The sequence below is a fragment of the Salmo salar genome, chromosome 04 (genome assembly GCF_965601325.2).
Source record: "Salmo salar chromosome 04, fSalSal1, whole genome shotgun sequence".
In the NCBI taxonomy this organism is placed as follows: domain Eukaryota; kingdom Metazoa; phylum Chordata; class Actinopteri; order Salmoniformes; family Salmonidae; genus Salmo; species Salmo salar.
In genome coordinates, this window is record NC_138294.1 from 56444011 (window position 1) to 56587779 (window position 143769).

The 143769-nt window shown below is 43.1% G+C and overlaps 7 protein-coding genes across 15 annotated transcripts in view; 3 read left to right on the plus strand and 4 right to left on the minus strand.

Annotated features, from left to right (window-relative positions):
* Positions 1-10699: 10699 nt before the first annotated feature.
* Positions 10700-33078, minus strand: arhgap35b (Rho GTPase activating protein 35b). 2 transcript variants are annotated; one of them, XM_014196944.3, is made up of 8 exons: positions 32620-33078; positions 32481-32533; positions 19047-22966; positions 18416-18557; positions 17890-17967; positions 17363-17494; positions 14052-14157; positions 10700-13860 (listed from the first exon to the last, which is right to left on the minus strand). In XM_014196944.3, exons 3-8 carry the CDS (start codon positions 22773-22775, stop codon positions 13455-13457), a joined length of 4593 nt encoding a protein of 1530 aa, XP_014052419.2. In that variant the 5' UTR covers positions 22776-22966; positions 32481-32533; positions 32620-33078; the 3' UTR covers positions 10700-13454. The 2 variants fall into 2 exon arrangements, with proteins under 2 accessions (XP_014052419.2, XP_014052418.2); XM_014196943.3 differs by having other exon boundaries at positions 32481-33078.
* Positions 33079-40190: 7112 nt separating this feature from the next.
* On the plus strand, positions 40191-69444 carry LOC106603370 (unconventional myosin-Ic). 6 transcript variants are annotated; one of them, XM_045717054.2, is made up of 32 exons: positions 40191-40322; positions 44768-44808; positions 56353-56511; positions 57463-57578; positions 57798-57996; positions 58391-58471; positions 58732-58911; positions 59078-59176; positions 59469-59582; positions 59687-59758; positions 60047-60166; positions 60308-60393; positions 60741-60846; positions 60960-61040; positions 61182-61273; positions 61411-61505; positions 61856-61902; positions 62083-62163; positions 62447-62552; positions 62637-62754; positions 63990-64103; positions 64237-64313; positions 64532-64600; positions 64792-65036; positions 65268-65351; positions 67250-67343; positions 67608-67663; positions 67960-68095; positions 68251-68321; positions 68434-68531; positions 68772-68871; positions 69108-69444. In XM_045717054.2, the coding sequence occupies exons 2-32, from the start codon at positions 44785-44787 to the stop codon at positions 69132-69134; spliced, it is 3147 nt and encodes a 1048-aa protein (XP_045573010.1). In that variant the 5' UTR covers positions 40191-40322; positions 44768-44784; the 3' UTR covers positions 69135-69444. The 6 variants fall into 6 exon arrangements, with proteins under 6 accessions (XP_045573010.1, XP_045573013.1, XP_045573011.1 ...); XM_045717055.2 differs by having other exon boundaries at positions 40201-40322; positions 44681-44808; XM_045717057.2 differs by lacking the exon at positions 44768-44808.
* On the minus strand, positions 69443-71918 carry LOC106603239 (uncharacterized). The gene is made up of 4 exons (XM_014196617.3): positions 71492-71918; positions 71260-71361; positions 70936-71145; positions 69443-70765 (listed from the first exon to the last, which is right to left on the minus strand). The coding sequence occupies exons 1-4, from the start codon at positions 71699-71701 to the stop codon at positions 70547-70549; spliced, it is 741 nt and encodes a 246-aa protein (XP_014052092.2). The 5' UTR covers positions 71702-71918; the 3' UTR covers positions 69443-70546.
* A 6878-nt stretch (positions 71919-78796) lies between these two features.
* epd (ependymin) lies at positions 78797-81021 on the plus strand. Its single transcript, NM_001140909.1, has 6 exons — positions 78797-78956; positions 79160-79191; positions 79444-79584; positions 79763-79949; positions 80097-80181; positions 80509-81021. Exons 1-6 carry the CDS (start codon positions 78869-78871, stop codon positions 80639-80641), a joined length of 666 nt encoding a protein of 221 aa, NP_001134381.1. The 5' UTR covers positions 78797-78868; the 3' UTR covers positions 80642-81021.
* Positions 81022-83806: 2785 nt separating this feature from the next.
* On the plus strand, positions 83807-106317 carry panx1b (pannexin 1b). The gene is made up of 6 exons (XM_014196953.3): positions 83807-84311; positions 90232-90371; positions 91088-91290; positions 102606-103101; positions 103371-103545; positions 104024-106317. Exons 1-6 carry the CDS (start codon positions 84131-84133, stop codon positions 104116-104118), a joined length of 1290 nt encoding a protein of 429 aa, XP_014052428.1. The 5' UTR covers positions 83807-84130; the 3' UTR covers positions 104119-106317.
* A 27220-nt stretch (positions 106318-133537) lies between these two features.
* Positions 133538-137850, minus strand: LOC106603372 (spliceosome-associated protein CWC15 homolog). 2 transcript variants are annotated; one of them, XM_014196956.3, is made up of 7 exons: positions 137760-137850; positions 136982-137123; positions 136717-136829; positions 136406-136497; positions 136202-136315; positions 134128-134270; positions 133538-133997 (listed from the first exon to the last, which is right to left on the minus strand). In XM_014196956.3, exons 2-7 carry the CDS (start codon positions 137110-137112, stop codon positions 133868-133870), a joined length of 723 nt encoding a protein of 240 aa, XP_014052431.1. In that variant the 5' UTR covers positions 137113-137123; positions 137760-137850; the 3' UTR covers positions 133538-133867. The 2 variants fall into 2 exon arrangements, with proteins under 2 accessions (XP_014052431.1, XP_045573016.1); XM_045717060.1 differs by lacking the exon at positions 137760-137850 and adding an exon at positions 137615-137634.
* A 3211-nt stretch (positions 137851-141061) lies between these two features.
* Positions 141062-143769, minus strand: part of LOC106603373 (sestrin-3) — an 18487-nt gene continuing 15779 nt past the window's right edge. For both annotated transcript variants that reach the window (XM_082974579.1, XM_014196957.3), the window contains exons 9-10: positions 143693-143769; positions 141062-142984 (exon numbers count right to left, since the gene is read on the minus strand). The exon at positions 143693-143769 is cut by the window's right edge and continues 68 nt beyond it. In XM_082974579.1, coding sequence (XP_082830705.1) covers positions 142898-142984; positions 143693-143769 — 164 coding nt within the window. In that variant the 3' untranslated portion in view covers positions 141062-142897. The remainder of the gene's footprint in view (positions 142985-143692) is intronic.

Here is a 143769-nt window from a genome sequence, read left to right on the forward strand (position 1 = left end):
GAGTGGAAGGAGGCAGCTCAGCTGCTCCAGGTTTGAGAACACTGCGCAGATCAGAGCAAAGTAGGAGAGTGATGGACGGACAGACAGACTGATGGATAGGCAGACAGACAGACGAACAGGCAGACAGACAGAGGCATTAGGGAGAGAGCTGAGAGAGGAGAACACACTACGGGATCGCAAACCTCTGCACAGGTACTGTACACTTTCCTTCACTGCAAATATTCGAAACGTCTTACTGTATCTACAGAAAAACCTTCTCATTTCATTGATACATTCACACATCTTAAAGTCATGGTTTTTGTTTGGTTCTGTATTTACTGATAGAGATAATAATAAATGGAACAGAATAGATCAGAATTCCAGTCAATCGGATGGAAACAAAATACAGTGGGAACCTATTTAATTAAAGTCTATTAATGAATTCTAATAATACTTTTCAGAAATAGCCAGTTGTGTGAACAGTTCTACCACCTATATAATCCCAGATCATCAACCTGAAATGCCAGAAGTTCTGTTGGGTGTTTGATTGGACACAGCTGTCGCTCTACCTGGGATAATCAAAAGGAATTCATTATTTACCATGTTACAGAGAAAGGCATTTGAACATACTGTAATGGAATTGCGTACAATATTGAACGTTTTGATTCTATATTTAATGTTTTCATTTAATATTGCTGTATAGCTTTTTCTAGGGAATTATAAAATGCATTCAGTAGGCTTTGCTTAAACTGAAACCTAACAGTTACTATAGTCTCATCGTGGAAAATATGTACATTCTGTTCTTTGCTCTATTTTTGAACATGCATCATTTCAGTTCAGTTTATAATTTCAGAAAGCTTTAACAAATGTCAGGAATAATTGGTTTGCTCAAGGTGTGGAAAATGCGGAACCCAAAGATAAGGCGAACAACTTCTATATTTAAAGCTTTAATAGATAAACAATAGACAGATGCATATGGGGAGATAGACACGTTCCTCTGAGAGGTTTGTAGCAATCTGTCAACCTCCTCAAGGGCAGGCAGGCATAAATACCCTTGTTTATCTGTTCGTTCTACAAGTGTTCCGGGCCCCTTGTCAAAACATGAATCAAGGTTGTCGACACCACTTGGGTCAGAGTGAACCGTATATTAGATGTATCTATCATTTAAAACCTTTGCAGCCATTGGCCCTTGGTCTCAGGGCACCTAGAGGTCATTTAGGATACCAAGTTCTACTTTATGGTGACTTCTAACCTCTTGGAAGTCACTTGGGCTGAGTTCAGATTTAAGGGGGGCCAAGAATATAGATCTTAACACCCACCTAGTTTTCTATTAACGTACTGCAACAAAAACAAAGCTATATCAAATTGTAAATCAGTGATCTGCTTAAAAACATGATTTTGTTCAGAATAATACTGTGAAATTGTGAAAAAAAGAATGCCCTTTTAGTATAACTGCTGTTTGAAAAGTCCGCCTGACATTTCAGCCTGTTTTGGGAGGGATGGAGTTTTGACCTACCATGGTGACATCACCATGTGGTAAATTAGTTATAGACCAATAAGAAAGAGAGTTCCAAACCTCTCTGCCAATAACAGCTAATTTTCAGTTTTCCCTTACCCACTCAGACAGTCCTATCAAAATTCTTGCTTGAGAAATTGCCCTTTGCTAAGAAGCTATTATTGTTTATTTTTGACCATTTTAATTGAAAACAATCACAGTAAAGTACTTCATTGTTACCGAGAAATTATTTGATATCGAGATAAAAACGGCTGCATTGGACCTATAAAACAATCAAACACCTTGTGTATTTCCATTCTCTTTACAGTCCACCAATTCTGGTTAGAGATGGACCCAGTGTTTGAGAGATCTGTGGGTGGCTCCTCCAAAGCCAGCCTTGCCATACCTCCTCAGAACCACAGCGACCCAGTAGCACTGTTCTGAGGTCTGCAGTTACTGCTGAGCTACCGCCCTCTGTTCATCCCTCTCTACTGCCTCCTGGTGGCCGTGGCCTGCGTGGGCAGCACCCTCCTGCTGGCGTTCATCTTGGCAGACAGGAAGCTCCACAACGCCACCAACTTCTTCATAGCGAACCGTTACTACACAGGCCTATCATTAGTAATCAGTAGAGTTTTTACTACTTCTTTGTATAGTGAATAAGTAGTCAAACCACTACAGGTAGACTACACCGGCTTTTCAGTAGTGATCAGTAGAGTTTTGCAGCTTGTGGCTGCACTTCCTGTGCTCTTGACCGCAGAAGAAGGTATAAAAGGATGCTGGCACCATTGATAAGTTCACATCGGTCACACTCTCTTTATAACTCTCAAATGATGTACTGTACATCACTGATATTCTGCCTCACCTATCAATGTGTGTTGCCAATTATCTAGATTGTCACTGTGCATGTGTGTCATTATCTCCCACAGCATACATCATTTTTTATTATCTTTCCACAAGCTGTTACAAGTGATTATGTAAAGTAACATTTAATGTTTGAGGCAGCGTCTCCCGACTCCAGTCCTCCAGTACCTCCAACAGCACACATATGTGTTGTAGCCCTGGACAAACTCACCTGATTCAACTCATTGAGGGCTTGATGATTAGTTGAATCAGGTGTGCTTGTCCAGGGCTACAAGAAAATGTGTGCTGTTGTGTATTGGAGGACTGGAGTTGGGAAACACTGGTTTAAAGGCAGGGATGGACTCCAGTCCTTGGGGCCTGATTGGTGTCACACCTTTTCCCCAGCTAAAACACCTAACTCCAATAATCAATGAATCATGATAGTCAGTTTAGAATGCAATTAGTTTAATCCACTGTGTTTGCTAGGGATGGGGAGAAAGTGACTCCACTTCAGCCCCCGAGGACTGGAGTTGCCCATCCCTGGTTTAATTATACTGTAGTATGTATAATGGCATATAGTTTTAGCTCATACATCTGCAAGAATACTTGGAAAAGGGAGGTATAGTAGTTCCCCATCACTTGTTCAAGCTGACATATCTTTTCATTATGTTTGCACCATAGATGTACCAAACAGTGAACAAACAGGTTTCCTCCCTAATGATGTTTACTCTTCCTGTCTTGTAGCTGCTGTGGTTTGGATGAGAAGCAAATACATCTGTGGAGTCCACCCACACAGGTGTCTTTACTGGTGGAGCAGCTATAGCCAGTGTTCCTGTCTGGAGTCCAGCAACAGACCAGGGGGGATGTAGCCAGTGTTCCTGTCTGGAGTCCAGCAACAGACCAGGGGGGATGTAGCCAGTGTTCCTGTCTGGAGTCCAGCAACAGACCAGGGGGGATGTAGCCAGTGTTCCTGTATGGAGTCCAGCAACAGACCAGGGGGGATGTAGCCAGTGTTCCTGTATGGAGTCCAGCAACAGACCAGGGGGGATGTAGCCAGTGTTCCTGTCTGGAGTCCAGCAACAGACCAGGGGGGATGTAGCCAGTGTTCCTGTCTGGAGTCCAGCAACAGACCAGGGGGGATGTAGCCAGTGTTCCTGTCTGGAGTCCAGCAACAGACCAGGGGGATGTAGCCAGTGTTCCTGTCTGGAGTCCAGCAACAGACCAGGGGGGATGTAGCCAGTGGGATTCATAGAAAGCCACTGTGTGTGATGTTGAGTGCAAACAAGTCTGGTATTATGAGTGGGTTCTGAAACTCCCAGCTATGTCACTCATCCTCAAAGTGTCCTCTATTTTTACTATGCACCCACGCCTCACAACTAGACTACTGTACGTGTTCAGTCACTGCCGTGATACAAATACACACACATCTCATATTACCTGCAAATCTCTATCTGGTTTATATACCCATGTCACAGTCTGTACATGCAGTGTCTTTCTGGTTTTCTGTGCCTTGTGTTGTTTTAAGGAAGGTTATGTTTCAGTCTTTCTGGTTTGCTGTATCTAGTTCTCTTGTGGTACTGTAGAAGGTTCTGTTAGGGTTTGTGTTTGGTGCCAGCGTTAACATCCCGGGGTCACAGACCATGTTTTGTTTATCAATCATGACAGATGTTAAAGGCCGAGTGCTGTCAAAAATGTGTTATAGACCAATAAGAGAGTTTCAAACCTCTCTGCCAATAACAGCACATTTTCTGTTTCGCCCTCCCCACTCAGACCACTCACAGACAGTCCTAGCAAAATGCTTGCTTGAGAAATTGCTAAGAAACTATTTTTGTTCATTTTGACCATTTTAATTGAAAACAATCACAGTAAGGTACTTAATTGTTATCCAGAAATTATTTGATATAGAAAACGGCTGCATTGGAACTTTAAGTTCAACCATGTGAACTCTGTGACATTCTACATTCTCCCCTTGCTCCTCTCTGCATAAAGCCCGACATGGCTGCCTAATGCAGCAGTCCCACACAGGGGAGAGAAATGGCTCTCAAAAGAGCATTCTCAGGTCATGAACTGTGAAAAATTCTCAGATACGCCAAAGGTCATGCAGGCTGATGTAAGCTCCACTGAAGGTACAATGTAGATCTGCAGTGTTCTCTGTTCCCTCTGCTGACTATCAGTCCTTCTAGCAGGGATGTACAGTAAGTGTGAGCCTCCTAATGTGCCAATCACCAGAAGAACTTAAGCCTTGTTCACACTGCAGGCCTTAATGCTCAAATCAGTTTTATTTTCAAATCTGTTTTGGAATATTCACTGTCCAATCAGCAAGTTGCAAGTGAGCAAATCGGATTTGAGTGTGTGTTCAGACAGCAGTCATTTGCTGACATGGCTACGGTAGTTGTCATAGTAACAACGGTGTGTTGCACTGGTGTAGGCTGATTGGTGGTGGTGCTCCTGCTTCCTATCACTCAGAAGTTATGTAGCAAGCTAAAGTGACAACAATGTCTGCCATGGATGTTTCCCAGTTGCTTTGAATGTTCAACATCATAGTGTAAGAACCCTTTTAAAGCGTCAAAGGATAAAATGATCCAACTTTCATGGTTTTTGTTTGGTTCTGTATTTACTGATAGAGATAATAATAAATGGAACAGAATTTTTGGCCACCAGTCAACTAGCTGGATAGGTAACTGTTTAGCGTTCTAGCACATTCACTCATTTGTTTGTAAACTATTAACAAGCTAGTTGGCTACCACATGTTCTTGTCAAACTGTCAACAGAGTAGCTAGCAAGCAACAAGATATGTCAAATAACAGCCTAGAAACTACTAGAGGGAAAATAAATCAGATTTGACCGCTCAGACACAAGTCGCATGGCCAGGAATCAGATTTGTATCTGACTTCAAACCACCTACAAAGGAAATATCTCATTCCTTGTGCTTTTTGGCCGTTCAGACTGTAGGACAAAGAATAGATTCAAGTAGGCTATGCAAAAAAAATGCTAAATATGATAGATCCAATGTGTGATTTGGAAAAGATTTAGGTAGGGGTTCCCAATAACTTACAGTAGCAGTGGTTTGATTGTGTACATATTTCCATTGTAAGGGATGATCATGTGGTATAGTAATGGACAGTGATCATGAGTGAAACATCTGATCTGAAGTCAGCCCTGGCCTTCCCGCAAGCAAACTGAAAAGGTAACCTCATCTGCTGACAGCAGAAAACGCTGACAGAATAAAATCCAGGAGGCATATACTGTATTGTGTACACACAGCATAAGGAACAGTACAACAATTCAGTGCATACGCTTTCCTTACAATTTCATAATAAAGCAGATTCAATCTCATGCCAAGCGCCATTGCAGGCGTTTCTGTATTTAATCTGATAAACGAGGCATAGGTGCATGTCACGTCCTGACCAGTATAAGGGGTTATTTGTTATTGTAGTTTGGTCAGGACGTGGCAGGGGTGTGTTTGTTTGGAGTGTTTCGGGGTTTGTTGGGCTATGTCCTTATTTAAGAGGGGTGTTTGTTTAGAGTGTTTCGGGGTTTGTTGGGCTATGTTCTTTGTTAGTCTATTTCTATGTTAGTTCTAGTATGTCTTTTTCTATGTGGTGTTTATTGGGTTGACCTTCAATTGGAAGCAGCTGCTCCTCGTTGCTTCTAATTGAAGGTCCTATTTAAGAGGGGTGTGTTTTCTATGGGATTGTGGGAAGTTGTTCCTTGTTTAGTGTTTGTTGCACCTGACAGGACTGTTTCGTTTTGTTCTTTTTTGTATACGTATTTATTTGTTTCTCCTTCTTCAAAATAAAAAGAAGATGAGTATACATATTCCCGCTGCATTTTGGTCAAATCCTTACGACAACCGTGACAGAACTACCCACCACAAACGGACCAAGCAGCGGAGGAAGGAGCAGCAGCAGAGCTCTGTAGAGGACTGGACATGGGAGGACATCCTGGACAGCAAGGGATCCTACACGTGGGAAGAGATCCTGGCCGGAAGGGATCACCTCCCATGGGAACAGGTGGAGGCAGCCAGGAGCGAGGAGATATTGGCGGGTGAGTCACCATGGAGGAAGGCTGAAGAGGACCGGGGACGTTATGTTGGGACACAGCTAGCAAGGAAGCCTGAGAGGCACCCCCAAGACATTCTTTGGGGTGAGGCACACGGGTAGTTTGGCTGGGCCAAGGGTGAGCCCTAAGCCAACTCCTCATGCTTATTATGGGGAGCGTATGGAGTAGAGAGCGCCGGTGTATGCGGAAGTGCACACGATTTCGCCCATGCGCACGCACAGTCCGGTGCGAGCGATCCCAGCCCATCGCAAGTGCCGTGCTAGAGTGGGCATCCAGCCTGGAAGGAGGATGCCTGCGCAGCACAGCTGGCCACCAGTGCGCCTCCTAGGCCCAGGCTACCCTACGCCTGCTCTACGCATGGCAGCCATCAGGCCTCTGCACAGCCCAGTTCGCCCTGTGCCAGCACTCCGCTTGTGCAGGGCTACTATTACCATCCAGCCAGGACGGGTTGTGCAGGAGGTGCGCTCCAGACCTCCAGTGCCTACTCATGGCCCGGTGTATCCAGTTCCTGCTCCTCACACTAGCCTTGGGGTGCGTGTCTCCAGTCTGGTACCTCCAGTACCAGCCCCACGCACCAGGCCTCCAGTGCGTCAGCCCAGTCCAGCTCGTCCTGCTTCTGCTCCTCGCACTAGCCCTGTGGTGCGTGTCCCTAGTCTGGCGCTTCCTAAGCCAGCCCCACGCATCACGCCTTCAGTGCGCAGTCCCCGTCCAGAGCTTCCGGCTACAATGCCCCGTCCAGAGCTTCCGGCGACAGTGCCCCGTCCAGAGCGTCCGGCGACAGTGCCCCGTCCAGAGCTTCCGGCGACAGTGCCCCGTCTAGAGATGGCCCTCCAGTCCGGAGCCGGCAGAGTCGGCCCTCCAGTCCGGAGCCGGCAGAGTCGGCCCTCCAGTCCGGAGCCGGCAGAGTCGGCCCTCCAGTCCGGAGCCGGCAGAGTCGGCCCTCCAGTCCGGAGCCGGCAGAGTCGGCCCTCCAGTCCGGAGCCGGCAGAGTCGGCCCTCCAGTCCGAGGTCTCCAGCAACGCACATCAGCCCGAGGTCTTCAGTGATGCGCCATAGCCCAGAGACTTCGGGATGGGTAAAATTTGATAAGCATTTAGCGGGGATGGACAGATTAGGTTGGGGAGTAAGGCCGGAGCCTGAGCCACCTCCGTAGTAGCACAAGAACCGTCGGTGACGGTGGCCACCCTCCCTTCCCTCCCTTTAGTTAGGATTATTTTTTTGTTTTGGGGTTTATTTTTTTGTTGTTTATTTTTTTGTGTGAGGTGCATCCGGTGTCTGCACCTTTGGGGGGGGGGGGGGGGGGTACTGTCACATCCTGACCAGTATAAGGGGTTATTTGCTATTGTAGTTTGGTCAGGACGTGGCAGGGGTGTGTTTGTTTAGAGTGTTTCGGGGTTTGTTGGGCTATGTTCTTTGTTAGTCTATTTCTATGTTAGTTCTAGTATGTCTTTTTCTATGTGGTGTTTATTGGGTTGACCTTCAATTGGAAGCAGCTGCTCCTCGTTGCTTCTAATTGAAGGTCCTATTTAAGAGGGGTGTTTTTTCTATGGGATTGGTGGGTAGTTGTTCCTTGTTTAGTGTTTGTTGCACCTGACAGGACTGTTTTGTTCTTTTTTGTATACGTATTTAGTTGTTTCTCCTTCTTCAAAATAAAAAGAAGATGAGTATACATATTCCCACTGCATTTTGGTCCAATCCTTATGACAACCGTGACAGTGCATCTGTATTAGTAATTAGCAGGGAAGGAAACAGCGGGGAGAAGAGGTGCCAGCAGACAGAGCTCCTTCACATCACTTCAGCCTCAGCTTAACATAGAGGACCATACTTACCAGCCCTGAAGGGCCCTCAAGAGCCTGATCAATGGTAAATACACACACATGCACATTGCAAGGCATAATTACACAAATATAGCTGCTACAGACACACACAGTGTGTGCATGACATTCTAATCAGAGCCATTTTAGTTGATAATGTACGTGGTTAACATGCACAAGCTTTCCCTTCTGCCAACCATCATCACACAGGCATGCTAATTAAAGAGACTGGATCTATGCTACGATCGTATCAATATACTGGTCTGTCTAGAACTCAACTGTCTCCCCTTTAAACTCATGGTTGAACTTCATACACCTGACATCTTTTGTGGAAGACATTTCCAAGTAATTTAATCCATAGGAGCCTAAAGATGTCCCAGTCAAGCACTGTAAGCAATCATGAAGAATCAGTCAACAAAATAGGTTACCTCAAATCAAATTTTATTTGTCACAAACACGTGTTTAGCAGATGTTATTGTGGGTGTAGCGAAATGCTTGTGTTTCCAGCTCCAACTGTGCAGTAATATCTCACAAGTAATATCTAACAATACACACAATCTAAAGGAATGGAATTCAGAATATTTGGATGAGCAATGTCAGAGCAGCATAGACTAAGATACATTAGAATAGGATAGAATACAATATATGAGATGAGTCATGCAAAATATGTAAACATTATTAAAGTGACTAGTGTTCCATTATTAAAGTGGCCATTGATTTCAAGTCTATGTATATAGGGCAGCAGCCTCTAATGTGCTAGTGATGACTATCTAACAGTCTGATGGCCTTGAGATAGAAGCTGTTTTTCAGTCTTTCGATCCGAGCTTTGATGCACCTGTACTGACCTCACCTTCTGGATGATAGCAGGGTGGACAGGCAGTGGCTCAGGTGGTTGTTGCCCTTGATCTTTTTGGTCTTCCTGTGACATCAGGTGCTATAGGTGTCCTGGAGGGCAGGTAGCTTGTCCCCGGTGATGCGTTGGGCAGACCACACCACCCTCTGGAGAGCCCTGCGGTTTCGGGCAGTGCAGTTGCCATACCAGGCGGTGATACAGCCCGACAGGATTCTCTCAATTGTGCATCTGTAAAAGTTTGAGGGTTTTAGGTGACAAGCCAAGTTTCTTCAGCCTCTTGAGGTTGAAGAGGGGCTGTTGCACCTTCTTCATGACACTGTCTGTGTGGGTGGACCATTTCAGTTTGTCAGTGATATGTACGCAGAGAAACTTGAAGCTTTCCACCTTCTCCACTGCGGTCCCGTCGATGTGGATAGGGGGGTGCTCCCTCTGCTGTTTCCTGAGGTCCACGATCAGCTCCTTAGTTTTGTTGATGTTGGGTGAGAGGTTATTTTCCTGGCGCCACACTCCCAGGGCCCTCACCTCTCTGTAGGCTGTCTCGTCATTGCTGGTAATCAGGCCTACTACAGTTGTGCAAACTTGATGATTGAGTTGGAGGCGTGCGTGGCCATGCAGTCATGGGTGAACAGGGAGTACAGGAGTAGGCTGAGCACACATCCTTGTGGAGGTGTTGTTTCCTACCTTCAACACCTGGGGGAGGCCCGTTAGGAAGTCCAGGACCCAGTTGCACAGGGTGGGGTTAAGATGAGCAGCATAGTCAATGAGCAGCATTCTTACATAGGTATTCCTCTTGTCCAGATAGGATAGGGCAGTGTGATGGCGATTGCATCGTCTGTGGATCTTTTGGGGCGGTAAGCAAATTGAAGTGGGTCTAGGATGTCAGGTAAGGTAGAGGTGATATGATCCTTGACTAGTCTCTCAAAGCACTTCATGATGACAGAAGTGGGTGCTACGGGGCGATAGTCATTTAGTTCAGTTACCTTTGCTTTCTTGGGTACAGGGTCAGTGGTGGACGTCTTGAAACTGTAGGGACAACAGACTGGGATAGGGAGAGATTGAATATGTCCATAAGCACTCCACCTCAGTATGATTCAGTGACATCATAGCTAGGTTAAATATGTATCTTTTTTTGAAGTATGATGGTGGTGCGGCACTATAGTTATACAGCCACCAGGTGGCATCAGATGATTCAGATAGTAAACAGTGAAACCTGATGGTACAGAGTAGTAGTTACCCAGAGCAGTCACGCTTGACAAGCTGTAGATGTCGACAGTGAATTATTGATGTGTTTCAATGGCACCTTCAATGATCCCCAATTATTTAACCCACACATTAGGCACTCGAGCAGAGTTTCACCTCTTTACCTCAATGGGGTTCTCGCTCTCTCTGAAATAACCATACCTAAGGTTAGAAATATGTGTTTGAGATTGAGATGCAATACCTTATAGTGAAATAACATTCATGTGTGCAGTGTGTACACATATACTTTGTTTTAATATTACAAATAAATCTCCTGCCACAGAATGACAGCTAAATAGGCAATAAAATTATAATAGAACAAGCACACAGTGAGATCTTTCTGTACATTTTGCTCCATGATTAGGGAAGTGGTGTGTTCACTCACACATGCACACAGAGAATCACAGGAGGTCTGGAAATTTTACAATATTTAATTTATTAACTATGATACAGATCACATAAGGCCTTCATCTTCATTACACCATTCTCAGTCAGACAAATTCCATGGTTTGCTGTAGATGGACAGTACTTCATCTTTCACTTGTTTTAAGCTACTGTATTTCACTTTCATTGTTCTCACACTAATTTCATGTTTTAAAATAATGAAAATGGTTGAACCTTCTCCCTTGGTGTGTTATTAAATCATGCACTAAACTGAAGTGGCCTTAAACCATTCACAAAATTGTAAAAATTGACTTTCAATCATTGAAATACACACAAAAAATGTTTTCTACCATTGACTAAAGGGCAAAGTGTTAGACCCCCTAACATACAAATAAACAACCATTTTACTATAGTAGCTCTCTCTTCTTTTTCTCTCCCATTTACCAGCAGATCTGTTGTGTCAAAAATGAAGTGATGCAGCCACATAGGTCCTCTGAGCCAAAGTCACATTCTACTGGGATAGTTTGTTTTTCCTATCCATCTCCCATCTGATCTTTTGTGCGTGTGGTAATACTGTACTGCACTGGACTGGGTGAGGAGTCACTGCAGCATTAGTCCATCAATCAGAGATAACTGCCTCCCACAGCAGGAAAACCCCAAAGATAAGTACCAGTGAGTGATCCCAAGTATTAATTAGTTGACCCTCAATACAACCAATAGACTGATCTGTTCTGAACTGGCAGCATGAGCAACATCCAAGATGGCTGACATCGAGTACAGCCATGCCTCCTGGCCAATACTCCGTCATCCCCAGAAGATGCCCGTGGCACTCCTCTTATGGGGCAACGCATTCATCTGATAGAAGAATCCAGAATATAGTAGGAGTATTCATTCAACTACTTTACATTGACTGCATGTTTGTTTTTCTACAAGAGAGAGGACAGTTAAACACCAACATAAACCCCATAGTATACTGGAGCTACAGTAGTTACTCTTGCTTTGTTGACATTCCTGAGCATGAGTCCACAAACATGCTCCATCTCTATAGGATATACTATACTGTTATTACTGTACTGTAGTTAATTGCAGTGGCAGTGTTTTCTGTATGCACACCTTGCCTCAGTTTAAGGTCCTTAATATTAGATGAGTACAAAGAGCTCAATTGGCTAGATACCCACAACATATCCAGCAACCTATCATTTTGCAATAGGGCAGTGGTTTCCATGGCCACCAGATAGCACAGTGCAACAGACACAGTACATGTATAGGCCTGGTATTTTTTTATTTTACCTGTATTTAACTAGGCAAGTCAGTTAAGAACAAATTCTTATTTTCAATGGCGGCCTAGGAACAGTGGGTTAACTGCCTTGTTTAGGGACAGATTTTTACCTTGTCAGCTCGGGGATTCGATCTTGCAACCTTTCGGGTTACTAGTCCAACGCTCTAACCACTAGGCTACCTGCCGCCCCAAGTATGACTAACCTCACCCTTGTCATGTTACTGTCTGATGTTACTGTCAATCATTCCCATAATCAATCTTCAATGTGGCCAATTTAATCATCAACCCCTAACTTATGGAGTGGATCTAACATCTCAACCAAGAGCATTCCTCTCCTGGATCCTAAAGGGTCTGATTAACTGACCCTTACTCAAACTCACTTTCCTAAACACCACCACTCAAACCAGGTGACTTCCTTAGTCAAAACATCAGTAAAGCAACAGCAGTCCTAAAAAGAGGGAAAACTCCAGGCTATTCAAACCTGCATGCTCAGAACTATTTATAACATGGCTAAGAGGAATATGAAACCAATATTATGGTTGGGTTTTCCATGGGGTTATAAAGTGAGCCCTGAATCCTCTAAAAGAACACTTATATAATAACAGGATCGTGTTAATGAGTCTCTTCACTACTGCCACGCCCACCCGGCCATTAAAACAAACTAGTCAATTGATCAAGGTTGCATTTCATGGAACTTAACACTATAATTCAAAAGTGCTTCAGGTAAGTATGAGGATACAAAAACAAGGGTTTGGATGTAAACAACATTTTGATCTGCGAAGGACCCTTCAGAGAGGCAATGGGTATGGTTCCCTCAACACACTAAAACATTCTGACCTAACAACCCCCCTTTAAAAACAAAACCCCTACAACATTCTGACCATTAAAGTGCATCCCTGGATGTCCCCACCCCAACCCCCTAGCAGGGGCCCTGCAGGCAGACAGGGAGGCTCCCCTCACGGCTGTGTGTACGTTACCAACTACAGCCCTGAGAGAGGCACAGTCCATACATCCAGTGGCTACTTTCATTAACAAACAGAACATTTAAAAACTATTATACACAAAGAAAAACATGGTGATGGGCACAAATCATATCTTCCAGCTTGACATGGAGGCTTGGACTTTATTTTTTTTATCGTAGTGTATTGTTAGGGTAAGAACGGTTGGTTGGCAGAGAGATGCTTACTGTAACAATGACAGCCACCCTGTTCTGCCCCCAGGTTATCAGGGGCTATAGGGGGTGGAGTGGACGGGTCAGCATGGTGATCTGCATTGGCACACAGGTGACAGGGGCGGGGCAGCGGGACGCTGTTCACAAGTGGCAAGTTTTTTTGTCAAACACTCCTCGTCTCCTCTCTCTGTTTACATGTTATTATCGACGACCGAACAATGTACTGTCAGTATGTATGTGTTGGTGTGTGTGTAAGTGACTAAGGTCCAGCATCATCAGATCAGGTGTGCAGCAGCATCAGATCAGGGGTGCAGCATCTGTTCCCTTCTCAGTGTCTCTCACAGTGTCTCTTGCTCGGTGGGGGTATGGTGGGGGTGTTGGTGGAGGGGGGTCAGGAGGGACTGCAGGGGAGACTGGGGGGTGGTGGGGGGCGACTGCTGCAGGGGGCTGAAGTGCGTGGCGGTGGAGGGAGGGGAGGAGTGGTAGCAGGAATAGGCAGAGCCCCCGGTGAGAGTGGTGGTGGGGGAGGCAGGGAGGCCAGCCAGGCCAGTGGGGGAGTCCAGGAGGGGCTGGTTATAGAAGAAGAAAGCACACTGGTGGATGAAGGTCTCGATGATTGTCTGGTAGGTCCGCGTGGCTGTCAGGGCATCCATGGTGGTGAAGTCTGGCCGCATCAGAGTGGGCCAGAAACAGATGGACAGATTCTCACTGGTCATCAGGTTCTGTCTGCTCAGCTGGCTCACCCTGGGATAGACAACACAATACACCGCCATCAACAACAGCATGACAACAGCTACTAGTGTAATAACATTATTACACAGGTATAAGAGCTACTTGATGATACATGTTACAAAACATGCAAATGGTTTCAGTCACAATGCAGTCAGGGCCAAGGTCATAGAATGGAACAGTTGGCCAGTCTGATCTGCACTCACTTGTGTAAGTGGCTCATGACAAATCTGAAGACGTCATAGTTCTCCCTGGGGAACCTCCTCAGTACATCCTTCATGGTGTACAGCCTCTGTTCCCTGTCGTTGATCTCTGTGCGCCCACACACACACACACACACACACACACACACACACACACACACACACACACACACACACACAGGAGGGAGGGGGTCAACGCTATGACTCATATGTCATCAACACTGTTACTCCATCTGTTACTCTATATGCAGCACGAAATACATACACTATATATACACACAACAGTATGTGGACACCTCTTCAAATGATTGGATTCGGCTATTTCAGCCACACAGTCTCCATAGACAAACGTTTGGCAGTAGAATAGCCTTACTGAAGAGCTCAGTGACTTAGCACCATCACACGTAATTTCCAACAAGTCAGTTTGTCAAATTTCTGCCCTGCTAGAGCTGCCCCGGTCAACAGTAAGTGCTGTTATTGTGAAGTGGATATGTCTAGGAGCAGCAACTGTTAAGCTGCGAAATGGTAGGCCACACAAGCTCACAGAACAGAACCGCAGAGTGCTAAAGCGCCTACCATGTAAAAATCATCTGTCCTAGGTTGCAACACTTACTACCGAGTTCCAAACTGCCCCTGGAAGCAACGTCAGCACAAGAACGGTTCGTCGGGAGCTTCATGAAATGGGTTTCCATGGCCGAGCAACCGCACACAAGCCTAAGATCACGCAATGCCAAGTGACGGCTGGAGTGGTGTAAAGTTCGACGCCATTAGACTCCGGAGCAGTAGAAGCGCGTTCTCTGGAGTGATGAATCATGCTTCGCCATCTGACAGTCCGACGGACTAATCTGGGTTTGGCGGATGCCAGGAGAACGCTTCCTGCCCCAATATATAGTGCCAACTGTACACTTTGGTGGAGGAAGAATAATGGTCTGGGGCTGTTTATCATGGTTTGGGATAAGCCCCTTAGCTCTACTGAAGGGAAATACAATGACATTCTGGTTTGTCAAGATCGGTGTGGAACAACTTGACTGGTCTGCACAGAGCCCTGATATCAACCCCATCGAACATCTTTGGGATTAATTGGAACGCAGACTGTGAGCCAGGCCTAATCGCCCAACATCAGTGCCCGACCTCAGTAATGCTCTTGTGGCTGAATGGAAGCAAGTCCCCACAGCAATGTTCCAACATCTAGTGGAAGGCCTTCCCAGAAGTGTGGAGGCTGTTACAGCAGCAAAGGGGGGACCAACTCCATATTAATGCTTGTGATTTTTAATGAGATGTTCGACGAGCAGGTGTCCACATACTTTTGGTCATGTAGTGTACATACCTACATACATATCAGTATATTGTGTACATCTTTCTCGAGAACAAAAAACAGACAGTTGAAGTCGGAAGTTCACAGACTTAGGTTGGAGTCATTCAACTCGTTTTTCAACCACTCTACAATTTTCTTGTTAACAAACTATAGTTTTGGCACGTCGGTTAGGACATCTACTTTGTGCATGACACAAGTAATCTTTCCAATAATTGTTTACAGACAGATTATTTCACTTATTCACTGTATCACAATTTCAGTGGGTCAGAAGTTTACATACACTAAGTCGACTGTGCCATTAAACAGCTTGGAAACTTCCATAAAATGATGTCATGGCTTTAGAAGATCCTGATAGGTTAATTGACATAATTTGAGACAAGTGGCGATGTACCTGTGGATGTATTTCAAGGTCTACCTTCAAACTCAGTGCCTCTTTGCTTGACATCATGGGAAAATCTAAAGAAATCAGCCAAGACCTCAGAAAAAAATTGCAGACCTCCACAAGTCTGGTTCATCCTTGGGAGCAATTTCCAAATTCATGAAGGTACCACGTTCATCTGTACAAACAATAGTATGCAAGTATAAACACCATGGGACCACGCAGCCGTCATACCGCTCAGGAAGTAGACGCGGTCTGTCTCCTAGAGATGAATGTACTTTGGTGCGAAAAGTGCAAATCAATCCCAGAACAACAGCAAAGGACCTTGTGAAGATGCTGGAGGAAACAGGTACAAAAGTATCTATATCCACAGTAAAACGAGTCCTATAGCGACATAACCTGAAAGGCCGCTCAGCAAGGAAGAAGCCACTGCTCCAAAACCGCCATAACAAAGCCAGACTTCGGTATGCAACTGCACATGGGGACAAAGATCGTACTTTTTGGAGAAATGTCCTCTAGTCTGATGAAACAAAAATAGAACTGTTTGGCCATAATGACCATCGTTATGTTTGGAGGAAAAAGGGGGAGGCTGTCAAGCCGAAGAACACCATCCCAACCGTGAAGCACAGGTGTGGCAGCATCATGTTGTGGGGGTGCTTTGCTGCAGGAGGGGCTGGTGCACTTCACAAAATAGATGGCTTCATGAGGAGGAAAATTATGTGAATATATTGAAGAAACATCTCAACACATCAGTCAGGAAGTTAAGCTTGGTCGCAAATGGGTCTTCCAAATGGACAATGAACCCAAGCATACTTCCAAAGTTGTGGCAAAATGGCTTAAGGGCAACAAAGTCAAGGTACTGGAGTGGCCATCACAAAGCCCTGACCTCAATCCTATATAACATTTGTGGGCAGAACTGAAAAAGCGAGTGCGAGCAAGGAGACCTATAAACCTGACTCGGTTACACCAGCTCTGTCAGGAGGAATGGGCCAAAATTCACCCAACTTATTGTGGGAAGCTTGTGGAAGGCTACCCAAAACGTTTGGCCCAAGTTAAACAATTTAAAGGCAATGCTACCAAATACTAATTGAGTGTACGTAAACTTCTGACCCACGGGGAATGTGATGAAAGAAATAAAAGCATTCTCTACTATTATTCTGACATTTCACATTCTTAAAATAAAGTGGTGATCCTGACTGAACTAAGACAAATAATTTTTACTAGGATTAAATGTCAGGAATTGTGGAAAACTGAGTTTAAATGTATTTGGCTAAGGTGTATGTAAACTTCAACTCTATATCCTCATCCCACCCCTCTATGAGAGGTCATCCCCAAACCCTTAGCCTGTAATAACCTGATACTTTCACAATCACAAGAATATCTCACCCTGCTCCATGTCTTACTGAACCCTACAGAACCCCAGTACCCCCATCCCTAACCCCAGCCTGCTCCATGTCATACTGAACCCCAAAACCCCTCCTTAAACCCAGCCAGCTCCATGTCTTACTGAACCCCCCAGAACCCCAAAACCACTCCTTAACCCCAACCAGCCCAATGTCTTACTGAACCCTCCAGAACCCCAGTACCCTATCCCTAACCCCAGCTAGCTCTGTGTCTTACTGAAGGCCTCGAGCAGCTCCACTTGCAGGATGCAGGGCACCAGGGGCTCTGGCAGCTCAGAGAAAAAGGCCTTCAGAGCCCCAGCCACCGTGTTGATGGCAAAGTCCTTCTCCACCAGGTCCAGCCCATGGTCTAGAGGGGGAGAGAGGTAGAGAGGGAGATAAAGAGGGAAGAAGAGACGTAAAGGAAAGTGAGATGTAGAAGAAGAAAAAAAAGAGAGAGAGAGTGAGAAGAAGAGGGAGGTGAGGAATAGAAGGGAAGGGGGAGAAACAGAGGGAGGAGAAGGAGAGGGGGAAAGAGAAAAGGATAGTGTGTCAGAGGCAGTCCCTTTGTCACGGTTCTAAATATATTTAGTTTACGTCATCATTTCCTCTGCAGCTCATGTGTCTATATATTGATTAGCCACATAACTAACCAGGGTTAGTCCAGGTACTGGGGACAGACAGTGTGGCGAGTACAGTCGATCCCTCTATGGGTCTGATACATTGTTTTAGACCAGACAGACATGACTAGGTACAGCAACTCACCCTGGTCAAACTGCCTCTGCATACTCTCCATCTCACACTTGTTCCCGCTCACCCTGTAGAGCCCCTCTGTGTTGAGACCTGCAGAGAGACAGAGATGGAAACCACCATCTGCATTATGTCATCAGCCATTTCCAGTAAAGTCAATGAGGACACTGCTGCAGTACAGGACACTGCTGCAGTACAGCAGTTGATCATTGGCTACGTTTGCTGTAGTGTAGTTAGTTCTTCTTGGCTTATTAAATGTATATAGAAAAATAACGCCCTCACCCAGAACGACTTAAAGTAAATCATATTGAAATTACACAAGGTGAGGATTGTAAGGAAAAACAAATCACAGTGCAACAATAAGACATTACACAGTTTAATCCTTCAGTAACACAGATTTACCTCAGAATTAACTTATTATCCATGAATAATATTCTTTGTATGTTTTGCACAGCATCCAAGTCAAATAACATAATGAATCAGACAAATATACACATGAACAAACACTGGGGAGAAGAGGAGAAAGAAAATAGTGACCCACCTGTGGTCTCAATAAAGCGGACACACTTGTCAATGAAGAGTGGGATAGGTCTGTCTGGGGACACAACGTTGACCAGGGGCACCCCGAAGTAGCTGCTCTCCAGGGGCTTGGGAATAGAGGGCCGATGCTTTGGTCTGGTTTTCTGCAGAGAAACACAGGAATGTTGACATTGTTAATAACCACAGAAGTCTACATTAGATTTTTGTACATTATGTCAACACTATGTTTATTCAGCTTTGTCAGCTGCAAAATGTGCCTTTATGTATTCAGCATCAGAATCAATAGCTGTCGTTTCAAGTGTCTCAATAACTCTGAAATGCAGGCTTCTTTCTTCTTAAAATTCCAACACACTTTGGAATTTCACATGAATAACTTACTTTCTATGAATAGCATATTAGCATGGAGGAAAAGTTCAGTAAAACAATCAAGCAATTACCCATCAAAAACGTTTTCTAAAGTAAAGAGATTACATGTAAAATCATATTAACCATGTTGTCATTACTTAACCACGTTTATCGTATCAAAGCTGGCCAATGACCTACAATTGAAGAGAATAGTCTTTAAAGCCTGAAAAGAATAGTGTTTACGCATTAGCAGTTAAGGGGAGACTACTAACTGAAGCAACACATACCTTGGCAGTGCGCCGCAGGCTCTTCAGAATGTTCCTCTTCTTGGGGTCCTCTCCCTCCTCGTTGATGATGTCTCCTTTCAGGGTTCCGAACTCATCCTCCTTGGTCTTTGGCAGGGCCCCCATCTCGTCGTCGCTGCCAATGAAGCTGGTGCGGAAGCTGCTGAACTTGCCCAGGCGTTTAGAGCGATCGCGGTAGAGCCGTGGCTTTACCCCCGCCGGCGAGAACTTCCTGCGGCGTTCCAGGGAGCTGCTGTCCGCCTCACTGTCTGAGCCATTCCCGTTGGCGTGCATCCGATTGGCATTGCGGATGGTAATAATCTTGCCCTGCGTGCTATCGTGGGGCACAGAGTAGATTATCTCCTCGTTGCTGGGCCGGGGCTTGGACACAGCATCCATGGGCTCTGCATAGTCCGAGGGGTCGTAACCTCCGTCCCCACCTGGCACCCATGTCACAGCGGAGGGCAGGGAGCGACGGTGGCCCATGGTGTCTGTGTTGTAGGGGTTTCTGCCCACCTTCCGGAAGTCAAAGGTCACAGAGGGCTTGGGTCTCACCTGGGGCGGGGCTTTGCTATTGAGTTTGCTCTCAAAGGAGCTGATGTCAGAGATGACAGAGACATCGCTGGAGTCCAGGTCAGGCAGGTTGAAGCTCCCACCATGGGAGGTGAGTGTGCCGTCGTAGTAAGGTGGGGAGGGCTCCACATCATCCATGTCAGAGTCTAGGAACATGGTGCCGGGGCTGGGTGAGCTACAGCGAGGGGAGTAGGCAGTCTCGTTAATGCAGGCCTCAGCCACGTTATCATACATGTGAGTGGCCTCCACGATGTTGCGTTTCTCCACCACCTCCATCAGGAAGGGATGAAACATCTCCATCCTGTGCAGGCCGCCCACCACCCCTCCTGACCCACACACCACACTGTTGAACCTGCCCTCTATCTCTTGGGCCAGCTCCTCTCCCTGGACCAGCTGCTCTCTGGCAGACTCACTTTCTGTGAGCTCCACCTGGCTCTCCCCCACTGCCAGCAGCTGAACAGGAATGATGTCCTGTACCTCACATAGGAAGGCACACAGGGTCTCCAGGGAGGCCTTGCGGCGGGCTGAGTACACAGCGATGTAGCCGTGCACTAATCTGCTCTTCCTCAGGGAGAAGGAGGCGTGATAGGAAAGGAGGGAGAGCTCAATCACCTGTTTGTGAGGTCCCACTGTCTGCTCCAGTATCACCGAGGTTCCACTGTTGGATGTTGGCCTGCAGTGCTGAGGCAGTAGGAAGGGAGAGAGGAGCTGTTCCACGTCATAGTTGTCTCCACACATCAAGCACATGACGATGCGGATGTCTGCCTCTGGGCTGGGCTGGTGAGGAGAGTCTCTGGGACCTGGAGGTTGAGGGGGCAGAGGTGGGGAGCTGCTACTGAAAGATGAGCTCCTTCTAGAGTCCAGAAGACCTCTCAATACTTGGTTGATCTGACTCTCATTCACATTGTGCCCATAGCCCACACCAGGGGAGGCTGGGTCGAGGAAGCTACACTGCAATCTCCTTGCTACCTGCTGTCCCTGTGTTATCAGACCTAAAGCAGTTTCTCCCCCAATATCTGCATAGGTCCCTACACCCCTTTTAGTAACCAAGAGCAGAGATGTTAAAAGCTGAGCTATATGGCTGTCCCTTCTACCGATTGTTGACTCCCGCAACCTTTCAATGCTTTCTACGACGTAGGTTAAGGACTCTTTTGAGTTGTACAGACACAGGCACCCATGGGGTGTGAAGGTGGGAGTGTGGAAGGAGTTAACAGGAAGTCGTACGTTGCCCTCGATAGGTCGCAGGGTGAGCTCATACATCTTCCCATCCAACACATACCGATCGTCATTGGTACAGAGAGCTCTGATCTCATTGGCAAACTCCCTAGCCAGTCCGTCTTTGCCCAATATCACAAGGTTGATTCGGTCGGCTTTAATATCCCCAAAATAAGACTTCACGTTGAAGAATGGGTAGCATGTTGGGAAGCGTGAGGCCAGGATCTGCTCTATCTTGAAGTCTCCACACTGTGGGCTGCTGGGACAGGTCTCCTTAGTGGGGTGGTAGACAAAGTGGATATGCTTCAACACCAGAGCATCCCTCTCAGCTGGAAGCTTCTGCAGGGCTTTGAACCGCTGCTCCTCCCCTAAAACCTCCTGGATGGCCCCCATCTTCTCCTTGCTGGGCTTCGCGTCCACCTCCAGCTCATAGAAGAGCTCCGAGTACTCCAGCAGAAGCTCCTGGAAGTCCTCTTTAGCGTGGCCGATGATCTCTTTCTGGTGGCGGTTGTAGAGGTCCAGGTACTCTGATTCCTCCAACCATTGGTAGAAGTCTTCATTCATGATGAAGCTGCGGGCCTCTTCCCAGGGCTTGCCAGGCGTTACAAAGGGAGAACAGGCCAACTTGTGCTTGAACTCCTGCCTCATCTCAGCCCGCTTGCACTCATTCCTCAGGTGCTCCAGGTGGGCGTCGAAAATGTCCTCGGCTGGTAACGTCTCCAGCAGGTCTGAGGGGATGCGCTCATCCTCCATGTTGTCTATGTGAGACGTGTCCTCCCATGGAGAGTCCTCCAGAACTACAAACCAGTGGGCAAAGTGCTGCTTGGACTCTAGGACCTTCTGAACCCCAGACCAGCTCAGCTGGTCGATCTCATCCAGGTCAGGCACCAGGGAGCTAAGTGCTAGAGGAAGAGTGCTCAGATAGATTTTCCGACGTCTCTCAATGTGTTCCTGTTTCAGACGGTACACAAGCTGCTGGAAGAGCTTCTTGCATTTTGCTGTACCCTCCAGAAAGACGTATTCATTGAACTCTGAAGCGGTGTGCATGCGTCGGCTGGTGTTAAGCCAGGTCTCGTTGTGGTTCTTCACTATGCGGTTGACTAGCCATTCATATCGGTCTTTAGCCAAGGCTATCTGCTGACTCTGGAGCTTGAGGGCCTCAAAATAAGGAATGATCTTGGGCTTGCCCCTGCTCTTATCAATGAGTTGCACCAAAGTAAGGAAGGCTAGGTCAACATTGATGTTAGAGCGTGCAGACGTCTCCACTACTGGAAGACTCTTTTTAGTGATGGCAAAGGTGTGAGAATCTTTGATGTAGCGTTCAACCCCCTCATCACACTTGGTTAAGACCAGCACAATGGGCTTCTTTGTTTTGCTCAGCTGACCGTAAAGGTTTGTGACAAACTTCAACTGGTCGTCAAAGTTGCGGTTCATCCCCCTACTGACGTCCATACAGAGCACGAACCCGTCAGCCTGTATCTTGCCCTCGGGCATCTGCTTCTGCTCAAAGTCCTGCTCCAGCCCCAACTGGTCCGTGCAGAAGTACATCAGCTTCTCTGCAGAGGCCAGCTTGGTGGAGGCCGCCCTCTTGATGTAGGGCTGCATGGCAGTGCTGCGGTGTGGCTGGAACGTCTGGTCATCAATGAACTCTGTCTGCTCCACCACATGCATCCTGCACTCCGGCCCCTCCTCCACCACCCGCCCCACCTCCCCCCAGAACAGGAAATGGTCATTGTTAACCACTCTACCCCCAAAGTCACTGGTGCTCAGCACTGACGTGTGGTCCAGATAGAAGTCATCGGCGCTGGGGCGCACAAAGCGGTTGCACAGACAGGACTTACCCACGCCACACTGGCCCTTCTCTTTCTCAGTTCCTGACAAACCCACCACAATAAGGTTGTATGTGGGTGACTTAACATCTTGCTTTTTCGCCATCATTATCATCAGCTGACACTCATCCTGCCATAATCAGGCACTCGATCAGAGAGTACACTTGGACGTGTGTCCATAAAGTGGCAGTGGGGATGAAGTTTAGTTTCCGTTTCCTTTAGTGTGCTACATGTTTTATCAACAACAGTGCAGGGGTGTAGCAAAGACAGAGGCTTCTCTCAGTCATTCCTAATGTAGCTATGACCCTGTCAGACCAAATAAAAGAGCACAAAAATAAGAATTAGCTAAACAAAATCTTACATTTGTTAAAAAATAACAAATATTAGTTTGAGCAAAGTAAACCTAATTTCTGCTCTCATCAAAAAAAGAACAGTCAAACACCTTCACAAGAATAACAGTGGTTAAAAGAAGACAACACTAAGAATAATTTCCCTTCAAATTAATAAGAGAACAGTGAGTAGGGACATTAATTTCTAATCTCATCTCATGCTGGGCTGGCCTTTTAATAGAACAGCAAATGAGATCTACAAAGAAAAAAACTCAATATTCCCTGCAAACAAAGTGAGACCTAAAATACAGTGCCTTCAGAAAGTATTCATACCCCTTGACTTATTCCACATTGTTGTGTTAGACTGAATATAAAAATGTATTAAATAGATTTTTTCCCCCCAAACTCATCTACATACAATATCCCATAATGACACGTTTTTATAAATTTGTGCAGATTTATTGAAAATGAAATACAGAAATAACTACTTTACGTATTAGAATCATATTTGGTAGTGAATACAGCTGTGAGTCTAAGAGCTTTGCACACCTGGATTGTACAATATTAGCACATTCTTTTTCGAGCTCTGTCAAGTTGGTTGTTGATCATTGCTAAACAGCCATCTTAACGTACATTTTCAAGACAATTTACAGTACCAGTCAAAAGTTTGGACACGTACTCATTCAAGGGTTTTTATTTGTACTATTTTCTACATTGTAGCATAATAGTGAAGACAAACTATGAAAAACACATGGAATCATGTAGTAGCCCCCCAAAAACAGTGTTAATATAGTCAAAATATATTTTATATTCTTCAAAGTAGCTACCCTTTGCCTTGACAGCTTTGCACACTCTTGGCAATCTCTCAACCAGCTTCACCTGAAAGGCTTTTCCTACAGTCTTGAAGGAGTTCCCACATATGCTGAGCACTTGCTGGTTGCTTTTCCTTCACCCTGTGGTCCAACTCATCCCAAACCATCTCAATTGGGTTGAGGTCGGGTGACTTTGGAGGCCAGGTCATCTGATGCACCACTCTCCTTCTTGGTAAAATAGCCCTTATACAGCCTGGAGGTGTTTTGGGTCATTGTCCTGTTGAAAAACAAATGACAGTGGGACTAAGCACAAACCAGATAGGATGGCGTATCGCTGCAGAAAGCTGTGCTGGTTAAGTGTGCCTTGAATTCTAAATAAAATCACTGAGTGTCACCAGAAAAGAACCCCCACACCATCACACCTCCTCCTCCATGCTTCATGGTGGGAACCACACATGTGGAGATCCGTTCACCTACTCTGCGTCTCACAAAGACATGGCAGTTGGAACCAAAAATCTCAAATTTGGACTACAGAACAAAGGACAGATTTCCACCGGTCTAATGTCCATTGCTCGTGTTTCTTGGCCCAAGCAAGTCTTCTTCTTATTGGCGTCCTTTAGCAGTGAAGACCTGATTCACGCAGTCTCCTCGGAACAGTTGATGTTTAGATGTGTCTGTTACTTGAACTTTGTGAAGCATTTATTTAGGCTGCAATTTCTGAGGCTGGTAACTCTTAATGAACATATCCTCTACAGCAGAGGTAACTCTGGGTCTTCCTTTCCTGTGGCGGTCCTCATGAGAGCCAGTTTCATCATAGCGCTTGATGGTTTTTGCGACTGCACTTGAAGAAACTTTCAAAGTTCTTGACATTTTCCGGATTGATTGACCTTCATGTCTTAAAGTAATGATGGACTGTTGCTACTCTTTGCTTATTTGAGCTGTTCTTGCCATAATATGTACTTGGTCTTTTACCAAATAGGGCAATCTTCTGTATACCACCACTACCTTGTCAAAACACAACTGATTGGCTCAAACGCATTAAGAAGGAAAGACATTCCACAAATGAACTTTTAACAAGGCACACCTGTTAATTGACATGCATTCCAGGTGATTACCTCATGAAGCTGGTTGAGAGAATGCCAAGAGTGTGCAAAGCTGTCATCAAGGCAAAGGGTGGCTACTTTGAAGAATCTAAAATAAATGTGGATTTGTTTAACACTTTTTTGGTTACTACATGATTCCATGTGTTATTTTATAGTTTGTCTTCACTATTATTCTACAATGTAGAAAATAGTAAAAATAAAGAAAAACCCTTGAATGAGCAGGTGTGTCCAAACTATTGACTGGTACAAAACTGAAATATCACATTTACATAAGTATTCCGACCCTTTACTCAATAATTTGCTGAAGCACCTTTGGCAGCAATTACAGCATCGAGTCTTCTTGGTTATGACGCTACAACATTTGCACACCTGTATTTGGGGAGTTTCTCCCATTCTTCTCTGCAGATTCTCTTAAGCTCTGTCAGGTTGAATGGGGAGCGTTGCTGCACAGCTATTTTCAGGTCTTTCCAGAGCTGTTCGATCGGGTTCAAGTCCGGGGCTCTGGCTGGGCCACTCAAGGATATTCAGAGACTTGTCCCGAAGCCACTCCTGTGTTGCCTTGGCTGTATGTCCAGGGTTGTTGTCCTGTTGGAAGGTGAACCTTCACCCCAGTCTGAGGTCTGGAACAGGTTTTCATCAAGGACCTTTCTGTACTTTGCTCCGTTCATCTTTCCCTCAATCCTGAAAAACATCCTTACAGCATGATGCTACATCCACCATGCTTCACCGTCGGGATGGTACCATGCTTCCTGTAGGCACTGTATGTTGAGGGGGTATGTAGTAAAACTAGATTTAATTTTCTTTCCTTGCCTTGTATGAAAGGTGTCACCTGAAAGGATTCTACATGGGACTGGAGTCACACCATTCTGACCGCTCAGCCATGGGTCCACATTATTTACCTCAATGACAAGTGTATCACATATAGGCTACTGACAAGCCCACAAAAGGATCACAACAACTACAATACATGTGATGGAGATAATGGCGCTGCATTGGAAAACAGACATTTTAAGGCAACATAACTTGTTTAGTCTGGCCAAGAGAAGCAAGAACCATTTATAGTATAGTTCCTTCAATACTTACAGTATACCATCTTGTGTATTATAATTTTTTTCCACTGATCTTAACTTTTTTTGTACATAATGTTTCCGCCATCGTTTCCTATGACCGAAAAAAGCTTTTGGACATTAGAACAGCTATCACTAACCTCAATTTGAACGAGGCCTTCTACTTCAATGAGATGGAGGCGAAATACATTAAGACTGTAATATACTATACTTCTCTGAGTCATGGCTGAACAAGGACAATATACATCTAGCTGGTTTTTCTATGCATCGGCAGGACAGAAGGGCAGAGCCAGATAAGATCAGGGTGGTGGTGTGTCTCTTTGTTAACAACTGCTGGTGTGCAATCTATAATATTAAGGAAGTCTCGAGGTTCTGCTCACCTGAGTTAGAATACCTCATGATAAGTTGTAGACCATACTATTTACCATACTATAGCTGTCTATTTACCAACACAAACTGATACTGGCACTAAGACCACACTCAACAAGCTGTATAGGGCCATAAGCAAACAAGAAAATGCTCTTCCAGAGGCAGCACATCCAATGGCCAATGATTTGAATGCAGGAAAACTGAAATCCGTTTTACCTCATTTCTACCAGCATGTCACCTGTTTAACTAGAGAGAGAAAAATAAAAAATTACTCTAGATCACCTTTCCTCCACACACAGAGACATACAAAGCTCTCCCTCCATTTGGCAAATCTGATCATAACTCTATCCTCCGGATTCCTGCTTACGAGCAAAAACTCAAAACGGGAAGTATCAGTGACACGCTCAATACGGAAGTGGTCCAATGAAGCGGATGCTTCACTAGCACAGACTGGAATATGTTCTGGGATTCATCCGATGACATTGAGGAATTTACCACATTGGTCACTGGCTTCATTAATAGGTGCATGGACGACGTCATCCCCACAGTGGCCATGTGTACATATCCCAACCAGAAGCCATGGATTACAGGCAACATTTGCACTGAGCTAAAGGCTCGAGCTGCTGCTTTCAAGGAGCGGGACTCTAATCCGGACGCTTATGAGAAATCCCGCTACGCACTACAATGAACCATCAAACAGGCAAAGCGTCAATACAGGAATAAGATCGAATCCTACTACACTGGCTCCGACCTCTTGTATTATTTATATCTTAATGTTTTTGCACTGACTCTCTTGAACTAGGTCTATGCACGCTCACTATACTCCATCCACACACACTGACACTCCAACACACACACAAGCATATTCACGCCACACACGCTGCGGCTACTCTGTTTATTATACATCCTGATTTCCTGGTCACTTTTACCCCTACCTTTTACCCCTACATGTACATACTGAATTACCTCAACTACCTCATACCCTTGCGCATTGACTCAGTACTGCTACTCCTTTTATATAGCCTCGTTATTTTGTTACCATTTTTATTGAGCAAATATTTTTCTTACTTTTTAACTCTATTGTTGGGAATTGGCTCGTAAGTAAGCATTTCACAGTACAGTCTACACCCGTTGTATTCGGCACATGTGACCAATAAAACGTGATTTGATGTTGGTCATGTCAAGTGAATCAAATCAGGGTTACAATACCCTATAGCCAGCTTGGGATTGAATCATTAACCTGCTAGTAAGTAGTCCGGTTCCCTAGCCATAAAGCTCTATTGTACTTCTGCCCAGAGCCATCTTCATTTTGGCACTTTTTCACACTACTCATGACTTGGCAGGTTTCGTAGTGTGAGCAGGGAGGGGAGTGGAGGAAGAGGAGAAGCACTCTTCACACTAATTGGAATCCCATCCTACCTATTGCTAGCCAAGACCATTGAAGGGATGGATGGTCTCGGTGTCCCTCATAACTATGCAAGATAAGTCATCCATCTCGAGGGTGGCCAAGGACCACTTCGGACAAAGAGCTGGGCAGTGGTGTTGGTTTCCTTGCCAACCGGGACCTTTAGTGGTCACTATTAAGTATAAATGCTCTCAATTATGGCCTTGATCATGGATGAATGACAAACATTTACAGTGCATTAGGAAAGTATTCAGACCCCTTGACTTTTTCCACTTTGTTACATTACAGCCTTATTCTAAAATTGATTAAATAAAAATCCTCATCAATATACACATAATACCCCATAATGATAAAGTGAAAACAGGTTTTAATCATTTTTTTTTTTTTTTACAAATGTATAAAAAAAACTGAAATACCTCAATTAAGTATTCAGACCCTTTGCTATGAGACTCGAAATTGAGCTCAGGTGCATCCTGTTCCCATTGATCATCCTTGAGATGTTTCTACAACTTCATTGGAGTCCACCTGTGGTAAGTAGCCTAGTGGTTAGAACATTGGGCCAGTAACCGAAAGGTTGCTAGATCGAATCCCCGAGCTGACAAGGTAAAAATCTGTTGTTCTGCCCCTGAACAAGGCAGTTAACCCACTGTTCCTAGGCTGTCATTGTAAATAAGAATTTGTTCTTAACTGACTTGCCTACTTAAATAAAAAATGTCATTAATAAAAAAAATGTCATGGATTGGACATTTTTTAGAAAAGGCCCAGGCCTGTCTATATAGGTCCCACAGTTGACACTGCATGTCAGAGCAAAAACCAAGCCACGAGGTTGAAGGAATTGTCCTTTGAGCTCAGAGACAGGATTCTGGGGGGGGGGGCACAGATCTGGGGAAGGGTACCAAAAAATGTCTGCAGCATTAAAAGGTGGCCTCCATTCTTAAATGGAAGAAGTTTGGAACCACCAAAACTCTTCCTAGAGTTGGCCACCCGGCCAAACTGAGCAATCAGGGGAGAAGGGCTTGGTCAAGGAGGTGACCAAGAACCCGATGGTCACTCTGACAGAGCTACAGAGTTCCTCTGTGGAGATGGGAGAACCTTCCAGAAGGACAACCGTATCTGCAGCACTCCACCAATCAGACCTTTATGGTAGAGTGGCCAGACAGAAGCCACTCCTCAGTAAAAGGCACATGACAGGCTGCTTGGAGTTTGCCAAAAGGTACCTAAAGACTCAGACCATGAGAAAGAAGATTCTCTGGTCTGATGAAACAAAGACTGAACTCTTTGGCCTGAATGCCAAGCTTCACATCTGGAGGAAACCTGGCAACATCCCTACGGTGAAGCATGGTGGTGGCAGCATCATGCTGTGGGGATAATTTTCAGCGGCAGCGCTCAGGACCTCAGACAGGGGTGAAGGTTCACCTTCCAACAGAACAACAACCCTGAACACACAGCCAAGACAACACAAGAGTGGCTTCGGGACAAGTCTCTGAACATCCTTGAGTGGCCCAGCCAGAGCCCGGACTTGAAAATCTTCTCTGGAGAGACCCGAGTAAATTAATTACAGATTTCTTGAGTCATCTTAGATTAATTCTGACTATTTTGAGGAAGTGTACAGTTGTGTCAAAGTTTTGAGAATGACACAAATATTAATTTTCACAAAGTCTGCTGCCTCAGTGTCTTTAGATATTTTTGTCAGATGTTACTATGGAATACTGAAGTATAATTACAAGCATTTCATAAGTGTCAAAGGCTTTTATTGACAATTACATGAAGTTGATGCAGAGTCAATATTTGCAGTGTTGACCCTTCTTTTTCAAGACCTCAGCAATCCACCCTGGCATGCTGTCAATTAACTTCTGGGCCACATCCTGACTGATGGCAGCCCATTCTTGCATAATCAATGCTTGGAGTTTGTCAGAATTTGTGGGGTTTTGTTTGTCCACCCGCCTCTTGAGGATTGACCACAACTTCTCAATGGGATTAAGGTCTGGGGAGTTTCCTGGCCATGCTTTATGGCAAGGTGCTCCATCATGCTGGAAAAGGCATTGCTCGTCACCAACCTGTTCCTGGATGGTTGGGAGAAGTTGCTCTCAGAGGATGTGTTGGTACCATTCTTCATTCATGGCTGTGTTCTTAGGCAAAATTGTGAGTGAGCCCACTCCATTGGCTGAGAAGCAACCCCACACATGAATGGTCTCAGGATACTTTACTGTTGGCATGACACAGGACTGATGGTAGCGCTCACCTTGTCTTCTCCGGACAAGCTTTTTTCCAGATGCCCCAAACAATCGGAAAGAGGATTCATCAGAGAAAATGACTTTACCCCAGTCCCCAGCAGTCCAATCCCTGTACCTTTTGCAGAATATCAGTCTGTCCCTTATGTTTTTCCTGGTGAGAAGTGGCTTCTTTGCTGCCCTTCTTGACACCAGGCCATCCTCCAAAAGTCTTCGCCTCACTGTGCGTGCAGATGCACTCACACCTGCCTGCTGCCATTCCTGAGCAAGCTCTGTAATGGTGGTGCCCCGATCCCACAGCTGAATCAACTTTATGAGACGTTCCTGGCGCTTGCTAGACTTCCTTGGGCGCCCTGAAGCCTTCTTCACAACAATTGAACAGCTCTCCTTGAAGTTCTTGATGATCCGATAAATGGTTGATTTAGGTGCAATCTTACTGGCAGCAATATCCTTGCCTGTGAAGCCCTTTTTGTGCAATGCAATGATGACGGCACGCGTTTCCTTGCAGGTAACCATGATTGACAGAGGAAGAACAATGATTCCAAGCACCAGCCTCCTTTTGAAGCTTCCAGTCTGTTATTCAAACTCAATCAGCATGACAGACTGATCTCCAGCCTTGTCCTCGTCAACACTCACACCTGTGTTAACGAGAGCATCACTGACATGTCAGCTGGTCCTTTTGTGGCATGGCTGAAATGCAGTGGAAATGGGTTTTTTCTGTTCATTTGCATGGCAAAGAGGGACTTTGCAATTAATCTGATCACTCCTCATAACATTCTGGAGTATATGCAAATTGCCATCATACAAACTGAGGCAGCAGACTTTGTGAAAATGTATATTTGTGTCATTCTCAAAACCTTTGGCCACGACTGTATAATGGCTATGGCGTCTCAAAATGGACAAACAAGACAATATTGACTTTTTTCTAATTTTTCAAGCGAATGTCTTTTAAGGGTGTATGCGAGCACACTCGTTCGGTTCGCCTAGCCGACATTGGCTAGCCGCCAGCGTAATAAGAGGTTCTGAAGCATGCTGACACCTTTAGTATCAGGTAAATTGGGGTAATATTGTTTGTCAAGTTGCCAAGCAGTATATTTTATACACAGAGGACGGGACCATACTGGAGATGCTCCATAACTAGAACCAATGCACAAACAGGAAAAGCAAAGTATGACGAGACTTAGTCTCTTTTAGAAATCGAGAGTGAAATACACCCTCATCTCTAACATGTAGGCTCAGCATTCCCTAACAGTCCCATTGCAAGTCAGAATGTTGAACAAAGTTCATTTCAACTTACTTTACCTGACAATTTTGGCCCCATGTCAACCCAACCTTCAGTACGCTGGTCTGTATATTGTTTTTTTGCACCCTACAAACACTTGTACAATATGGCTGAGACTAACCGAACCACAGACCGAACATTGTCCCACGTAATCATATGGCAAATTCCACAAACACTTCCAGCTGATTGAGAGGAAACGCGCTTCGGTCGACTATGTTTGACTATTGTTCGGATTATTGTGCATAATGTTCAATACGTCAGGAGATTGAAAATACAAGAGAGAGAACCTCGAGAGAAATTATGGTAAACGACCCTTTCCTGTGGATACCCCATCTCCACCTACTGTCAAAATGACCTACAGCACAGACAGCCGATAAAGAGTAAATATCATTTTATTCAACATTATGGCTTGTAGACTCGAGTCTTTTTAGGCAGACTTCTTTCAGACTGAATATCCATGGGGTAACCATGGTAACATACTGATGTTTAGGCAAGAGGATGCTCAAAGTACAACCAGAAAACAACCACACTGTATTATTGTTATATAATCACTCATGTAAATAGAAACATATATATACACTGTGTGTGTGTGAGTGTACTGTTTAAATATTGAAATGAAATGTGTTAACATAGGCTACTGCCATTCAATAAAACATTATTGTTTACAAAATTCGGCATCTCATATTCTAAACCTATAGAAAATGCAAACCATGTCTACATTCCCCAGCAAAGGCACAGTAGGAAGTCAATTGCGCTCAGCTGAGCTAGGCCTGACAGACAACCAGATTGAACAGGCAAATTCTTTGGAAGTGAAAACAAGCAAGTCACTATCCTACCCTGTGATTGTAAAGATACATCGCTTTCTAAATTCAGAAGAACACACATACTTGCGTCATATTGTTCAAAATCGTCAATATAGCGGTTTACAACTCCTTATGCATATTGTAATGGATTAACAAAGGTTTTGGAATGAATGTTCATGGAAAGGACTGGCTACACCAGGCCTCTTGTCCACAGAATAAATTGCCGACTCGTAACTAAAACATATTTACCTCGAATTTCTGAATCCACTTGGACTTTTTAAATCACCAGTTTCACTCAAAGATACATTTGTAACAGACAATTGTTACAATTGTGCGTAAATTGATCATGAGAATGTCTACCTCGAACACTGGTTTCAATCCGTGTTTCAGATTAAAATGGGGAGAAAGTGAATACATACCATCGCATTCTCCCTGCATCCGTCAGTCCAGCGCTTGCCGCAGCCCTGGCCGCCTGATATGCATGGACATAAGAAACAAAAAGAACGTGGCTCTTCTGATTCCCATACAGAACTAAGTAGGTTATTATTGTTTGCTTACATATTAATTGTAAATCTACATCTCGATGTTTTTTATTCCATTGATCTGTTCGTCTTTTTTGTGATAATAAAACTACAAAGGTAAAAACATATTTTTTTCTTTTTCTCTCCTTGTTAAAAATGAAAGGCGTATAAAAGCTTGTTTCGCCGTCTTTTCCTTGCTTCACCACGTTGCTTTTGACGAATTATTATGTCCATTGTTGTGGCAACATTATACTGGATCGATCATGTACGGGACACCGGTCTAGTTTCCTGCACTTCCTGTACAATGTTTCTTCTAAACAGCCCTAATGCAACATATTGGTAACGTCCTAATCAATTTAACAAGAGATGGCGTGTGTGAAAGTGGGTTTTTTCCAGCTTCCCAATAATGGCGACGGCCCTTCTCCCAGAGCTAATTCTCTTCTCCTTTTCTCTGAAAAAAAAATCAGCAACGGAGACAGACGCGGAGGAGACTCGCCCAGCGGCGCGCACACACAACTGCAGCACGTACAGTATTTACAAAGGCGAGACGCGGCTGTCATGCCGACACGCGTAATCGCCATCACTGTTATAAATATGACTTTAGCCAACATATGTCAAGCTCCCATAAATTAAATTGGCTTTGGTATATCTCTGTGTCAAGACCACTTAGGCTGCATTCATGCTTTCTCTATTGGCATCACCTGCTTTAGTAGGCCATATGTATTTGTCTTATTCTATTAATATTGTGTCCTACTCTAAATTCACCCAATGCTTCATAGTATGCGTAATATTTTTTCAAATGATTATTAGTCTAATCTATGAAAGGCCACCTTTTTTGGTCGATACTTACTCTACATTTTTAGATACTTAACTAAAAATGTCGAGATACTATATAAACATTTCGAGATCCTATCATAAACATTTGAGATACTATCTCAAAGTGTCGAGATACTAAATCGAAATTTCGAGATACATATGTATTTGTATTTATTATGGTCCGGTAATACAGGACTAGTAAAGGCCCAGTGCATTACTTTTGTGAAATAATAGTTATTTGTTTTGGGGGTTTTTTACAGCTTCAGGTAGGTTAGAGAAGCCTATGCACCCTGATCCTCTCTGGTCAGAGGTAGTGTGGTAAGGCATGTATTTATAGCCTAAATCAGGCATATTTATTTGTGTTAAGAGAAAATGTGAAAGTGATCAAATTTAGTTTATATTCAAACCTGGGTGGCTAGGCTACCTAGACCTTATCAATCCAAAATTATTGACTGGAATTAATCAATCAACACAATAGTGATGAAATACTGTTTGAGTAATTTTTTAATTACAGATGCAAAAATCCCACATGATGCAACCCTGCAAGCTCAGCCCTATATTGTCCTATAGCAGTTGTTGTCTAGTTTTTACAGAAGGCCATTCCCACCACCCAAAACATTTTTAAAGTCGATATTATCTCAAGATTTTTAGATATATCAAGTCAACATTTTGAAATACTAATTCAAAATATCGAGATACTACCTAAAACTTTCGAAATACTATCTAAACATTTCGCGATATAGGATATGTTTCTTCATTTGTAGCATTGTGTGGTGATTTCCATCTATTCATGTTGCATAGATCAGCACAGCAATAACCTTCCAGGTAAAGACATTCCTGTGGTCCATTAAGCTACACATTGTGTGTGTGTTTGTGTGTCAATGTCCTGTTTAGGACAATAAATATAAAATGTATATGTTATCTGACAGAGTTGATAATATTGTGCTGCTTTTTATGATAATTTGGGTTAATCTTTTCCGTGGCTTAGCTGATATTGTAATAATATGTGTAATTAGAGGGGCGGGGGGTTACCTACTTTGTCCATGTCTCAAGACTCCCCATGTCTATTGTTATACATTGATTGGTTGGGGTGTATTTGTGGCCCTGATAAGCACCTCATTTTCTTAATTTCTTACATAGGCAATGGACAATATCATTGAGGACTACTTCCGACGTGGATTCACACAACATAACAATACGTTTTCAGATCATAGAGAGAGTTCTAAGCAGGAATCAGCTCTTGCGGGTTAAAAACAAAACCAAAGGAGCAGAGGTGCTCTCTTTCATACAGCAGCAGCTTCAAACATTAGGTCGACAGCATGGCTACTGGTGAATGCACCAGAAATGTTGGATGGCCTGAATAGTTACAGACAGGGAAACTGTCAGTCAACTTCTGTGCCTCCTGGATGGTGAGGGTGCCAACCTGGGAGCAAGGAACCACCTGAGAAGTTGAGAATATAATGGTTGTGGCCCATTTTACTGGTTTTCACGCAAAATGATATGGCTAGAAGGCTACAAGACAAACAATGACCCTAGGATCATCGCTGGGTATTTAATGGATGCTGTGAGTGACAGTAACGGATGCCCCCATAGATTGAGGCTTGATCATGGAACTGAAAATACCCATATTGCAGAGATGCAAAAATGTCTGCGTCACTCTGTGGATGACGCTGGAACAGACTGTGTCACTTTGGGCCCAGCTCTGGAAATCAAAGAACTGAGCGTTTATGGCTCACTCTGAGAAGCAAATGTTGATCGTTTTGGATGGACCATTTTGACCAGTTTAGAGGAGATGGGCACTTTGCACACACTTTCCTAGACACATTTCTGATCCAGTTTTGTTTCCAAAACACAATACAGGTAATACCATCTCTCATATAGTTAGTTGAGTAGTCTGATTTAGTAAGCATGTCATTGTACCGTGTGTATTCCTGTACATGTGCAAATAAACTTAATTTGAGTATCCTTTTAAACCCTATGAATGTCCAACTTTATGTACAGTATCAATAACATTGTCTCCGGGTAAGCAACTTTTTAAGCCTCTCTTCAGCTATGTGTCAAATCAGTGTCAACTAATGCGCAAGCTCAGGGGAATCCCACATTATTTCCTCTGTCTAGGAGGAGCTGGATCAAGTGGTTTATGCATGGAGCAACCACTGAATAAGGCCATCCCACAACGCTCTGACTCCCAATGGTCAGCCAATAATGATGTATGTGTTCCCCAACCTGTACGGAGCCCAGAACTACTTACAACCTGTGGACAGTAGGGAAGCTGATACTTGTCGGGAGGACTGTGCTTTTAAAGACTACACTTGTAATGAGTTTTACCTTTGTTTTGAACTCATGGCAGAACACATCCTTATAATGTCTGATGATCTGTATGTATGAAATTATGGACTTATGATCCTTGATGGACTGGCTGTTGAGGATTATAGCTTCTTCTCTCACTTAAAGGGCCAATCTGCAGTTGCTAATTACATTTTTTTACTTATAAATTAATGATAGGAATGGGGGGATACCTAGTCAGTTGTACAACTGAAATGTGTCTTCCGCATTTACTCCAACCCCTTATAATCAAAATCCATGTCTTCAGCGTCCAGTGGGTTAATGCCTTGCTCAGGGGCAGAACGACAACTTTCTATCTTGTCAGCTCAGGGATTTGATCCAGCAACCTTTTGCATACTGGGCAAACACTCTAACCACTAGGCTACCTGCCAATACTGTGTGTACCTATTGAATCTTTAAGAATAGGCTATAATATATCTAAATCTGACCAGGAAACATACAACTACCTCTGTACTAACAGAGGTATTATCCAAATTGGTTCAAACATTGAATACCAAACATTGAACACGGGTGAACACATTATGTATCCAAAGGCAAGAACTAGGTGTGACACTCTCTCCCTACTACTCAATGTCCATGACCCACTATTTGCTCTCTAGAATCTTGTTCAACTCACATCAAATGTCTGGGTAGTTGTCATAGTATATTAAGACCCAAGGGGGTGTGGTATATGGCCAATATAGCACGACTAAGGGCTGTTAGGCATGACGCAACGCCATATACCACAAACCCCCGAGCTGCCTAATTGCTATTATAAACTGGTTACCAACGTAATTAGAGTAAAAATAATTTGTTGTCATACCCGTCGTATACAGTCTGATATACCACGGCTGTCAGCCAATCAACATTCAGGGCTCAAACCACCCAGTTTATAATGACAACTTTGGAACAGAACTGCAGATATGCACTAGTGGTCTTTGCTGGAGGCCTTGGATCTCTGTAAAGCTGACTGCGATTCTCTTCCCCAACAACAGATCAGATCCTGTGCAGAACTGGAGGAACAGACACAGCCGGTGTGAATCTGCTTCTCTTAGATATGTCATCATACAGTGCATTCGGAATGTATTCAGACCCCTTGACTTTTTTCCCAAAACATTATGTTACAGCGTTATTGTAAAATTGATTAAATTGTTTTTTCCCCTCATCAATCTACACACAATACACCATAATGACAGAGCAAAAACAGATTTTTTGATGTTTTTGTAAATGTATAAAAAATAAAAAACTGAAATATCACATTTACATAGGTATTCTGACCCTTTGCTCAGTACTTTGTTGAAGCACCTTTGGCAGTGATTACAGCCTCAACTCCTCTTGGGTATGACGCTACAAGCTTGGCACACCTGTACTTCGGGAGTTTCTCACATTCTTCTCTGCAGATCCTCTCAAGCTCTGTCAGGTTGGATGGGGAGCGTTGCTGCACAGCTATTTTCAGGTCTCTCTAGACATGTTCGATCGGGTTCAAGACTTGTCCCGAAGCCACTCCTATGTTGTCTTGGCTGTGTGCTTAGGGTCGTTGTCCAGTTGGAAGGTGAACTTTCGCCTCAGTCTGAAGTGATGAGCGCTCTGGAGCAGGTTTTCATCAAGGATCTCTCTGTACTTTGCTCTGTTCATCTTTCCCTCGATCCTGACTAGTCTCCCAGTCCCTTCCGCTGAAAAACATGCCCACAGTATGATGCTGTCACCACCATGCTTCACCGTAGGGATGTTGCCAGGTTTCCTCCAGACGTGACACTTGGGATACAGGCCAAAGAGTTCAGTCTTGGTTTCATCAGACCAGAGAATCATGTTTCTCATGATCTGAGAGTCTTTTATGTGCCTTTTGGCAAACTGGAGCTCTGTCAGAGTGACCATCAGGTTCTTGGTCACCTACCTGACCAGGGCCCTTCTCCCCTGATTGCTCAGTTTGGCCAAGCGAACAGCTCTAGGAAGGATCTTGATGGTTCCAAACTTCTTCCATTTAAAAAAAATTTTGGTACCCTTCCCCAGATCTGTGCCTCGACATAATCATGTCTCTGAGCTCTACGGACAATTCCTTCAACCTACTTTCTTTGTTTTTGCTCTGACATGCACTGTCAACTGTGGTACCTTATATAGACAGGTCTATGACTTTCCAAATCATGTCCAATCAATTGAATTTACCAGAAACATCTCAAGGATGATCAACGGAAACAGGATGCACCTGAGCTCAATTTTGAGTCTCATAGCAAAGGGCCTGAATACCAATGTAAAAAAGGTATTTATGTTTTTTAATTTTAATAAATTCACAAACATTTCAAAAATTGTTTCCGCTTTGTCATTATGGGGTATTGGGTGTACATTGAGGAAAATTTTTTATTTAATCCATAATCTGAATGAACTGTATATCGTTGGATGCCCTTTCCTGTGTGTCATGGTAGTTGGGAAAAACATGGAATTCTGCACTTATCTTCCCGTTGGCTGTAGGTCTTCCTAAGCACCAAAGATCCCTGTCATCTCCTGTTTCAGTGGATAGAGTGTAGTAGCCAACTGCTGTATGATGTATGCTGGCTCTTGAATCAGAGTTTTGTGCAACTCCTCTTCCAGGTTGTCTGCTTTTGCCTTCTTTTGACAGCTGTGAATATCCAGGATTTCTGTCAACGCCTCTGGATCTACACTGCTGAAATCCGACCGACAGGCCTCTAAGGTCAAGTGCTCCTTTTCGGTTATGTACTTCAAGAAGTTATCCAAAAGCTGTTTGTTCCAATATTGTTGGAGCCATTTTCAAAAGTAGGTGTTGCTCCTTTTTCCATCCTACTGCAATAATGCGGCCTACACTTTGCCACTCCTTTTCCCCAAAGTCGTATCGATGAAATGGCACCTTGAATGTACTACCCATGGTACACTGGTTGTAAAACTCCCAGAACTCAGATAAACAGTCCCTCAGAACTCCGCCCTCATCAGTGGCCTGTTCGTACTTTCCATCAGGAAGACTGAGTTTGATCTGAACATCAGCTTCAAGTGGTGTCATCACAGAAATGGTGGATCAGTTCCTTAAGTACTTTGTTCTCAATGGACAACTAGGTTTCTACTCTTTGCTGCATTGGTGGTAGGGTGTTTCATTGTCATCAGCAGCAACATTTGCTTCTTCTCTTTCATTAGTTTAATTTGGCACTTCACATACTTTTGTTGTCAGGTAGAACCTCATTATATTACCCTTTGTGATTTGATATTTTTTGTACATTTGAATGCTCTTTGTATCAGTCAGATCCACATCGAAGTCTTACATTTTTCCGTGATAATGTTCTCCATTTGGAAAATATAAATTCTCTGCCATTTCTTTTAGTTATTTTTTTCTACAGTCCTTGGGGACATCACATTTGCGGGTCCCCCCACCTCACCTGGCAATGACTTGCACAAAAGTTTTCTTCTTCCTCTGATACATAATCCACCCCACTTACATTTTTCTGTTGTTCTGCAGAGCATTTCTTGATTTTGTCTCCCCACATGAGCCCTCTTCCTGTGGCGATTGATCTGTTGATTGATCTGTTGACTGATCTGTTGATTGATAGCTCTGTTTGACTGATGGCTCTGTCAAACAGTTTTGCTTTTCATTTCAAAGGGCATTTTGTCTTCTGCCTGCAGTATGTGAGAATGGCAAGGCCATCCTCATAGGATGGTAGGTAGGTGCGCAGCTGCTCATCCCTCATGTGTGGAAGCACACTATCATCAATCTAATGCAGGAAAGAAAATAACTCTTCCTGAACTCTTCATGTGATAAGGATCAGCACTGCTGCTCACAATAGCTTGATTACAGGTAAACGACACTATCTTGATTTAACCTACACTTTTGCACCTTCTCCATCTTTCTTAGAGTCCCCCGGAACTTTCATGCCTCATAGGAAACTATAAAAGTCACCCATCCTGCACACACACACATTTGACATGAATACTTCAACTGATGATTTCGTCAAAATGATACAATTACCTTAACAACCTTTCTCTATAGTCCAATACATTGAATCCAACACACAGCAAACCACTCATACCAGAGTTATATCTGAAAGTGAAACAATAGGCCTACATTTTAACATTGCCTAAAAATAATATTTCCTATCCAAATAAAAATGCTTTGTCATTAAGTTATTATTTTCTGCAATGTAAGCCTATCTCTCTCTACAATGTACGCATCTTGGGGTTTTCTCTTATTGTGATTATATTATATAGGCTATTGCTGCCCCCTGGTGTAGCCTACTGTTGTGTACTTGTAGGCCTATTTGTAAATAAGTTTTTACAAGTCTATATGCATGGGGCCAGTGCTACTACAATGGAAGTAACAATTTAGTTTGAAGACAGGTCGAATATATGCAATATATAGATTTTAAATTCCTTCAGTGCTGCACACACCACACCAAAATTATATATTTGATAATTGATGACGTACTTCCAAAACTATTTGCGCACGGGGAGGCAATAGAAGCATTGGAACGAGAGGACAGGACACCATGGTTACAGTTCGTCTGCCACTTTTCTAATGCGGTAGCTAGTTTGAGAGGATTACGGAGCTCGTGAATGCTTTTCATAAATAACGGGAACATTAACTAAAGATACAACTTCAAGGTAAGATTTAATTCCAGCATTTCTTCAATTAGATGAAATATTACATTTATAGTGAAGGCAACAGGCTACTCCAAGGAGGACCTCGTCATAATCCAGCGGATAAAAACCCGATAGATACCGATAAATTCCACTTTATGATACAAGTATCAAACTTGGTACAATAATACTAGCCTGGGTACAAGTCTCTTTAGTTAGTCCACTCCCTGTACTCCATGTGCCAAAGGGATGGGCCTTTCTGTCATCTTCAAATATGAACATTCTATCATTAATAAACTCTAGAAGAACAGAAGATTTGATCCTGATTTGATCACCTTCACAGATATCCTCCAATCACAACGATTATGCAAATATTTGAACTATCAATTTTTTTCTCCACAGAACATGGCCCAGATAGAACAATGAGACAGATATTCCACCGGATGTATAAATGTGAAGCATCCGGTTGACATTTCCACTCACTACCAAATATGGTAGTGAGAGGACGCCCAGTGGCCGGCAGTGGGAGACGATGGAACAAAATGGATTTTGGTCCACATGCTGCGAATTTACTCATCGATTAAACATTTGATCTTAATTCAGTTTTCTGTTCCCAAAACTATAATCTGTTATGAACAGAGTGGACTAAGTTTTTTTGTATGCTTTTTTGTAAACTACCATTTGCCAAAGTAAAAAAAAAAAATGTGTTGTTTAGAAGGCGTACAAAGGCGAATTGAGCTATTGCACACCGCACTTTACAGAGTAGGCGTCCCCTAACAGAAATATGCAAATTAATGCTAGAATGCGCCAATAGGATCTCGCTAGCTTGTGCTTGGCTCTTCCCACCTCCTTGCTTGTTCTGCCCACTATGGCTCATTTGTTCCCATTTGAAATGGCAGGTTGTGGTCTATCTTGGTTTAGTTATAAAAATCTTTGATGATGGTATCCGGTTGCTAAGCAACTGTTTTTAGTTTGACGACATGCTTTAGTCTGGACAACATTTTTACTGATGAGGTTACCTGTTTAATAATGGGTTACCTGTTTACCTGTTACCTGCTACCTCCTGGTATTGTATTTCACCTAAAGTGACATGTACAGGGCAGGTTTCCTGTCACGTTTCTAAACATTGACAATAAACAGTAAATTGGCACATATTTTCACCACTTTTCTACAAAAAATGTGAAGGGTATGGCATCTTTAGGCAATTTTCCAGACCCCCTCAAACATTTTAAGCTATCATTGGGCTGTAGAGTGGAGCCCTCAAGAGTGGAGCAGCATACTACTGATATGAACTTTATCAACCAAGTTGATTTCACCTGTTGACTCTCTCAATGCCACACATTTGTTACTAATTATCAAGACTGCTCTGATAACCTTTAGTTTGTATTTAAATCTTGCCAAGCCATTCCTCAGTTTATATCCAGTTGTGTGCATCACAGTTAAGAGTACATTTATTTCCTATTTTCCATTTATAGTTTAGTTGTCATAACATTAAGATGTCATGTAATTTCCTTATTTTCATTACTTGAGATGTATCATCCTTATCACCTTTACCATTTCCGTTATGCAACCTGATTATAATGTATCTTCTTTGTTGCAGAACCACACACAAATCCAACTTTACCATGTCCAACCACAAGTCCTTAGTAAATATGTGAACTTTGGCACCGTGTCTGTTCTCTGATTGCTCTCTGACCGGAGCCCCTAGTGACATCTATCCAACCAATTATCTATCTTGGGTCTCTTAGCCTATTTTCCAATGGCCATATTGGAAATCACTGCCAGGAGGGTAATGGACAAAATCTGCAATCGCACTATAGCCAAAAATACTTATTTAGACATGCCCTTGCTGTGTGAATTGGATGGCTCTATCACAAATTCCAAAACATTTTCACGTAGCTGTGATGACCTCTGAATTATTGTCCATATTATCTGTGGGGTTTATTTAGTGGGTAGATAACTAACAGGAAATTTGAATGGCAGCCATTTTATAAAAATGGCCACCCTGATTAACTGACAGTCTTCCCAGGCTGCCTCCAATCTTTAAAATGTTCCTTAAGGTATTTAGTATTAGTGTACCAGGTTTGATACTTGTATCATAAAATGGAACAATTATTTCACCTGCCCTCTGGACTATCAGGTCTAGCTGGCTATGGTGTTTTATAGCTAGCTGAGTGCAACGTTTGATAGCTTTATAATAATGGTCAACACAATTACCCTTTATCGGTCCAAGCTTGTATTGCATAGGCTTCAGAATTGTTACATTGTGGAACATTTACAGTGTCTTCAGAAAGTATTCATATCCCTTATTGTACGTTTTGTGTTACAGCCTGAATTCAAAAAGGAATAAATATAATTTTCTCACCCATCAACACACAATACCCCATAATCACAAAGTAAAAACATGTTTTCAGAAATGTTTGCAAATTTATTGAAAAATAAATTTACACCTGTGTCAATAATTTCTAGAAAAACATTTGGCAGAGATAATAGCTGTGAGTCTTTCTGGGTAAGTCTCTTTCCACCTGGATTGTGCAACATTTCAAAATTATTCAAACTCTGTCAAATAGTTTTTTGGTCATTTCAGGTCTTGCCATAGATTTTCAAGTAGATTTAAGTCCGGAACATTCACTATCTTCTTGGTAAGCAACTCCAGTGTAGATTCTGCCTTGTGTTTTAGGTTACTGTCCTGCTGAAATGGGAATTCATCTTCCAGTGTCTGGTGGAAAGCAGACTGAACCAGGTTTTCCTCTAGGATTTTGCCTGTGCTTAGCTCCATTCCGTTAATTTTTTATCCTGAAAAACTCCCCAGTCCTTAACAATTACAAGCATACCTATAACATGATGCAGCCACGACTATGCTTGAAAATATGGAGAGTGGTACTCAGTAATGTGTTGTATTGGATTTGCCCCAGACATTTTATAAAGGAAAAAAAGTGTATTGCTTTGCCACATGTTTTACATGAATACTTTAGTGCCTTGTTGCAAACAGGATGCATGTTTTGGAATATTTTTATTCTGTACAGGCTTCCTTCTTTTCACTCAGTCAATTAGGTTAATGTTGTGGAGTAACTCCAATGTTGTTGATCCATTGTCAGTTTTCTCCTATCACAGCCATTAAACTCTGTAACTGTTTTAAAGTCACCATTGGTCTCATGGTGAAATCCCTGAGCAGTTTCCTTCCTCTCCGACAACTGAATAAGGAAGGACGCCTGTATCTTTGTAGTGACTGGGTGTATTGTTACACCATCCAAAGTGTAATTAATAACTTTACCATGCTAAAAGGGATTATTTTGAACCATCTACCAATCGGTATCCTTCTTTGCAAGGCATTGGAAAACCTTCCAGGTCTTTGTGGTTGAATCTGTGTTTGAAATTCAATGCTCGACTGAGGGACCTTACAGATAATTGTCTGTGTGGGGTACAGAGATGAGGTAGTCATTCAAAAATCATGCTACAATCTATTACTGGACACAGTGAGACCATGCAACTTATTATGTGACTTAAGAACACAATTACTCCTGAACTTATTTAGGCTTGCCATAACAAAGGGGTTGAATACTTATTGACTCAAGACATTACAGCTTTTCATGTTTTATACATTTCTATAAAATGTGAAAAACATAGTTAAACTTTGACATTATGGGGTATTGTGTGTAGACCAGTGACCAAAAATCTACATTTTATTTTCAGGCTGCAACGCAACAAAATGTGGAAAATGTCCAGGGGTGTGAATATTTTCTGAAGGCACTGTATTATTAATTATTTGTAGGCAAAATTCTTATCATTAAAATCACACTCAAAATGTATTGAAACAACCTACTAATTAAACATTGTAAAACTAACACACTTTCGCTCTTGTTTTTACTTTGCAACTTGTATAATTTAGCCAATAGGTTAAGCACTTTTGTCTTATGTATTGAATACAACATTGTATTTATTTGCAAGAATAAAAATGTATCTAACCAAACTGCTATATTCTCCTGCTGGCCCAAAAATGTTGGGTTATTTCAAGCAAATATTGAATTTATAGACAATTTCACAGTGTGTTACGTTTTGTAATCATGCCTAGGTTATAGTTTTGACAGGTGAGGAACAAGAGTTATGCAATGGAGCAGAATATTGCTACCATCATTGTTAGATAGCCTTATGTAGACTTGATTCTAAACTGTTGTCTCTGCTGTAAACTTTAGTTCTGTCCTCTGTCTTCAGCAGATGGTCAATTGTTTACACACAACATTGAAAGTATGTGATGACTTTGTAACTCTCCCCACCCCTTCCTATTAACTACTTATAACTTGCCGTAACCCCTTTCTCCTATTAACCACTTATAACTTGTTATGAGCTAACATTTAAACATTTCATTCCAATGTCCCTTCAAGCCTTAACGACATGGAGGAGGTATGTGGTGGTCTGTGATCTCTGTGTGTAACCAGCTGGGTGTGGACTGTGTTTGCCTCCTCTGTTAGACCAGCTTGACCTCGGAATGAGCCTCCCTCCTCACTGGAAGGTGATATGATGTTTTTTCTTTGTGTGGTGCATGAGGGAACATTATCTGACGTATTTCTGTCAGCTGCGGAATGTCCAAACATGCAACTGTATTGCCAAGATCAAGCTCCCTGCAGAATGATCCAGTTTCTTAATAGCTTATTAAATTTGACCATGCACTTTGTTGCTTAAACTAAAGTTATTAAACTGCCGTTCAAATATACACATGTGCATAGAGTCACTCAGTTGCTTGTTTACTGTAGGCCTACAGTGCATCTGTTGTTGTTGTTTTGCTTGTTGCTTGTGTTTGCATGAGCCATGTCCTATTTTTAGACATACCGCACAGTGTCTTTTTTATTTATTTAACCTTTATTTAACTAGGCAAGTCAGTTAAGACGGCATACCCCAGCCAAACCCTCCCCTAATCCGGACGATGCTGGGCCAATTGTGCCCCACCCTATGGGCACAACCGATCACAGACGGTTGTGATACAGCCCGGGATCGAATCAGGGTCTGTAGTGACGCCTCTAGCACTGAGATGCAGTGCCTTAGACCGCTGCGCCACTCGGGAGTTTCTATCTATGCACCGGTGCCGGATCTGAGCTCACTTCCTCCTCTCCTCTCTGCCACTTCCTATTTTAAGGCAAACCATGGTAGTTTCCTGAAACCTCAACCTGACAATGCCTGTAGTCACTCACCTCCATATGAGTTTGTGTGGTTTAAGCTAAATCTCTACATAAGTCAGATGGAAGCACACATAGCAAGTGTTGCACTGAGTGTCTCTGGAGGACAATCCCACGGACAGGGGGAGTGAATGACACTCCAGGAAATAGGCTTTTGTAGGGAGTGGGTGGGGCTTCAGAGGAACAGCTCTATTGTTTTGTCAGGGAGATGGTGCCTTAGGCTGAGTGGAGGTAAGGAGTGGGATTAAAGGGAGAGGGAGCAGATGGGGGCTGTGGGAATCCAACACAGATGGACAGCGAGCAGTAGAAGGTGTGTGATACTGTAGACTCATAGACTAGACAGAGCCACAGACATAGTAGCAAAATTATCATTTTTGCTGTTTACACAACCTCACAATGACCTCCTTTCTAATGCACCTATAACCTTTTTTTCTGGACAAACCACTTCTCTCACAGAACACTGTTTAAGCGTCAGTGCTGTATAATACATTAACAAACTGGGTGAAGGCGAGTAGGAGTGGCAGAATAAAGGCTGAGAGAAAGGGAAAGATGTCTAGTAAGAGTTGGCATGTAGAGATAAAGATGAGCTTACTGCTCTGTGCCAGGGATTATACCTGATACTCATTAGTCTACCTCTTTTACGCTCTCACCACACATCCATTGTGTGTGTGTACTTGTGTTTGTGTAACTGATGTAGCACTGATGTCCGTCTGGTCTTCCTATTAATATTTTATGTATAAAATGTGTGCATGTGTGTGAGTGAATACCTGCGTATGTACGTACATAGTAATGTGTGTGTGTGTGTGTGTGTGTGTGTGTGTGTGTGTGTGTGTGTGTGTGTGTGTGTGTGTGTGTGTGTGTGTGTGTGTGTGTGTGTGTGTGTGTGTGTGCGTGCGCGCGTGTGTGTGTGTGTGTGTGAGAGAGAGAGAGAATGACATCCAGTGGGATAATCCCCTCTGGTCTTGCTCAGTCTTCCCCGCCCCAAATGATCATTATCATTCCTCCATGGTTCAGCATGCCAGTGATGGAAAACGGCAATAAAAACACAATGAGGGGAAAGAGCATGTCCTGCTGTTGTAGTGTAACAGACTATAGGCCTAAAGCCTATCAATGCTGTTTCATGTAGCTTTTATCAACATGTGTATTTGTTGGATATAGAGCTACAGTATCATGCACAATGTTGCTGTTTTTGAGTTGGTCATGTAATTATCTGTCATTTCACAAGTTACAGTCAGGCGGTTGGCGGACTATGCTACTAGGAGAAGGACTGAACATAAAGATCATAAAGTTATTTAGGCACTATTCTGTTATTTTAAAAAGTGTTTAAAAGCATCGTTCTTGATTGTTATTGGGTGAAAAAGGGGTGGAGAGATATCATGCACTGTGGGTCCCTTAGGATGGGGTGGAGAGATATCTCTCACAGTTCTGCACACCACCCTTAAGTGACCCTGTTCAGAGGGGAACAGAGAGAGAGAGAGAGAGAGGCTCCATCTGGAATACATTATTCAAATTCCACAAGGCTGGATATCTGATGATGTTGGCAAGAGAGAGAGGGAGGTTGGGGGGTGTTGGGTAGGGAGAGAGGGAAGTTGGGGGGTGTTGGGTAGAGAGAGAGGGAGAATGGGGGGTGTTGGGTAGAGAGAGAGGGAGGTTGGGGGGTGTTGGGTAGAGAGAGAGGGCAGTTGGGGGGTGTTGGGTAGAGAGAGAGGGCAGTTGGGGGGTGTTGAGTAGAGAGAGAGGGAAGTTGGGGGGTGTTGGGTAGAGAGAGAGGGAGGTTGGGGGTGTTGGGTAGAGAGAGAGGGCAGTTTGGGGGTGTTGGGTAGAGAGAGAGGGAAGTTGGGGGGTGTTGGGTAGAGAGAGAGGGCAGTTGGGGGGTGTTGGGTAGAGAGAGGGCAGTTGGGGGGTGTTGGGTAGAGAGAGAGGGAAGTTGGGGGGTGTTGGGTAGAGAGAGAGGGAAGTTGGGGGTGTTGGGTAGAGAGAGAGGGCAGTTGGGGTGTGTTGGGTAGAGAGAGAGGGAAGATGGGGGGTGTTGGGTAGAGAGAGAGGGAGGTTGGGGGTGTTGGGTACAGAGAGAGGGAGGTTGGGGGGTGTTGGGTAGAGAGAGAGGGAGGTTGGGGGGTGTTGGGTAGAGCCCGACCGATTAGCCTATATCCGTTCACTGCTGATATAGGTCTTTTACCGATATATCGTATCGGACAATAATTCCACCGATAACCAATATTCAATAAATAGGATGAAAAAGGTAATCACATGCTTATCCAAACACTTTTCTAATGATGTCATTATCACAATGTAAGGAATCATCATTTGAAGCATATTTCTTGGACAATAGCTCTTTTGGATGGCAATTTATTAGGGCTGGGAATTGCCAGGGACCTCACGATACGATATTATTGTGATACTTAGGTGCCGAAGCGGTATGTATTGCGATTCTCATGATTCTACAGTATATGTATTGTGATGGGGGAAAAATCGATACAGTTACATATCGGGATATTATGTTTGACGATGTATCATATTGTATCATATCGTTTTGAAAATATCGCAATATTATTTTGGTGCTAGTTTGCTGCCCCAAAACACCAGTATTTCTCCTTCATAGCTTGTTCTCCATCTTCTTTTTAAACAGGGAGCCAATTTATTTTCAGCAGTTATATTCCCATGATTAATCGAAACTAGTTTTCTCATGGCTATCTCTTGTCCATTTGCAGCATCAATAGAAATAAAGCCTTTTGTAGATTAACACTCACACTTGATTATTTTCCCTCTTACTAGCTAGCTCTGATAGCTACTTTATTGAGGAAAAATGTACTTACTATGACTGTGATCTTAAAATTAATGCACTAACTGTAAGTCGCTCTGGATAAGAGTTTCTGCTTAATGACTAATGACTAAAATATAAATGTAAAAGATGGAGAACAAGCTATGAATGAAAAATACTGACAAGTTTTTCCCCCATCACTACAATTTATGAGAACAGTGTGGGAAAATGACACTTTGTTATCAGAAGATATATCGGTATAAGTTTTGCTCGCCAAAAACTCGGAATCAGTATCAGATCCAAAAAAACATATTGGTTGGGCTCTAGTGTTGGGTTTTTAAATGATAGTATTAGTAAGTGAAAATCATAACAGATATGGAGGCAGCAGTAGGGGGGCACTGTCCTCAAATGGTCCCTGCTATCCGGGATCTGACATCACCCAATTGAAGTTGACATTTAAAATAGTTAAGGTTATGGTTAAGTAAGGGTTATGATTAAGGGTAGGGGTTAGGGTTTAGGTTAAGGACGTCCCAAGGATCCAGAATAGTACTAACCATCCTCAAACTGAAGTCAGGGGGTGAGGTCACTGTAGAGTGAAAGAGACTGTCAAATAAGTGCACTGCTGCTCCACTATGTGTATACTGTACATAGGGGGTTAGTGGATATATCACTAACACACTCACAAAACGTGTGAACAAATGTGTGAATATATACCAGTACCCTACAAACATATTTCATATATATAGATAGAGTGGCAGAGTAGTTACATAAGCCTAAGTAATGAGACATTTCTGCTCTGGTATTGTTGTAAGAGAGTGATACATCTTGTGTTTGCACAGTTTTTTTTCCATGGACGGGAAGAGAGCCAATGAGAGGGTTAGGTATGAAATTCATCTTGTTGGTGTGACAGTTCTATTGCTATTATCGTCTATGAATCTGTCTCAGCTTGTAAGAGAAGAGAAGAGAAGAGAAGAGGAAGGAGGGAGGGATAGAAAAAATGCACTCGGGCCACGTCATGTGATTTTTGTTTATCATTTTTTCTAGAGTTTCAGAACGGTTCCATGTTTCTTAACGTCCATGGGCTGTTAGCAGATTTTTCCAAACCTTTTGAACTCTCTTTTCTTTGGCCCGGCTCAGCCAGCATACTTTCCCTCTGTCTTTTTTTCTCTCTTTTTTTGGAAGGTGCTCTGGTCCAAGTGTGTGACGTGTTAGCGGAGTTACAGCCTGTGTTTCACAGTGGTGATTTAAGGACTTGCGGACGAATGGAGGAGAGGATGTTTACTTGACCTGTCAATGAGACTACAGGGCTGAAGTTGTAAACAAGTTGAACTGCTGGTATTTATTTAGGCTTGACGCTGTGTGCTTTGTCTTCAGAGGGTGGCACAACGGACAGAGAGAACAGCGGGAGAGCATGGTGTGAGGGTGTGTATGTGTGTTTGGAAGAGAGAAACAGACTGACAGAAACAGAGACAGCATGTAGTGTGTGTGAAGGAGAGAGTAACTGTAACCTGGATCTATTGCACATGGACAGAGGGAGGTAGATGAGCCACTAGAACAACTAGGGAGTCTTCCTGATGTGGAGGGAGGACCACTGACGCCAGAGAGGACCAGAGAGGGAGATCAACAACACTAAGCTAGGACAGAATGAGGTACCGAGGCAGGGTAAGAACCTTGTTCCTTCTCTACATGCTGCTCATAACATGTCGTGTGTGTGTGTGTGTGGGGGGGGAGGGGACATTTCATCAGTCCCCACAAGCAAAAAAAGTGGGGACATTTCATCAGTCCCCACAAGGAAAAAGGCTATTTTAGGGTTAGGTTTAGAATAAGGGTTAGGTTGGGGTTCCCGAGTGGCGCAGCGGTCTAAGGCACTGCATCTAAGTGCTAGAGGCGTCACTACAGACACCCTGGTTTGAGTCCAGGCTGTATCACAACCGGACGTGATTGGGAGTCCCATAGGGCGGCGCACAATTGGCCCAGTGTCATCCGGGTTTGGCCGGTGTAGGCCGTCATTGTAAATAAAAATTGGATCTTAACTGACTTGCCTTTTTAAAGAAAACAATTAAATAGGCTTAAGGGTTAATGCTAGAGATCAAATCAAACTTTATTTGTCACATGCGCCGAATACAACAAGTGTAGACTTCACTGTGAAATGCTTACTTACAAGCCCTTAATAACCAACAGTGCAGTTCAAGAAGAGTTAGGTTTAGGGTTAGGGAAAATAGGATTTTGAATAGGAATCAATTTTTTGGTCCCCACAAGGATTGTAAAACAAACATTTGGACTATAGTTCTCCCACCATTCCTATGAGTCATGCCATTGCCTGGGACTGGCACTAGGCTCTCCTGGGATATACTGTAGCTGGTGGCTGGTAATTTTCCACTCTGTCCAGTGCTAGCACATCCATGCTGGAGAGACAGCTGTGGAGCTGGTGTGTGTCCACCCATAGTAGGTATGTCTGGGGACGGAGCAGAGGGGCACCTTATAAGGAAGAGACTGAGGGGAATCAGCCCAGCGCTGCTGACTTAAGGGGCCCAGAGCCAAGTCCCGCTGAAGCCTCCCTGCTGCCTCTCATAGATGCACCACAACCCTCTTGGCTCCATAGGACTACATAACCCTCAACCCTCACCTACTTGTTGTGTGTATGTACCGACATGTACAGTATGTGTAACTGATAGATGCACACACACACACACACACACACACACTACATGCTAATGTTTTTAAATGTATGTTAATTATTTATGAAGTATTCTGTCTGTAATGTATTTTTCATTATGTGTTGGACCCCAGTAAGACTAGCTGTCGCCGTTGGATCCTAATAAATCAAATCAAAATAGGACTAAAACACTCACATCCCTCACTACTACGGGTGCGTTTGTAAATTCTCGCTGGTGTGCTCTGGGCGTTCGTAAATTCAGAGCGTTGTCAGATTGTCCGTTCGTAAATTCAGAGTGTTTCGCTCTCTGAGTGTTCAGAGCGCACACTGGAAGCTCTGGCCGAGGAGTAGGGTTGATCCGAGCATTCTGACCTCACAGCGGCAGTCAAGCACCCAAGTCAACTGGCTAAAGTTAGCTAACTGGCTAGCTACTTCCAGACATAAATGACAGAACAACTCACTCTGACCATTTTATTTGCCCTAGGAGAGCTGGTTAGGCTGTTTTCATGTTATCCAGAGGGTTTGTGACTGTAACTGTGCTGCTGGCAACAATTCAATTACGCTTTTTTGCCAACGTTTAATGATACCGGCCATATTCAATGGGTGTTGAGCGTTCGTAAATTCATCAGTTATACGAACGCACCCTACATAGTACAGTATTGCAGCAACAACAGCCCTCATCGCTCTATTGGACTACAACTTCCACAATCCTCACTGTTTTTCAAGACTACTCCACTCACAGCCCTCACTGCTCCATAAGATTGCGACGCACAAAACTACAAAACCAACGACTACAACACCTACTGTTGAAGTCAGACGTTTACATACACCTTAACCAAATACATTTAAACTCAGTTTTTCACAATTCCTGACTTTTAATCCTAGTAAAAATTCCCTGTGTTAGGTCAGTTAGGATCACCACTTTATTTTAAGAATGTGAAATGTCAGAATAATAGTGGGGAGAATGATTTATTTACGCTTTTATTTCTTTCATCACATTCCCAGTGGGTCAGAAGTTTACATACACTCAATTAGTATTTGGTAGCATTGCCTTCAAATTGTTTAACTTGGGTCAAACGTTTTGGGTACCCTTCCACAAGCTTCCCACAATAAGTTGGGTGAATTTTGGCCCATTTCCTCCTGACAGAGCTGGTGTAAAAGAGTCAGGTTTTGTAGGCCTCCTTGCTCGCACACGCTTTTTCAATTCTGCCCACAAATATTCTAAAGGATTGAGGTCAGGGCTTTGTGATGGCCACTCCAATACCTTGACTTTGTTGTCCTTAAGCCATTTTGCCACAACTTTGGAAGTATGCTTGGGATCATTGTCCTTTGGAAGACCCATTTGCGACCAAGCTTTAACTTCCTGACTGATGTCTTGAGATATTGCTTCAATATATCCACATAATTTTCGTTCCTCATGTGGCCATCTATTTTGTGAAGTGCACCAGTCCCTCCTGCAGCAAAGCACCCCCACAATATGATGCTGCCACCCCCGTGCTTCATGGTTGGGATGGTGTTCTTCGGCTTGCAAGCCTCCCCCTTTTTCCTCCAAACATAACGATGGTCATTATGGCCAAACAGTTCTATTTTTGTTTCATCAAACCAGAGGACATTTCTCCAAAAAGTACGATCTTTGTCCCCATGTGCAGTTGCAAACCGTAGTCTGGCTTTTTATGGTGGTTTTGGAGCAGTGGCTTCTTCCTTGCTGAGCGGCCTTTCAGGTTATGTTGATATAGGACTCGTTTTACTGTGGATATAGATATTTTGTACTTGTTTCCTCCAGCATCTTTACAAGGTCCTTTGCTGTTGTTCTGGGAATGATTTGCACTTTTTGCACCAAAGTACGTTCATCTCTAGGAGACAGAACGCATCTCCTTCCTGAGCGGTATGACGGCTGTGTGGTCCCATGGTGTTTATATTTGCGTACTATTGTTTGTACAGATGAACGTGGTACCTTCAGGTGTTTGGAAATTGCTCCAAAGGATGAACCAGATTTGTGGAGGTCTCCAATTTTTTTCTGAGGTCTTGGCTGATTTCTTTTGATTTTCCCATTATGTCAAGCAAAGAGGCACTGAGTTTGAAGGTAGACCTTGAAATACATCCACAGGTACACCTCCAATTGACTCAAATGATGTCAATTAGCCTATCAGAAGCTTCTAAAGCCATGACGTCATTTTCGGGAATTTTCCAAGCTGTTTAAAGGCACAGTCAACTTAGTGTATGTAAACTTCTGACCCACTGGAATTGTGATACAGTGAATTATAAGTGAAATAATCTGTCTGTAAACAATTGTTGGAAAAATTACTTGTGTCATGCACAAAGTAGATGTCCTAACCGTTTTGCCAAAACTATAGTTTGTTAACAAGAAATTGTGGAGTGGTTGAAAAACGAGTTTTAATGACTCCAACCTAAGTGTATGTAAACTTCCGACTTCAACTGTACATCCTCACAGGTCCACCAAACTTCATTACCCACAGGGCCGATTGATACTCTACACAGAGGCTTGTGCTTTTCTCATATTATATAGAACACTCATCTCTTCTAAGGGCCACAGGACCCTGTTCACGGGGCCACAGTAACTAGGCCTACACTACTTGAGAGTCCACTTACAACCCAACCTCTTAAGGATCTTTTTTTCAGTTTTCGCCTAAAATGACGTACCCACCTCTAACTGCCTGTAGCTCAGGACCGGAAGCAAGGATATGCATATTCTTGATGCCATTTGAAAGGAAACACTTTGAAGTTTGTGGAAATGTGAAATTAATGTAGGAGAATATAACACATTAGATCTGGTAAAATATCATTGTTTTGTCCCATCATCTTTGAAATGCAAGAGAAAGGTCTTAACGTACTGTTCCAGGTTAGCCACAATTTAGACTTTGACCACTAGATGGCAGCAGTGTATGTGCAAAGTTTTAGACTGATTCAATGAACCATTGCATTTCTGTTCAAAATGTTCTATCAAGACTGCCCAAATGTGTCTAATTGTTTTATTAATACATTTTCGAGTTCATAGCTGTGCACTCTCCTCAAACAATAGCATAGTATTCTTTCACTGTAATAGCTACTGTACATTGGACAATGTAGTTAGATTTAACAAAAATGGAAGCTTTCTGCACATTTCAGATATTTCTATGTCCTCAGAAATGTTCTTGTTACATCCAAACTCATACTAATCACATTAGCCTACGTTAGCTTAACCGTCCCGTGGGGGGACACCGATCCCGTAGAGGATGAGGCAGCATTTTAGAGAAACACACAAACAGCCAAACACACAAAAGACGCATTCAGTGGAGATCCTTGAAGACCTGACCCTAAGCCTAAAATACCTTCGAGAAAATCACTATACGTGCATGCACGCGTGTGTGTGTGTGTGTGTGTGTGTGTGTGTGTGTGTGTGTGTGTGTGTGTGTGTGTGTGTGAGGGGATTCCTCTGTGTGTTTTACTTTCTGCAGGAAGGCCACCTGCGAGAACAATACTCTGAGGTAGAGGGGGGCTGGGTAGGAGTGCAGAGTGGAAGTGTCTCCTGGCTTTCCCATGCTCATAGTTCTTGGCTTCACTCCACTGTTGTCCTTGTGTTGTTTCAAGGATTTTCCACCATTAAGCGTTCAGAGATAACGACCAGTTAGTGACATTAACCAACCCCTAACGACACCCCTGAGAGGACTGTGTGTTCCCAAAGCCCCTGACCCCATTGTTCCTCTCCCAGTGTGTCTTGGTGTGTGTGTGTGTGTGTGTGTGTGTGTGTGTGTGTGTGTGTGTTAGGGGGTTTGCTTACGCACTTCAAATGATTACACCTGATACAGTGAGTGATCAAACAGACTAGAGGGTGATTGGTTGTAGTAGAACGGTGCTGGAATGCAGGACATAGCCTTGACATTTCTGTTCTGTACTGGTGGATAATAGTAGTCGTAACTGGATAATGCACACACCAATTCACGGTAGGTATATTTTTTGTCTCTTCTCTTCTGATATTTTCGGATTAACATGTCGGTGAACTTCTCTGGGTATTATTTCTTGTCTGTGCTCTGTTTGTCGTCAGAATACCAGGGTTTACATGTACACACACTTCTTTAGCAGCATTGGTCAGAACCTGACTGGCGCTAAAGCCTGTATTTACTGTATATACATCCCAATACGCTATCTCACAATCACACAATAGAGGATCTTAGAGACACTGTTTATATTAAGGATTATTGAAATGGCTTCATTGTTTGATTTATGTTCTGCATGTCTGAACGTCCTGTGTGTGCTTTCCTCTGGTTGATATGGTTGTTCCTGACAAGCCTCTTGTGGAGGTGTTTATTTGCAGTGCTGTGGTGTTGTCAGTATACGCCCAATCCCAACTCGACCCTCTGCCCTACCCTCCATGCACTTGTGTAGATCTAAGATGTTTGGATTGGTGTAAGTGATATGAGGAATTCCTCCTAGCCTATCAAAGGGCAAGGTGAGGATTTTAACATATTGCTTATACCTATCAAATTATTTCAGGTCGGCCTCCTGAGTGGGCAGCAGTCTAATGCTTGAGGCGCCACTACAGCCTGGAATTCGATCTCAGCCATCTGTGACCAGGAGCCCCAAAAGGCGGTGCACAATTGGCCAGCACCATCCGGGTTAGGGGAGGGTTTTGCCGGCAGGGCTTTCCTTGGCTCATCTCTCTCTAATAACTCCTTGTGGCAGGCCAGGCGCCTGCAAGCTGACTCGGTCGTCAGTCGGACGGTGGTTGGTCCGACACATTGGTTCGGCTGACTTCTGGGTTAAAGCTGCAATATGTCACCAAATCTGCCAAAATTCACATAGAAATGTGAGTTAGAGATATGCCATTCTCATTGAACGCAAGTCTAAGAAGTGGTAGATCTGTTCTATGTGCTCTATTTCTATGCTTCCCATGCTTAAGTCTCGTTTTTGCGTCTTTAACTTTTGGTTTTGTACACCAACTTCAAACAGCTGAAAATACAATATTCTTGGTTATTGAAAATATATTTCACAGCGGTTTAGATGGTACAATGATTCTTTACACTCTGAATGCTTGTTTTGTCACATACACTGAAATTAGACAAAATATTAGAATTTTAGCAACCAGGAAATGGCGGAGAGATTTCTGCATATTGCACCTTTAAGAGAGTGTGTTAAGAAGCAGCTCGGCTTGACGGATCATGTTTTGGAGGATGCATATCTCAATCTTCGCCTCTCCTGATCCCGTTGGGTTGCAGCAATGAGACAAGTTCGTAACTACCAATTGGATGTCACAAAATTGGGGAGAAAATGGGATAAAAAAAAATAAAAAATGTTCAGGTCTAGTTGAAGTGCATGGTGGTGGGATTCAATTTGGATAAAAGCGTCTGCTAAATTGCATTTATTATTATTATTATATTATATTATTTGGGATTCTATGTATCTGGGAAAGAGCGGCAGGCAATGATGTCTTCCCCTTCTATCCCCCTCCCTTTCTCTCTCTCTCTATAGGAGGTGGGAGGTGAGGGCAGAGTTCATAGAGTTATGGAGAGTACTCTGACAGCCCGGGACAGGGTGGGGGTGCAGGACTTTGTGCTGTTGGAGAACTACACTAGCGAGGCGGCCTTCATTGAGAACCTGCGCCGACGCTTTGGAGAGAAACTCATCTATGTAAAGAATCATATCATATAGGCTATATGGAAATCTTATCATAAAAATGACTGCATACAGATGTAGGATCTCAATGGGATCACTCTTTTGTTGCTGAGAATTTTCCTGCACTGCAGGAATGCAAACTTGTAGTGGATTCGAGGTTTAAAAAGGCTTCTAAAGTTTGTATTTTCCACTTACATTTTTTCAACTTGATTTGCCTTGTACGCTACAAAAAATGTCCAATAATTATAATCCACAGAATAATTCACATTTCCTGTTGCCGCAGGATAGTTTTCCGGCTGAAATTAAGATCCTACATCTGTAGCTTTAACATAATGTTTGACTTGATTTGCGTTGTACCCTACAAAAAATGTCCAATCATTATAATCCACAGAAAGATTCACATTTCCTGTTGCTGCATGATCATTTCCCTGCTGTTGTCATGATTGTGTGTAGGAACGGACCAAGGCGCAGCGTGAATATCATTCCACATATCTTATTATAATGTGAAACTATGCAAGACATACAATAAACTATAAACAAAACAACATACTGTGACGAAGAGGTGCTACATGCACTAACTCAAAATAATCTCCCACAAAACAAAGGTGGGAAAAACAACTAAATATGATTAAATATGATCCCAAATTAGAGAAAACGGTGACCAGCTGCCTCTAATTGGGGATCATTCAAAAACCCCAACATAGAGAAACAGAAACTAGACCCAAACAACATAGAACAATTAAACTAGAATAAACCCCCCAGTCACGCCCTGACCTACTCTACCATAGAAAATAAGAGCACTCAATGGTCAGGACGTGACAGCTGTAGCAATCCGGCTGAAATGAAGATCCTACATCTGTAGCTTTAACATAATGTTTGCTATTGGTAGATTTTTTTATATCAGTGTTTTTGTGGGGTATTAGAGGGGTTGGTGACTGCAGTGTGCGGGTCTTGTCTCCCTGTCAGACCTACATAGGGTCAGTCTTGGTATCAGTGAACCCATACAAGGACCTGGAGATCTACTCCAAGGCACACATGGAGCGCTACCGAGGGGTCAGCTTCTACGAGATATCACCCCACATGTAAGTCACCCTCTGACCCCTGATCCTTAACCTTTCTCTGACCCAGCAGGACCAGAATGAGTGTGTGTATATGTGAATGTGCTCTGGAACATTACATTTACAGGATGTAGTGTATGTTTACTATCAGATGGTGATCCACTGTATGTGAATACACCAGTATGAGCCCAATCACTAGCTGACATCATGTTTGTATCCCACCCCTCTTTCTCTATCCTGTAGCTATGCGGTGTCAGACAACACATACCGGGCCATGCGGACTGAGAGGAGGGACCAGTGTATCCTGATCTCTGGGGAGAGCGGAGCAGGGAAGACCGAGGCCTCCAAGAAGATCCTCCAGTACTACGCCACTACCTGTCCTGTCACTGACCACATGAGCACGATCCGGGACCGGCTGCTGCAGTCCAACCCTGTTCTTGAGGTACACACCCCGCCCCCTCCCAAGATCCCCTTCCCAGGATCTCTTCCTATGAGCACCTCTATAGGCTCTGGAGGAGGAAGGACATTTATAGCAGGGGTACTGAGACTTGTGTAACATTAATGAAATAAATGAATGGCCCACTACAAAATGACGTTCCTTCAGAGAAGTAACTCTATTAGTGGATGAGGGAAAGCATGTTGATCCATTGCATATTTTGAACCAATCTCTGACAAAGCCATAACAATAGATAGGTGCTGCTGTGAACATGCTATTACTGTACTGTTAATGTTTCCTCTCTCTCTTCCTCTCTCTTGATCTTATCTCTGTTGTTTCCCACACTCACTTCCTCTCTCTCTCTCTCTCTCTCTCTCTTTTCCTGGCTCTCTCTCTGCAGGCCTTTGGTAATGCCAAAACATTGCGAAACGACAATTCCAGCCGCTTTGGAAAATACATGGATGTCCAGTTTGACTTCAGGGTAAGCCTGTTTTCCCTTCCTTTAGCTCCTGGGTTGAGGGATTTCCCACACATAGGTCTACCATTGCTGACACTCATGCCATACTATCTCTACAGAACGCCATTCCATCAAAAGATTGTGCATGACTAATAAATGTGACATTCATGGCTTTACCATACAGCATGCCTTACTATGAATCTAAAACAGGATGCAGCTTAAGAAGCTCTAGTAGGACCACCCTCAGCAGTACCTTGACTGTCCCTGTCCCTAACCTCCCCTAGGGGGCACCAATAGGAGGCCACATCCTCAACTACCTACTGGAGAAGTCTCGTGTGGTGCACCAGAACCACGGAGAGAGGAACTTCCATATCTTCTACCAGCTGCTGGAGGGAGGAGAACAAGACCAGCTCAGCAAGTTGGGCCTGGAGAGAAACGCTCAGAAATACCACTACCTGGTCAAGGTGTGTGTGTGTGTGTGTGTGTGTGTGTGTGTGTGTGTGTGTGTGTGTGTGTGTGTGTGTGTGTGTGTGTGTGTGTGTGTGTGTGTGTGTGTGTGTGTGTGTGTGTGTGTGTGTGTGTGTGTGTGTGTGTGTGGTGATTTGAACAGTGATGTCCTGTATCTCTCAGGGTTGCTGTCCCAGGGTGAGCTCCATCAATGACAAGAATGACTGGAAAACAGTGAGGAAAGCCCTGATCGTCATTGGCTTCCATGAAGAGGAGGTGGAGGTCAGAAACACTTCAGTGTACATCAGAGGAGGCTGGTGGGGGAAGCTATGGAAGAACGGGCTCATTATAATGGAATGAATGGAACGATATCAAACATATTGAAACCTCATGTTTGACTCTGTTCCAATTGTTCACACCCAGCTATTACAATGAGCCCGTTCTCTTATAGCTCCTCCCACCAGCCTCCACTGGTGTACATACTGTATGTCACTGCAAATACCCACCCGGAGTTTCACTCTGAAAACAGTGAGAATGTCATGGTTTAAATGTGTCTCTTCTCTCTCCCTGCTAGGATCTGTTGAATATAATCGCAAGTGTCCTTCATCTTGGGAACACTCAGTTTGGAGAAGGGGAGGATGGAGAAACCCAGATCACCACTGAGCCACAGCTCACATATCTGTCCAAGGTTAGAACTTCTAACATGAACTCTACCCCCTCCCACAGACTGACACAATCCCTATTTCTCCATTTTAAAGGCAGATGTTGATTTTTTCCCTGCTTGTTCTGCAGCTGTTGGGTGTGGATGGACCAGCGCTGAGAGAGGCACTCACTCATAAGAAACTCACTGCCAAAGGGGAAGAGGTGAGTGTCTGGTGGGATGTTTCACTTCATACAAAACTATGCCTCTAGCCTGCTGATATAATTTTAATATCATTTTATATATATTTTATATAATCTAATATCCCACTTACCAAGAAGTAATACAGTATGCCACTGATGTGTATGGCATGAATATTTTGATTCATTTGTTTAAAAGAGAGGGTACTGATAAAGTACAGCTGAGCCCAGAAATAACACATGAAAGTATTTATTTCAATGTGTGTGTACGTATGTGTGTGTACTGCGTACTTATGTGTGTGTATGTTCCAGATGAAAAGCCCGTTGAGTTTTGAGCAGGCTGTGGCAGCCCGTGATGCCTTGGCCAAAGCGGTGTACGGCCGTGCCTTCACCTGGCTGGTGGCGAAGATCAACCAGTCTCTGGCTTTCAAGGTCTCTCACACACATCAATCATGATAGCTAGCTAGAACAATTCACTTATTATTTACTCTTAGTTATTGCTCTCCCTCTTTGCCAGCTACCGTAATGCTGCTTGCTACCTCCAAAACTGAGTGGATTGTGTTCTATTTACAGGATGAAGTGTACAACAGCAGTAAGGGCTCGTCATCAGTCATAGGACTGCTGGATATCTACGGCTTTGAGGTCTTCCAACACAATAGGTACCTGAAAACATTCTAGCTGTTAACTTACTGTGTGTGTGTGTGTGTGTGTGTGTGTGTGTGTGTGTGTGTGTGTGTGTGTGTGTGTGTGTGTGTGTGTGTGTGTGTGTGTGTGTGTGTGTGTGTGTGTGTGTGTGTGTGTGTGTGTGTGTGTGTGTTAGCAATTTGTTTGTACAGTCAACCCAATTCTGATATCTTTTGACCAATCACATCAGATCTTTTCACATCAGATCTGATTGGTCAAAAGACCAATTAGTGAAACAAAGATCCGAATTAGGCAGCCTAATTAACATATTGTAGCATAGTTGTTTTGTGCCATCTTTCTAATCCTAACCATCTCCCTGTAGTTTTGAGCAGTTCTGCATCAACTACTGCAATGAGAAGCTGCAGCAGCTGTTCATCAAGCTCACCCTCAAGTCTGAGCAGGAGGAATACGAAGCAGAGGGCATCACTGTGAGTCTGTGTATCAGAGAAAAAGACAAAACAAGGATAGAGATGTACTAGGAAAGGCATATTGTCATGTAGTGATGAGGTTGTAGTTCATTAAATGCAACTGTGTATTTCAGTGGGAGCCGGTGAAGTACTTTGACAACAAGATCATCTGTGACCTGGTGGAGGAGAAACACAAAGGCTTCATCTCCATCCTGGTGAGAATGACTGGCATTCACTTCAGTTTAGTGGTTTATCTGACTCTCTTTAGTCTTTCTCCTCTCTAGTATCTCTCTCCCTCTGTCCTCTCCCTGTCTCTATTTGAATGTTAACGTATAAATGTGAAATGTGTTGATGAGGATGAGGAGTGTTTGAGACCAGGGGAGCCCAGCGATATCTCCTTCCTGGAGAAGCTCGAGGACACTTTGGGAGGCCATGCCCATTTTGTCACGTGAGTCCAATCTTTCTCTTACACACACACACACACGTCATATTTTGTTTGTGTATTTGCACCATCACCCCAAAATGTATTTGTTTGTATATTTGTGGCTCTGTATCTAAGATATGAATTGTCTCTATGTCTGTCAGTCACAAATTGGCGAATGGGAAGACTCGCAAGGCGGTGGGCAGGGAGGAGTTCAGACTGATTCATTATGCAGGAGAGGTCAACTACACTGTCAATGGTGAGCTAGCTAATCAATCAGTCAATAGTAGAACTGCCGTTCCGTGTCAGAGGAACCAGTTCCGGTGGCATGCACTGAAACGCGTCGCCTTATCTGTTCTTTATCTTTATATTCATTTCTGGTGTGTTTTTTTCTTCTTTCGAGTGTCATGATAACTGAATACATGAATATATCTGATTGAATATGACTCTGAATGCTGTACCTGCACCTGTAACCACCCTTCTGAAAAAATGACAAACGAAATAAAAAGTTGGTCACAGAAATATTTGGGGTATAACTGCAAGAAATAATTCACTGATTTCAACCACACAAATACTCTCTGTATTGTTTTATGTTCCTGTGCATCACAGGGTTTCTGGACAAAAACACCGACCTGCTCTATAGAAACCTGAAAGAGGTGAGGCTGGAGTAACAATAGAGAAATGAGAACACTCTCACACTCACCACACTCATGAACTCTCTCAGAACTCCCTCACACTGTTTATGTGTGTACACTACAGTAGGTATATACAGTATAGTGTCCATAGGTGTGGTGTGGTGTGTTTATATGGTTCTGTGTTGTGCTTTCTCTGTCCAGGTCATATGCCAGTCAGATAACCAAATCCTGAGTCAGTGCTTCCACAGAGAGGAAGTGACCACCCAAAAACGCCCAGAGACGGTGAGAAACACGCACACAGACATACACACACAGATATACACTCACAGCCGACTAAAGTCAACTCCATGATTTACATTGGAGTTGAGCAGCGACTAGCGTGGGCGGACTGGATTTTAGCACCCAAATAATTATTTTACACGACAAAGAATAGCACACATTTACACGGGACAATGTCATGTGTAAATGCAGGCTTTTCTTTGGGTGCTGAAAGTGGAGTTTAGTCAGCTAACGTGCACACAAATACACACAGTTTGATATCGCACCTCACTGCTGCCCTCTGCAGGCGGCCACTCAGTTTAAGAACAGCCTGGCCAAACTGATAGAGATCCTGATGTCTAAGGAGCCATCCTATGTGCGCTGTATCAAACCCAACGATGCCAAGCAGTCAGGTAATCATACACTGTAAAATCAGTCAATCAGTCAATCAGTCAATCAATCAATCAATCTGTCAGTGTAATATTCTTTCTCAACAGGGAGGTTTGATGAGGCTCTGGTCAGACACCAGGTCAAATATCTGGGTCTGATGGAGAACCTGAGAGTCAGGAGAGCTGGCTTTGCTTACCGCCGACGCTACGAAGCCTTCCTACAGAGGTATGTTTGTCTGTCATTCTGAATGTATTTAGACCCCTTGACTTTTTCCACATTTTGTTACGTTACAGCCTTATTCTAAAATGGGTTAAAAAAAAAAATCTCATCAATCTACACACAGTACCTCATAATAATTAAGCAAAAACATTATATTAGACATTTTAGCAAATTTATATTTAAAAAAAATAACTGAAATATCACATTTACATAAGTATTCAGACCCTTTACTCAGTACTTTGTTGAAGCACCTTTGGCAGCGATTACAGCCTTGAGTCTTCTTGGGTATGACGCTACAAGCTTGGTATTTGGGGAGCTCCTCTCATGCTCTGTCAGGTTGGATGGGGAGCGTCGCTGCACAGCTATTTTCAGGTCTCTCCAGAGATGTTCAATTGGGTTCAAGTCCGGGCTCTGGCTGGGCCACTCAAGGACATTTAGAGACTTGTTCCGAAGCCACTCACGAAGCCACTCATGCATTGTCTTGGCTGTGTGCTTAGGGTTGTTGTCCTGTTGGAAGGTGAACCTTCACCCCAGTCTAAGGTCCTGAGCACTCTGGAGCAGGTTTTCATCAAGGATCTCTCTCTACTTTGCTCTGTTCATCTTTCCCTCGATCTTGACTAGTCTCCCAGTCCCTGCTGCTGAAAAACATCCCAACAGCATGATGATGCTGCCACCACCATGCTTCACCATAAGGATGGTGCCAGGTTTCCTCCAGACATGATATTGTGCCTCGACACAATCCTGTCTCAGAGCTCTACGGGAATTAATTCGACCTCATGGCTTGGTTTTTGCTCTGACATGCACTGTCAACTGTGGTACCTTATATGGACAGATGTGTGCCTTTCCAAATCATGCCCAATAAATTGAATTTACTCCAATCAAGTTGTAGAAACATCTCAAGGATGATCAATGGAAACAGGATGCGCCTGAGCTCAATTTCAAGTCTCATGGCAAAGGGCCTGAATATTTATGTAAATACATTTTCTTTTATGGTTTTATGGTTTTATAAATTTGCAAAAATGTCTAAAAACTGTTTTCGCTTTGTCATTATGGGGTATTGTGTGTAGCTTGATGAGGAAAATAGTTTTTTAAATCAATTTTAGAATAAGGCTGTAACGTAACAAAATGTGGAAAAGGAGAAGGGGTCTGAATACTTTCTGAATGCAATGTATTATGTGACTGTTTACACGTTTCTATAACCACAGTTTCTATATTAACCACATACATTTATTTAACCACAGGTACAAGTCTCTGTGTCCCGGGACGTGGCCTAACTGGCAGGGCAGACTCGCTGATGGAGTTGCCGCTCTGGTCCAACACCTGGGCTACAAACCAGAGGAATACAAACTGGGAAAGTATGTACACACAGGGAGGGAGGGGGAGGGAGGGAGAACGGAAAGTAAGGGGACTTCCATTTGCCTTAGTCATGCTATGAGGAGAAACATGAGACAGTATGTTGTTGATGTGTAATTTCCTATGTCTTTGCAGGACCAAGATCTTCATCCGCTTCCCAAAGACTCTGTTCACCACTGAAGATGCCTTGGAGGCCAGGAGGCCCGCCCTCGGTAAGACTATACAGCAGGGACGACGATGACAAGGCTGTTTAGTTTGGGGGGAATTAATGTATTGAAGAAAATAACATAGATCATGATTAACAGTGAACTGCCCTTGGCAGAAGTATGAGGATGTATAATACACTAAGCAAATGTAATAAGGATGTAATTGATATAGTCTGTTCTGTGGTCAACCATTTTGTCTCCTCTGTTCCTGTGCTCTGTTCTAGCTCTCACCCTACAGACCTCATGGAGGGGCTACCGAGAGAGGGCCAAGTACCACCGCATCAGAAACGCAGGTGAGGGATCAAACAGCTCATACTCTTACCTGCTTCTCAATTACTGCTTCCTCAAGCAATTACTCTGCAGCCACTTTCTGCTGAATGAAGTAAGGCCGAGAATATGATTTTGTTTGTTCTTCTGAGCTCTGCACAGTTGTAGCTTGTTGGGGTGTTTCTGGGATATGACTGATTGTTTTCTCTCTATATAGTGCTAGTGATCCAGTCTGCCTGGAGAGGGATGAAATCCCGCCGTAAGGCAAGGCGCCGCAGACACGCTGCTGAAATCATACGCAAGTTCATCAAGGGCTTCATCTACCGCCACTATGAGCGCTGTCCAGAGAATGAGTACTTCCTGGACCATCAGCGTTTCTCTTTCCTGATGACGCTGGTTAGGAACCCGCCCAAGAGTGTCCTGGACAAGAGCTGGCCCGTCCCCCCACCTAGCCTCACTGAGGTACTGCAGCCACACAGTACACACACACACACACACACACACACACACACACACACACACACACACACACACACACACACACACACACACACACACACACACACACACACACACACACACACACACTGAAGGAAATGTAGCATAAGCCAAGGTGTGATGGTGCAATGCGTCTGATTGTTGTACATACAATGTGTCAATGTTTTATTTGTATCTGTCCCTATGTCTGTGTAGGCGTCAGAGCACCTGTGCAGGTTGTGTATGCAGAACATGATGCGGGCCTACTGCAGGAGGATCCAGCCAGAGTGGAAGAAACAGGTAGGCTACTCTACTGTCTGTTACTGTCACTCACCTGACGGGAACACATAGAAAGGATATTTCTGTCCACTTTCTATTCATTTTATTCTCTCTTACATACACTCTCTCTCACTCTCTGTCTCCCTACTCCATTCCTTCTCCCCTTTTCTCCTTCTGTCTCTTTCTCCAACTCTACATGTCTCTCCTTCTGTCTCTTTCTCCAACTCTACATGTCTCTTCTTCTGTCTCTTTCTCCAACTCTACATGTCTCTTCTGTCTCTTTCTCCAACTCTACATGTCTCTTCTGTCTCTTTCTCCAACTCTACATGTCTCTTCTCTCTTTCTCCAACTCTACATGTCTCTTCTCTCTTTCTCCAACTCTACATGTCTCTTCTTCTGTCTCTTTCTCCAACTCTACATGTCTCTTCTTCTGTCTCTTTCTCCAACTCTACATGTCTCTTCTGTCTCTTTCTCCAACTCTACATGTCTCTTCTGTCTCTTTCTCCAACTCTACATGTCTCTTCTGTCTCTTTCTCCAACTCTACATGTCTCTTCTCTCTTTCTCCAACTCTACATGTCTCTTCTGTCTCTTTCCTCCAACTCTACATGTCTCTTCTCTCTTTCTCCAACTCTACATGTCTCTTCTCTCTTTCTCCAACTCTACATGTCTCTTCTTCTGTCTCTTTCTCCAACTCTACATGTCTCTTCTCTCTTTCTCCAACTCTACATGTCTCTTCTGTCTCTTTCTCCAACTCTACATGTCTCTTCTCTCTTTCTCCAACTCTACATGTCTCTTCTGTCTCTTTCTCCAACTCTACATGTCTCTTCTCTCTTTCTCCAACTCTACATGTCTCTTCTTCTGTCTCTTTCTCCAACTCTACATGGCTCTTCTTCTGTCTCTTTCTCCAACTCTACATGTCTCTTCTGTCTCTTTCTCCAACTCTACATGTCTCTTCTGTCTCTTTCTCCAACTCTACATGTCTCTTCTCTCTTTCTCCAACTCTACATGTCTCTTCTTCTGTCTCTTTCTCCAACTCTACATGTCTCTTCTCTCTTTCTCCAACTCTACATGTCTCTTCTCTCTTTCTCCAACTCTACATGTCTCTTCTCTCTTTCTCCAACTCTACATGTCTCTTCTCTCTTTCTCCAACTCTACATGTCTCTTCTTCTGTCTCTTTCTCCAACTCTACATGTCTCTTCTTCTGTCTCTTTCTCCAACTCTACATGTCTCTTCTCTCTTTCTCCAACTCTACATGTCTCTTCTCTCTTTCTCCAACTCTACATGTCTCTTCTCTCTTTCTCCAACTCTACATGTCTCTTCTGTCTCTTTCTCCAACTCTACATGTCTCTTCTTCTGTCTCTTTCTCCAACTCTACATGTCTCTTCTGTCTCTTTCTCCAACTCTACATGTCTCTTCTCTCTTTCTCCAACTCTACATGTCTCTTCTCTCTTTCTCCAACTCTACATGTCTCTTCTTCTGTCTCTTTCTCCAATCTCCAACTCTACATGTCTCTTCTTCTGTCTCTTTCTCCAACTCTACATGTCTCTTCTTCTGTCTCTTTCTCCAACTCTACATGTCTCTTCTCTCTTTCTCCAACTCTACATGTCTCTTCTCTCTTTCTCCAACTCTACATGTCTCTTCTCTCTTTCTCCAACTCTACATGTCTCTTCTCTCTTTCTCCAACTCTACATGTCTCTTCTCTCTTTCTCCAACTCTACATGTCTCTTCTCTCTTTCTCCAACTCTACATGTCTCTTCTCTCTTTCTCCAACTCTACATGTCTCTTCTCTCTTTCTCCAACTCTACATGTCTCTTCTCTCTTTCTCCAACTCTACATGTCTCTTCTTCTGTCTCTTTCTCCAACTCTACATGTCTCTTCTGTCTCTTTCTCCAACTCTACATGTCTCTTCTGTCTATAGATGGAGCAGAAGGTGGTAGCCAGTCAGATCTTCCAGGACCAGAAGGACAGCTATCCCCAGAGTGTTCCCAAGCTGTTTGTGGCCTCCAGACTAGGTAGGGCACACACACTCACTGACACTCTTGGTACACACCTCAGGCGGCTGGTTGCACCTTAATTAGGGAGGACGGGTTCATAGTAATGGCTGCAACGGAATAAATGGAATGGTATCAAACACGTGTTTGATACTATTCCATTTACTCCATTCCAGCCATTACTATGAGCCGTCCTCCTCTCAGCGGCCTCCTGTGGTACACAGACTTCAAAACTTCACAGACTTGACCAACACACCACTGACAGATGCTCTTTCCTGTTCACAGACAGTGAGGAGCTCAACCTCAAAGTGATACAGACTCTGGGCAATGACAAAGTGAAAGTGAGTAACATGATGCTGTAATACTATCCCCCTGCAGTGTTTGTGTCAGTTTGGACTGGAGTCTACCATGACCCGTCTCACCTCTGTCACTCTCTTGTTGTTGGATGAGTACTTAAATCCTGCTAATTGGCTGCTTCCTGTGTACTGTGTCTCTACAAAGTCATGTATTGCTTTGAATCTATATTGATACAGAAACTTTGACAACTTTTGGTTTTTATGACAACCCCTCCCTCTCTCTCACTGTCACTCTTCTTTCTTTCTTTCTCTCTCCATCCCCCTCTTCTTCTGTCTGACAGTATGGCGTTGCGGTGACTAAGTATGATAGGAGGGGTTACAAGGCGCGGCCGCGCCAGCTGCTCCTCACCTCCTCCTTTGCCGTGCTGGTGGCTGAGGCCAAGCTGAAGCAGAGGATCGACTACTCGGCCCTGAGGAGTGAGTCTCTGCTGGGAGCTATAGGGGATTGAGGGACCGGGGGTGGTGGGCCAGGGGTGAGGCAGGCCTGGAGCAGGGGGGTTGAGTAACATTGCTGATAAGGTAGTGGTGGTGTGTTTGCAGTGTATAACAGGGTGCCATTCCTCTCTTTCCAGGCATCTCTGTGAGTTCTCTGACTGATGGGTTCATGGTTCTGCACGTGCCCAGTGAGGATAACAAGCAGAAGGTAACAGGATGACCTCATCCTGGTTATTCTATTTAGCCGTTGTCATGGTGACTTACTGCCATGGTGCCATAAAGTACAGTACCTAACCGCTGACCCCTTGTCTGCCCTGTAGAGTGATGTGGTGCTCCAGTGTGATCATGTGATCGAGGTGGTGACCAAGCTGGCCACCATGGCGGACAAGAAGAACAAGGTCAACATCAGCCAGGACAGGTGGGTCTGGCTCATAGAATTAGGAATTAGAATAGGATCTCTATGGTCTAGCTTCTCTGATCATCTGGACACTGGATAGCTTCATTACCTTTTTCAGGGAATTTCTGCCAATCCATTCCAACTGTCATGCGCTGTTTGTGCTAATCACACCTTTCTATTTTATTCCCTCCTCTCTCTCATCCCATCTCACCCCCATCACTCCTCTCCTCTCTCTGGTCCTCTCCTCCTGTCTGTGTGCAGTATTAAGTTTGCGGTGGCTCGGGGGAAGGAGGGGGTCATTGATTTCACCAGTGGACCAGAGCTGAAGGTGGCCAAAGGCAAGAAAGGACACCTGCTGGTGGTGAGTCAGGAGACGGGAGAGGAGGAAACGTATTATTATGAGGACAGTAGGGCTTGAGGAAGGGAGGGTGAGGACTTCTAGATGGAGGACGAGGTGAGCTGGGATTGTCAAATGGAAAGCAGTAGAGTTTTAAAGATAGCTACCTCTTTCATCACCTATATTTTCATTGGAAGTTTTGACCAATAATCCACATTAGGGACTAACAATGGCCTCGTGTGAATTGACTTGTTTTGCAGACGGCCCCTCAACTCAACCCAAGATGACGACCTCGCTGTAATCCACAGAGAACCAATCATTCCACAGGATGATTTCCTGCCTTAGCCAATCAGATTATAGCCACACAGAAGTTATTTTTCTCCATTAAATGTGAGACCACAGCCATACACTGCCTACTACAAGATAATGATTATTTTCTCCGTTAGCACAATTGAACTTATACATCTTAATTTAGATAGTTATTGATTTAAAATGACATATTATCATATATAAATGGATTCAGAGGTTTTGCCGGAATTCATAATACTTTGTTGTTTATTAACAAAACTCGTATTAAATGAAACAACACATTTTCAATCTTATGCTTCATCTTTATTTTGTAGTCCTTTACAATATATTTGCTCTTGTATGTAATAAAAATAAAAAATATATTTAGATTTCCATAATAACAAAAATAAACACCATTTTACAAATAAATAAGTAATAAATAAGTAAATAAATAGGCAAAAAGGCATCTTTGGAAAGTACAGTGAAGTGAGGACTGTTGAGAAAGGGGATGTTGGGTAGTGTTTCTCAACACTCTTCCAGCTCTCAGCTGTTAGAGTCAGCGAGAGAGAGAAAGAAAAGAAGGAAACTCAGGGAGAAACCCAGAGTAGAGTAAGGCTGTAAGACATACAGTAACACTATGCGTAAACCTGGTTTCAGTCTAACAAAATCAACCGAGCATCTCGCAACAATGACAAATCATGATCTTAGGGAATACTAGAAATTATAAACCGGGTAGTTTGGCTCCTGGATGCTGATTGGCGGAAAATATCAGACAATATACCATGGGTATGACACAAAACTACTTGTTTTCTGTTATAATTACGTTGGTAACCAGTTTATAATAGCAATAAGGCACCTCTGGGGTTTGTGGTAAATGGGCAATATACCACAGCTAAGGGCTGTATCCAGGCACTCCGTGATGCGTCGTGCCTAAGAACAGCCCTTATCCTTGGTAAATAGGGCCATATACCATACCCCCTCGGGCCTTATTGATTAATTGAACCCTATCATTAATGCAGTTGAAATAACAACAGCAGGTATTGACATCACTTGGCAATATTGAGTCACAGTACTGTATTTCTGTCATAGTAATACTGAATGAAATATATCATTACTATCACCTTATAATAACGCTGATTATTATCATCATAATGAATAATACTAATATCATTATTATTGGTGTTATTAGCTGCCTTGTTACTGCTGAAATAAACTGTGTGCATTGACTACATAAAATACTGTTGTGTTATAATTCATAATACTACAATTTGTAAATTCTCACATCCAACAATGTCCTTAGTCCACAAAATAAGTTAAAAGCCACTCTAACCACAACCCGTCACAGGCTAGTGCAGTACTAGTTTGCATTATGAACACGAATCCATGCATACCATGTCTATCTGCCCCTGGGCTAGGTACCTGGAGGACCTCTGTGTTTGGTCTTCAGGAGGATGAAGTCTCTGGCCAGCTTGGTGAGGTAGCGCTCCAGGTCCCTGAGGATGACGTAGCCCTCCAGGCGGCTGATCCACAGGGACTTTGATGGGGCCTGGTGGCTGGAGGGAGGGCTCACTGCACGGGTCAGGGCTGGGGGAGAGGTGGGGCTCACATTGGAGCTCTTCACACATCTCAACTGTAAAGACCACAGAGAGGTTTATCAGACTGAGCTCATAACATTTCTCCACAGTGTATATACAGTAGCTACTGAGTAGCCATAGTGGGTAGCTACATTAACACCTAATATAGTGCGCAGAGAGAATAAGTATACACTTCGTTCATGTATATGGCGCACATTGTCTGTACCTGAAAGTTGACTTTTGTCATGAGATCCCGCAGGTCTGTCAGAATGTGCTGTATTCTCTCAGGTATGCTGGGTTTAGTCTTGCCCCTGCTCCCCATCCGGTGGGCTGCTCCCTGTCCCGCCTCCTCCCTCTCCATGTCCCTTCTCTTCATGTCCAGGTGAGCCCAGAAGGTGTGCAGGTCTTGAGAGGCAGCACTCAGACGCTCCCAGTCCTGTACAGGCCAGATCATAACATTATTCACAATATCACAATATCCTATTCTATGGTAACTTTTTAAAGCATTAAACCACAGCAGGTTAACAGGTGGTACAGGTCACACACAAACCTTCATCTGAAGCCAGTGGTCGAAGTCTGTGGAGAGGGAGGGTAGGGTCTTCCACTCCAGACTTCTGTCCTCAAACTGCTTGTTATCCAACTGCTCCTCCTTCTGGCAAGACAAATGAAGGTACATTATGATAATGGCCTGTAGCAGGGGAGGATAGCTGTTGTCTCTGGGCATACAGAAGCTCTAGCAGACTAGCCACCAGTAATAGAGGCTAACAGAGGAGTCAACTCACATATCTCCTGAGCAGCTGCTGTACCCGGGTGTGGGTGCACCTGATGGATTTGAGGGAGTATGAGTAGGACTTGAGTAGGCCTGGAGGGGATGCACAACATGGGTACACACAGCTCAGGGTAAGGAAACACTGGAGAAACAGAACCTGCCACCAAACAGACATCTGGAAGAGACAGGGACAGGATGAGTGATTGCTAAATTGCAAAATCATGTCAACATTTGTCAGTGAATGAAAGTCGACATGCAGAACAAATATAGCCAGCCTTATCTGAATCAACTCTCAATACATGTTGGTAACTTGTGGAACTCTCTTATATGTATTACTTAACAACCACAATACAAATGTTAGATCCATGACAATTTAGCACCAGCCTTCAATCGAAAACTGGAGAATTGCGTAATCTGTCATGCTTCAACTATACAGATTGCGTAATCTGTCATGCTTCAACTATACAGATTGACTAGAGCAGCTAGTATCATTATCTCATCACACTAACACAGACTTCTTAGTATCTAAACCAGCCCTATAGAGATAAAGGAGTTTACCACCAGTGGTCCAGCTATGGAACATCTGTACTGCTAGAGTGAGATGGACAGAGACAGAGTAGCCTTACCTTGTAGAGATAGCAATCAGTGATTGACACATCCTAGCTGTATCCTTTGATATTTATATATGTCTTCAGTTTCTGTTGTGGTCTGGAGTTTTTCTCAGCAGCCCATGTAGCGGTTTCAGCAATATGATTCATTTAACCTGCCCAATTGCCTAAGTATAGAGGTTAGTAAGCACATAATTACATTTTTCATTTTTCTCTATCATTTTGTGGTAAATAGGGCCTAATATGATGATTGTTCATTGTTGTAGAATTACTCAATGTTATCATATTTTTATCAAACTCAAACTGTTCTGTAACTTTTTACAGTGTAAATGCGATCTAGCCAAATTAGTCATTATATATGATATTCTGCTGAGTTTAGTAATGAAACTAAATATTTATTAGACATTTTAGTAATTCAACAGATACTCCTATCCAGAGCGACTCAAGGACACGTGAACAGATTTTTCACCTAGTCGGCTCGGTGATTTGAACCAGCGAGGTTTTGCTTACTGGTCCAACGTTCCTAACAGCTAGGCTACCTGTCCTTCATCAGTTAATGGGATTCAAAAATCTATAATCACTACATTAGTAGCATGTGAAATTATTTTCTAACGGGTTTCTATCGTAGTATAATCTCAAAATTAATAGTTAACAGTTTATTTACAAATCCCTTCATCCTTACAAACCCCTTTATAATAGTGTATGTATGTATGTATGTATGTATGTATGTATGTATGTATGTATGTATGTATGTATGTATGTATGTATGTATGTATGTATGTATATATATATATTTATATATGTATATATATATATATATGTATATGTATGTATGTATAATATATATATGTTATACATACATACATACATACATACATACATACATACATACATACATACATACATACACTATTATAAAGGGGTTTGTAAGGATGAAGGGATTTGTAAATAAACTGTTAACTATTAATTTTGAGCACATAATTACATTTTTATACATATATATTATATATATATTATACATATATATATTATACATACATACATACATATATGTATACTATTATACCTTAATTTATATATATACTATTATACCTTAATTTATATGGATGCTATAGAATGATTAAACAACATTATTATCTCAATTACAGTATTTTGCTCCAGAAATAGAGAACTAACCACTGCCTAAAATAGTCCCGGAAATGAAAATCCCTTTGCGCAATCTTTTTGGTTGTTTCTTTTCTCTACTCTCATCGACGACACTTTGTGTTGTTGTGGCGTGCTCTATGGGGAAGCACCCCAGTGTCTCAACTGTATAATCAAAACGACACTATCCTTGTGACATTTTTAAATGAGTGGGTGGGTTGTACAAGCTGAGATACTACACATTTTCTATATTCATTTTTATTCCTTCAGGTTCTATTTTTTTTTCAAAGTGACTTCTATTCAATAACACTTTGATGTATACTGCACAAACCATCTAGGCGGATGTATAGTAACAAAAGCATTTCCCATACATACATCCCTCCCAAAAATTCTGCTTTCCAAACATTGATTTGCACAAATTGAATCATTGGATTCATAAATTGAACTTGCCTATCATGATTTGAATGAATATTGCATTTAGTTTGACATTTATATTTAATTTAATATTGAAATTAAATTATGTATATATTCAGTTTCAATATGGTAGACATTGCATTCATTGTCTGTGTATCAAGTTTACAATATATCATTTGAAGTTTACAAAAGTTTCATATATTCAACTCCTCAGATGCATTAAGATTATGTTTTCAAATTCAGTTCTCGAAATTCAGTTTCAAAACCAGAGACAACATCCTGGTACTTTGCCAGCCAGAACGGATACAATCAACACATCTCGAAATGAGTGGTTTCTAGAGGTTAGTGTCATCTTGAAATTGCATTGCGTCACCTCTGTGTGTTATACACAGTCTGACTGAGTAATAGTTGTCTCTCTTCTCTTTCTCTTCTCTCTCGATAGAGAGAGAAAGAAAGAATTAACAGGAAAAACTACAAACCAATGATCTTTCAGAAAAAGTCCAGATCTCAGAAAAGTAGATAATTTCAGCCTAGGAGAAACAACCCTGAAACACCACCAACTATGCTTACCTTGGTCTGACTAGAAGATCATCTGGCCAGTTTGACATGGCCATAAAGTCTCTAACAGATAAAGCACTCAGAGCATATTTTGCAATTAGAAAGACCCTATATAAATTTAACCCACCAATTAGAATTTGGATAAAATGATTTGATTTATTATCCTTCTATATCCTTCTATATGGCAGAGAAATTTGGCCCCCCCTTTACAATTTTAAAATATATATTATGGGATAAATGCCCCACCAAAGTTTTACACCTGGAATTTTGTCTAAATGTTCTAGGTGTGCCCAGAAATGCCTCAAACCTAGCCTGTAGGCCAGATCTTGGGAGATTCCACCTGGCATTCCAAATTTAGAAAAGAGACACAAAATTCTGGACTCACCTAACACACTGTGATCCAGAATATTAGAATTACAAGGCTTTTTTATGCAAACACCGTAACCAGAGAGTGACCCTTCAGACTAGCAAAAGCACCAACTAAATTCAACCACAAATAACAACATTAGAACGAATAGAAATCTACATTTAATCACAAACTTTAATGTTACCAAATTCTAAATAGAGATATCAAATTTTCACAAGGAAGACATTAACAATGTACAGAGAAAATCAGCATTTTGTTAGGAGAAAACGTAGAGAAAGTAGATTTTGCAGCAGATTATGTCCTGGCCTGTCATAATATATGAGAGACAATAGCTCCCACCATGTCATACACATTAGCCCTCGTAGATTTTCCTTCTCAATTGTTGCAGTTTTTTTCTTTTTGTGTATATTTGTCCATGTATAATTGCTTTGGCAACAGTGACAACCACCCATTGACGAGAGAGAGGGAGAGAGAAGCCTGCTTCCGTATCCAGAAAACGACTCAGCTCTCTCTCTCTCTCTCTGGAACCGCCTTATACATGACATGGTCAAAGGTATGTGGACACCCATTACAATGAGTAGATTCGGCTATTTCAGTCACACCCGAGCTCAGTGACTTTCAATGTGGCATCGTCATAGGATGCCACCTTTCCAACAAGTCAGTTTGTCAAATTTCTGCCCTGCTAGAGCTGCCTCGACAACTGTAAGTGCTGCTATTGTGAAGTGGAAATGTCTAGGAGCAGCAATAGCTCAGCAGCGAAGTAATAGGCCACACAAGCTCACAGAACGGGACCACCGAGTGCTGAAGCGCATAGCGCGTTAAATTGGTCTGTCCTTGGTTGCAACACTGTTCGTAGCTTCATGAAATGCCAAGCGTCAGCTGGAGTGGTGTAAAGCTTGGACTCCGAAGCAGTGGAAACGCTTTCTCTGGAGTGATTAATCTAGCTTCATCATCCGGCAATCCAACGGTCTGACTGCGAGCCAGGCCTAATCGCCCAACATCAGTGCCTGACCTCTCTAATGCTCTTGTGGCTGAATGGAAGCAAGTCCACGCAGCAATGTTCCAACATCTAGTGGAAAGCCTTCCAAGAGAGTGGAGGCTGTTATAGCAGTAAAGGGAGGACTAAGTCCATATTAATGCCCATGATTTTGGAATGAGATGTTCAACTACTAGGTGTCCACATACTTTTAGCCATGTAGTGTATTTTAAGAGCATTTGGATAATGACTTTTCACTAGTTTTAATTTTTCAAATTGTGAATGACTGAACAATTATTTTTGGGGGACGGGTTTAGAGAGAAGGGGGGCAGAGGGCGAGTGATGAGAGAAAGAGCTTAGTAATTTTCTTGATTGCGGAAGCATGCCGTTTCATCACAGTTGTGCAGAGAGTAGGTGGTTACTGGCTGGCATATTCACCATTATTTCACCATGACAGAAATAGCAGAGAGAGGAGTTTCAGTGCTGCCGATCTCCTGGTGATCCCCCAGAATTAACCGCCTGGAGGGGGGCAGCCCTGGGAATGTCTCAGAGAACTTCATCGTCACTATTTTTACCATAATTACCACCACCATCATGACCATCATGACTATTCATCCCACTTTCTGTTATTAAGAGCCATAGTGGAGATGAAATGGCACTCTGCCATTACCCTAAGGCCCATGGTCATAAATCACCATAATCAAACGAGAGATATACATTTACTATTGAGATTTTGGAATAGGAAAATAAACAGAAGCTGCTTAATCGACTTAGGGATCAGTCAAAATCAGCCAAGTAGTTTTGTACACAGCCTTGGTACTATCTGAGTGTATATCTGTATAGTTACTGTTTATGCCCAACTGACCCATGCACACAGGTCAGGTTCAGACCTGGAGAGAGGAAGTGGGCAGTGAACTACAGGTCAGTGGTCTGGACAACAGTCCTGATGGACAGATACAGTACCTACTTCTTCTTTTCGTGAGCAGAGAACTCTAACAGGGATGTGGTCTCGGGAGTATGATGGTATATGTTTGTGTGTGTTGTGGGGGAGAAGCTCTATATGCATCACATACTGTACGTACTACCCCTTTCAAATCATGACTCTCCAGAAGGGCTTCCCTCACTCTTGTGACTCCCTCCTCTGCTCTCACAGTTAGGAGGAACACTGACAGATTCCCCCTCTCTTGGTCACTTTTTAGTTTCAATACCTTTTTATTTTCATTACCTTTCCTTCCAAATTTTAGCAATCAGAGAGCACTCACGATACCACGGAACACTGAAACTTTTGCTCTGCTCTATTGCAGTGTGCGGACAGTACCTGACCACAGCAATCCATTTCCTTAATTCTCTGAAAAAGAGCGCCACCATGTGGTAGTCTCCGAAAGAGGTGCCAGTTTAGATCCCGTGACTGTCTCGGCCTCACGGTTTACGTGTATAGATCTACACGCGTGCGTGTTCGTGGGTGGAGTCTGTTTTTAAGGGCTGCGGACTCTTTTCGTTGCATTCCACCCAGAGAGGAAGTCTGCCTTGTGTAGTGTAATACCACATGGGCGCTTGGGGAGACTACCAAGCAAGCAGGGCTGAGGCATTCCTTTTGACTCTAGTTAGCAATGACATTTGAACTTTAGGCTGAGGTCAGGGTTTGGAAGCCTACCTCAGCTATAAGAAGTCCCAAAGTTAATCTCTAAAGGCTAGAGAGAGAGTTTGAGAGAGGGTTCTGAGAAGTACTCATGGCCAATTGTAAGGGTTTTCTACAATCTCAATCTCCCACTGTACATCGATACTCTGCCATATTATTTGGAATAGAGAAGCCCTAAAGACCATAACAAGCATAAACTGTCCACATTCATTTGGATACTAATTTTGATCCCTCTCTGGGGGCTTTGTAACAGTGAGAAATGTATTGGGAAAACGTTTAATACAAATCATTGTGGATTGATTGGTGGAGTTTCTGTCAGTTGTTCTTCCAGTTGAGGGTCCAAATGCGGAAGAACAGCTCAGTGTAAGTCTAAATCCATTGGGGGGAGTGCTGGAACCATTTCAGTCTGATTGCATACCCGAGCCTAGATGCACTAAGATAAACTCTTCTTGTCCGAGAGAGAACTTATTATTTAGACATGATCCGTTCTCTCTATATGCCAGGGGCGACTGAATTTTTGATTGGCAGTACTGTCTGATATTTATCCTGTATAAACGTTGTACATGTACACATACTACTAACTATAACACTATTTGGATTCCATCTATTACAATGTATCCAGAATTGAACCCAGAGTCATGTCAGATGGTTGATTACAGACCAGTCAACACGCTGTGTTACCTGAGCTGTGGAGCAGTGAAATGTGCAACATCAACCATCAACATCAACCACCCACTTTTTCAACAAATCCTATTAAGTTGAAGATTTAGTCGAACGTAACCCCTTCAGCGATGTGACCATAATCATCCTCTCAAAGGAAAAACAAATATCTTGTCTTATATTGTTTAATATTGTTTGCTGTAGGGAAACAGAGAACAGACAGCAGGACGACAGAGGGCCGACCTCATTTGAACAGGGCCTTTAGTGTTTGGATTGGACGCCCCCCTAAGTTCTTCTGAGGGCGGCTGGATCTTTCACAACCATAGAGACAGAAACTGCACAGTAAGCACTATTAATATAAGGGCATGAAAAGGTTATCAATAAACATCACATTGGTAAGGTTTTAGAAGAACAAAGGGTATATATTTTACACAGTAGATATTCTATTTTGAAAAGTGCACCATATTCTATGATACCACACAATTTATTGTTGAAAGGACATCAAAATACATTTAAGAGCAAGCAGTAAGCATTATTATAAATTGGTCTTTATTGAACATGCTTTCATTATGAGCTGAATATTGGCTCATGGCTTACAAACTAACTGGGTTGACTGTACCCAAGGAATCATAGCATAGGTTCTATAGCACAAGATGCTGACAGGACAGTGGATCCACAAGGACAGAACAGGAGACACAATGAAAAAGCAGACCGTTGCTCCACAGTGACTCCATGTGGCTTGTCCTTAAGTCCTTGTTTATGCAGATGTTGTTTGTCAGGGTCCAGGTGGAAGGGTCAGCCAGTTTAAACCACCCCCGTCTCTTTCCACAACATCCTTCCATTGAGACAGACACTGTGGGGGTTGGACCCATGGAGGTGTTCTGTTTAATCCTGTGGTTGGACCCGATAAAAAGGACCAGTGTGTCCATCCATCCTGTCACAGTTCCTGGAACCACTTGGAGTCGTGATCATCCTCTCTGAGTTGTGCAGTTTGAGTGTTAACCTCAGTCTCCCTCCACGAGAAGATGCAGGCCTTTGCCGTTGCTGCCCTCTCCATCTGGCTGTGTCTGGGTGCCACCGCCCTGGCAGAGTCCCACGGCCCACAGCCCTGCAGTAAGGATCATCTGCTTTATATCTTGTTGAGGCTCATGTTTGCTGTGCACTGTATGGAAAACTGCTGTTACTTGTATGACTATTTTTGTTATATCGTCAAGGTTTATCAAATCAACAGTCTCTTCTAACTTAAAGTATACCTATATGTCTACACATGATCTCTGAGTTTGAAAATCTGTCTAACTGCCGACTTTGTCTTTTAGCATCACCTAATATGACTGGGGTCCTGACTGTGGTGAGTAGCCCTCTTGTCCATTAACCATTATCAATATCCAGTGTCATGTTAGGACAGGCTATATTGCATTATTTCTAAACCAAACCAGACTCTCAGTTCAGGCAACCCTGTTTTTATCCACTGATGTTTTCTCCTAAACACAGCTCTATTGGCACTGTTGGCTTAGTTTTTGCAGGTACAGAATTGGGTCATATTAATCTCTCTATATATCTTTATCTCTCTCTTGATCTATTTTCTCTCTGGTTAAAACAGCTGGCCCTTACAGGAGGTGAAATCAAGGCAACTGGACATTACAGCTACGACTCTACGGACAAGAAGATACGTTTCACTGAAAGTGAGATGCACCTCAACAAGACTGAACATCTGGAGGACTACCTGATGCTATTTGAAGAGGTAACACTGACAACTGACAGAAACATATAAGGCAAGATTTCAACCCAATTGCAATTCAGAATAGCTGCTTTATAACATCACATGGCCTACATAACGGTTGCATAACCCACTTGTTACTATGGTTATGACACAGCATCATCATAACTGATGCTTCCTCCTTCTCATCCATCTCTCTCAGGGGGTCTTCTATGACATTGACATGAAGAACCAGTCCTGTAAGAAGATGTCTCTGCACTCTCATGCTCACGCTCTTGACCTCCCCACTGGTGCAGCCCATCAGGTTGAGCTGTTTTTGGGGAGTGACACAGTTCAGGAGGAGAACATCAAAGTGAACATATGGACGGGATCCGTGCCAGAGACTAAGGGTGAGTATGATACACATTAGGAGTCAACCTGTCAATGTGATTTTTATTAATGAAGTATAATGTTGGAAGGCAATGGTGTAAACGTGGGTTTATATAGTGAAGCTGTTAGGATGTATCAAAGCATCTGTCTGTCTGCCTGATCTCCAGGCCAGTATTTTGTGTCTACTACTGTGGGAGAATGTCTACCACTCAGCACTTTTTACTCAACTGATTCCATGACACTCCTCTTCAGGTGAGTGGCATACTTTTCATTTGTTTAATGCAGCTGTAGGGTCACTGAAACCTTCTTGTGCAATGGATAATAGCTGCTACTATCTGCCTATACTTTGGTATATCATAGTACTAGATGCATTTGAGGAATTTTGTTCTCTATGGTCTCCCACGGGAGAAACCAACGTCTTGACTGTTAGACCTAGAGGAAATGTCCTATTGGGCCGAAGATGACACTGATTTTGAAGTTGCAGGCAGGGCTACTATATCACAAGACAATGAGCCCGACTCATGTCCGCTACACTTGCATGCCCAAAACGTTCATGCTATTTTTCTCTTCTTCTCACAGCAATTCCGAAGTGGTCACTGAGGTGAAAGCCCCTGAAGTATTCAATCTGCCGTCTTTCTGTGAGGGTGTGGAGCTGGAGGAGGCTCCTGAGGGCCAGAAGAATGACTTCTTTAGTCTGTTCAACAGTGTCTAAGACAGTGGCACCAGGACCTCCAGCCCCAACCAACCAACCAAGAGGGTGGCCAGCTAATCCTCCTAGATGTTTCTTTCCCTCTCATAACTACATTTGAGTGTTTCATTGCAATTTCTTCTCTTCTGTTAGACCAGATCTTTCTTTGATTCTTTGACTTTCTTTGATTATTCCTCTTTGAAGACATTGCATGAAGATTAATCAGACGAAAAAAGGAAAGTTCATGTCAAGTTGTCATGTTAATGTAATCTCTACGTTTGAACGGGATATAAGGGGATATAACGTTTGTAATTTACACTATTAATCTGTCACTTAAAGTTGCTAATGTGTAGGAGGTCTGCATAGGCAAATGAGATAATAAAAACTCAACATCTTTTCGAGTCTCCAAATGTATTTGTTTTATTGAAAGGGGCGGCAGGTAGCCTAGTGGTTAGAGCGTTGGACTAGTAACTGAAAGGTTGCAAAATCGAATCACCGAGCTGACAAGGTAAACATCTGTCCTTCTGCCTCTGAACAAGGCAGTTAACCCACTGTTCCTAGGCTGTCATTGAAAATAAGAATTTGTTCTTAACTGACTTGCCTAGTTAAATAAAGGTAAAATATATTTAATTGTTTTACCAAAGTCTTCCTCAAAGACTAGAAAAGTCCATTTCCTAAAGAAAATGTGTGCTTGATATTTTATTAAGATTTGAGAGAATTTGAAGTGAGCATAGTTTCAAAGGTTTGCAGCTTAAATGGCCAAGGAGCTGGACCATTTTGGATAGCTACCACTCTACTCCTATGGTTCTCATTCAAAGCCATGTTAATTTATGCAAATGCTTATAGTTCAAAAAGTATGAAGAGTATCAAAAATCTTTGGCAAGCAATCTAAATTGAGTCAGTCTGTATGTAGGTTTGGTGTTATTAGCTTAAACGGTTGAAGAGCGGTGCTAAATCTAAAATGTACAATTCTAGCCAATAGAGCTTCTATGCCAATTTTAAATGGTTATAGTTCAAAAAGTATAAATAGTATCAAAAAGCCTTTGACAAACAATATAAGTTGGGTCAGTCTGAACATGTCAATGGTGGTCTGTTGTTGATAGCTTAAATGGTGTAAGAGGAGTTGCGTGCCCAAAGTTTCTCCAAGTAAATCTATGGCACTTTTATTGCAGTTGAAATGCATTGGAAGCTCATTTAAATATTGTTGTAGTACAAAAGGTGTAAATGCTATCAAACATTTTCTCAAGCAGTCTAAGTGGGGGCTGTCTGCACATTTAAAAGTTGGTTTCCTGTTTAGTTTAAATCGTTTGTACTAGAGTGGGCGGAATAATAATATGAGTATGTAAAAATTCTACAGTGGTCTTGCCTTCAGCAAGCACATTAAATAACTCAATCTCTCTCTCTGAAACTCTTTGTGTCTGTCAGTATTTTGGGGGGTAGGTTTACACAAATGTACTTCACATTTACACACAAGGTCACTCATGGCCTGCAGTAAATGGGATTTCAAATAACTTTCAAACTATTTCTTGTTAATAGAGGGATGGATACTGGAAAAAGTGATGCAGTCACGAGCCCCAAAACAAGCACGGAGACAGTAAACCTTATCTGGGGTGAGTTTCTGAGGGAGGCCAGCTACTGCCCGTGGTGCTGCACATGCCGTGCCGGGTCTAGGATAGTCCAACACACTGGGGCCCTTCAAACATTCTGAAACGTGTACCTGCCCATCAACACCATCACACGAGCCGCTGCATGGCAACAGTTGCAGCAGTGGGAAAAACACTATTCTGTGTATCAAATAAAACTGTCAATGCAACGCTAAGAATTGACCTACCTAATTTATTTCTGGAGAAGAAAGATAACACTCAGTCAGTGCATGGCCTTGAGTGCATATAAGGCCGTGGCCCTATGCGAGGCACTAGCAGTCTGTCACTGCTCTTCCATTGTTAAAAGAAGGATCGCCTATAGGCCCCTCAAATTCAACTCTGGACATCGAAGCCAGTGCCACTGCTTTTTTTCATTGATCCCCTCTAAATCAGTGACTGCTTTAGACCTAGGACACCAGGTGTATGCAATTAATTATCAGTGGAACAGGAACGTAAACGAACGGTATCCTTTCAGTTGATCATACTAGTGCTACGCCTGTTGCTATGCCTGTCTACTGGAAGTTGATGCTGTTGCCATGCAACCTCTTGCTAGATCATTAGCCTAAATAAAATATAGAAAATAGATTGTTAGCATAACAAATGACTAGCTAGACATTTTATGACTTCGGGTGTGTTCGTAAATTTAATCTGGAGTGCCAGAGTGCGCTCATATATTCAGAGCGGTGTCATATTGTCCATTCTAAATTCTGAGGGTTGCCCACACTGACTGATCCGAGCATTCTGACCATCACAATGGCAGTCAAGCACACAAGCTTACTGGATATCTACTTCCAGACACAGATGAGAGAACAACTCACTGACCATTTTATTTGCCCTAGCAGAGCTGGTTAGGCTGTTTTCATGTTATCCAGAGGGTTGGTGACTGTAACAGTGCTGCTGTCAACAATTGAAAGAAGCTTTTTGCCGACATTTACTGACACCGGCCATATGCCTAGTTAAAAAATATATATATATGCCTAGTTAAAAAATATATATATATATTTTCAATGGGTGTTGATGGTTCATATATTCTGCGCTGTCTGGCACACAGACGAGTATGCTCTGAAATCGGAGTAGATAGCCAGAGAGAAGTTATGTCCATTGAGAACGCACCACTATACCACTTAGCTAAGAATTACGTGAATAATCAAGTCAATAAACGTTGGGTAGTTAGTTAGATAACATATTGTTAATATACTGGCAAGTTCGATTTATTAGTAGCCAACTAAGGAGGTAGCTACGTTAGCTAACATACTGGTACCTACTGCTGTAATGATATGCTATGCGGTTCTTGCGGATAGCGTAGGCAACACATTGTCAGCCAACATAAAGTGTAGCATAACTTACTAAAAAAGTAATTACTTTCTTACATTGCTCAACATTTTCTTAACCTGTGTCATAATTAGTTAAAGCAATACATTTGTATCCGCTGACGTCGGATTTCGGCTGCATATCTACGCCATTTTCTTCAAATCAGAAAACGTTGTGAAGCCACGCCCATTTCGGAAGAATTGCATTATGGGCCCCAAAAGCACGGAAATAGTGTCCACTGCTTGTATACTTCGTATTTTCGCGAATGTAGTACGACATCCGGGAACCTTTGGCATACTAACTCTATCCATACTCAATTTACGTCACAAATAATAGGATTAGTATGAGTATTCGAACACAGTTAATGAGTCAGGCGTTATTGCATGCACTTTCTGCTAAGTAACATGTTTGTTATCTTAATTTGTCGAGATCTATATAGAAAATAATGTGAGTAAAAACTTGGACAACGCGCGGCTTGTTTTTTATATAGTAGATACATTGTATTAACTGGATAACTATTCATTTTAAATTTGTTACACTGACTATTTCACATTGAACAATGGCGATTGCACACGTTGCAACAGAATACGTTTTCTCCGACTTTTTATTAAAGGATCCAACAGAGTCGAAGTACAAAGGGGTCCGTCTGGAGCTTGCGGTAGACAAAATAGTCACTTTCATCGCGGTTGGTCTCCCTTTGTTACTCATCTCCCTCGCGTTTGCCCAAGAGGTGTCAGTGGGTGAGTTGAATTACTGATAGACTAGTAGAACTAAAATTAAACTAACATGTTCAAATATATCGAATAAAAGCATCAGGGTCAAACAGAAATTGATAAAAATAGTATTCTCCAGCCAATTGAATTGAGCAGTAACAGCAGAGCAGATTATCGGTTTCTCTCGACGCACAAACTCTGGCTTTCTGTTTTTGGTTTGAGCAGACCTCTGCAGTCAAGCACTGAATAAAAACCTACTTCAATTGTTTTAGTTAGTCTAAAACGAATGGATTTTTTGATTCTCATTAGATAAACTCGTAAACATGTCTAATCCCTGGGTCGTTCTTTGTCTGCTCCATAGACCCCATAATTGTAATTCATACCCCTGTCTGTCAACGGGAAACAGGCAAATTGCATTTCATTTGTTTCGCCCCGGAATATCCTGCCCTGTATTGGAGAATTCTTCATGTATTAGGAGAGCTGAGTTGCTTGTCCCTCAATATGCATTTGTAGTAACATTGTAGCCTTCTTGTATTGTCTTGAGTTCGAGATTAGGCCCACAGCGCCGCCTGCCCCTGTGAAGAAACCGTTACATTGTACATCTTTGAAAATGACTCCTCAACAGGGTTGCCAGGTTAAGTTAAATTTATAGCTCATTGACCACTGAAACCCTGAAATGCCTGAAAACTAGACCCAATTTTTTTTCACAGCAAGAGGGGTGTTAGCATATTTATACAATAAACCCCTTTTCCATAACGTTATTGAGCCAATTAAGAAGGAAAATGATAGTAACCTTAGAAGCTAAATTCGGGTTTCTTCAAAAGTAATAAAGACATTTCAATATGTGGCAAGAGAAAAGATCATTTGCCCTTATTACTCTCGCCAGATCATTTTTCATCAATGGATGTCTATTTAACAAATGTAACTGCCATGCTTAAGCAATAGGGCCCAAGGTATATAGCCACAGCTAAGGGCTGTTCTTAAGCGTGACGCAACACGGAGTACCTGGATTTAGCCGTGGTATTTTTATTTTACTTTTATTTAACTAGGCAAGTCAGTTAAGAACAAATTCTTATTTACAATAACGGTCAGCTCAGGGATTCAATCTAGCAACCTTTCGGTTACAGGCCCAACGCTCTAACCACTAGGCTACCTGCTGCCACATATTGGCCACATACCCAAACCCCAAGTGTGCCTTATTGATATTATAAACTGGGTAGCAACGTAATTAGAACAGTAAAAAGTCATGTTTTGTTATACCTGTGGTATATGGTCTGATATACCACGGCTTTCATCCAATCAAAATTCAGGGCTTGAACCAGGTTTATAATTGTAAATAAATCCCCATTGCACATGTGCATAACTATAGATAAATCCGACAGGAGAGTTTGAGTGATGAAAGTTGGACAGAGGATCTCAATCTCTGAGTATAAAACACTAATGCTAGGTTATTTTCTGGCAATTGTGCTATTATTATGTGCCAGATGTTGAGACTACAAACCGTTATAAATGGCCCATTTGCGAGATTGACTTGTCATTTCAATAGGCATAGGCTACAGACTAAAATCTGGTTTATGATTGTCATTCAATTTTGCCATGGTTTGCTTGGATAAAGGCAGGAATCCTATCGGCCTACATCTAATTTCAGATAGTTTACATTAGCCTAGAGAAGATGTAGACAAGATGTAAACGGAACAATTTAGCAGCTTGCTTAGTTCAAATTAACAGACTAAATTATTCAACATGAATAGCGAGGTGATTTCGAAGGTAAGTGTTTCCCAATAGCCTGCTGGAATAGGCTACTGAGGATGGGGTCATAATTTCAATCACTGAATTAAATATGAATAATATGTATATGAACTGAATATGCTTGTCAACAACAGCCAGTGTTTATTTTCTTGAATTTGTTTTACCTGTAGCCTAATCTGACCACTGTTACATCAATCTAATCCGTTCTAACATCTGATTGGCAACTGCGATAGAGTTTTGATCATTTCCAATTGAATTAACTAAACATGTCCATTAATAATTGCATAATAACACAAGTCTACAACAACAATAAACTGAAGTTTATAGGCTATTTATTCAATTGGTTTGTCAGGTAGGTTACACAAGTAGCACACCACTCAGTCACACTGCAACAGCCTGCCGCACTGCCAGACAGTCAGCACCAGGTCACAGTGAAATGTTTTTTAAGAGAAATGCCATGACGGCCACAGTGCAACTTAAAAGTAGACCAAAGACGCGCAACCCGCGACCAATACATTTTCACCTGAGACATGGTTTTAGCCCAATTTGTACAAAAACAACAAACATGGCAACACTGCTCTACAACCTCACATAATCCACTCCCCTCTGCTGTTATATTTTATCCTTAAAAGGTATTCATATGGAATAGTGACTGAATAGAGGTAGCATAGGTAATGAAACAGGTTTGTGGCAGAAAGATCATTTGATTCATAAAATCACGTGGGAAAATAATTTCAAATCAAATTTATTTATAAAGCCTTTCTAACATCAGCTGATATCTCAAAGTGCTGTACAGAAACCCAGCCTAAAACCCCAAACAGCAAGCAATGCAGGTGTAGAAGCACGGTGGCTAAGAAAAACTCCCTAGAAAGGCCAGAACCTAGGAAGAAACCTAGAGAGGAACCAGGCTATGAGGGGTGGCCAGTCCTCTTCTGGCTGTGCCGGGTGGAGATTATAACAGAACATGGCCAAGATGTTCAAATGTTCATAGATGACCAGCAGGGTCAAATAATAATAATCACAGTGGTTGTCAAGGGTGCAACAGGTCAGCACCTCAGGAGTAAATGGCAGTTGGCTTTTCATAGCCGATCATTCAGAGTATCTCTACCGCTCCTGCTGTCTCTAGAGAGTTGAAAACAGCAGGTCTGGGACAGGTAGCACGTTCGGTGAACAGGTCAGGGTTCCATAGCCGCAGGCAGAACAGTTGAAACTGGAGCAGCAGCACGGCCAGGTGGACTGGGGACAGCAAGGAGTCATCAGGCCAGGTAGTCCTGAGGCATGGTCCTAGGGCTCAGCTCCTCTAAGAGAGAGAAAGAAAGAATTAGAGAGAGCATACTTAAATTCACACAGGACACTGGATAAGACAGGAGAAATACTCCAGATATAACAGACTGACCCTAGCCCCCCGACACATAAATTACTGCAGCATAAATACTGGACGCTGAGAAAGGAGGGGTCGGGAGACACTGTAGTCCCGTCCAACGATACCCCCGGACAGGGCCAAACAGGCAGGATATAACCCCACCCACTTTGCCAAAGCACAGCCCCCACACCACTAGAGGGATATCTTCAACCACCAACTTACCATCCTGAGACAAGGCCATGTATAAAACATTAGGACCACCTGCTCTTTCCATGACAGACTGACCAAGTAAAAGCTATGATCCCTTATTGATGTCACTTGTTAAAGCCACTTCAGTCAGTGTAGATGAAGGGGAGGAGATGGGTTAAAGTAGGATTTTTAAACCTTGAGACAATTAACATTGGATTGTGTGTGTGCCATTCAGAGGGTGAATGGGCAAGACAAAATATTTATGTGCCTTTGAACAGGGTATGGTAGGAGGTGCCAGGCGCACCGGTTTGAGTGTCAAGAACTGCAGCACTGGTGGGTTTTTCACGCTCAAGTTTCCTGTGTGTATCAAGAATGGTCCACCACCCAAAGGACATCCAGCCAACTTGACACAGCTGTTGGAAGCATTAGAGTCAACGTGGGCCAGCGTCCCTGTGGAACGCTTTCCACACCTTGTAGGTGTTTCTAGTGTTTTGTACACTCAGTGTATATGTTCAGTTTAATTCTGTGGTATCAGCACTGTAAAGAGTCCCTGCTTTTTAATCTATTCCCCTGCAGTCTACAGATATGATATCATATGTTACATGCCAGTTTGAGCAGAGGTCAATGGAACTTGGGGTGGCAGTGACTGACTGTGCTTTCCATAGTTCATCCAGGCAATATGTAACACCAAATTGATTTGTGTTGTGGATGTGCAGTCCAAATATGTGTAATAACATAGATAATAGCCTATTATTACTAACAATAATTGAAATATTTCAGTTGTTATACACTGCTCAAAAAAATAAAGGGAACACTAAAATAACACATCCTAGATCTGAATGAATGAAATAATCTTATTAAATACTTTTTTCTTTACATAGTTGAATGTGCTGACAACAAAATCACACAAAAATAATCAATGGAAATCCAATTTATCAACCCATGGAGGTCTGGATTTGGAGTAACAGTCAAAATTCATGTGGAAAACCACACTACAGGCTGATCCAACTTTGATGTAATGTCCTTAAAACAAGTCAAAATGAGGCTCAGTAGTGTGTGTGGCCTCCACGTGCCTGTATGACCTCCCTACAACGCCTGGGCATGCTCCTGATGAGGTGGCAGATGGTCTCCTGAGGGATCTCCTCCCAGACCTGGACTAAAGCATCCGCCAACTCCTGGACAGTCTGTGGTGCAACGTGGCGTTGGTGGATGGAGCGAGACATGATGTCCCAGATGTGCTCAATTGGATTCAGGTCTGGGGAACGGGCGGGCCAGTCCATAGCATCAATGCCTTCCTCTTGCAGGAACTACTGACACACTCCAGCCACATGAGGTCGAGCATTGTCTTGCATTAGGAGGAACCCAGGGCCAACCACACCAGCATATGGTCTCACAAGGGGTCTGAGGATCTCATCTCGGTACCTAATGGCAGTCAGGCTACCTCTGGCGAGCACATGGAGGGCTGTGCGGCCCCCCAAAGAAATGCCACCCCACACCATGACTGACCCACCGCCAAACCGGTCATGCTGGAGGATGTTGCAGGCAGCAGAACGTTCTCCACGGCGTCTCCAGACTCTGTCACGTCTGTCACATGTGCTCAGTGTGAACCTGCTTTCATCGGTGAAGAGCACAGGGCGCCAGTGGTGAATTTGCCAATCTTGGTGTTCTCTGGCAAATGCCAAACGTCCTGCACGGTGTTGGGCTGTAAGCACAACCCCCACCTGTGGACGTCGGGCCCTAATACCACCCTCATGGAGTCTGTTTCGGCCCGTTTGAGCAGACACATGCACATTTGTGGCCTGCTGGAGGTCATTTTGCAGGGCTCTGGCAGTGCTCCTCCTGCTCCTTCTTGCACAAAGGCGGAGGTAGCGGTCCTGCTGCTGGGTTGTTGCCCTCCTACGGCCTCCTCCACATCTTCTGATGTACTGGCCTGTCTCCTGGTAGCGCCTCCATGCTCTGGACACTACGCTGACAGACACAGCAAACCTTCTTGCCACAGCTCGCATTGATGTGCCATCCTGGATGAGCTGCACTACCTGAGCCACTTGTGTGGGTTGTAGACTCCGTCTCATGCTACCACTAGAGTGAAAGCACCGCCAGCATTCAAAAGTGACCAAAACATCAGCCAGGAAGCATAGGAACTGAGAAGTGGTCTGTGGTCACCACCTGCAGAACCACTCCTTTATTGGGGGTGTCTTGCTAATTGCCTATAATTTCCACCTGTTGTCTATTCCATTTGCACAACAGCATGTGACATTTATTGTCAATCAGTGTTGCTTCCTAAGTGGACAGTTTGATTTCACAGAAGTGTGATTGACTTGGAGTTACATTGTGTTGTTTAAGTGTTCCCTTTATTTTTTTGAGCAGTGTATAAAGGTTACACATCAAGCAAATAACAGTGAAATCACTAATACATGTTTTTATTGCATACACTATGGGACAACCACATAAATAACTGGAGGGGACAGTTACTCACAAACTCAATGTCCACTGGGAGTAGATAACAGCTGGAGCCCACACTGGTCCTATTTCCTGTTATTTCCTGTTTTCAATTAAAATTAGAACATTACGCTGTGTACACTTACTAGTCTTTCCACTCTGGACTGGCCCATTCTAACCCTGTCCAATCCCTTTGGCTGAATGCAGGTACCCAGATCAGCTGTTTTGCCCCTACAAACTTCTCATGGCGACAGGCAGCCTATGTTGACTCCTTCTGTTGGGCGGCGGTGCAGGAGCAGCAACTCAGCGTTGATGGCGTCGAGGGTGCCCCCCTATGGCTGCACAAGGTACAAGCCCTCAGTTAGCCAAAAGGGCAGCTCCAGTCAGTGGCCAGAGGGCAGCTCCAGTCAGTGGCCAGAGGGCAGCTCCAGTCAGTGTGAGAGATTGACAGTTATGGCTGCATGGGGAGTTGGGCAATAACACTCCTCATTGGCAATCACGCGCAGCATCACATTTGGCATATTTATGATTGAGATCCCCTTTCGGAGCTCTCAGCAGTAAGCCATACGTTAAATCAGACCAGACTGTCAGAGAAGTCAACCTCTTCATCTACATGAAAGCCCTGTTACCATGGCCTTTACAATTATAATTATGCAGCCTCTTCTCAGACAACTGGGAGAGATACTATTTCTTGACGAGGTGGATGATATCGCCATAGGTCCAGGTGTATTAGCATAGCCGCGGAAAGTAGGGGTGCTTATAAATAAATAAATAAAAATCCCCCCGGTCGACAAAATGAAAGCACCCCCACCTCTAAACATCTTCCTGTGGACATGTGAATGAGTTTGGTTTACTTGGTCTGTCACAAGGAAGCTCCCAAAAGCCTGGTCACAACAATGAACTTCTGTGTGTCATACCAATGTGGGGCACACCAATGTTCTGTATTTTCTACAATCAGTTCATGTGGATTGTAATTTTCCTGGTCCTAATTTCTCAGTCATGCGATTCTTGCTTTTGTCTTCCATCTCTCACCCTCTTTTATTCCTCTGCCCTCCTCCTCCAGTTCTTCCCTTACATCCTTCTGTTGGTGGCAATCCTCATGTACATCCCTGCTCTGTTCTGGCGCTTCACGGCCGCCCCACACCTCTCCTCTGACCTCAACTTCATCATGGAGGAGCTGGACCGCTCCTATAACCGAGCCATCAGACTGGCCAAGAGCCTGGCCACATCTATAGACACCAAAGATGTTTCTGACGACCCCCCCAGGTAAACACTACGAAGGGCCTTATTCACTTCCAGCCTCCAACTTTAGATGACTTGTCTTCCTTAGATGATTTATTTGTCCCTTCCACCTGAGCTCAAAGACTCCTAGTGGCCAAATTTACTAAGCGTTTGCATTAGAGGTCGACCGATTCCGATTATGGCCGATTACATTGCACTCCACGAGGGGACTGTGTGGCAGGCTGACCACCTGTTACGCAAGTACAGCAAGGAGCCAAGGTAAGTTGCTAGCTAGCATTAAAAATATCTTATGAAAAACAATCAATCTTAACATAATCACTAGTTAACTACACATGGTTGACGATATTACTAGTTTAACTAGCTTGTCCTGCGTTGCATATAATCAATGCAGTGCCTGTTAATTTATCATTGAATCATAGCCTACTTCGCCAAACGGGTGATGATTTAACAAAAGTGCATTTGCAAAAAAAGCACAATCGTTGCACCAATGTACCTAACCATAAACATTAATGCCTTTCTTAAAATCAATACACAAGTATATTTTTTAAAAACCTGCATATTTAGTTAAAAGAAATTCATGTTAGCAGGCAATATTAACTAGGGAAATTGTGTCACTTCTCTTGGGTTCCGTGCAAGCAGAGTCAGGGTATATGCAGTAGTTTGGGCCGCCTGGCTCATTGCGAACTGTGTGAAGACCATTTCTTCCTAACAAAGACCGTAATTAATTTGCCAGAATTGTACATAATTATGACATAACATTGAAGGTTGTGCAATGTAACAGCAAAATTTAGACTTCGGGTTGCCACCCATTCGATAAAATACGGAACGGTTCCGTATTTCACTGAAAGAAAGAAAAAAAATGTTTTCGAAATGATAGTGTCATACGTTTCGTCTTCTGATGAAGAGTAAGAAATATCGGACCAATACGCAGCGTGTCCATACGGACTGGAGGGCGACTCTGGCTGCGCCGGTTCCGGACAGGAGGGCGACTCTGGCTGCGCCGGTTCCGGACTGTGGGCCGTCTCTGTCGGTTCCGGACTGTGGGCCGTCTCTGTCGGTTCCGGACTGTGGGCCGTCTCTGCTGGCTCCGGACTGTGGGCCATCTCTGCTGGCTCCGGACTGTGGGCCATCTCTAGACGGGGCACTATCGCCGGAAGCTCTGGACGGGGCACTGTTGCCGGACACTCTGGACGGGGCACTGTTGCCGGACACTCTGGACGGGGCACTGTTGCCGGACACTCTGGACGGGGCACTGTTGCCGGAAGTCCTGGACAGGGAATGTGCACTGGAAGCCTGATGCGTGGGGCTGGTACTGGAGGTACCAGACTGGAGACACGCACCCCAAGGCTAGTCCGAGGAGCAGGAGCAGAACGAGCTGGACTGGGCTGACGCACTGGAGGCCTGGTGCGTGGGGCTGGCTTAGGAGGCGCCAGACTAGGGACACGCACCTCAAGGCTAGTGCGAGGAGCAGGAACAGGACGTACTGGACTGGACTGACGCACTACAGGCCTGGGGCGTGGGGCTGGCTTTGGAGGCGCCAGACTAGGGACACGCACCTCAAAGCTAGTGCGAGGAGCAGGAACTGGATACACGGGGCCTTGACTACGCACTGGAGGTCTGAAGGACACAGCCTGCATAACCCGTTCTGGCTGGATAGTTACCCTAGCCCAGCACGGGCGAAGTGCTGGTATCGACCGCACCGGCCTATAGGTGCGCACTGGTGATACAGTGCGTATCTCCACATAGCGTGGTGTTTTCTTGGTCCGACGCTCCCCATAATAAGCACGGGAAGTTGGCTCAGGTCCCCTTCCTGGCCTAGCCAACTTACCCGTGTGCCCCCCCAAATTTTTTTTGGGGGGGGCTGCCTCTCAGGCTTCCTTGCCAGCCGTGTTCCCGAATAACGTTCTCGATCCTCTCCAGTCTTCCTCCATGGTCCTTCTCCAGCCAGTATCTCCTCCCAAGTCCATGACTCCGTATACACCTCCTGCTGCTCCCTCCTCCGCTGCTTGATCCTCGATTGGTGGGTGATTCTGTCATACGTTTCATCTTCTGATGAAGAGTAAGAAATATCGGACCAATACGCAGTGTGGTAAGTGTCCATACACTTATATTTTTATTCATACGTGAACACTGAAACAAAACAAGAAAACGCACGACAGTCCTGTAAGGTAACCTTGCCTATACATGGAACAATCACCCACAAACACAAGAGAAAATAAACCCATATAAATATGGCCTCCAATTAGAAGCAACGACAACCAGCTGCTTCTAATTGGAGGTCGTTCCTAAAACTAACATAGAAATACAAATACTAGAAATACGAACATAGAAATACAAAATATAGAACAATACCCAAAAAAACCCGACAACACAAAACAAACACACCCCTGCCACATCCTGACCAAACTACAATAACAAATAACCCCTTTTACTGGTCAGAACGTGACAGATAGTTTCCAGATTTTACCATATTAATGACCTAAGGCTTGTATTTCTGTGTGTTTATTATAATTAAGTCTATGATTTGATAGAGCAGTCTGACTGAGCGGTGGTAGGCAGCAGCAGGCTCGTAAGCATTCATTCAAACAGCACTTTCCTGCGTTTGTCAGCAGCTCTTCGCAATGCTTGAAGCATTGCGCTGTTTATGACTTCAAGCCTATCAACTCCCGAGATTAAGCTGGCAATACTATAGTGCCTATAAGTATATCCAATAGTCAAAGGTATATGAAATACAAATGGTATAGAGAGAAATAGTCCTATAATTTCTATAATAACTACAACCTAAAACTTCTTAACTGGGAATATTGAAGACTCATGTTAAAAGGAACCACCAGCTTTCATATGTTCTCATGTTCTGAGCAAGGAACTTAAACGCTAGCTTCTTTACATGGCACATATTGCCCTTTTACTTTCTTCTCCAACACTGTGTTTTTGTATTATTTAAACCAAATTGAACGTTTCATTTTTTATTTGAGACTAAATTTATTTTATTTATGTATTATATTAAGTTAAAATAAAAGTGTTATTCAGTATTGTTGTAATTATCATTATTACAAATATATATATTTATATATATCGGCCGATTAATCAGTATCGGACCAGTTTGAGGAGTTCACCCGCCGTTTCTGGTCGGTCTTCGACCACCCGCCCGAGGGTAGAGCGGTGGGTGAACATCTCTACCATCTGAGGCAGGAGACGAGGAGCGTCCAGGAGTTCGCCCTGGAGTTTAGGACCCTGGCTGCCAGCGCGGGATGGAACAACAGGGCCCTGATCGACCATTACTGCTGCAGTCTGTGCGAGGACGTCCGTTGGGAGCTGGCCTGCAGAGAAACCACCCTCACGTTTAACCAGCTGGTGGACCTGTCCATCCAGCTGGACAACCTGCTGGCTACTCGTGGACGTCCAGATCGGGGTCTGGTGGTTCCATCCTCCCGCACCCCCTCTCCGATACCCATGGAGCTGGGAGGGACGGTGCGCAAGGAGAACGGAGGGGGTTCCCGCTCGTGCACCATCTGTGGCCGCAGAGGTCACACTACCGGTCGGTGCCGGGTTGGTTCCTCTGGGAATCGAGGCAGCAGGCAGGGCGCTCTGGCGTCACCCCAGGTGAGCCGGCACCATTCTCACCCAGAGCCCTCTGTTGCACATATGTTTGTCTCTGTCACTTTTCCTGAGTTTTCCCCGCATTCCCAGCATAAGGCGCTCGTAGATTCAGGTGCGGCTGGGAATTTCATCGATAGAGCGTTAGCTCATAGTTTAGGGACCCCCATTGTTCCCGTGGATGTGCCCTTCCCCGTTCACGCCTTAGATAGTCGACCATTAGGGTAAGGGATAATTAGGGAGGTCACCACTCCTTTGGGCATGGTGACGTAGGGGGTCACACGGAGAGAATTAGTCTTTTCCTTATTGTCTCCTTAGTCTTTTCCACGCTTCCTGTGGTGCTAGGCCTACCCTGGTTAGCTTGTCATAACCCCACTATTTCTTGGCCACAGAGGGCTCTCACAGGGTGGTCGCGAGAGTGCTCAGGTAGGTGTTAACCTCTTGCATCTAGACGTTCCGCTAGCGGAACACCTGCTCCAATATCCAATGATAGGCGTGGCGCGAATTACAAATTCCTCAAAAATACAAAAACTTCAATTTTTCAAACATATGACTATTTCACAGCATTTTAAAGACAAGACTCTCCTTTATCTAACCACACTGTCCGATTTCAAAAAGGCTTTACAGCGAAAGCAAAACATTAGATTATGTCAGCAGAGTACCAAGCCAGAAATAATCAGACACCCATTTTTCAAGCTAGCATATAATGTCACAAAAACCCAGAAGACAGCTAAATGCAGCACTAACCTTTGATGATCTTCATCAGATGACACACCTAGGACATTATGTTATACAATACATGCATGTTTTGTTCAATCAAGTTCATATTTATATCAAAAAACTGCTTTTTACATTAGCATGTGACATTCAGAACTAGCATACCCCCCGCAAACTTCCGGGGAATTTGCTAACAATTTACTAAATTACAAAAAGCATAACAATTATTTTAAGAATTATAGATACAGAACTCCTCTATGCACTCGATATGTCCGATTTTAAAATAGCTTTTTGGTGAAAGCACATTTTGCAATATTCTAAGTACATAGCCCAGCCATCACGGGCTAGCTATTTAGACACCCGGCAAGTTTAGCACTCACCAATATCACATTTACTATTATAAAAGTTTGATTACCTTTTGTTGTCTTCGTCAGAATGCACTCCCAGGACTGCTACTTCAATAACAAATGTTGGTTTGGTCCAAAATAATCCATCGTTATATCCGAATAGCGGCGTTTTGTTCGTGCGTCCCAGACACTATCCGAAATGGTAAATCAGGGTCGTGCGCATGGCGCAATTCGTGACAAAAACAATCTAAATATTCCATTACCGTACTTCGAAGCATGTCAACCGCTGTTTAAAATCCATTTTTATGCCATTTTTCTCGTAAAAAAAAGCGATAATATTCCGACCGGGAATGTCCATTTAGCTAAACAGAGGAAAGAAAACAAAGCTTTCGGTCGACGCGGGCACGAGCCTGAGTCTCACAGTACTGTAACCAGCCACTACCCAAACGCGCTACTTTGTTTCAGCCAGAGCCTGCAAAGCCACGATTCAGTGTTTTGCCGCCTGTTTCTGACAGCCCATGGCAGCTGTAGGAAGTGTCACGGGACAGCTAAGATCCTCACTCTTCAATAAACAGAGACAAGAAGAACGACACCTTGTCAGACAGGCCACTTCCTGCATGAAATCTTCTCAGGTTTTTGCCTGCCATATGAGTTCTGTTATACTCACAGACACCATTCAAACAGTTTTAGAAACTTTAGGGTGTTTTCTATCCAAAGCCAATAATTATATGCATATTCTAGTTACTGGGCAGGAGTAGTAACCAGATTAAATCGGGTATGTTTTTTATCCAGCCGTGAAAATACTGCCCCCTAGCCATAACAGGTTAAGGGGTTTCCGTTGGTGCTACTACGGTGGAGAGTCCAGACCAGATCTCCACCGTGCGCATTCCCCCTGAATATGCCGATTTGGCTCTTGCCTTCTCCAAAAAGAAGGCGACTCAATTACCACCTCATCGACGGGGCGATTGTGCGATAGATCTCCTGGTAGACGCTGCACTTCCCAGGAATCACGTGTATCCCCTCTCACAGGCGGAGACGGAGGCTATGGAAACATATGTCTCCGAATCCCTGCGTCAGGAGTACATTCTGTCCTCCACTTCACCAGCCTCCTCGAGTTTCTTTTTTGTGAAGAAAAAGGAGGGAGGTCTGCGCCCTCCTTTTTCAATCGGGGTCTGAATCAGATCACTGTTAGGTATAGTTACCCGCTACCGCTCATCGGCACAGCGATAGAGTCAATGCACGGGGCGCGCTTCTTCACTAAACTAGATCTCAGGAGCACTTACAACCTGGTGCATATCCGACAGGGAGACGAGTGGAAGACGGCTTTTAGTACCACCTCGGGGCACTATGAATACCTCGTCATGCCGTACGGGTTGATGAATGTGCCATCAGTCTTCCAAGCCTTTGCAGACAAGATTTTCAGGGACCTGCACGGGCAGGGTGTGGTGGTGTATATTGATGACATTTTGATGTACTCCCTGGTGCGCAGAGTGCTTGGTCGCCTGTTGGAGCATGACCTGTACGTCAAGGCTGAGAAATGCCTGTTCTTCCAACTGTCCGTCTCTTTCCTAGGGTATTGCATTTCCACCTCAGGTGGAGATGGAGAGTGACCGCATTGCAGCATGTGCGTAATTGGCCGACTCCCACCAGGGTAAAGGAGGTGCAGCGGTTCTTAGGGTTTGCCAACTACTACCGGAGATTTATCTGGGGTTTGGTCAGGTAGCGGCTTCCATTACCTCACTGCTGAAGGGGGGCCCGGTGCGCTTGCAGTGGACAGCTGAAGCGGACAGGGCTTTTAGTCACCTGAGGGCTCTGTTTACCTCGGCTCCCATGCTGGCCCATCCGGATCCCTCTTTGGCGTTCATAGTGGAGGTGGACGTGTCCGGGGATTGGAGCTGTGCTCTCTCAGTGCCCGAAGCTCCGCCCCTGTGCTTTCTTCTCTAAGAAGCTCAGCCCGGCGGAGCGAAACTATGATGTGGGGGACCGGGAGCTGTTAGCTGTCGTCAAGGCCTTGAAGGCGTGGAGACATTGGCTTGAGGGGGCTAGACACCCTTTTCTCATCTGGACTGACCACCGCAATCTGGAGTACATCCGGGCAGCGAGGAGACTGAACCCTCGCCAGGCAAGGTGGGCCATGTTTTTCACCCGTTTTGTGTTTACCCTTTCCTACAGACCAGGCTCCCAGAACGTTAAGGCAGACGCATTGTCCCGGCTGTATGACACAGAGGAGCGGCCCATGGATCCCACTCCCATACCGCCTCATGCCTGGTGGCGCCGGTAGTGTGGGAGCTGGACGCGGACATTGAGCAGGCGTTACGTGCAGAGCCCGCTCCCCTTCAGTGTCCAGCTGGGCGCCTGTACGTTCCGTCTGCTGTCCGCGACCGTCTGATCTATTGGGCCCACACGTCACCCTCTGGTCATCCTGGGATAGGTCGGACGGTGCGCTGTCTTAGTGGGAAGTACTGGTGGCCCACTTTGGCTAAGGATGTGAGGGTTTATGTTTCCTCCTGCTCGGTGTGCGCCCAGTGTAAGGCTCCTAGACACCTGCCCAGAGGTAAGTTACAACCCTTACCCGTTCCACAACGGCCGTGGTCACACCTGTCGGTAGATTTCCTGACCGATCTTCCTCCCTCACAGGGTAACAACACGATCCTGGTCGTTGTGGATCGTTTTTCTAAGTCCTGTCGTCTCCTCCCATTGCCCAGTCTCCCTACGGCCCTACAGACTGTGGAGGCCTTGTTTACACACGTCTTCCGTCACTACGGGGTGCCTGAGGATATAGTGTCTGATCGGGGTCCCCAGTTCACGTCGAGGGTCTGGAGGGCATTCATGGAACGTCTGGGGATCTCGGTCAGCCTTACCTCAGGTTTTCACCCCGAGAGTAACGGGCAGGTGGAGAGAGTTAACCAGGATGTGGGTAGGTTTCTGAGGTCCTATTGCCAGGACTGGCCGGGGGAGTGGGCAGCGTTCGTGCCCTGGGCAGAGATGGCCCAGAACTCGCTCCGCCACTCCTCCACTGACCTCTCTCCCTTCCAGTGTGTATTGGGGTATCAGCCGGTTCTGGCTCCTTGGCATCAGAGTCAGACCGAGGCTCCTGCGGGGGATGACTGGTTCCGGTGCTCGGAGGAAACATGGGACGCCGCCCCATGTTCACCTTCAGCACGCCGTGCTGCGCCAGAAAGTTGGCGTAGACCGTCACCGCAGTGAGGCCCCAGTGTTAGCACCAGGGGACCGGGTCTGGCTCTCGACCCGAAACCTGCCCTGTCAGAAGCTGGGTCCGTGGTTTGTAGGGCCATTTAAAGTCCTGAGGTGAGTGAACGAGGTTTGTTACATGTTACAGCTTCCCCCCGATTACCGCATTAATCCCTCGTTCCATGTGTCTCTCCTCAGGCCGGTGGTGGCTGGCCCGCTCCAGGAATCCGAGGTGCGGGAGGTTCCTCCGCTCCCTCTGGACATTGAGGGGGCCCCGGCGTACTCCGTTGGTTCCATACTGGATTCGAGACGTCGGGCGAGGTGCCTTCAGTACCTCGTGAACTGGGAGGGGTATGGTACGGAGGAGAGATGCTGGGTTCCGGTGGAGGACGTGTTGGGTCCTTCTATGCTGCGAGAGTTCCACCGTCTCCATCCGGATCGCCCTGGGCCTCGCTCTCCGGGTCATCCCCGAGGTCGGTGTCAACGTGCTGCTGGAGCCGCGCGTCAGGGGCGGGTACTGACACGACTTCCGCCAAAGTTGTTCCCTGTCCTTGTTCGGGCGGTGTTCGGCGGTTGACGTCACCGACCTTCTAGCCATCGCTGATCCATTTTTCATTTTCCATTGGTTTTGTCTTGTCTTCCATCACACCTGGTTCCAATCCCATCAATTACATGTTGTGTATTTAACCCTCTGTTTCCCCTCATTTCCTTGTCGGTGATTGTCTATTGTAAGTGTACGTATGTACTGGTGTGCGTCGGGTTATGTTACCCATTGATTTTTATTATTATGTTTTCTGGTGGGTTTTTTGTAAATAAACTGCGCCGTTGGAAACACAGTTATTTCTCTCCTGCGTCTGACTTCTCTGCCGCCAGTTAAACACCCTTACATGTGGTTCTCCCACTACGACTCGTCGGAAAAGCATGCAGTTTATTAGGCTACAGATTAAATTAATGATGAACTTCAGAGGATGGTGAAAGTGCAAGGTGATGAGCTTGATGCTCCTTTCCAATAAATATCGAGGGTCTTATTCTGGTGACATGATCATCTATGCTTGGCTGCCGTTTGACAAATAAACAATCTCACTCTTTTGTCCATAATAATCTCATGTGGGCTATACCCATACTGTTTTTGCCGAGCTGTTGGCCAGAGTGCATGTGCCAATACCAGAGCGGGAACACTCGCTATATAATCACACAGAAAACACTGGTACATGGGAATAGAAGATGAGATCAAATGCTCTATTTTCATTGAGAGGCAGAGGGAGAGCGAAACCTTATTAGCTAGAAGCACAGGTAGTGACGAATGGACTAATTAGGGATTTTGTTTTATCGTTTGACTTCGTACTGCTGGAGACTAAGCCTGGCTGGGGTCAGCAGTCAAATACAATGTGTATCTGTCTGAACTGTGATTATAGGCAGTGCTGTTTATCAGATCAGTAATGGGCAGTTGCAGAATATGCTAATTTATTTTCTTCAATTAACAGTTCTTAAAAGTGCAATAGTGCATAGTGCAATGATTTAATTATCCAGCACTCACTTGAAGTTGACTTTTTCTTTCTTTTTCTGTACACATGCATACAAACATGCTAAAATGAAGTTCATGTGCTCTAGAGGTTGACCGATTATGATTTTTCAGCGCCGATATCAATTATCGGGGGACCAAAAAAGACGATACCAATTAATCGGCCGATTAAAAAAAATAAGTATTTATTTGTAATAATGACAATTACAACAATACTGAATGAACACTTATTTTAACTTAATATAATACATAAATACTATCAATTTAGTCTCAAATAAATAATGAAACATGTTCAATTTGGTTTAAATAATGCGAAAACAAAGTGTTGGAGAAGAAAGTAAAAGTGCAATATGTGCCATGTAAAAAAGCTAACTTTTAAGTTCCTTGCTCAGAACATGAGAACATATGAAAGCGGGTGGTTCCTTTTAACATGAGTCTTCAATATTCCCAGTTAAGAAGTTTTAGGTTGTAGTTATTATAGGAATTATAGGACTATTTCTCTCTATACGATTTGTATTTCATATACCTTTGACTATTGTATGTTCTTATAAGCACTTTAGTATTGCCAGTGTAACAGTATAGCTTCCGTCCCTCTCCTCGCTCCTACCTGTGCTCGAACCAGGAACACATCGACAACAGCCACCCTCGAAGCAGCGTTACCCATGTAGAACAAGGGGAACAACCACTCCCAAGTCTCAGAGCGAGTGACGTTTGAAACGCTATTAGCGCGCACCCGCTAACTAGCTAGCCATTTCACATGGGTTACACCAGCCTAATCTCGGGGGTTGATAGGCTTGAAGTCATAAACAGCGCAATGCTTGAAGAATTGCGAAGAGCTGCTGGCAAAACGCATGAAGGTGCTGTTTCAATGAATGCTTACGAGCCTGCTGCTGCCTACCATCGCTCAGTCAGACTGCTCAATCAAATATCAAATCATAGACTTAATTATAACATAATAACTCACAGAAATACGAGCCTTTGGTTATTAATATGGTCGAATCCGGAAACTATCATTTTGAAAACTAAACGTTTATTATTTCAGTGAAATACGGAACCGTTCCGTATTTTATCTAACTGGTGGCATCCCTAAGTCTAAATATTCCTGTTACATTGCACAACCTTCAATTACGGCCTTTGTTAGGAATAAATGGACTTCACACAGTTCGCAATGAGCCAGGCGGCCCAAACTGCTGTATATACCCTGATTGCTTGCACTTAACGCAAGAGAAGTGACACAAATTCATGTTAGCAGGCAATATTAACTAAATATGCAGGTTTAAAAATATATACTTGTGTATTTATTTTAAAGAAAGGCGTTGATGTTTATGGTTAGGTTTGGTGCAATGACAGTGTTAAATCATCACCCGTTTGTCGAAGTAGGCTGTGATTTGATGAGAAATTAACAGGCACCGCATCGACTATATGCAACGCAGGACACGTTAGATAAACTAGTAATATCATCAACCATGTGTAGTTAACTAGTGATTATGTTAAGTTTAATGCTAGCTAGCAACTTACCTTGGCTTCTTGCTGCCCTCGCGTAACAGGTAGTCAGCCTGCCATGCAGGCTCCTCGTGGAGTGCAATGTAAGGCAGGTGGTTAGAGCGTTGGACTAGTAGCCGGAAGGTTGCAAAAACGAATCCCCGAATCCCCCCTGAACAAGGCAGTTAACCCCCGTTCCTAGGCCATCATTGAAAATAAGAATGTGTTCTTAATCTGACTTGCCTAGTTAAATAAAGGTAAAAAAATAATTGGCTAATCGGTGGCCAAAAATACAGATTACCGATAGTTATGAAAACTTGAAATCGGCCCTAATTAATCGGCCATTCCGATTAATCGGTCGACCTCTAGTCTGCTCGGAGAATGAAAATATGCAAAATTGACGCAACTGCATAATGAGTGCTAGTCCCATTTTCTCGAACTTCTACTGTCCTGCCCCACCTAATCTCCCTGTGTGATGGCAGTGCCCTGGACCTGACCGAAGGCTGCTTTAAATACCCTCTGGTGGAGCAGTACCTGAAGACCAAGCGTTTCTCCCGCTGGCTGGTGGTGAAGTACCTGGCGTGTCGGCTGTTAACCCTGCTCACCCTGCTGCTGGCCTGCCTCTACCTGGGCTACTACATTCGTCTAGCCTCCATCACCGATGAGTTTGCCTGTGACGTGCGGACAGGGGTGCTGAGGAACAACAGTGCGGTGGCGGTGCAGTGTAAGCTGGTGGCGGTGGGGGTGTTCAGGCTGCTAAGCTACATCAACCTGGGGGTGTACATCCTGCTGGCTCCCCTGCTGGTGTACGCTGCCTTGGGCCCGGCCAGACAGAGCTCCCGCTTCCTCCGGCCCTACGAGATGCTGCCGGCCTTCGGAGCTCTGGACCTGGACACGCCCTTCTACAACGACCTCAGCGTGTACCTGCTCTTCCTGGAGGAGAACCTCAGTGAGCTGAAGTCCTATAAGTGTCTGCAGGTGGGTAACAACACTACTATACATGTTTAGTCATATGATAGGCCGGTGGTCATTCAGCAGTGACCATATGTTGCCCATTTTAGGTTTTTAAGTAATAACTTACAAGCTTTGTGCTCCAACTAATTGAGTCATTGAAACCACAATGGACAACTTTAGGTAGTGTCCACTTGGGAAAATATGCTTGGAATTATGTTATCCCAGAGAGACATTATGTCTGGTATTACATTGAGGTATCGCCATATCTATTTATGTGAGGTGTATTGCTACAGGTGCTGGAGCTGCTGAGGGAAGGAGGCGGTGAGGCCTTTGACACTATGTGTCTGCTGCAGACTCTGGGCCAGGTGAAGACAGATGTGGTGGATGGTAAAAAATCCACTTCATACAAGGACAGCAAAGACTGCACCAAGCCTGGAGAGGAGGACACAAACTCTTCTGAGCTGAGAGGTGTGTGAGTGGGTGGGTGGGTAGACTAGGTTATTGGTTCACAAATTGATTGGTATTATTATAGATTCCTCTGCCTGTGAGTTTTATAACTTCATGCAGTTCACTCCACCCATCTCCTGACGGTGCCGGAGAGACTATGGGGATCATAAACTGTCTCCCCAAACTCCCAGTGACCTCTACTACTAGGGGGCAGGACACCTGACAGGTCTTCTGCCTGCTCAGGTTTGTCAGACTGGGTCACTCTCTCCAAGTGGACAAGAGTGCGTGGATAGAACCACATCCATCTCATATGTCCTCTGGAAGTAAAGTTTTCTGTTGTGTGTAACACTCTGAGTTGCCTTGTTCTTCTGACCGGGAAAGGTGTCAGTGAGTCACAGACCAGCCCAACTGGATAGTCTCTCTCTTTCAGGTATGGTCAACTTCCTCACACCATAGGCAAGATTGAGATGTTCAGTCTGATCTTTTTGTTTCCTTTCAGATGTTTCTACATTGTGGCTGGACGACGGGCTGAAGAAAGACAACAAGGACAAGACCTGCTGTGGTGGGAAAGACGTACGTCAGAGAGTGATCTGAAGTGTGAACTAGGGTCTTTATCTTTTCAGTCATTTAGCAGACGTTCTTCTCCAGAGGGACTTAGAGTTAAGTGCCTTGCGCAAGGGCATGTCAACAGATGTTTCACATAGTCGGCTTGGAGATTGGAACCAGCGACCTTTCGGTCACTGGCCCTAACCACTAGGCTACCTGCTGATCAATAGCTTGTTTATTTTTTTTAAGTGCTGTGTTGCTATGTTACCGTATCTACCTTAGTACAATAAAATTGTACCTTTTGTTCTTATGAGGATCGATCAAGCCCCTACTAATTTGTTCTCTAGAATTTAAACAAAAGTTGTTTATAGAACTGTGGTCCACAGTTTCCCCATAGAGATGTTCTCTTTCTGTGTTTACTGCCAGAGATACAAGGTGTTTGTCAGACTGGGTCATTATTTATTTAAAAAGCTGTGATTAGTTATCTAATATTGCTAGCGACATGAACAAAGCCTTGCCCTCATTTTAACCAGCAAACTTCAGCCTCGGTACCTAAGTGGTAACGTATTTATATTGAACCTTTTATTTTCTAAGGAATAGCAGATTATTTTATTCTTTCTTCGGGGATCTGAGTAACTCAATACGTCTAAGGGCTAGATTCAATCAGTTCTGCGTTAACCCGCTTAACCGACAACTGCATAGCACTTTCATTGTTTTTTAGGTGATGTCGGAGGTGTAACGGCGTTGGATTTGTCAAATCAGCAAGCGGCTCCCCGCATTCTACCTGTCGCGGACATTGACATTGGATGCAATGAGTTGTATTAATAATAATCCCACGCAGGCTTGTTACAAATTCGAACACCGGAATGTGTGTTATAATCTACACCTTGATTAGGCTGATATACACTAAGTGTACTAAACATTAGGAGAACCTGCTCTTTCCATGACAGTAATTTACCAGGTAAATCCTGGTGAAAGCTTATGATCCCTTATTGATGTCACCTGTTAAATCTACTTCAATCAGTGTAGATGAAGGGGAGGAGATGGGTTAAAGAAGGACTTTAAAGCCTTGAGACTTGGATTATGTATCTGTACCATTGAGGGTGAATGGGCAAGACAAAAGATTTAAGCTTTTTAAGATTTTTGAATGGGGTATGGTAGGTGCCAGGCGCACCAGTTTGTGTGTCAGGAACTGCAACGGTGCTGGGTTTTTCACGCTTAACAGTTTCCTGTGTGTAACAAGAACAGTCCACCACCCAAGGACATCCAGCCAACTTGACACATCTGTGGGAAGTATTGGAATCAGCATGGGCCAGCATCCCTGTTGAACACTTCCAACACCTTGTAATGTTCATGCCCCGATGAATTCAGGCTGTTCTGAGGGCAAAGGGGGTGCAATTCAATATTAGGAAGGTGTTCCTAATGTTTTGTACACTGTGTAAATCCTTATTTAGTTTATTTAGTTCAATTTGAGTGTCATTAATTCTATATAGCCTACACTTTCTTCTTCTGAACTTCTAATGTAAGTGGGACTAGTGTGGCTTCGTGACAATGACCACACGAGCAGCCGCTCTGATTTGACAGCTCTAATGCAGTTCCACATCCGACACCGCAAAAAGACCAGCTATGCGGGTGTCAGCTATCGCCGGTTAACATGTGATCTGATTGAATCTAGGACTAAGTATCGAAGGCTGCAATTAGACAGCCAGCCCAATTCAGATCTTTTTTTCCACTAATTGGTCTTTTAAGCAATTGCATTGTCTCAACAACAAAAAAAAGATCTGATTAGACCAGAATTGGGCTACCTGTGTAAACGCAGCCAATGTGCATTGAAGTATAAAGCATGTTTGTGTGTAAAGTGCATGTGGAATGGAAGAGACTGTAGAGAAAGTCGCTAGTGTTACTCTAATGGTGCAGTATTTATGTTCATAATGTTATTTAGCAATACTTCAAAGCAATCCTTCAAAATGAGTATGAGATGTTGCTGTTAGTCTGTTTTTATACAGTTTCATATTGATTGATGTTAGATATTAGTTGCTATTTATTTCACTTGCATATTAATGTAGATGGTCCTGTTGGTTCTTATTTTTGTGTCTTATATACCACAGACACAATGATGCACTGACTGTCCCAACTTCTTTGTAAAGTACCACGCACTTTTGGTTTCATAGGTAAATCACTGTATGACAAAGGATATTCAAGTGTTTTTGTTCTTTTAAATAAAAATAGAGGCTTATTGAAGTCTGATTCAAGTTGTTAATTTTGATTATGAAATCACCCCACACAAGAATAAAACTGACAACACTACAACATATCAAAAGGGTGTTTATGGTTGGATGTTCAGTTATTCTTAAGGAATGATAAGACAGTGTTTAGGAAAATACAAAAACTGCAGATGGACTGAGAATACATGTAAGTCTCAAGCAATTTCACATGTTACAATGCTATTACTAATTATTATGAATTACTATTATTCATTACAAGCTACAATGAATAGAGTAGAAGTATTCAAAACATCAAAGTTGTTACAACCTGCAGTACCAGGGTTTTTATTTATACTATTTTCTACATTGTAGAATAATTGTGAAGACATAAAAACTATGAAATAACACGTGGAATCATGTAGTAACCAAAATATATTTGAGATTTGAGATTCTTCAAAGTAGCCCCCCTTTGCCTAGATGACAGCTTTGCACACTATTGGCATTCTCTCAACCAGGTTCACCTGGAATGCTTTTCCAACAGTCTTGAAGGAGTTCCCACATATGCTGAGCACTTGTTGGCAGCTTTTCCTTCAGTCTGCGATCCAACTCATCCCAAACCATCTCAATTGGGTTGAGGTCGGGTGATTGTGGAGGCCAGGTCATCTGATGCAGCACTCCTTCACTCTTCTTCTTGGTTAAATAGCCCATACACTGCCTGGAGGTCTGTTTTGGGTCATTGTCCTGTTGAAAAATAAATGATATTCCCACTAAGCGCAAACCAGATGGGATGGCGTATCGCTGCAGAATGCTGTGGTAGCCATGCTGGTTAAGTATGCCTTGAATTCTAAATAAATCACTGACAGTGTCACCAGCAAAGCACCCTCACACCATCACAACTCCTCCATGCGTCACGGTGGGAACCACACATGCAGAGATCATCCGTTCACCCACACAGGGTCTCACAAAGACACAGCGGTTGGAACCAAAAATCTCAAATTTGGGCAGATTTCCACCAGTGAAATGTCCATTGCTCGTGTTTCTTGGCCCAAGCAAGTATCTTCTTATTATCGATGTCCTTTAATAGTGGTTTCTTTGTCAAAATTCAACCATGAATTTTCACACAGTCTCCTCTGAGCAGTTGATGTTGAGATGTGTCTGTTACTTGAACTCTGTGAAGCATTTATTTGGGCTGCAATCTGAGGTGCAGTTAACTCTGATGAACTTATCCTCTGCAGCAGAGATAACTCTGGGTCTTCCTTTCCTGTGGCAGTCCTCATGAGAGCCAGTTTCATCATAGCACTTGATGGTTTTTGCGACTGCACTTGAAGAAACTCAAAGTTCTTGAAATGTTCTGTACTGACTGATCTTCATGTCTTAAAGTAATGATGGACTGTCGTTTCTCTTTGCTTATTTGAGATTTTCTTACCATGATATGGACTTAGTCTTTTACCAAATAGGGGTATCTTCTGTATACCACCCCTACCTTGTCACAACCAGTGGTGACCCATCATTCAGGGCAGGTGGGGCTTGCCTGTTTGGCATGTTATTTTGCCATTAATACGTGTCACATATCAGTTTGCAAACAATGTAAAAAATAATATATATCATTGAAAGCCGCATACAAACAGGTCTCTTTTTTGTTTTCTTGAGTAAGGCAGCTCCTAAATGCAGGTGTTTCAGCCTAGCTCAGTGCTTTCTGTGGTGGTGGGGCAAGACAGCAGAAAATACGGAGCGTTGCGCTGTGATTGACTCAGTGTTCTATCTTACATCACTGCCATGTGTAAGAGGAAACCTTGAACATTTTAGCCCTTCGGCTGCTGCCATAAAAGTGCCCATCCAAGAAGGCTCAAGGTCATTAGCCACAGATAAATGACGTCAAATCACATTATATGTACAGTAGCTTTGATTGGACTGATCATATCAACATTATACTTTCAAAATCTTAGCTAGCAGTCATCATCATGAATCAAGTTGACAATCTACTGGCAAATCATTTTTAATCTGTGTCATATGAAGATAAATAATGAAGAGAAATTATAGATAAAACGTATCAGTGCTCATTGGCCATTGGACATAAACATTACACAACAAGTTGGAAATCGCAAATTCAACGAGTGGTTTGGAAGTAATCAATGGAGTTGCTGTGTGGTCCCAAATCTGGGATAAAGGGGCTCTTTTCCAAGTTTAGAATGATAAACATTCAATATTGACCATGCTGTCAATGAAGCAGGACTTGTGCAGCGCTCAAAACAACTGTTAACTCGGAGGACCGCCGCGCCACCTTCCAGTTCAAGTGAGCACAGCATGAACAATGTGAGTCCAAAAATGTATTGTATGCTGCTTCGTAAATTATGTAATATGCCAGGGAGATATGTACACTGTAGCTAAGAAAGTAATACTAAGTGTATGTTGTGTAGTAAGATGTTAGTAGCCCATGTGCCTCACCCTAATAATTTGGTCTATTTACCCCTCTTAATTTCGACTACTGTTCTGACTGTTCTATTGTAGCCTTTAACCTGTTTTAGAGAAATGTAATCATCAAATATTGTAAGTGCGCTCATTGTCTGATTATATTCCCCCTTTATTTATCCTACGGTTCTGACTTGGTGTACAGGGAGAACACTGTAAGAACGGCCCATGATCTGAATTCTGTCGCTGTACATTTCAAAAGTGCTAAATAAATAGTTATATTGACGAACATTACGTCCTAGCTCGCTCATTAATGTCTTAATCGAAATAACGGATTGCCTCTTATCCGCTTGTCGTCCCCTTATGCCATCGTTTGTACATCTCAATTGTCTTCAGAAACCACATTTGTTTAAGCAAGTCAGCAATATCAGCTATGTTTTTTTAAAAGGCAGTAAATGAGGCTGATTGAACTGTCTCGCTGCGAGACAATGCTCCGCTGATAGCCAGGTGTAGCAGTGGTAAGATGTTGGGACAGCTTTATGTTGGCCCTAACAGTTTTTGGGCACAGTTTGTCACCTTTATTGTGCAATTAATGTATTGTTTAGTGTTGTGTTGTGTAGTGGCTTTTCTGGCATGCATTCCACAATTATTTATTTTTTTCCCCACCAAGACTTACATGCTAAATTTGCCACTGGTCGCAACACAACTGATTGGCTCAAACGCATTAAGAAGGAAAGAAATTCCACAAATGAACTTTTAACAAGGCACACCTGTTAATTGAAATCCATTCCAGGTAACTTCCTCATGAAGCTGGTTGCGAGAATGCCAAGAGAGTGTAAAGCTGTCAAGGCAAAGAGTGGCTGCATGTAAAATATAAAATATATTTTGATTTGTGTAACACTTTTTTGTTTACTACATGATTCCATATGTGTTATTTCATAGTTTTCATGTCTTCACTATTATTCTACTGTAACGCCCTGGCCATAGAGAGGGGTTTTTGTTCTTTATTTTGGTTAGGCCAGGGTGTTACATTGGGTGGGCGTTCTATGTTCTTTTTCTAGGTTTTTGTATTTCTTTGTTTTGGGCCGTGTGTGGCTCCCAATCAGGCACAGCTGAAGTTCGTTGTTGTTGATTGGGAATCACACATAAGGAGCATGTGTTTCCTTTGGGTTTTGTGGGGGATTGTTTCTGTTTAGTGTTTTGCACCTGACAGGAGTGTTTGGCTGTCGGTTTCCTTGTTTTGTTTTTGTATAGTGTTCTTGCTTAATTAAATTCAAAGATGAACACTAACTCCGCTGCGTATTGGTCCACTTTCTCAGACGATGACTTCTCTGTTTCGTCTGAGGACGAAGACAGCCATTACATTTACAATGTAGAAAATAGTAAAAATAAAGAAAAACCCTGGAATGAGTAGGTGTGTCCAAACCTTTGACTGGTAATGTATTTATATTAGTTATTTCTGTATTTCATTTTCAATAAATTAGCAAAACATTCTAAAAGCATATTTTGAATGTGTCATTATGAGATATTGTGTGTAGATGGGTTAGAGAGAAAAATGAATTTAATCCATTTTGAATTCAGGCTGAAACACAATGTCAAATAAATCAATTGGTATGAATAATTTCTGAAGGCACTGCAACTACCTCAAATACTGCAGTATCATTGTAAATTTGGTACTGACACTGACCCTGTATATAGCTTTCTCTCTTATTTCTTATTTTATAATCTGACTCCAATTAATATCTCTGAATTTCAGTGACTCATGACCAAATCTAGACCAGTGGCCCCTTCTGCAGGATTTGTTCATTTTGATAGTCCAATCACATAAGTACACACACACACACTGTGAAATATTGTAAATTGAATAAATCATGAATAAATCTAAATATATTATATGTTTTTCATTATCCTATTAGATAATTGTACCAGGGAGGAGGACTAGTCACCTGCAGCTCAAAGCAGTGGACAGGTGTTGGAGTTTGGGAGGCCATTCCTATGAGGCATATTACATGTAATACAGTCGTGGCCAAAAGTTTTGAGAATGACACAAATATTAATTTTCACAAAGTTTGCTGCTTCACTGTCTTTAGATATTTTTGTCAGATGTTACTATGGAATACTGAAGTATAATTACAAGCATTTCATAAGTGTCAAAGGCTTTTATTGACAATTACATGAAGTTGATGCAAAGAGTCAATATTTGCAGTGTTGACCCTTCTTTTTCAAGACCTCTGCAATCCGCCCTGGCATGCTGCCAATTAACTTCTGGGCCACATCCTGACTGATGGCAGCCCATTCTTGCATAATCAATGCTTGGAGTTTGTCAGAATTTGTGGGGTTTTGTTTGTCCACCCGCCTCTTGAGGATTGACCACAAGTTTTCAATGGGATTAAGGTCTGGGGAGTTTCCTGGCCATGGACCCAAAATATCAATGTTTTGTTCCCCGAGCCACTTAGTTATCACTTTTGCCTTAAGGCAAGGTGCTGGAGTCATGCTGGAAAAGGCATTGTTCGTCACCAAACTCTTCCTGGATGGTTGGGAGAAGTTGCTCTCGGAGGATGTGTTGGTACCATTCTTTATTCATGGCTGTGTTCTTAGGCAAAATTGTGAGTGAGCCCACTCCCTTGGCTGAGAAGCAACCCCACACATGAATGGTCTCAGGATGCTTTACTGTTGGCATGACACAGGACTGATGGTAGCGCTCACCTTGTCTTCTCCGGACAAGCTTTTTTCCGGATGACCCAGACAATCGGAAAGGGGATTCATCAGAGAAAATGACTTGAACCCAGTCCTCAGCTGTCCAATCTCTGTACCTTTTGCAGAATATCAGTCTGTCCCTGATGTTTTTCCTGGAGAGAAGTGGCTTCTTTGCTGCCCTTCTTGACACCAGGCCATTCCTGAGCAAGCTCTGTACTGGTGGTGCCTCTATCCCGCAGCTGAATCAACTTTAGGAGACGGTCCTGGCGCTTGCTGGACTTTCTTGAGCGCACTGAAGCCTTTATCACAACAAATGAACCGCTCTCCTTGAAGCTCTTGATGATCCGATGAATGGTTGATTTAGGTGCAATCTTACTGGCAGCAATATCCTTGCCTGTGAAGCCCTTTTTGTGCAAAGCAATGATGACGGCACGTGTTTCCTTGCAGGTAACCATGGGTGACGGGGGAAGAACAATGATTCCAAGCACCACCCTCCTTTTGAAGCTTCCAGTCTGTTATTCGAACTCAATCAGCATGACAGACTGATGTCCAGCCTTGTCCTCGTCAACACTCACACCTGAGTTAACGAGAGAATCACTGACATGATGTCAGCTTGTCCTTTTGTGGCAGGGCTGAAATGCAGTGGAATTTTGGGGGGGGGATTCAGTTCATTTGCATGGCAAAGAGGGACTTTGCAATTAATTGCAATTCATCTGATCACTCTTCATAACATCCTGGAGTATATATGCAAATTGCCATCATACAAACTGAGGCAGCAGACTTTGTGAAAATTAATATTTGTGTCATTCTCAAAACTTTTGGCCACGACTGTACACTGCTGAGATGGTTAATAGGAGATCAACCAAATGTAATTTGGCAGGTTTTTCTGCTGCTATTGTCATTGATATTATGCAAAATAATAGAATATGATGCCATTCCACAATTATCATAGGATCTGTGATACCAGATGTCCTATCCTAGGAACAGCTGAGAGATTAGTGAATGATTGTTAACTTTGAACACTAGATAACGGTACAGAAAGAATTTGCCTCACCGCTTTTAGTACTCAGGGGTCTTTGTGCCTTCAACAAATTGAAGATTAGGACTAATCTACAAAAGGAATAGGAGGAATCATATCCACAAGCAGCTCCTGGCATTATACCTAAAGCAGATGTTGCCATTGGCTGCACGGAGTCGCAATAAGAGAAAACCCATGCAGCCTTGTACAAATTCGGAAACATGGCATGTGAGATGTAATCTACACCTACGACATTAGATAGAAATCCTCATTATTTCGTTTAATGTTTTTTAAATTTGAGCGTAATTATTTCTATATAGCCTACACCAGGCTACCAACTGCCTAGCCAGTTGTAGCTCAATCTTGGGTGCAATGATCACGTTCCCGCACTGACTGACTGTGTGGAGGCTCATTGATTTAACATTACGTTAGCCTACATGATACACTAGTAAAGTAATAAAATATATAGCTGTCGGCTATATTAGCCACGATTTACCATTCTTTGTGCAGCTTCAAATGTCGAACAAAGTTGGAAATTGTTGCGCCTCAGTCTGTAATTTTCTTCCTGCATGTTTTGCAAGTTTTGCAATCCGTTTTTTGTTGATACAGCGTCTTCTTTATATCCAAAAATATTAATTTTAGGTATCATCTTTCCAAGGGCTCCATCTGAATTCACCCACCGACGTTCCTCTGCACTGCCAGGCACAACTTTTTCTCAGCTGGCACAATTTGATTGGCTGCTGTCCGATTCAAACTGTAATCCGTTAAATAAAGAGTTGATGCGCTGCACACATCATTTTTAATATTTGGGCTTGGGGAGGGTATCAAGTCAGGTCGAGTCATAAGGCTCAAGTCCCGAGTCATTGGTGTTAACGTCAAAGTCGAGTTGCAAGTCATCATATTTGTGATTCGAGTCTGACTCGAGTCCAAGTCATGTGACTCAAGTCCACACCTCTGGCCTACACTTTCTCTTTCGGAAATTCTAACCCAAATGGGACTGGTGAGGCTTCGAGTATGACCTCCAGCCCCCTGAAGAAAGGGAAAGTGGTTGAATGAACCATCTGCTGTAAGCTGGTTAAGGTGTTTATTGTTGTTCCTCCCAGGATGCAATTACGTGTGGTAATCGATATCCACAAGGCCCATGCACACCAAAGAGTCCTACTTTGATAGCAAAGTCCGAGAAGGACTATGGGTACTTCAGGGAGATTATATAATAGGATCTTGAGTTTCTCATTTGGAAAGTTAATATGGTTCATATTAGGACAGCTCCCTCACTGTTTTGTGAAATGGCCATGGGATCCCGTAATCAGTAGCATACCATCTTGTTTAATGCCATGATAAATTATATATTGGGACTGGAACAACATGAATAGACGTGGGCCGATTGTACGTAGTCTAAATAAGATACTGATGATTTGTCGCCACAGATGGTTTGTTTAGGTTGTTTTACGGTTGTGGCTAGATGGAGTAGCCTAAATCTACTCCGCCATCTAGTGGTTGCATCGGGGACAACAGTTGTTGATAACAGCATTGTAGCTTTTTTTTGTAACCTTTATTTAGCATTGTAGATAACCCTAACCATTTTCCTAACCTTAACCCCATTCTCATAACCTGCTACCTTAATTCACATAACCAGCTGTTTTAGTTCTCTAACCTGCCATGTCAGTTATCCTAGCATACTATGTAAACAAACCGGAAGGTCAGCATTACAGCGTGATTGAAATTTGAAGGCAATGTTCCCGCGTTAGCGGAGACTGCGTTCACGGTAAACACTGCATATGTTGTCTCAATAGGAAATTATCTTTTGATGTCTATCGTGTAATCTATAACGCTTCAGTGATACAGATTGAATAGAGCCTTAATCAGAGTTCAATCACTACTAGGTGACACTCTTTTCTTTACCTTTACCTTGGTGTGCCTGGGCAAAAACCAGCCTATGAGGAGTGAGGAGGTAATAGTAGAGTTTAATATGTAGGAAAAACATCTGAGTCTGTTGTGGTCTGTGGTGAGTCAGAGGGACAGAGGGGCCCAGGTAGTCGAGGAGGGACAGACAGTAGATCACTGTGGTCATACTGTAGCTCAGCCTTGATAACTCAGAAAGGGGACAGGAGTTGGAGAGTTGGAGAGAGACCGGCCAGTGGTGTTTCAATACAAATCATGGAATCCCTTTCCTTTTGTAATACTGAAGTACTCAGCTAAGAGACATGTAGTGTCTGGAAATGATTGGCTCTAAATTGGTAAACCTTAGCAATGACCTTGGTAGGAAAACCCCAACATTTCCACCAAATTGAATTTGGTTTAACATTTGATTTAAATGTAAGTTTAACAATTTCTTATATGTCTTGTCTTTGGCATCATTAAAGTGAAGACTTATTTTATCAAATCAATTCTCTGTAATTATTATTACGTGATTAAACTAATCGTGTAACTGTAATTAACCAGGAAGCGGGGGCACCAAGGAAAATCTTCAGATTAAAAAGTTATAATTTTCCTAATATAACTTTTCAGATATTTTAATATCTGACCAATTAGTCTTCTAATTAATTAATCATTCTTTACCTCACGTTAGTCTCATTCCAAACGTCGAATGTTGTTAGTTATCTGCACGAACCCAGTCTTTGCTATGAATCATCCATACATCAATTGTCTTAATAATTTATTTAATAACTAACTAAATAATCACAGAAATGCATAAACAAACAACAATATATATGGTTACAAGGAAATGATAAGGGAAGTGGGTGTGGACTGAGAAGACCGGGAAAGACAAGAGACACTACACAGTTGATAATTATAATAATTGAAATGCTAATCCTTTGCACGTGAACGCTCACTCATTTGGAATAATTGCAATCAATATATATACTGCTCAAAAAAATAAAGGGAACACTTAAACAACACAATGTAACTCCAAGTCAATCACACTTCTGTGAAATCCAACTGTCCACTTAGGAAGCAACACTGATTGACAATAGATTTCACATGCTGTTGTGAAAATGGAATAGACAACAGGTAGAAATTATAGGCAATAAGCAAGACACCCCCAATAAAGGAGTGGTTCTGCAGGTGGAGACCACAGACCAGTTCTCAGTTCCTATGCTTCCTGGCTGATGTTTTGGTCACTTTTGAATGCTGGCGGTGCTTTCACTCTAGTGGTAGCATGAGATGGAGTCTACAACCCACACAAGTGGCTCAGGTAGTGCAGCTCATCCAGGATGGCACATCAATGCGAGCTGTGGCAAGGAGGTTTGCTGTGTCTGTCAGCGTAGTGTCCAGAGCATGGAGGCGCAACCAGGAGACAGGCCAGTACATCAGGAGACATGGAGGAGGCCGTAGGAGGGCAACAACCCAGCAGCAGGACCGCTACCTCCACCTTTGTGCAAGGAGGAGCAGGAGGAGCACTGCCAGAGCCCTGCAAAATGACCTCCAGCAGGCCACAAATGTGCATGTGTCTGCTCAAACGGTCAGAAACAGACTCCATGAGGGTGGTATGAGGGCCCGACGTCCACAGGTGGGGGTTGTGCTTACAGCTCAACACCGTGCAGGACGTTTGGCATTTGCCAGAGAACACCAAGATTGGCAAATTCGCCACTGGCGCCCTGTGCTCTTCACAGATGAAAGCAGGTTCACACTGAGCACATGTGACAGACGTGACAGAGTCTGGAGACGACGTGGAGAACGTTCTGCTGCCTGCAACATCCTCCAGCATGACCAGTTTGGTGGTGGGTCAGTCATGGTGTGGGGTGGCATTTCTTTGGGGGGCCACACAGCCCTCCATGTGCTCGCCAGAGGTAGCCTGACTGCCATTAGGTACTGAGATGAGATCCTCAGACCCCTTGTGAGACCATATGCTGGTGCGGTTGGCCCTGGGTTCCTCCTAATGCAAGACAATGCTAGACCTCATGTGGCTGGAGTGTGTCAGCAGTTCCTGCAAGAGGAAGGCATTGATGCTATGGACTGGCCCGCCCATTCCTCAGACCTGAATCCAATTGAGCACATCTGGGACATCATGTCTCGTTCCATCCACCAACGCCACGTTGCACCACAGACTGTCCAGGAGTTGGCGGATGCTTTAGTCCAGGTCTGGGAGGAGATCCCTCGGGAGACCATCTGCCACCTCATCTGGAGCTTGCCCAGGTGTTGTAGGGAGGTCATACAGGCACGTGGAGGCCACACACACTACTGAGCCTCATTTTGACTTGTTTTAAGGACATTACATCAAAGTTGGATCAGCCTGTAGTGTGGTTTTCCACGGTGTGACTCCAAATCCAGACCTCCGTGGGTTGATAAATTGGATTTCCATTGATTATTTTTGTGTGATTTTGTTGTCAGCACATTCAACTATGTAAAGAAAAAAGTATTTAATAAGATTATTTCTTTCATTCAGATCTAGGATGTGTTGTTTAAGTGTTCCCATTATTTTTTTGAGCAGTGTATATTTACGCTCAGTGTGTCGTCATGATCTCTGTTGGAATTGTCCGTCTTTGTATTGGAAAGTTCATCTGAACATCTCTTTGTGTCCCTGGAGTCTTTCGTAGTTAGAATGGATACTTCAGAGTCCCATTCAGAAATGTTCTCATAAAATAGATGTTTCGGCAGTTGTCGGTCTTCGCATTCCAGTTCGACATAAATTCTAGCTGCAGACTAGTAATTAGTATCGAAGATTTTCTCTTATTCTGTCGGTATCGATAGTCTCAGAGTTTAACCATTTCCACCAGTGTAGCCAATGCTCCATGTGGTTTGGTTAGGAATTCAACAATCGTTGCAACCTTAGTTCCCTCAGATGACCGAGGAATGCATGGTCTCTACTCAAACCTTAACCCTCTCGGTAATCGAGGTACGCATGGTCTCAAGTGGGCTTCTCCAGGTGGGGTTTATATTTGGAACAGCAGAAAAGGGCTGTGCTGTCACGCCAGATCAATGTCTGTGCTCATGGGGCGGACCAATGACTTAGTTAAATTTTAAAGTGAATTGGATTCTCTTTCATTAAACTGTTTAAATTCACATTACATCATTTCACAAATAGTTTCATCTTTACTCATTCATTTTATACAATAATTAGATGCAAATCTCATAACGGAGACTCTTGTATAAACAGAGTTATGGTAATGTGGCTGTATTGTCTCTCATGAGGTCACAAACATTAGACAAAATGGACCGGTCGTAGCTGGATTCTCCACCAACCGTTTACACATTCTCCAAAACATGGATATTGTTCAGTTCTCAAGTTCTGTGAGGTAGAAGAAGTTCCTTTGTTCTACTGTGAACCCTCTCTCTATACTGCATGAGGGAGAGAGTCACCTCCAGGAATTTACGACCTGAGATAACAGAACGTGAGTGTAAGCGGGAGAGCGCGGGAAGGCACTCGCTATACCCAAAGAGGGCCACGTCATGACATCGTTTTTTAATGACATTGCTCCTACATATAATTGGATTCTCTGCAAAGAAAGTTCATGTAGTGGTGATTGTCTTTGTAGAAATGTGTGTTTTGGTGAAACAAAAACTATTTGAGAAAAGCTATCCTAATTTCCCGGCTTCATTTTGAGTGCCAAGACGAATGTCAGAGAAAAACGATTAGACGGTTGCTGTTAAGGGGTAAAGTTGGTTTTGTATTCACACATTCAACAGACATTCGCCAAAAGCCATTTAAAATGTAAAAATCAATAACTAATTCACCGTTTGTCACAGAATCATCAAGCTGGATATGATTTATTCTATAAATGACTAGCATACTTTTACAATCTTTGTTTCGAGGAAAAATTCCAGTTTTGATTTGATAGAGGGCATGTAGTTCGTTTAGAGGGCGTGTGGTCGAAGTTCTAACGAGTCTGTTATACCCTATTGGAAGGGGCCTGGCAGAAAATTCTGCATCTTCAGTCATATTAAATTAGATTACAGGAAAAAACTATGGGATGAAGGGGTCAGGCCTGACTAACAAAGAAGACAGGTGAATGGATCAAGAGGACCAAGATAACCAAGAGGATCAACATGGACATTCCACAATGGAGATAAGGAAAACTAAGAGTCAACCATAACATACGTATACACTGTATATATACAGTGAGGGAAAAAAGTATTTGATCCCCTGCTGATTGTGTACAGTAGCCCACTGACAAAGAAATGATCAGTCTATCATTTTAATGGTAGGTTTATTTGAATAGTGAAAGACAGAATAACAACAAAAAAATCCAGAAAAACGCATGCAAAAAATGTTATAAAATGATTTGCATTTTAATGAGGGAAATAAGTATTTGACCCCCTCTCAATCAGAAAGATTTCTGGCTTCCAAGTCTCCAACTCTATATATCCAAGTGAGCCTATGAGGTCCTTGGGGATCATATTTACCATTATACCCATTGATCAAACTTATAACGGACAGACACTGCTCAAAAGGAGTTGTTTGTGATATCTACACTCAGTTGGCACTTTATTAGGTTCATCCACCCTATTCACGAAAATAAATTGCTCCTACATACACCAAGTGCAGTGGTCTTGGCGTGCTAGACACTAAAGCATGCAGAGAAGTATTCAGGTATTCTGTTACTGTTTGTTTGAACTTTAGAATGTGCAAAATGACAGCACAGTCTGTTATGGTCTTTGGTAACTCAGAAAAGTTCCAAAACTGCTTTTTTAATAATTCCAACACTCAGTTTGTACTGACTATAATAAACTCCAACTGGACTTAAAAACAGTCTATCTCCTTTCCCAGTTCCATCAACTGTTTTGAATTCACGCTGTTCCAGATGCAAAGGGGGTTGTACCTAATAAAGTGACCACTGAATCTGTGGACTTTCCAGAATGTGTTCTGGGAATACCCGGGGTATTAAAAATTTGGCTGTAAGTGTTGAACAGTTGAATCTATTGCCAGGAAAAAAGCCTGAAAAAGGAAATACTGATACTGGAAAATACATTTTGGGAGGTTTAATGTACTTTGATGTAGGTTTGATTATTGTAATTATTGAAATTCATGTTACATATACAGTCGTGGCCAAAAGTTTTGAGAATGACACAAATATTAATTTTCACAAAGTCTGCTGCCTCAGTTTGTATGATGGCAATTTGCATATACTCCAGAATGTTATGAAGAGTGATCAGATGAATTGCAATTAATTGCAAAGTCCCTCTGCCATGCAAATGAACTGAATCCCCAAATGACATTTCCACTACATTTCAGCCCTGCCACAAAAGGACCAGCTGACATCATGTCAGTGATTCTCTCGTTGACTCAGGTGTGACGTGTTGACGAGGACAAGGCTGGAGATCACTCTGTCATGCTGATTGAGTTCGATTAACAGACTGGAAGCTTCAAAAGGAGGGTGGTGCTTGGAATCATTGTTCTTCCTCTGTCAACCATGGTTACCTGCAAGGAAACACATGCCGTCATCATTGCTTTGCACAAAAAGGGCTTCACAGGCAAGGATATTTCTGCCAGTAAGATTGCACCTAACTCAACCATTTATCGGATCATCAAGAACTTCAAGGAGAGTGGTTCAATTGTTGTGAAGAAGGCTTCAGGGCACACAAGAAAGTCCAGCAAGCACCAGGACCGTCTCCTAAAGTTGATTCAGCTGCAGGGTTGGACCACCACCAGTAGAGAGCTTGCTCAGGAATGGCAGCAGGCAGGTGAGAGTGCATCTGTATGCACAGTGAGGCAAAGACTTTTGGAGGATGGCCTGGTGTCAAGAAGGGCAGCAAAGAAGCCACTTCAGGGACAGACTGATATTCTGCAAAAGGTACAGGGATTGGACTGCTGAGGACTGGGGTAAAGTCATTTTCTCTGATGAATCCCCTTTCCGATTGTTTGGGGCATCTGGAAAAAAGCTTGTCCGGAGAAGACAAGGTGAGCGCTACCATCAGTCCTGTGTCATACCAACAGTAAAGCATCCTGAGACCATTCATGTGTGGGGTTGCTTCTCAGCCAATGGAGTGGGCTCACTCACAATTTTGCCTAAGAACACAGCCATTAATAAAGAATGGTACCAACACATCCTCCGAGAGCAACTTCTCCCAACCATCCAGGAACAGTTTGGTGACAAACAATGCCTTTTCCAGCATGACTCCAGCACCTTGCCTTATGGCAAAAGTGATAACTAAGTGGCTCGGGGAACAAAACATCGATATTTTGGGTCCATGGCCAGGAAACTCCCCAGACCTTAATCCCATTGAGAACTTGTGGTCAATCCTCAAGAGGCGGGTGGACAAACAAATCCCCACAAATTCTGACAAACTCCAAGCATTGATTATGCAAGAATGGGCTGCCATCAGTCAGGATGTGGCCCAGAAGTTAATTGACAAAAAAAGGGTCAACACTGCAAATATTGACTCTTTGCATCAACTTCATGTAATTGTCAAATAAAAGCCTTTGACACTTATGAAATGCTTGTAATTATACTTCAGTATTCCATAGTAACATCTGACAAAAATATCTAAAACAGTGAAGCAGCAAACTTTGTGAAAATTAATATTTGTGTCACTCTTAAAACTTTTGGCCACGACTGTATTTCTAAATCCCACATGGTGATCTCATGGAAATTTGCTGTTTTTATGTCTTGGCCACTAGGGGGAGGTGTTATTTTTTATTCTGTATTAGGCTAACAGGAAATACAGAAAAAGGAGGGAGATTCTCAGACTTACAGTAGCTTACAACAAGATTGACTAGGTGTTTTCCAGGTAAACTTCTGACTCCAATGGGTCGTATAAAGCTGAAAGACGATCTTTGGGGAACCCTTTGGTACAGGGTGTGGGAAGGGGGCAAAGCACAGACAGTGAGAGAACAATGTAGTATGCAACTGTGAGGGACAGATTTTGTCTTTGAAGCACAACCTTTTGAACTATGGGTTCCAGAAAGCATCTTTAAATGTGTCAACAATACATAAAAATGGGGTCCTCTTTTTTTCCAGTCTTCAATGCGAAGCAAGATGGCTCCATGTGTGCTTTGCATCATCCAGAGAAAACTGATGATCATCTGACCAACTGGGTTTGTCTTGGTGTAATATAATAGGAGGCTATGAAAACTCATGCAGTTTCATCCTTCAAGACATTTAGAAGTATCAGACTTTGTCTTGACACTTTTTTATCAGGGTTATCCTTGTGTTATTGCTAGGGTTGAACATTTTGGGGAATATTCAGAGGTGGAAACTTTCTGTGGGAATTAACAGGAATATATAGGAATTAACAGGAATATATGGGAATTCACAGAAATATATGCAAATTAATATTAATACCATTTAAATGTAGATGTTTTTTGCATTAGAAACATTTACAATATCATATGGAGACAGAAACATAAACCTTTTACCTTATCATAAGTAGACAAATTGCAAATGATTAAATCCTTCCAATAGAAATAAAACAATTTAGTTACGAATTGAACTTGAATTAAATGAGTTGACTCTTCACATGGGATGATTTCACTGAACAACAAAACAAAGAGAATATTGAATGATTCCCAATGATCCATCGCATCTCCCAAAAATACTTTCAACATACATCTGTAAAATGATAGTCTCGAAACTAAAGCTTTGGTTGTCTTCCTCTCAGGCTTCCATGTCTTCTCCCTGGACCTCCTCAATGTCCACCTCTTGAGTATCAGACTCTGAGGCCTCATCTTCACTGTCACTTTCCAACCTTGTTGAGGATGGCTCGTTGTCAGGCTCAAAAAGCCTCAAATTTGCCAGGATGGCCACCAATTTTTCAACCCTTGTATTGGTCAGCCTGTTGCGTGCTTTGGTGTGTGTGTTCCCAAACAAGGACCAGTTGCGCTCTGAGGCGGCTGACGTTGGTGGGATTTGGAGGATGATGGAGCCAACAGGGGAAAGAGCCTCAGATCCACAAAGTCCCTTCCACCAGGTGGTTGATGAGATATGTTGGCACGACTGCCATATCGCATCTCCATCCCAAAGCCCTTGCTTGGAAGTGTACTTTGCCAGACTGCCAATAACCTTGCCCTCAACCAGGCCAAGGTGGCCAGGCACGGTGGTAATGACACCATAGGCCTTGTTGATCTCTGCACCAGACAGGATGCTCTTGCCAGCATACTTGGGGTCCAACATGTCTGCGCGGCGAGTAGGCAGAAGTCTTCATGCTTTTTGATGTATTTCAGAACTGCAGTTTCCTCTGCTTGGAGCAACAGTGAAGTGGGCAGGGCAGTACGGATTTCTTCTCTTACATCTGCAAGCAGTGTCTGAACATCAGACAGGATGGCATTGTCAGATTCAATGCATGAGAAGCACAGCCAATGTGTGTGATGTGAGGGTAGGACTCCTCCACTTTAGACCATGCAGCCTTCATGTTTGCAGCATTGTCTGTCACCAGTGCAAATACCTTCTGTGGTCCAAGGTCATTGATGACTGCCTTCAGCTCATCTCCCTTGTGTCTGTGCTCTTGTAGAATAGTGGTTGAGGGGTGGAGATGATGTAGTTAATTATTCCTTGCCCATGAACATTCGACCACCCATCAGAGACGATTGCAATACAGTCTGCTTTCTCTATGATTTGCTTAACCTTCACTTGAACTCTGTTGAACTCTGCATCCAGCAAATGAGTAGATAAAGCATGTCTGGTTGGAGGGGTGTATGCTGGGCGAAGAACTTTCAGAAATCTCTTCCAATACACATTGCCTGTGAGCATCAGAGGTGAACCAGTTGCATACACAGCTCGAGCAAGACATTCATCAGCATTTCTCTGACTACGTTCCTCCATTGAGGCAACAAAAACTTGTGATTCCAGGAGGACCATGAGCTGTTACTATCGATAAGGTGTCTGATTCATCATTTTCACCTCAAATAGAAGTAGAGGGACTTTTGTCAGAGGTTGCTTGTTGTGAGCGCTGAGGGAACTTTATGCACTTGGCCAGATGATTCTGCATCTTTGTTGCAGTCTTCACATATGATTTGGCACAGTATTTGCAAATTTTCCTTCTACATTAGCTGCAGTGAAATGTCTCCACACATCAGATAGTGCCCGTGGCATTTTCCTGTAAAGATTACAAAAAATGAGTAAAAAAAACAACAAATACAATTCCATGTACAGATAAATAGTTAAGCAGTTAGATTAAACGACTTTGTAAGATACATGTTTTAAAATGAAACATGTATGAAAGCAGGTGAATTAATACTCCTCAGTTAGCAGGCTCAAGCAAGCTAAACCCCACATGTTAGCAAAAACTAACTAGCAGAAATTGGTAACAAGTTAGAAATGTATTAAACACACTTTGCTGTAGGCTACTATTTACTAGTTAACAGAAAATCATGTATGTCATAGAAAATATATTCACCCCACTCAATATTATAATCAAAACTTACCAGAAAGCATGTAGTCCTTGGGTCAGACAGTGTAGTGGCGTGGGCTCAATAGCATCTCATTAGTGTGCAAGATCTTGAGAATCAGTGGTACATGTATTGGAAGAGTGCACTGTACTTGTGATGGAAGAATGCACTGTGCATGCAGAGGGTTGCAATTCCATTGAATTGGGGATAGTTTAACCAAAATATGCCACAATACCTAGAATTGCCTTATGTGTATCCCACAAAAAGGTTCACTGTTATAAGCTAACTTTTTTGATGAATTTTGGGAAATATTCTGGCCCTTTGCAAGCCTAGTTATTGCTCTAATGTTCTATTATCATGACTCTATTTTATTATTCTACTATGAGAGATACTAGATATATACTATGACAGCAATTCCCTGTAATAGGTACACAAGTTGTATTTGGCACAAGTGACGATTAAACTGATTTGGATTTCAAAGACTGCCATTATTGTAATGTTTGATATTACAACATTGATGTGTGATACCTTTTTTATCAACGCATACGTTTTTTGCAAATGTATGCCTTTATTACTATGTGATTTATATTGCCTGAATACTCAACGATGATTAACACCTCAGTTATGTGTGCTTCTGTCAGGGTTGTGGTCAAATGCATGTCATTTAAAGTCAATTTAACAATTTGATTTGAAAATGTTCCTAATTGTAAAAGCATGTAACAGAATTTGGGTATTCCAGAACTGTAATTTACAGGTAAATAAACATAACCCTGTTTTATGTTTTTAATACTGCAGATAGCATGCTCTGTGTACCAGAGATGGTACCATTCAGCTTGTCTGGGGATGACAAAGAAGGACTTCAACAAAGCCAAAGTAGAAAATGATTGGAAGGGGCCTCTGCTGTTAGATTAGAGACGTATAAATAAAGGACTGTTGTGCCTTGTAACTACTTTAAAATGTGGAACTGTTGCACTAAAAATGTGAACATTGATTTGGCATACAACTTAAGATTGTAAACATTGTACAACTTTATGTAAACATTGTCTAACTTCATATAGAACAAATTGCACTTGAAATTAAAATTTCTTTAAAGTTATTGCAAATAAATGCATATTTTCACTTTTTTCTGAGACAATCACTGAATTAGATTTCTTCATCTTTAAATGCAATATTTGAGATATTATGTATTTCTATCAAATCAATACTGGAATTTATACTAAAAGCAAAGTTTGTAAAAGTATACTAGACATTTATAGACTAAATCATATCTAGTTTGATGTTTATGTGACAAACAGTGAATTAGTTATTGATTTATACTGCTTTAAATGGTATTTTATAGATTTTATGTATTTCTATCAAATCAAAACTGATATTTCTACTCAAAGCAAAGGTTGTGAAAGTATACTAGACATTTATAGAATAATTCAAACGTAGTTTGATGATTCTGTCATAATCAGTGAAAACGTTATTGATTTATAAAGCTTTAAATGACATTTTGTTTTTATATATTTTTTTTACCTTTATTTAACTAGGCAAGTCAGTTAAGAACAAATTCTTATTTACAATGACGGCCTACCAAAAAGCCTCCTGCGCAGACGGGGGCCTGGGATTAGAAAAATTAATAAAAAAATACAATAAAAATATAGAACAAAACACACATCTCAACAAGAGAGACACAATACTACATAAAGAGAGACCTAAGACAACAACATAACAGCAAAACATGGCAACACAGCATGGTAGCAACACAACGTGACAACAACATGGTAGCAACACAACATGGTAGAGGCACAAAAACATGGTACAAACATTATTGGGCACAGACAAAAGCACAAAGGGCAAGAAGGTAGAGACAACAATACATCACACAAAGCAGCCACAACTGTCAGTAAGAGTGTCCATGATTGAGTCTTTGAATGAAGAGATTGAGATAAAACTGTCCAGTTTGAGTGTTTGTTGCAGCTCGTTCCAGTCGCTAGATACAGCGAACTGAAAAGAGGAGCGACCCAGGGATGTGTGTGCTTTGGGGACCTTTAACAGAATATGACTGGCAGAACGGGTGTTGTTTGTGGAGAATGAGGGCTGCAGTAGATATCTCAGATAGGGGGGAGTGAGGCCTAAGAGGGTTTCATAAATAAGCATCAACCAGTGTGTCTTGCGATGGGTATAAAGAGATGACCAGTTTACAGAGGAGTATAGAGTGCAGTGATGTGTCCTATAAGGAGCATTGGTGGAAAATCTGATGGCCGAATGGTAAAGAACATCTAGCCGCTCGAGAGCACCCTTACCTGCGGATCTATAAATTATGTCTCCATATTCTAGCATGGGTAGGGTGGTCATCTGAATCAGGGTTAGTTTGGCAGCTGGGGTGAAAGAGGAGCGATTACGATAGAGGAAACCAAGTCTAGATTTAACTTTAGCCTGCAGCTTTGATATGTGCTGCGAGAAGGACAGTGCACCGTCTTGCCATACTCCCAAGTACTTGTATGAGGTGACTACCTCAAGCTCTAAACCCTCAGAGGTAGTAATAACACCTGTGGGAAGAGGGGCATTCTTCTTACCAAACCACATGACCTTTGTTTTGGAGGTGTTCAGAACAAGGTTAAGGGTCGAGAAAGCTTGTTGGACACTAAGAAAGCTTTGTTGTAGAGCATTTAACACAAAATCCGGGGAGAGGCCAGCTGAGTATAAGACTTTCATCTGCATATAAATGGATGAGAGAGCTTCCTACTGCCCGAGCTATGTTGTTGATGTAAATTGAGAAGAAGGTGGGGCCTAGGATTGAGCCTTAGGGTACTCCCTTGGTGACAGGCAGTGGCTGAGAAAGCAGATTTTCTGACTTTATACACTGCACTCTTTGAGAGAGGTAGTTAGCAAACCAGGCCAAAGACCCCTCAGAGACGCCAATTCTCCTTAGCCAGCCCACTAGAATGAAATGGTCTACCATATCAAAAGCTTTGGCCAAGTCAATAAAAATAGCAGCACAATATTGCTTAGAATCAAGGGCAATGGTGACATCATTGAGGACCATTAAGGTTGCAGTGACACATCCATAACCTGAGCGGTAACCAGATTGCGTACTCGAGAGAATACTATAGACATCAAGAAAGCCAGTCAGTTGATTATTGACAAGTTTTCCAACACTTTTGATAAACAGGCCTATAACAGTTAGGATCAGCTTGATCTCCCCCTTTAAATAAGGAACGAACTGTGGCTGCCTTCCAAGCAATTGGAAACTCCCCAGAAAGGAGAGACAGTTTAAAAAGGTTGGAGATAGGCTTTGCAATGATAGGGGCATCAACCTTAAAGAAGAAATGGTCTAAACCATCTGACCCAGCTCCTTTAGCACCTCGGACTCAGTGACTGCCTGCAGGGAGAAACTGTAGTGGGGCAGGGGGAAAAGAGGGAGAAGCATCGGGGATAGTCGCATTAGAAGGGGTGGGAGATGAAGAAATGTTGGACAGGCAAGGAGGCATGGCTGAGTTAAATAGGAATCCTGACTTAATAAAGTGGTGATTAAAGAGCTCAACCATGTGCTTCTTGTCAGTAACAACCACATCATCAACATTAAGGGATATGGGCAGCTGTGAGGAGGAGGGTTTATTCTCCAGGTCTTTAACCGTGTTCCAGAACTTCTTGGGGTTGGACCCACAGAGAGAGAACTGCTCCTTAAAGTAACTAACTTTGGCCTTTCGGAAAACCTGAACGCACTTATTTCTCATTTGCCTGAACGATAGCCAGTCAGCCTGAGTATGCGTGTGCCGAGCCATTCGCCAAATGCAATTCTTGAACCAGGGGTCGAACCAGGGGCTGAACCTGTTCTTTATGGGGGCGTTTGTTAACAATACCACTGAAAATATAAAAAAAGAAGGTCCAAGCGTCTTCGACAGAGGGGATCAAGCTGATTCTATACCATGTTACAGAGGCCAGTTCATAAAGGAAAGCTTGCTCATTAAAGTTTTTTAGCTAGGGTCTATGACAAATCAGGACAGGTCGTTTCACTGAGGAGCCATTACGAACACAGGCTGTAAAACAGTGATCACTAAGGTCATTACAGAAAACACCAGACTGATACCTATCAGGATTATTTGTGAGGATAACATCGAGGAGAGTAGCCTTTTCTGGGTGTTTTGAGTCATACCTTGTGGGATTGGTGATAATCTGAGAAAGATTTAGGGAGTCCCGTTGCTTTAGGACTTGGTCAGGTGGTTTAAGCATGCCCAGTTTAGGTCACCTAGGAGGACAAATTCAGACTTAGTGTAAGGGGCCAGGAGAGAGCTTAGAGCAGGTAGGGTACAGGCCGGTGCTGATGGAGGACGATAGCACCCAGCAACAGTAAACAAAGAGCTATTTGAAAGTTTAACGCTTAAAAACAGCAAATCAAATTGTTTGGGGACAGACTTGGTAGAGACAACAAAGCACTGAAGGTGATCCTTGGTAAAGATTGCCCCCCACACACATTTGGAAGATCTGTCTTGCAGAAAAAGGTTATAACCAGAAAGGTTAACATCAGTATTCAAAACACCTTAACCACGTCTCAGTAATGACCAACACATCTGGATTGGAGCAGTTAACCCACACATTCAATTGATCCATTTTAGGTAATAAGCTTCTAGTGTTAACATGCAGAAAACCCAGGCTTTTACGAGAGCAGAAATCAGTGAAGCAGATATCAGAGCACAAGTCAGAATTGGGGCTAGCAACAGTAGATGGGCCAGGGTGTACATGCACATTTCCAGATATCATCAACAGTAATACAATCAAGGCACGGCATAGTACGGGGAGAGATCTGCAGTGCTGATTTATGACATCTGAATGTGCATCAGATGGCAACAAGATCATATTGTACAGCAACTTCATCAGGTAACATTAATACAAAACCGGCGAGAGGTGGTTAGAATAGGATGGGAGGCCAAAAGTCCATGTAACCAATAGAGAGTCAGAGTCCCGAGTGTGGGAACATAGTCTGTCCCACGGTTGGGTAAAGAAAGTTTGTAGTCAACAAAGTATGCAGGAGTCATGAGGCAAATAGCAAAATGTACAAGAAAAATAAATATATACACTGCTCAAAAAAATAAAGGGAACACTAAAATAACACATCCTAGATCTGAATGAATGAAATAATCTTATTAAATACTTTTTTCTTTACATAGTTGAATGTGCTGACAACAAAATCACACAAAAATAATCAATGGAAATCCAATTTATCAACCCATGGAGGTCTGGATTTGGAGTCACACTCAAAATTAAAGTGGAAAACCACACTACAGGCTGATCCAACTTTGATGTAATGTCCTTAAAACAAGTCAAAATGAGGCTCAGTAGTGTGTGTGGCCTCCACGTGCCTGTATGACCTCCCTACAACGCCTTGGCATGCTCCTGATGAGGTGGCGGATGGTCTCCTGAGGGATCTCCTCCCAGACCTGGACTAAAGCATCCGCCAACTCCTGGACAGTCTGTGGTGCAACGTGGCGTTGGTGGATGGAGCGAGACATGATGTCCCAGATGTGCTCAATTGGATTCAGGTCTGAGGAACGGGCGGGCCAGTCCATAGCATCAATGCCTTCCTCTTGCAGGAACTGCTGACACACTCCAGCCACATGAGGTCTAGCATTGTCTTGCATTAGGAGGAACCCAGGGCCAACCGCACCAGCATATGGTCTCACAAGGGGTCTGAGGATCTCATCTCGGTACCTAATGGCAGTCAGGCTACCTCTGGCGAGCACATGGAGGGCTGTGCGGCCCCCCAAAGAAATGCCACCCCACACCATGACTGACCCACCGCCAAACCGGTCATGCTGAAGGATGTTGCAGGCAGCAGAACGTTCTCCACGGCGTCTCCAGACTCTGTCACGTCTGTCACATGTGCTCAGTGTGAACCTGCTTTCATCTGTGAAGAGCACAGGGCGCCAGTGGCGAATTTGCCAATCTTGGTGTTCTCTGGCAAATGCCAAATGTCCTGCACGGTGTTGGGCTGTAAGCATAACCCCCACCTGTGGACGTCGGGCCCTCATACCACCCTCATGGAGTCTGTTTCTGACCGTTTGAGCAGACACATGCACATTTGTGGCCTGCTGGAGGTCATTTTGCAGGGCTCTGGCAGTGCTCCTCCTGCTCCTCCTTGCACAAAGGCGGAGGTAGCGGTCCTGCTGCTGGGTTGTTGCCCTCCTACGGCCTCCTCCACGTCTCCTGATGTACTGGCCTGTCTCCTGGTAGCGCCTCCACGCTCTGGACACTACTCTAACAGACACAGCAAACCTTCTTGCCACAGCTCGCATTGATGTGCCATCCTGGATGAGCTGCACTACCTGAGCCACTTGTGTGGGTTGTAGACTCCGTCTCACGCTACCACTAGAGTGAAAGCACCGCCAGCATTCAAAAGTGACCAAAACATCAGCCAGGAAGCATAGGAACTGAGAACTGGTCTATGGTCACCACCTGCAGAACCACTCCTTTATTGGGGGTGTCTTGCTTATTGCCTATAATTTCCAACTGTTGTCTATTCCATTTGCACAACAGCATGTGAAATTTATTGTCAATCAGTGTTGCTTCCTAAGTGGACAGTTTGATTTCACAGAAGTGTGATTGACTTGGAGTTACATTGTGTTGTTTAAGTGTTCCCTTTATTTTTTTGAGCAGTATATAATGACTTGGGGCTAGCCAAGCTCAGAGTCACTCGCCCCAACAGTGCGTGTGGGCTGGAGGTGAGCGAAAACTCGGGAGAGAGGGGTGAGTGTGGTGGAGGTACCTGTACCAGACAGGGGGAGACAGGCCAAGGCAGACGGTGAACAGATCGCCAGGTGGAATCCAAGCAGCAGTGCAGCAGGCAATGGGGGTAGGTGTCACACACCCACTTGGAAGAAGCTGTCATTTCTGGAGGCAGATTTCTTGTAGATGTTATGTATTTATATCAATTAAAAACTGGAATTGTTCCTCAAAACAAAAGGTTGTAAAAGTATGCTAGACATTTATAGAATAAATCATACATAGTTTTATGTTTCTGTGACAAACGGTGAATTAGTTATTGATTTTTACCGCTTTAAATGGCATTTTATAGTTTTTATGCATTTCTATTAAATCAAAACTGGAATTTTTCCTCAAAACAAAGGTTGTAAAAGTATGCTAGACATTTATAGAATAAATCATACATAGTTTTATGTTTCTGTGACAAACAGTGAATTAGTTATTGATTTATACCGATTTAAATGCCATTTTATATTATTTTTTTTTAAGCAGAAAATCGTTTTATGATTAGCGATCATCCTTTGAGTGAAAGTGAAAGAGAACAGAAGAGAATATAATGATTCCTATACATCTGAGGACTGTGGGTATTGGAATACCAAAGATTATCAGTCAAAACTTGTTTCCTGTTAAGTGACAAGGAAAAAGCATACTGTCTTCACCTACCAAAGTGCATGGTTAGAGAACAAACTGAAGTGCATTCGCTCATATTTTATTTCCATTTCCTCTGAAAATGTTTGAAAACCTTGTTTACAAGGTCAGAAAAGTAACATTGTACATTTACTGAAAATCATAATTGAACAAACCAAAACATGGGTTGCATTCAGTCAGTAAACTATTTTGCTATGTTTCGCAAAAAGACATACTCAATTACCTGTCTCCCGAAAACAGTGTGTACCATTCTTTACTACTAACTTTGAAGTAAGTAGAAGATGAAAGCAGGAACCACATGGAATGAAGTCAAGAAAACTGCCTAGAACAGAGTTCACTGGAGTGAAGATGAACCGCTGAGGACCTTTGCGCCACTAGGAGCTGAAAAAGTATACTGAACAAAAATATAAACGTGCAACAATTTCAATGATTTTACTGAGTTACAGTTCATATATGGAAATCAGTCATTTGAAAAATTCATTAGGCCCAAATATATGGATTTCACAAGACTGGAAATAGAGATATGCATCTGTTGGTCACAGATATCAAAAATAAAAATTGGCCTCAGGATCTCGTCACGGTATGTTTGTGCATTCAAATTTCCATCGATAAAATGCAATTGTGTTTGTTGTCCATAGCTTATGCCTGCCCATACCCCTAACGCCACCATGTGGCACCACGTTGACATCAGCAAACCGCTCACCCACACAATGTTTTAAAGGATTTGGCAGACTGTGTATGGCGGCTTATGGTAGAGAAATTAACATTCATTTCTCTGGCAGACATTCCTGCAGTCAGCATGCCAATTGCATGCTCCTTCAAAACTTCAAATCCATCTGTGGCATTGTGTTGTGTGCCAAAACTTCACATTTTAGAGTGGCCTTGTTGTCCCCAGCACAAGGTGCACCTGTGTAATGATCATGGTGTTTAATTAGCTTCTTGATATGCCACACCTGTCAGGTGGATTTCTTGGAGAAAGACAAATGCTCGCTTACATGGAGGTAAACAACTTTGTGCATAAAATCTGAGAGAAATAGGTTTTTTGTGCGTATGGAACATTTCTGGGACCTTTTATTTCAGCTCATGAAACCAACACTTTACATGTTGCGTTTATATTTTTGTTCAGTATATATACAAATATACAGAGCTTTTCCGTTTTCACCATGAGACAAAATTATTTCTGGCAAGCTTAAATTCACAAGCGGAGAAACCATACCTTTGCTCTAAAAAGACCATTATTCAGTGGGAACAGCTTAGCTCATCATAGTTAGACAACAGTTCTCTATGAATCTTTTCATGTTTCTCTGCAATGTTGAACTGTGTGGTGCACAATATCAGCCTGGTCTCAGATTAAACGTAACATAGCAAATATAAATCCGGGACACTCAAGTTAGTATTTCACGTTACATTTACATTTTAGTTATGCAGAGCGACTTACAGGAGCAATTACGGTTAAGTGCCTTGCTCAAGGGCACAGAGATTTTTTTTTAAACATTTGGTTACATAAGACAGGTAACATGAGGCAAAAACTAAAAAGGAGGGAGGTTGGTCAGGGTGGGGGCGTAGAAAAACGAACGTCTAGCAACCCAAAGGTTGCGTGTTCGGATCTCATCACAGACAACTTAAGAATTTTAGCTAATGAATTAATACATACAAAATGTAACATATACTAAATGTATGGAGACAGATTTACATTTATTATGTTACATCTACCCCAGAGTCCAGATTCTGTGCTCACAGACGTGGGCTTGAATCAATCAGATCAGCCTTAACCCATGATAACTGACAATTGCATAGCAGTTTCATTGTTTATTATTTAGGCGATGTTGGAGGTGTAACTGTGTTGAAGCTGTGAAATCAGCAAGTGGCTCCCGTTATACCTATCGTGGACATTGACATTGGATGCACAAGTCACATTAGGATAAATCCCACGCAACCTGTTACAAGTTCAAACACTGGAATGTGTGTTGTAATCTACACCTCAATTAGGCTGATATCAATCCTTATTATGTTTCACGATTTTCAATTTGAGTGTCATTTCCATATAGCCTACACTTTCTCGTTCTGAACTTCTAACGCGAGAGGGATTTAAGGACGGATGTGGTTTCGCGACAATGACAAGAGCAGCCGCTCACAGATTTGATAGCTTCAACGCAGTTACACCTCGACATCGCCTAAATAATAACAATGCAACTGCTATGCAGTTGTCAGTTATCCTGGGTTAGCTCCAGAATTGAACATAAACTTCACTTCAGTTAGACTTAACATCCTCTACAAAGGTTTGAACCTCCTCTTCATCGCCTCAATGAAAGGCATCAGTCATGAAGGTAATGTACCACAAAGCCCTTTTTGTTGTTGTTGAAAGGACAGGAAAAAAGGCTTGCTGCCGAGCTTTTAATGGAAGTCATTGCAAATTCTAACTCCCGGGCACAAAGCTAAAATCATTGAAAAAAGCATCAAGGCCCTCTCACAGACATAGAGTTTTCTTTTTTGTTGTCGTTTATTGACATTGGCGCTTAAAAAAGGTAAAAGTTCAATAACAACAAAGTTGACATTGATGATGTCACTATTGCAACCATTCCTTTCAGGGGTGGAAAATGATTGTACACGAAACAAAACGAGTTTAAATTTGTTTTCAGGTCAGGCATTAGATGACTTTATATACAGAGGATATCGCACGTGTTCCATGTCAACGGATGACACCATTCTTCAGGCTCATTCAATGTTTTCAGACCAATCTCTATCACGTCCTCCTTGTCCTCTTAGAACTGGGAACAGAGCAGAGAGAAATAGAACACCTTCATAGCAGTCCTACTTCACATATTTCTCCATGAATTTCTTGTGGAACTCCGAGCGCAGAGTGTCGTTGACAAAGCGTTTCTCCCGGCGTGCCTCATCCACTCCCTTTGCACAGTTCTTGAACACGACGTCATCGTCCCACCTTAGAGAGGAAGAGACAGGAGAGGATGTAAAACAACAGTCATCCACAGCCATGCCCTAAGAAGTTGTGTGTGTGTGTGTGTGTGTGTGTGTGTGTGTGTGTGTGTGTGTGTGTGTGTGTCTCTCAACACCTTCTCTTGACGCTGAAGGCAGTCGGGGTGGGGACCATCTGTTGTTGTTGCTGCTGCTGCTGTCCAGCCAGGTTGAGCAGAGGATTCCCACTAAGGATGTTCTCCATGCGGATCCTCTCCTCCTCTGCTTTCTGCTCCCGCTCCTGGCACAGGACACGAAACATGTTGGTCAGAGAGGACCATGCGCAAAGCTCTCATTCGCTGAAGTATTGCTCTTAGCAACGCTTTCTGATTGGCCTTGATTAAAGATGGTTGCACACAAGCACTAATCTAAAAAAATAAAAAGAATCTACAAAAAAAAGGTCAACATGTTTAACACTAGAACTGCTAAAGCAGTCATTTGGACTGCACATTAACGACAACTTTTTATTACTCCGACATGTTTGAAGTCATGATTTTTCCTAAATAAGTCTGTATAACACTGTCGTTAGAATATTAATATCACAAACAGAACTGGAGCTATAACCCGTTTTAGGAGGGCAAGTCATTTTTTTGAATGCCCCCCCCCCCCCCCCCACCCGTTGCCCCCCCTCCCAACAGTAGGGCTGCTCCGCTCTTCCCGATAGCTGAAGGTGCCGTGCTCAGTTGATAATCAATGCAATCATTTCCTCGAAACTGAACCTAAACCAAAACTAACTGAACACATATAACAGATGAAATAAATGAAGTATGATGGGGGAGAATGGGTGTTGTTTGCTTCCCCTCGCTCATCGATGCATAAATAATGTAATCACCAACTGTGAATGAAGAACAGTGCCGGCCATTCTGTTGTATTGATCTATTCTAACTAGAATCTCAAAATGGTATGTACCCTATATCAGTCCACCCTGGTCTACTTGGAGTAGGCTACACATTGAAAGTGTGTGTAATTTACAATGGCAAGAAGACCCAAGACGAATGGATGCACATGCTGAGTTAGCATTGCTACAAAATCTGAACGAAAACGACTCAGTTGGGGAAGAAATTAACCATGACCTCTGATGATTATTCTTCTGATTCTGAGCCTCAGCCTGAACCGAGGCCTACGCGCGAAAAAAGACAGAAACAAATGAAAGGTGAGACAGGAAGGGACGGCAGTTTGGTAGAACAAGCCGGTGACAATGCTACAGGCCGATTATCAGCCCAAAATGTAACCACAGAGCGCAGACCCTACATCTCAAGCAAAAAACAACATCAGCAATGCACTCACCAGCTTTCGTTGTTTATGTAACATGGACATACTCCAACTGATGCCATTTCGTGAATACGCACACCGTGTAAGCACAAGCTGACAATAAATGTTTTGACTGCTGCCATATCGACACTTACATTCATTATAATGCCATTATTGCTTTTGTGCCGATTTTCACTAATTATCAAGCCCACAGTTTTGCTTATAATGATGTGTAGATCTCGGATGTTTTCATTTTGACTGTGCGTCTTGCTGGTTGGATTATTTATCTATTTATTTTGAGGTTATAAAAAAAGCTATTGCCGTGTTTCAACAAATATGCTTTCTGTTTTCATTGTTGTAACAAAGGCACCCTATGAATAAAACTGATTTAACACTTGAATCTTGGTGTTTTTTGTTTTAAATATAGTCTACAGTAACATAAAATAATACAAATACTAGTATTATTTGAAATATATATATTTTTTCATATTCTAATGTTACCTAAGACCTTCATAAACACAGCCAAATGATTATTTTTGCGATGTATTAATTACACCGTTAGAATGTTACAGTTCACATGATCAAATTATGTCCGATATTTTCAGACCTCAAGTGATCTAAATCAAGAATGATTTCACATTCCCCACAATCTGTTTTGTAACTCTAGCTAAATGCCTCAATCCCAAATGAATAGGTGAAATAGGCTGGATGTACACAACAGATGCTCCTCTCTACATTAGATGACCTTTAAAGTCTGAAAATGTCAGAGATAATATCAAACAAAACAATCCATTAATTTAACGAGTCAATAGAGCCCTATTCGCTGCTCCTACTCAGCAACACCTGAAAAATATTTGCACTTGGTTGGACTCAACTGGCGTAACTGACCTAGCAGCGATTGATTGTCTTGTAGCGACTTACCTTGCGTTCCTGCTCCTCAGCCCGCTCCTTCTTGATTTTCTCCAATTCAGCCAGCAGAGCCGCAGTGTCATCATCATCACTGTCCTCCTCAGAGTCATCATCCTCCTCCTCATCCTACACCACAAAACAATGAAGGTTAGAGGCTGAGCTTTCAAAAAAAGCACAGACTTTAAGGTGACTGGTGGATGAACAGGTGGCACCTACGTCAGTGAGAGGGTCATCTGCATCCAGGTTGGCAGCAGGGATTTGATCTAGTCTGGGCCTCTTTGAGGATGAAGATGAGGATGTGGTGTGTTCTGAAAATTGAAGAGAGACAAACCACCATTTATTGATGCTGGCTTGAATCCCCTGCAGATGACTCATGTCAACAAAATAAACAAAACTTTGGGCATAATAGTATGTCAGATGCAAAAATCCCATTGCTCTTCTTTACACCCAGTTAAACACAGACATATTTTACGTTCAGGTCAAAATGTATCTCGAGTCTAGGTTTATTTGTATGCCTGGAGACTCACCTCTCGGTCCCCTCTCTCTAGTCTTCTCCCGGACAGCAACACGCTCCCTCTCCTCCAGCTCCCTGCGGAAGTCCCGGGCACGCACCTCCTCGGGGGCATCCTGGGTGAGCTGCCTGAGGGGATCACACAGGGAGACACACTGGATGAGACAGCACAATATCTTTAACCAGAGGGACCTGTTCCCAACTACTGGTGCAAGACTTGGCCACAAGGGCAAAGACTGATGCCAAGATGCCACAAGGCCAGCTGGTGTTGTGTCACTCACCTGTACTTGATCTTAGTGTGACCAGGCAGATCTCGGCTTGAGTACTGTTTGGACAACGCACTGAGATCGCCCTCTCCCTTCCCTCTCCCTCCTCTCGCCGGCTCAAACGTCGGTCTCGCGGCTGTTGTCATTTTTGGTGGCTCTGTAATATTGTGTGAGTGTAATATTTACGGTTCACTTTGTTTATCCATTTAACTTGCTTTGGCAATGTAAACATGTTTCCAATGCCAACAAAGCCCATTGAATTGAATTATAGCTGGCTGGAACAGAGGGCAACAAATATAAATAGATTCAATATTTTATCAACATATTATGTCACGTTAACAGAAATCAATCCGTATTTAGCTAGCTAACGTTAGCTAACTCGCCATGAGAAAAACAACCCGGTGGAAGTCTGCGATGAATTGGCTAGTAGCTAGCCACTAACGTTAGCTAGCTACTTAATCAAAATATCCATATAGGCTTGCATATAGTTAACCAATCGACCAAGCTAGCTATATTAGCTAAGTTACACACGATTTCACAATTGTGTGGGTTTTATTATAACATCGATATTGATTATTGCTGAGCAAACACCAACACACTTGTCTACGCTAACGTTAGTAGTTACTGTAGTGTAGGAAGCTTTCTTACATGCTGCCAGCTAACGTTAGTGTGCTGGAAGAATAACAGCCATAAGGTAATGCAAGCTACAGGTTTACTAAAATAATAACATAACTAGCTATCTTTCTCTTTCAAAAACAACAAACTCATATGGAATAGTTGGCTGGAAATGTACCTTTTTCCTCACACTATCAGAAGAGAAAGGGCCCTTTTCTTTGGATTGTAGACGCTGTTATCACAGCGTATGAACAATGCATACGGAACTCGGAAAGGTCAAACACCAATTTTGAAACGCGATTTTGTAGTAGGCGTGTGAGAAACGTTTTTCAAAATAGCCACATTTTCATTCCACAGTTTCAGTGGTGGAAAAAGTACCCAATTGTCATACTTGAGTAAAAGTATAGATACCTTAATAGAAAGTTACTCAGGTAAATGTGAAAGTCAGCCAGTAAAATACTACTTGAGTAAAAGTCTGAAAGTATTTGTTTTTAAATGTATTGAAGTATCAAAAGTAAATGTAATCGCCAAAATATACTTAAGTATCAAAGGTAAAAGTATCAATCATTTAAAATTCCTTATTATATTTTTTTTTACTGTATGGATAGCCAGGGGCACACTCAGACATTATTTACAAAAATGCATTTGTGTTTAGTGAGTCTGCCAGGCCAGAGGCAGTAAGGATGACCATGTGTTCTCTTGATTAAGTGCTTGAATTGGACTATTTTCCTGTCCTGCTAAGCATTCAAAATGTAACGTGTACTTTTGGTTGTCAAGGAAAACGTATGGAGTAAAACGTTTTCTTTATGAATGTAGTGAAGTAAAAGTAAAAGTAGTCAAAACTATAAATAGTAAAGTACAGATACCCCCAAAAAACTACTTAAGTAGTACTTTAAAGTATTTTTACTTAAGTACTTTACACCACTGCACAGTTCTTCGATCTCAAGAATGAGAAAGTGTTTTCCTCACCATCTTAAATAAGCATGCCCCATTCAAAGAATGTAGAACTAAGAACAGATATAGCCCTTGGTTCACCCCAGACTTAACTGCCCTTGACCAGCACAAAAACATCCTGTGGCGTTCTGCATTAGTATCGAATAGCCCCCGCAATATGCAACTTTTCAGAGAAGTCAAGAACCAATATACTCAGTCAGTTATGAAAGGTAAGGCTAGCTTTTTCAAACAGAAATTTGCCTCCTGTAGCACTAATTCCATGAAGAAAGTCCATGGAGAATAAGAGTACCTCCTCCCAGCTGCCCACTGCACCCAGGATAGGAAACACTGTTACCACCGATAAATCTACGATAATCGATAGTTTCAATAAGCATTTTTCTACGGCTGGCCATGCTTTCCACCTGGCTACCCTTACCCCGGCCAACAGCTCTGCACCCCATGCAGCAACTTGCCCAGCCCCCCCCCAAACCCCCCCCTCCCCCCGCTTCTCCTTCACCCAAATCCAGACAGTTCTGAAAGAGCTGCAAAATCTAGATTCCTACAAATCAGCTGGACTAGACAGTCTGGACCCTCTCTTTCTAAAATTATCCACCAAAATTGTTGCAACCCCTATTACTAGCCTATTCAACCTCTCTTTTTTATTGTCTGAGATCCCCAAAGATTGGAAAACTGCCGTGGTCATCCCCCTCTTCAAAGGGGGAGACACTCTAGACCCAAACTGTTATAGACCTATATCCATCCTGCTCTGCCTTTCTAAAATCTTTGAAAGCCAAGTTAACAAACAGATAACCCACCATTTCGAATCCCACCGTACCTTCTCCTCTATGCAATCTGGTTTCTGAGCTGGTCATGGGTGCACCTCAGCCACGCTCAAGGTCCTAAACGATATCATAACCGCCATCGATAAAAGACAGTACTGTGCAGCTGTCTTCATCGACCTGGCCAAGGCTTTCGACTGTCAATCACCTCATTCTTATCGGCAGACTCAATAGCCTTGGCTTCTCAAATGACTGCCTCGCCTGGTTCACCAACTACTTCTCAGATAGAGTTCAGTGTGTTAAATCAGATGGCCTGTTGTCCGTACCTCTGGCAGTCTCTATGGGGGTGCAACAGGGTTCAATTCTTGGGCCGACTCTTTTCTCTGTATATATCAATGATGTTGCTCTTGCTGCTGGTGATTCTCTGATCCACCTCTACGCAGACAACACCATTCTGTTTACATCTGGCCCTTCTTTGGACACTGTGTTAACAAACCTCCAAACGAGCTTCAATGCCATACAACTCTCCTTCCGTGGCCTCCAATTGCTTTTAAATGCTAGTAAAACTAAGTGCATGCTCTTCAACCGATTGCTGCCCGAACCCGCCCGCCCGACTAGCATCACTACTCTGGACGGTTCTGACTTAGAATATGTGGACAACTACAAATACCTAGGTGTCTGGATAGACTGTAAACTCTCCTTCCAGACTCACATTAAGCATCTCCAATCCAAAATTAAATCTAGAATCGGCTTCCTTCACTCATGCTGCCAAACATACCGTCGTAAAACTGACTATCCTACCAATCCTTGACTTTGGCGATGTCATTTACAAAATAGCTTCCAACACTCTACTCAGCAAACTGGATGTAGTCTATCACAGTGCCATCCGTTTTGTCAACAAAGCCCCATATACTACCCACCACTGCAACCTGTATGCTCTTGTTGGCTGGCCCTCACTACATATTTGTCGCCAAACCCACTGGCTCCAGGTCATCTATAAGTCTTTCCTTGGTAAAGCCCCGCCTTATCTCAGCTCACTGGTCACCATAGCAACACCCACCCGTAGCAGAGCTCCAACAGGTGTATTTCACTGGTCACCCCCAAAGCCAACACCTCCTTTGGCCGCCTTTCCTTCCAGTTCTCTGCTGCCAATGACTGGAACAAACTGCAAAAATCGCTGAAGCTGGAGTCTTATATCTCCCTCTCTAACTTTAAGCATCAGTTGTCAGAGCAGCTTACCGATCACTGTACCTGTACACAGCCCATCTGTAAATAGCACACCCAACTACCTCATCCCCATATTATTACTTACCCTCTTGCTCTTTTGCACCCCAGTATCTCTACTTGCACATCATCATCTGCACATCTATCACTCCAGTGTTAATGCTAAATTGTAATTATTTTGCCTCTATGGCCTATTTATTACCTTACCTCCCTACTCTTCTACATTTGCACACACTGTACATAGATTTTTCTATTGTGTTATTAGCTGTACGTTTGTGTATGTGTAACTCTGTGTTGTTGTTTTTGTCGCACTGCTTTGCTTTATCTTGGCCAGGTCACAGTTGTAAATGAGAACTTGTTCTCAACTGGCCTACCTGGTTAAATGAAGGTGAAATAAAAAAAATTAAAAATAAATACATTTTTATGATATGAAAAATGTTGACTGATGAAACAGATTTCATATGTAGCACACATACCGGTATCATACATCAAGTTACCGGGATGCATGTTGATAAATCAAATAAACAGAACACATATGTAGATGTATTTCTTAACTTCTTTTTTATTTCCTTACAGGCACTGTGTGAAATAACGTTTCAGTTGTACAGTTTTAATTTTACAGTTGTTTTAATTGAAAAACGACAGTGTGGCTTTGATTAAGAAGACACGACCTCCCAAAACTATTGCAACAATCTTGAAGCACAATCTCGGTAAGAGAAACAAAAGTGCAGCTTTAACTCTCAGACCAGTAGACTATAATTTTGTAAAGTTTAGACAACTCAGCTTCATCGGTTATAATTCGAATGATACATTACCTAATTGTTCTTGTTAATACAAGTTGTTTATCCCCCCCAAATTAAAACACTATAAAAATATAATGTAGGTTGGCAAACAGTAAATAGTACTTTGGTGAATGGCATCTGAGTTCGCAGAGATATGTTTAAAGAATTTGATCAATGCATCTAAACTATCTTCACACAAAGGTGCTAATATTTAACACATTTTGCATCTGAGACATACAATGCAATGTCTTAATATTTGAGAAAGATTCGAGAGAAGGGAGAGGATTTAAGGAAATACAAACATTTCTTGCATATTTCCAACTGGGAATTACCAACGTTCCAACGTGCAGATACAAATGTGCAAAGAGCAAAAATCATTCACAGAAGCGGCATGACTTTTCCAACCCTACACTGATGAAGAAATAAGCATCAAATAAATGCTGGTGAGGCTCAAAGTTAACAGTGCAAATTTTAGGGTTAGGCATTTGCATGTGGTGATACTTCAAAACAAAACAAAAACCAAGAGCACATTCCCAGCACTACTGTAGCTTATCTCAGTTCTGAAATGTACTCTACTTCCTAATGGAATACACATGTTTTATTTTAAATGTCTCATGGATCTAACATCTGTACTGTACACTGCATATTTGGTAGAAATATAGACAAGTAGGCAATATGAATGTCTTACAGACCCTGTTAGAAACATTTGGGACAGAAATATGTCACAAACAGGATGAGAGAGGGAAAGCAATAACTCAATAAAAAAATCCTACAATTGCTGATAATGTTGCTTGTGCACTCCCTGCTGCGATACAGTCTCTATTAGGACAAATATTGCAGAGAAATAATTCTCAATAAATATTTTACTTAGCCTAATTTATTGACAAAGGTGTAAATATACTGAAAAGCATAAGTATTCTGTCACAGCCTTTTAAGTTGCAAAATATATCATAAAAAAAGGTAAGGAGAATGAAGACCATATTGCACTTCTTTAAATATCTGAGTGCCACAAAAGGGCTTGGCTCTGTCAATCAGATAACCTTCTAATCTTGTTTCTGATATTGGTGGGTCTGTCCCAAATCAAGTCATTACATTCAGAGGTATATTCTTGTGTAACACTGTTTCTGGCTATTCAGTATCCTCCTTAGAGCTGGAGTTCAGTACTTTGTGAGGTTGCTTGGATAAACAATTTCCAAAAGTTAGTCATGAACTCCAACCACTTCACTGCATGTCACTGAAGCCAAACTGCCATTATGATTTTGGCAAAGGAGGATGATAATAGTCAGTCATGTGCACCCGTTTTCACTTGTATACACCCACAATAGGATTTCCTTCATCTTAACAAACTTCCTCTTTACAAGGGCATTAAGCTAAAAAGACCTCAAAGTCCCCACCCAACCACACAGTAGTGGGCCAGTTTAAGAGTCATATGCCTGGTAGAGAGACAGTTTTCTAGTTCCAAGAGGCCTCGTTCCTGGGGCTGTGGAAAGGGGAAGGCCGGTGGTGGTGTTGGGGGAGGTGGGGTGATGAGGACTGTAGAGGGCTGGGGTTTTCTATTGGTCAGTTGGAGAAAGACAACCCGCTGTGGTCGGTCAGGGTCAGGTCATGTAGCGTGTGATGGCGCGCAGGGTGTATAGCAGTTCTGCCTGCATCCTGGCCTCCATTAGGAGTAGGTTCACATGGACCTGGAGCGGGACAGGGAGGCTGAGGATTAACATACCATACAGTACATACTATAACACAGTACAGTTACTTTATATAACTGGCATGGTATGGATATGCATTTGCAGAAAATAGCACAAGGCTACAAAAGACATCTCACTGAGTCTCATATGTAAACGTGGTGAGAGATTTGATTCAGACAATACTTTTAATGGGGGCCAAAGACAAAGCTGTTTGTACAGACATGATAATTACTAACTAAAGTGAATGCTGCTGTCCTCATTACGTCAGAGTTTAGATGTTTGTTCCAGGTTGTCTTGACATGAGCTTTAAGAACAAGACAATGACCCTTCTACCCTGCTGGTCCTAATGATACATGGTGTAACTTGCTCATCTTTCATCTCTTTCAGCCCAGTCAGATTCCAACAGGGGGCCTCTCTGCAGAACAACTCAAACACAATAACAGCATGTTCCTGCGGCCAAGAGCTTCATTTTCTTCAGCTCTGCTCAATAGTCCTAGTGTACTCATGAGCCAAAGCCTCCTGCACAAACACAATCAAACAGCATGACCAGTCCTGCCACTGAACTCTGGCCTAGTTACAAAAACATATCAGGATTCACAATCTCATTTTTGTGGCTGTGGACGGTGAATGCTTGATTGCAAAGAATACAAACAACATAAGACTATGCCCTCTCACGAACACAAGCACGAGCACTGACAGTTTTCTAACCTTCTCGGAGTGGCGGAACTGGCACCAGTAGCTGTCGTACATGCGGCGAGTGGTCCTCTCTGGATAACATGTTACCG

What these genes read in the sequence shown, in the direction of transcription:
- arhgap35b (XM_014196944.3), bottom strand. Translation starts at nt 22,775, where the DNA reads ATGATAATGATGGCGAAAAAGCAAGATGTTAAGTCACCCACATACAAC. An exon ending in GCCTGCGGCGCACTGCCAAG is followed by an intron (nt 18,558 to 19,046) that starts GTATGTGTTGCT and finishes GTTTCTCTGCAG; the next exon opens with AAAACCAGACCAAAGCATCG. An exon ending in GCAGAGGCAGTTTGACCAGG is followed by an intron (nt 17,495 to 17,889) that starts GTGAGTTGCTGT and finishes CTCCCCCTCTAG; the next exon opens with ACCATGGGCTGGACCTGGTG.
- LOC106603370 (XM_045717054.2), top strand. Translation starts at nt 44,785, where the DNA reads ATGAGCCTCCCTCCTCACTGGAAG. An exon ending in AGTCCAACCCTGTTCTTGAG is followed by an intron (nt 57,997 to 58,390) that starts GTACACACCCCG and finishes CTCTCTCTGCAG; the next exon opens with GCCTTTGGTAATGCCAAAAC. An exon ending in TGGGCAATGACAAAGTGAAA is followed by an intron (nt 67,664 to 67,959) that starts GTGAGTAACATG and finishes TCTGTCTGACAG; the next exon opens with TATGGCGTTGCGGTGACTAA.
- LOC106603239 (XM_014196617.3), bottom strand. Translation starts at nt 71,701, where the DNA reads ATGATTTTGCAATTTAGCAATCACTCATCCTGTCCCTGTCTCTTCCAG. An exon ending in AGCAGCTGCTCAGGAGATAT is followed by an intron (nt 71,362 to 71,491) that starts GTGAGTTGACTC and finishes TTGTCTTGCCAG; the next exon opens with AAGGAGGAGCAGTTGGATAA. An exon ending in ACCACTGGCTTCAGATGAAG is followed by an intron (nt 71,146 to 71,259) that starts GTTTGTGTGTGA and finishes TGGCCTGTACAG; the next exon opens with GACTGGGAGCGTCTGAGTGC.
- epd (NM_001140909.1), top strand. Translation starts at nt 78,869, where the DNA reads ATGCAGGCCTTTGCCGTTGCTGCCCTCTCCATCTGGCTGTGTCTGGGT. An exon ending in TGACTGGGGTCCTGACTGTG is followed by an intron (nt 79,192 to 79,443) that starts GTGAGTAGCCCT and finishes TGGTTAAAACAG; the next exon opens with CTGGCCCTTACAGGAGGTGA. An exon ending in ACCTGATGCTATTTGAAGAG is followed by an intron (nt 79,585 to 79,762) that starts GTAACACTGACA and finishes CATCTCTCTCAG; the next exon opens with GGGGTCTTCTATGACATTGA.
- panx1b (XM_014196953.3), top strand. Translation starts at nt 84,131, where the DNA reads ATGGCGATTGCACACGTTGCAACAGAATACGTTTTCTCCGACTTTTTA. An exon ending in CCCCCCTATGGCTGCACAAG is followed by an intron (nt 90,372 to 91,087) that starts GTACAAGCCCTC and finishes CTCCTCCTCCAG; the next exon opens with TTCTTCCCTTACATCCTTCT. An exon ending in AAACTCTTCTGAGCTGAGAG is followed by an intron (nt 103,546 to 104,023) that starts GTGTGTGAGTGG and finishes GTTTCCTTTCAG; the next exon opens with ATGTTTCTACATTGTGGCTG.
- LOC106603372 (XM_014196956.3), bottom strand. Translation starts at nt 137,112, where the DNA reads ATGACAACAGCCGCGAGACCGACGTTTGAGCCGGCGAGAGGAGGGAGA. An exon ending in TAGAGAGAGGGGACCGAGAG is followed by an intron (nt 136,498 to 136,716) that starts GTGAGTCTCCAG and finishes TTCAATTTTCAG; the next exon opens with AACACACCACATCCTCATCT. An exon ending in CAGATGACCCTCTCACTGAC is followed by an intron (nt 136,316 to 136,405) that starts GTAGGTGCCACC and finishes TTTGTGGTGTAG; the next exon opens with GATGAGGAGGAGGATGATGA.